Source organism: Coccinella septempunctata, chromosome 2, assembly GCF_907165205.1.
Source record: "Coccinella septempunctata chromosome 2, icCocSept1.1, whole genome shotgun sequence".
NCBI lineage: Eukaryota > Metazoa > Arthropoda > Insecta > Coleoptera > Coccinellidae > Coccinella > Coccinella septempunctata.
In genome coordinates this window covers 2,519,894-2,625,919 of record NC_058190.1, presented here as the reverse complement: position 1 = coordinate 2,625,919, position 106,026 = coordinate 2,519,894, and the positions used below count along the sequence as shown (strand labels likewise).

Here is a 106,026-nt window from a genome sequence, read left to right as displayed (position 1 = left end):
ACAAAATTGTTACTATGGATGGGACTTGGGTACATTTCTAAGATCCAGAAACAAAGCAACAATCGATGGAATGGCGACACTCTGGTTCTCCAAGACATAAGAAGTTCTTGCTTCAGTTTTGGGATTGCCATGATTGATTTCCTCAACTGAAAAAAAGTTTAAAAGGCCGTAAATTTTTTTCCAACGAGGAGGTAATGAAAGCTGTAGAGGTCTGGTTTGCAGAGCAAGAAGAAACATTTTTTTGAAAGGTCTAGAGACGTTGCAGGTTCGCTGTAATAATTGTATCCAATTAAGAGGAGAATATGTTGAGTAATAAAATATTTTGACATTGAAATATTATTTGCTTCTATAGTAGGCTAATAATTTTTCGATATATCATCCTATCTCTGATTGTTCATCCAATAAAAAAACTCAAAAATTATTTCGGTCAAGTTGGCAGGTCATTTTCATTGATAATATGTAGGCTGTAGTCTCCCCTTTCATCATATTATAATAATAATAATAATATTATATTATTATAAGTACAATGCAAGAAACTGATTGGCAAACCTTTGCATGGGAGGCACCAGAACGAGGTCAACCATGATTACGTCGACATATCTTTGGCGGTATGTGCTGGGGTGAGTTCACGCTATTTGAGGAAATGCGTGCTCTTGGGGTGATTGTTTCGTCCCACTGCTAGGGTCGGACTCATCAGGTAGGTTAATGAACCCTAGCAGCTACCTACGACAATCGCCGAAGCAGCGTAGTTTGTGCCTGCTATAAACGCCGGTTACGTCGAGGGTATCGAGTTTTGCGTCGCCGGTGGCGCCATCGTTTGGCGTATGCTGCACCGCAATAGACGTATAATCTACCCTGTGATCGCAACCGTCGTGCGCAGTGATGCCATCGTTTGGCTACCCTTGGTACCATCATGGTGAGATGAAGTATTCCTCTACCATGGGTACAACTACGCCGCCACAACACTCCCCCATCAGCGGCGCTGACTGGGGAAGCGATGCGATACGGTAGGCAGGGTACCGCCGTTTACGGAGATGGGAAAGGGCGTCTAGAGTAGCGTCAGAAATACCAGAGATGGGAGCGTGCATTGTGAGCGAGCTATTGTCTCAACCGGTCTGGCCTTCTGGGATACGTCGTTAAGACTCTCAACAAGGATGAGGACAGAGCACTATTCATCGACGTGGCAATTCCAAATAATAACAATCTTCTAGATAGACACACTGAAAAAATTTCAAAATACAGAGATCTCGAGGAACAGACCAGAAGACAGTGGAAGCTGAAAGATATCAAGACCATCCCTATTGTCATTTCATCTACAGGCCTGATACCGAAGAAACTACTAGAGAACTTGAGGAAACTTCAGTTGGACGAAAATATCTATAGAGTCATGCAGAAGGCGGTACTGCTCGGAACGGCGAGAACTGTACGCAAGTACATGGGAAATGCAGAGGAACACCGTCTACTCCGACAGGAAGTGCGGGTGAAGCAGGAATCCAACCTACAGCAGGGAGCCGAGGAGCGACCCGGACCCGACCACCACCACGAGCCCGAAAACCTGGAAAGGGCTCCAACAGAGCTTTATCCTTTTGATATCTGAGATATCTGGGATAAGTGAATTTTCCTCTGGAGAGGAGTGTGAAAGCCGCAAGGCTAAAGTCAAAAAATATGATAATGAACTTTATGCTCTTATGTTGCGTCAGGTTATGAGAGATTTTGGAGATCACTTTCATTCTGGATATTCGAGAAGATGCTAGGGAAATGAGGAAATTATGAGAATTTCCATGACTACTTTATATTTACCAATTAACCTCTACTATTAGTGGCTCAGCCCTATTTGTGAAGGTGTTTGAAAAGGCTGTGGTATTAGTATTTAGATGATTTACTAGTTGAAAAGGTTTCTTGAAAGTGATTCATTCCGATTGGAAAATTTTTCATCCTTTCAAATATCCGGAATGAAATTGATCTTCGAAGTCTCTCATATTAATAGGAATAATGAGGTTTATTCTTGAAACCTACAAGGTTGTTACCATTTTAATGTCTGAATAATAAACCTAAATAAATCCACTAAAAGCAAAACCTGTAACATTTAAACCCGAGGGCACCGTCTTATTTGAGAGAGGATTAACGTTAATTCGATGATTGCTATGGTAACTGCTTTAGAATTCAGAGGAATAATAGAGTATTAACGTTAATCTCGCCCTAAATAAGTCGGAACATACGGCCCTTAATAACCTGACACAATCAGGAGCATAAAGTTCATTATCATATTATCAACGACCTGTCAAATGACCTGCCAACTAGACGTAACTAGTTTTTGAGTTTTTTTCCTGGAAGAACAATCAGAGACACGACGTTTGTTGTATATTCTGAATCAGAAGAAATATGAGACTGGAACATGTAAAAACAAAACAGGGTTTATATTTTAAAAAATAAAAGTTATCACGATGTCACTGGAGTGGCGGACTGAAAGAAACCTTTGACTACGCCACTGCATTCTAAAGGAAAAAGTGATTGAAATGAATTCTACATATTTCAATCTATTTTTTGATAGGTACTGTTACGATCCGTTTTATTACCTTTTATTTTTTTATTATAAATTAATTTGTAATTCAAATCAACGGAATCGCAACTTAAAAAACTATTCAATTCTCAACTATAAAATAAGTGACTTTTCTCAAATTTATTCTGACTGACAATCCTCTCTTTTTTTTATGTCTCCATGCCATCCAAAAATTTCCTAGCATAGCATCTATGATGAAACAATATTACATTGGAAAAAACTCAAACCATAACAAAATCCCCAAAATTAAAATATTTATTCCCCAAATTGAAAATTTTGGGAATAAACATTTTAAATTTAACAAATTGTATTTTACACACACAAAAAAAAATCATCAATTATCAACCTAAATTTTTTTTTTTTTTGAACTTCTTATGATTTCTCCTTAAATAACTCTCTCTAATCCATTCCACTCCCTTTCTCACTCTTTGCATGACATTCTCCCATTTTCTGTTACTTGTGTAATTCCAATTTCTTGTACATGCTCCCTCTCCATCATTGAACCAAAACAATGCTCGATCCACCAATTTCTCAACATTCCTAATTAATGGCACCAGTGCAGTATATTTTCCTTTTACCTTTCCATTGAAATTCCATTCTTGATCCCCCAACTTGACTATTCCTGACGTAGAATTTTCGTTGTTCATGACTCCGTCTGATGTTTCATTTTGTTTGTCTATATTCTCTTTAATTTTATTTATATCCATATCTAATTTCTCTCTCACCTCCTTTCGAATGTTATTTTCTGTTGTTTCCAAATCTTCCTGACATTGTCTCATCATCATACCCATTTTCCTATCTATTTTCTCTTCTGTTTTATTGACTCTTTCATTGAAACTTTCATTAATTTTCATGAAACCTTCTTCCATTCTATTTTCAAATCTTTTTTCTATATCTTCCAATCTTTCTGCTGTTACTTTCATTGCTCTCGAATTTTCTTCCATTTTATTTTCAATTCTTTCCGCAAACTCTTTAAAATCTTCTTTCATCTTCATTAAAACATCCAATATGTTTGAATTATTATTTTCTTGTGCTCCAGCTGGACTCTTGTGTCTGGATTCAATATTTTGAGTTTTCCTATCACTCAAATTGCCCCACGTTGGGCGCCATTTTGTTACGATCCGTTTTATTACCTTTTATTTTTTTATTATAAATTAATTTGTAATTCAAATCAACGGAATCGCAACTTAAAAAACTATTCAATTCTCAACTATAAAATAAGTGACTTTTCTCAAATTTATTCTGACTGACAATCCTCTCTTTTTTTTTATGTCTCCATGCCATCCAAAAATTTCCTAGAATAGCATCTATGATGAAACAATATTACATTGGAAAAAACTCAAACCATAACAGTACCTACCGTGATATTTTTTCCCCTGGAAAAAAGGTTAAAGATTCGATAAATTTTGCCTTTTACCTTGATTTCCATTCCTCATTCCAAAAATTCTTCATTTTATCTTTATGAAAAAAGGGAAAAGATCCTCTTATTAACAGGAAGAGCGATTACTGCTTAGAAGCCACTCAACACGACAAGATGAGCTAGAAATTTCAAATATCTATGGGAGTAGGGAGTAGTATACAAAACTGACCAATGAAATCTAAAGATTACTGATTCAGTTCGACAATTAACGGCCGTTTTCAATAAACCTATCTATCCATTGTTTCACTTACTGAAAATGCATGTGATTTTGTTTCAATGATCTATCTGTAGATATATAGGTTCTTTCACGAGGAACCTCACCCATATTTATACGGGAAACTACTGAACTTATTTTCATGAAATTCAGCACTTATAAGTATTTCACGATGCTGATGAAATCTAAAATATTTTCAAGGCATGAGCACCTCCGGTTTTTCCGGAAATGACGTCAATTTCCGTTTTTCAAATTAGAACACCATTTTTTTATTGCAGAAATAGATTCCTTAGAAAATTTCAAGTTATTTTGATGTAACATTTTTCAGTTTTGGTTGGAAAATTCTCTCTGAGCGGGAAAATTCGAAAAAAAAAATCGAAAATAGAGCTCCGCTGAAACAAGAATAACTTCGAGGTTTTTGGATGGAAAATTTTCATTTTTGGGATTTTTCAAGATGTAAGATTGATGTATCCAATTTAAAAATCGAAATCGCGATTCATGATACAGGGGGTGAAAAAATCGCTTTCAAAGTTAGGGATGAGAAAATCGTGAAAAATCAATTTTTTCAAATTGTAACCCCATTTTTTTAAGGCAGATATTGAATCTACGTTAAAAAATAATGTGAGTGTATGCATCACACCCTTGCCCTAAAATGGATATTTTCTGAGTTATTCACAAAAAACTGTTTTTCGTCTTGAATTTTCAGCTATTTCTTTTCCCTTCACGCCAAAAAGATGAAATTTTCAGGAACTGTTACTTAAACCATGTTTTAGATTTTACTACCCTAATATGCAAGAGAAAAAAGTTACAGGTTGTTCCTAAATAGATGGCGAATTTTGATTCGAATTTGTATCGGAAACCTCTTTATTTCAATTAATCGGCCATCGGTTTTCTCTCCAGTGATAAATAAATAATTCCTTATGAACCATATGCAAAACTTACCATGTTTTACATTATTTTTTTTAATGATAGATATCATTAATTACATCTGCCAAATTCTTCTTTATTCAGTAGCAAAGTAGCATTTTGTGTTTACTATTAATTTGGTGATAATTCGTATTAAGTTATAAAATCGATCACTATGCCTAATTTTACCAATGAAGATTATTTAAATCTCATTCTACTTCATGGAGAATGTAATAAAGTTGTAGATAGAACGATTCGACTGTTCATTGAGAGGTTTCCTGACCGACCCAGACCAACGAGAGATACCATTAACAGAACCATGACAAACTTGAGAAATGTCGGATCTTTCGTTAAGAAAACTATAAAGAGAAAAAAGGGTAGTAGAAGATGAGAACAACGAAATAACAGTTCTTGCATATTTTCGTGTGAATCCTCAAAATTCTCCAAAAGATGCCGAGATTGATCTGGGATTATCTCAATCGAGTGTTTGGAGAATATTAAAAAAACATAAAATGCACCCATATAAATTCAATAGGGTACAGCATTTGAAGGAAACTGATTTCGTCAGGAGAACAGAGTTTTGCGAAGCTATGATGATTCGATTTCAAGAGAATGAAAACTTTTTGGACTCTATAATTTGGACAGATGAATCTAAATTCACAAAGAATGGTTCTTTCAATAGGCATAACAGTCATTATTGGGATGAAGAGAACAACCACCACTTCAGACAATGGAACTTTCAAGAGACCTGGAGTTTCAATGTTTTTTGCGCCATCAAAAATAATGCAATTCTCGATGTTCACATTTATGATGGGACTTTAACTGGTAAGATAGAACACTACACATGTTTGCATTATTTAAAGAATGTTCTCCCTTAGGAGATAGATATTCTGACATATTGACTCAAATAATTGAGCCGCTAGTACAGAACCATAATGACTTATGGTATCAACAAGATGGCGCGCCTCCACACAATTCACTCAATGTGTCAAATATCCTCTACAGGCTATTTGAAGATCGATGGTTGGCGAACAATGGTCCATATCTTTGGCCACCACGTTCTCCCGATTTAACTCCTTTAGACTATTATGTTTGGGGTAGGATAAAAAATATTGTCTACTCAACTCCCCTGACTGATAAAGAGGACTGCATAGAACGAGTCAGAACTGCGTTCAGGTTTGTTTAGATTTTTAGATTCATAGTTTTGAAACTCAATTTGGTTTTTAAACACTTTTGCAGATCTCTTCCTCCCGATGAAATAAGAAGAGCAACGCACGAAGCATTCCTGAGACGTATAAATAAATGTCTAGAAATTAACGGTCAAACCTTTGAGCATTTTCTCTAGTTATAACTGCGAGAGTTTTCCATGGTTCTCCTAATAGTAACTCGAAGTCGGTTTCAAGAAGGGGTGAAAAATCTACAGCATGGTTCAAATAAAAGTTCCTGAAAATTTCATCTTTTTGGCGTGAAGGGAAAAGAAATAGCTGAAAATTCAAGACGAAAAACAGTTTTTTGTGAATAACTCAGAAAATATCCACTTTAGGGCAAGGGTGTGATGCATACACTCATATTATTTTTTAACGTAGATTCAATATCTGCCATAAAAAAATGGGGTTCTAATTGGAAAAAATTGATTTTTCACGATTTTGTCATCCCTAACTTTGAAAGCGATTTTTTCACCCCCTGTATCATGAATCGCGATTTCGATTTTTAAAGTGGATACATCAATCTTACATCTTGAAAAATCCCAAAAATAAAAATTTTCCATCCAAAAACCTCGAAGTTATTCTTGTTTCAACGGAGCTCTATTTTCGATTTTTTTTTCGAATTTTCCCGCTCAGAGAGAATTTTCCAACCAAAACTGAAAAATGTTACATCAAAATAACTTGAAATTTTCTAAGGAATCTATTTCTGCAATAAAAAAATGGTGTTCTAATTTGGAAAACGGAAGTTGACGTCATTTCCGGAAAAACCGGAGGTGCTCATGCCTTGAAAATATTTTAGATTTCATCAGCATCGTGAAATACTTATAAGTGCTGAATTTCATGAAAATACGTTCAGTAGTTTCCCGTATAAATATGGGTGAGGTTCCTCGTGAAAGACCCTGTATTTTAGAAAGGTTTCGAATGGTAACCAATCGTCAGTAAGTGAAACGATGGATAGATAGGTTTATTGAAAACGACCGTTAGTGATATCTCATGCGAACATTACCTGGGGTAGGATTCTAAAATGTCTAACTTGTCATTCTCCCATGCAACATTCAACTACAGCAGTAATCTGTAGATTCCATTAGTCATTCATAGACCTCGGTGCAGCCGTTCGGTATTGGCAGATTTTCAAATCACACCGTTTTCTGGATTTTTCGAAGGTCAACTTTCGACACGCGTATCTTCCAAAAAAATCATCCTAGATTCAAATGTGATATATATTCTAAAAAAAATAGGTCTTCTAGTAAAAAATTTGGAAATTTCTTTGACCTCAGTGCAACCGTTCGGTCTTGAGGTTTTTTTAACTGATCCCATCTTTTTAGGAATTTTTCGAAGGTGAATTTTCGACATTCGTATCTCCCAGAAAAATCACCATAGATCTGACTTCGATACATATTCTAGAAGAATCTATCTATAAATAAATTTCGAAAATTCATCTACCTCAGTGCAACTGTTCGGTCTTGACGATTTTTAAACTTTTTACATCTTTTTGTGAATTTTTCGAAAGTCAACTATCGACACGCAAATCTCCCAGATAAATCATCCTAGATCTCCACGTGACCCATATTCCGAAAGTGCCACTCTTCTTTAAATAAATCTGAAAATTTCATACAGCTCAGTGCAACCGTTCGGTCTTGACGATTATTTATCTGAGCACATCATTCGGGGAATTTTTCGACAACAGATTATGTATCCATACTACGCCACTGTATAACACGGACATAATCAAAGCGTTGACGTACCCGTCGCTCTTGGCAACCAGTCTATTTTTCTTCAAAACAAAACAATGTCAAAAGTTAGGGTGAACGATTCTTGAAATAGTCGAGGGAAAACAATGTCTCTGATGCTCAACGGCCACAAACACATTTCAGTATCAACGTCCGGTAAGCTGAAAAGAATATAAATTGTGTGTTTTATTGAAGGAATTTGAAAGCGAACACACCCCTTGGGTCGAATGGATCGTTTCTCACATGTTTTATGCTCACTAGTATTCATACACTCCTGTAGATTTAAAAGTTTTCCTTGATTAATAAAGCTCGCAGTTCGTACGAATGGAAGGGTTATTGAAGTCAACACCTTTTCTTCACCTGCAATATTGGTGGAAATTTTATTTTACAGTTTTCCGAGTAGATCCCAGATTTAAATTTAAATAATTGAATTTGAAACTTCTGGAAGGATTTCATAACAATTTCTCCATATGTTTTTTCATTTGTAATGATTCATTCATTAATATTGAATTATTTTCGAAAACAGAACAAAAAATCAATTACCTTTTTAATCGTTCATTTCAAACTATTTGAACTTCATAATAAGTCAGTTGTAACCAGTGGCGTAGAGCAAAATTCGGAGGCCCCCTCCATCTAAGTAATTTCTGATTAACTTATCCTTTAAGTTTTTCATAGACGGATATTGAAGAAAAATTGATAAAATTAATACACAGGGTGGTTCATTGAGAAAGCTGGAAACAATCAGGGTATATGGAGGCCACTGAGGTGTCCTAAATAAGCTATATTTTGTAGGTCTACAATTCTTTGGTACCAAGATACAGGCTGATTTATTACCACCTTATATTTTTTTTAATATTTGATGAGTATGTTATTCTTTATCACATCCCAGGTCCTGCTCTTTAAAATTCAATGAGTACATTTCGAGTTGAAATAACACCCTGTATATCAATATTTTGAAATTTCATTCTTCAATTTGGAAAGAGCAGATACTTGCAGTAGTTACGAGTCAAATCTAGATGTTTCGAAAATAAGGTGGCACACAAAATTGGAAAAATGAATTATTATTTTCCCCAAAGGATACTTTTCCAACCTAAAACATATCGTATATATTTTATTCTCTTAATTTCTATATCCCAACCTTATCAAAAAACGAGAGGGCATGTATGTTCGTATTTTGGACAAATTTTATATCCAATGACAAAAACTTCCTAACATCTTGTATGCGTCGATTAATCAGCACTATTTGAAAAAAAAAGTAGGAAAAAAGAAAGTTGCTCATTTTGGAGGAAAATAGCTTTATTTCAAACAAAAATAATGTTGCAACAAACCTACACTTCGAAATTTAAGTTGAACATCTAGATATTTTATATCTAGAACAATAGTATTGTAACCAGTCCGGCCCTGCCTGACTTTGACTCGTACACGTATTTTGACAGTAGATTTTTGACATCAAAAGAAACACTTTTTTTATACCATTTTTTCCGAATCGGCTCGGTTTGAAAAATACAGGCTTTTTAAAAACCAGTTTTTTCATATTGACCATTACATAACATAAAAATACCAAGAATTCAAAAAAGCCAACTTCTGATACTAAGTTGGGCGCTATCTAATGCAAATTTGAACGTGTTGTAAAATTTGAACAATTGGGTACTTTGGCAACTCTGTTTGAAATATCCACAGATGTCTAGTATCACAGATTCAGCTAGTTAATCTGAATGTAATTTTGTTTTTCCATGGGTGGTACAGCTCATTATGAAAATTTAAAATGGCTATATATTTTTATCAGGGCCGAATCAGAAAAAATGGTATAGGAAAAAAGTTTTCTTTTGACCTCAAGAATTTACTGTTAAAATATTTGTACGAGTCGAAGGTTCAACCTGTATAAGCCAAGCGGAGGAGCCGGACAGGAGTACAGTACAGTTCACAGTGCAAGCTACGGACGATTGGAAATAAATAGTAAAGTCATAGCTAGTTTGTTAATTACTAGTGTTAGTATAGGTGTAAACAAATAATTTTAATCAGTCGGACGTTTTAATTTAGTGAAGAAAACGTTATGATCATCTCCCAACTTTTCTGATGTATTCTTGATGATAATAGTAAAATAAAGCAGTCTATAAGTATTATTAAATGTTTTAAATAATACACTTTAGGTTCAACATCAACATAGTGTATTATTTACTAAACTAATCAATACGTACAAACTGCTCTGTTATATAATTATTTTTACCTAGAATACATCAGAAATGATCCTCTAGCTGAAAAAAATAATTAGAAGCGTATAAAGAAGATTCCAGTTTTTTGATTTTCTGTAATGTTCAATCTGTAGATTTGTTCGAACATTATTTTTGTATGAAATAAAGTTGTTATGATGAATCAACATGATTCACTTTTTCCATAATTTTGTCAATGTTGTGCAATGAATTCATGCTATGATAATTTTCTTACACATACGGGTTGTTTGGGATGCAGTTATTGTTGATAATAATATTTCCTAATAGCGGAAATGTCCTCTATCATTTCAATGAAATAGGAATCTAGTACTTAAGAAAATAAGAAAAATTGATGATTTCATAAATCTGGAAATGTAGGTAGTAGGTACTCTTTGGGAAAGGCAATTCATTTGTTTTCAAATATGTGCCGCCTCATAAACTAAACATATAAATTGGACTCAAGTTGAAAGTTGAAAGCTTGTATGCAGAAAAACCAAATATTTTCAATTCTCCTCATTTTTCTGTGGTCTAGACCTACCTATTATACTAATTAATTTTTTTGGGAGCGTATTATTTCTGTCGACCCAACCGGGGACGTAGAATGTATAAGCCAAACATCATGAAATTTCATGGGGTGGTTTATAAATTTCAATTCATTGAAAAAATGGAAATATCACTGAATTACCCTGCATCCTAGTAATGAAGAAAGATGGACCCATTAAATATAGGTTATTGAGAGCACATTGGTGTCCTCTATATATCCTGAAAACTCATTCTATAACAAAGACAAAAATATTCAACAAAGATTCACATTGCGGAAAAAACTAGACGTAAAGTTGATGTGAAAGTTACATCATTTCGAAACTTTTCAAAAATTTTTCTACCTAAAGAAGGATTAGCCTGTTAGAGCCATTTCACAATATAGAATTTTCCTTTTCGAAAAACCAAAAACTATGAAATATGAAATAAGCAGGAAAGATACACGTTGGCGACATCGAATCGTTGTTGCTTTAGTGGGGCCAGGACTTTAGAGTTTCTATGAATTCACTAAGCGTCGTGCTTCTTTCTCAAGTAAATCTTCTGGGCCGAAGCAAGGGTGATGATAAAACTATTGATCTGTAGATACACTTCGAAGATGTAGATCTTCTTTTCAACTTGTCGATAAAACTACAGCAGACTACTGCGAGACTCGTACACTAGTGCATTTATTTTTTTTTTGGTGTAGCAGGGGGAAAATCTGCAAATCAGACGAACCACTCTCTCCTGAGGGGAACAAGTGTGGAGTTCCCACTCTCTTGGGCTCGAGACCCACTAAAAACCCTTAACTGCTTCTTCATAGGTTCCGGGCATTTTGCCTATTAACCAGTTGACTCTTATGGTTTCTGGACTCTCACACGATCATAGTCGTGTTGATAGTTGTATGCTGCCTATATCTTTTATAGGTAAAGCTCTTCTTTGGTTACTTTTTAAATCCTTAACTGATCTCTCGGTCTTCGGTGGTAGGTTCTTGACCTTCTAGCTTTTTCTGTTGGATTGTAGTCTATTAATCTTCGTAGTTCCTCATTTGGATGTTGTTTGGCTTTGTCGAATATCCTTTCTGCCTTTCTCTTCATAAATTCTGTAACTGGTTCCCATTCCAAGTCCTTGTAGATTTGTTTGTTCCTAACAAACCAGGGTACATCCATCACCATTCTAAGGAGTTTATTCTCAGTGGCCTGTATTCTCTTGATGTGGGTCTTGGCTGCGAAGCCCCATGCCGTCGATCCATATGTGAGTTGTGGTCGCGCAATAGTTTTAATCATCGTCAACTTGATGTTCTTATTCATATGACTTCTTCTGCCTATGAGTGGATGAAGTCTACTCATTGCGGCTTTTGTTTTATCAACTGCACATTTGATGTGGTGTGGATGTAATCCTCTGTCAAGCTTCACTCCTAGGTGTGTTGCTTCATTTTTCCATTCAACCTCTTCTCCATCAACTTCAAGGTTTTCTTCCATCCTCAATCTTCTCTTTTGCAGTAATATTGCTTGAGTTTTTCTTCCATTGATTTGGATTTTTTATTTGATTCACCATTTGAGTAATTCATCTATGGCTTCCTGCAGTCTCTGGTGTATGATCTCTGGGCGTCGATGTCTGAATGCTATTCCTGTGTCATCTGCGTACAAGGTGAGCATATTTATAGCATTCTTCGGGATATCATAAACATATATTACGTGAAGCAGAGGTCCAAGTATCGATCCTTGAGGCACTCCCGCTTCCAATTGTCTGGTTTGAGAGGTTGCTCCATCTATCTTCACATAAAAGTTTCTATTCCTCAGATAGTTCCTTATAATTTTGCATAGATTGATCGAATATCCTGCTTTTTTCATCTTGTAGATTAGGCCTTCGTGCCATACTCTATCAAAAGCTCTCTCGGTATCCATCAGAACTAATCCTGTGGCCTGTTTGGTCTGCATTCCTTCGGTGACGTATTCTATGTGCCGTAGCAATTGGAGTTCAGTCGAATGTTCTCGTCGAAATCCAAATTGTTCGGGTGGAATTATCTTCAACATTTCTGTTTCCTCATTCAGCCTTTTGGCGATAACCCTCTCGACGACTTTTCCTAGTGCTGATAGTAGGCTGATTGGTCTATAATTTTGAGGAAATTTTCGTTCCTTTCCAGGCTTGTTGAAAACTATCATTTCTGCAGTTTTCCATCTCTTTGGGAATAGTGCATACGAGACCGAGATAATAATAACGTCTTGTGTCGTCTCGCCAATGAAATGTCCCGTCTCCAAAATGATTGTGATTAGAATTGGAAACTTCCTCACATAATTCCGGTCGATGTTAAATCGATATTCTTCCTTGGAAAAGATTAATGAAAATGGAATATCGGTTTGATGAATGAAATTCATGCGCCCTTCAATAAATAAATAAATAAATAAATAAATAAATAAATCTCTTTATTCCAGAATAATTTACAAATTATAAAGAAATGGCGTCATAAAAACAATACATTCTTAACCTAGGGTACACCCCTTGAAGCCAAGAAATCATTTAGACAATAAGGTTCCAAATTTATCAGATATTCCTTAACTTTTTCCTTGAAAACACTATCAAATCGTAATGACTTTATTTGATTTGGAAGACAGTTATAAAATTTGATGCATCTATAATACGTACTCCTTTCTGTTATTGACAATGAATGAGGAGGATAATTTATATTTAGTCCTCTTGTGGCATAATTGTGACTGGCCTGAGATGAAAAAGTTTCATTATATTTGAATAGAAATAGGAGGCATTCATATATGTACAATGCATGGATGGTAAATATTTTATTCTGTCTGAACACTCCCCTACAACTATCTCTGAACTTCATCTTATTTATATAGCGTAAGACTCTTTTTTGAATAATGAAAATTTTTTGAACCTTTGCATTTGTCCCCCAAAATACAATGCCGTATCTAACAACAGATTCCAAACATGCATGGTAGAGAACAATAGATTGCTTGATGTCTATAACTTTTGAAACATTTTTGATTGCGAAAGATGTGGTGCTCAGTTTATGGCATAAATAGTCAATATGAGTTCCCCAATCAAGAAATTCATCTATGTAGATACCTAAAAATTTATGGTTCTTTTCTAATTTGATTTGCATGCCATCTATAGTCAGGTTTTCAGGTAAATCTACCCTTGACCTCTTTGTCCGAAATAAAATAGAGGTTGTCTTATCAGTGTTTAGAACCAATCGGTTATTTGAAAACCATTTTGTCACTGAATTTAGTTGTTCGGATGCTATTTCCTCAATATTGCTAAGACTATCACTCCACACTAGGATATCTGTATCATCAACATATTTCAACAGCTGGTACAAAACAAGGCTTAGATCGTTTATGTAGATCAAAAAGAGCAAGGGGCCCAGAATACTGCCCTGTGGAATGCCCACCATCAATTGAACAACACGAGAACTGAAATTTCTGCCTGATCTGTTTATTGAAACATATTGTTTCCTTCCATTTAAATAAGTGGACAACCAAGAGTATGCCGGACCTCTCACTCCATAAGCATACAGTTTCCTCAGAAGTATTTCTATATTGATGCAGTCAAATGCCTTGGAAAGGTCCAAAAACATCCCCAAAGTCAAATTTCCCCTCTCGAGCTGCTCGACAATTTTTTGAGTGAAATCAAAGATAGCTGTGGTTGTAGATTTATTTTTTATTGAGCCATGTTGATTCGTATTTATGATGTTGCAGCTATTAAAAAACGCTAGTAATTTAGAAAGGACAATAATTTCGAATAATTTCGAAAAACTCTGTAATAAACTAATAGGACGATAATTTTCAAGTTTATGAGGATCGCCTTTTTTGAAAAGGGGTATAATCTTTGCCAATTTCAGCTGCTCGGGAAAAACACCGTATTTTAAGGAGTTATTTATAATGTGACATAAGATATCCTGAATATCTTCCAAGCATGCTTTTATTAACGATGTGGGGATGCCGTCTTGACCACTAGTTTTTTTATTCTTAAGTTTCGATCCGTAATTTATGAGCTCAGTAGATGTAAGTGGTGTAAAGTGAATAGACTGATTGTTCTCCTCAAGGGAGCATTGAAACTGAGAAAGCGGAAGCTTTTCTAGTAGTTTAGGAATTGTGTATGCTAAATGATCGTTATATGAGTCGGCTATCTCAGAATCAACACCCTCGATTTGACAATCACCACCCTGTCTTTTTCTTCCAGATATCTCATTACAAATGGACCACAAACACCTGGACTTATTGTCAGATTTTTCAATGCGTTCGGCATAGCACCTTTTCCGATCTGAAAGTAATGATTTATCATACTTTGATTTGGTTTGCTTATAAAGAGATCTATAATAATCATTTGACTGTGACAGAGGTAGCAACACATCTAATTCCCGCTTCAGACGCGAAGTCTCATCAGAACATGAAACAGCTCTTCTCGGTTTCTTATGAACTCTTTTGAGAGGAAAACTTTGATTGAAAAATCGAAGGAAATCACCGATGAAGCTGTCCCACTGAGAATTCACATCCGGTAGCGATATGTCGAGAATATTCTTCCAATCTTGCTGTCGGAGATTGAACTTAAAATTTAAAATGTCCTCGTTTTTGAAAAAACGCTGGTATCTGGTGGGTGATTCTATTCTCTCAACCTCAAAACTTGCCTTTTGTCCCGCATGATCGGAAATATGATCATCAAACACTTCTGTACTTAATATTTCATGGTTCGTAAAAATGTTGTCAATACAACTTTTTATGCGTGTACACTCAAAAATAGTTTGTTTGAGCCCATAGGTATTCATAAGGACAATTAAGTCAACACTATCATTAGACTTAAGGTCAACATTGAAATCACCCGAAATGAAAACTGTTTTTTCACAGTCAAAAATGTTCTCACACATTCTCTCTAGCCTCTCGAAGAAAACATCTAGAGGTTTACCTGATGGTCGGTATACCGAAACGACAACGAAATTCTTGTTCCCTATTTTAGTAGTTATTGCAGCACATTCAAAAACACCCTTCACTGAGAGATTGTTCACACTACGAAGTACGTTGAATTGAATGTCGCGTCTCACATATATCGCGGCACCTCCATGTTCTTTTTCGTTCCTGCAGAAATAAATTATTTTATATTCCCATCGATCAGGCATCGTGCGCTCCAGCAGCTTCCTTTTTTCCGTATTATAATATTTTCCATTTAAATATCATCGGTGCGTCGAACGCTCAGTGAAAGTTAGCCTATTTATATTCCATTATACGTGAGAAAATGAAATATTTGCTTCAGCCAAAAGGACGCCTGTACGATATTCAGAACCAGCCCCCTTCGAGAAGTTAAATTGGTTAATCCACTTGTTGCATGTTCGAGGTGACACCGGAGCGTGTAGAGAATTGATAGAGGACGAAATTGATAATACAGGAGGACGGAATGAGTTTCTTTACTACAAAAAGGTGAGTGATGTTTGGGACAGATGTGTAGAATGAGGAATAAGGCTTATTAGTTTACTGATAAATTGAATTTAAAACAAAATATACCTAAATGTCATGAATACAACGTCTGATTCGGATTTGATTCAATGAAATACCTTTTATTAGGGTTCCGTTTCTTGGTAGAAGGGAGTGGCTCTATAGCTGGTTAGATTCTGTGAATTCCATTCGGTATTCATTAGAACAGGGACTATTCTTCAAATCAATATCAGCGATCAGCTGGTCCCCTCGAACATTTTAAAGTTCAGAATCGTTAAGTTCAATAATACGGATCAAGGGTGGTCCAAGGGGGAGGAATATTTTTTTCGAATAAATAAAAAGGATTTTATTTTCCTCTCCGAATGAGTATTCGCTTCAAAGTAGACTTATTTCAAACATAAAGCTTATATTACAATAATAAATATACAGGCTGGGCAAAATTCGTTGTCTACTGAGGGGATCTCGAGAACTATAGCAGCTAGAAGAAAACTGCTGACACTCTTTTTTTATGATTAATCCAGATCTGAAAACAGATCCGGCCTAACGTTCATAGATTTTGAGTTATGAACGAAAATTGAGATTTTGACGATTCCGATTCATAACTTATTTGTCTTTGAAGTTACAAGTCTGAAACTTGAAGCTTCTTAGTTTCATACGTAGAATCTACTGATAAAGATTTATTTCCAATTCGAAAATTGGAGAACAATTTCAATAAAAATGAAAGTTCACCTAATGATTCGACGTAGAAAAAATATTTTGAGCTCATCAGTGTATTCTACGTAAAAAAGTGCATACAAGTATTGATAGAAGCAATAAAACATATACTTCATTCAAATTTATTTTAGCAGTCGGTTGGCCATGAAATAATTTTCTCAAGTTTTTGTAACTAGAACGAAGTTAAGTTGGCACTCATGAAATGTCGTTAATGTCATAACGCCGTTGCCACAACTAATATCAATTTATATTACGAAAATGCCGAAAGTGACTGAAAAAAGAGACAGGGTTTCAGGAAGTGCAATTTAAAATTCAGGTCCGCTCATTCAAATAGTTATACCCTGATATTCTAAAATCCACAATACGTCAGACGGTAGCGAACATATTCAATGTAAGAAAATTTATATAATGTTTCATCTGAATCTAAACGACATATATTTCAGCTGGATATTTCCACAATCAGAAATATTGTGAATGAAGAGGATGACAATGAATTTTCTTCTATTGGGAGACCCAAAAAAGTGATATGGCATTCGAGAATTTTATGTTTGAGTAAATTAATGCGAAAAGTTTAATACAGGATTTTCGATAAATGTCATCGGAGAATAAGTTCCCTGAAACGGATTTTTCTATTTTTCATTTGACTTGTCCTATACAATGTAAATGTCTTAAGGTACTAATAAATACCTATAATTATTATTATTACATCAATGTATTAAGATGAATAGCCACAAATACGCGCAAGTTACCCTGTTACTTGTTTATTCATGTGAAATTTTTGTTCAAAGGTGAAGTTCATCTTAACTTGAAACTTCCTTCGATTCCTTTTACTTATATTGATGCAAGATGATTTTTGTTGAAGAATTTAACATTCTTGTAATTATCTGTTAATTCCTTCGGTAGATACCCATTCCCAACCACTGCACCATATGCATTTCATCTTCGAGTTAATATTTTTGAAATCTACAAATGATGTAAGCCAAAAAAGATAACGAACATCAACTCTCCTCAAGCTAGTGCATATTGTGATAATATACTGATCTCTTGTATTTTCCATGCAAATAACTGGATTTGGTATGCCTTCAATCAGTTTGCATAAACTTCAATTATGTTCGTCACATATTTTCCGAAGAGATTCGACATTGTGATAAAATACGTAATAACAGAAACTTTTACGTAGAACGGGCAACATAGCGTTGATTTAAAACCCAAAAATGTTTTGACAAGCTTCATAACCCCACATTTTCGTACTATACAGAGTGAAATGTGTCAAATTTCCATGGCCAACCGACTGCTAAAATAAAAGTGAATGAAGTATACCTACTTTAACTAATGTTTCAAACCGAGATTCATTCATCCTTCATTCATTGCTGTATCCCGTTACCGGGAATTAATCTACAAAAAGACAGAAAAAAGAACAAACTTATAATTTCTTGGGTCTAATTGCGACTGTGTGCCCTCCTGTGACTGAAGAGACCCAACCGTGACCTACAGATCCTTCCACACTCCGGGCATGGATAGTCACCAACCAGATCTGGCCGCCGCTGAATTCTTCTCGAGTCTCCACTATGATCTGTCTAACGCTAGTTGTTCCCAGTTATGGTTGACATGAATGGATTTTAGGGATTGATGTAGTGTATCCTTAAACCGCTTATACTGGTCCCTTGGTTTCCGGGCTCCCTCTGTGAATTCGCAATATAGAGCTATTTTGGGGAGTCTTGTGTCTTGCATCCTCAGAATGTGGCCGCTCCATCTGAGTTGGGCCCTCGTTACTTGAGTCTCAATTGTTGTACAACTCGCGCGTTGCAAGACTTCTGCATTCGAAACTTTGTGGAACCATCTGATGTGCATTATCTCTCTTAGATGACGTTGTTGCGTTTGTTCAAGCTGTTTAATATGTCGCCTGTAGGGCGTCCAGCTTTCGCTTCCGTAAAGAAGCGTTGAGAGGACAACTGCTTTGTAAACAGCTGTCTTGGTCTTCAGATTGAGGTCGTGATTTTGGAATACTCTGTCCTTCAGCTTCCAGAATGCCCGTGATGCCGAATTGATACGGTTGTGTATTTCCGTGTCCAGGTTAGCCGTAGTATTTATGAAGCTTCCCAAGTATTTAAACTGCTCGACCTGTTCTAGAGTTTCATACTCAAGGCTGATATGTGTTTGAAGGCTTTCTGGCGGACTTACTAGGATTTTGGTTTCGTCGATATTGAGTCTAAGGCCTTAAGCTTCGTATATATGTTTATAGGTGTCCAGCATTATCTGTAGATCCTCTGGGCTGCTAGCGCAGTCGTCTGCATATTGAAGTTACGTGATGAACTTTGAACTATGGCGAAAATATTGTAAAGGCGCTTACACGCAGCCTTGTTTTATACCAGAGTTGGTTAAGAAATGGTCGGTTGTAGAGCCATTATGCTGTATTCTAAGCGGTGTTGTTGGTATGAAGGCCTTTACACACTGCTAAGAATTTTCCAAGGCGTCCCATAATTTTCCACAGCGCTTTCCGATTCATCGAGTCGAAGGCTTTACTTAAATCGATGTAGGCTGTATAGATCCTCGATTGTTGTTCACGGGCCTTCTCTTGCAGCTGTCAGTGTGAAAATTAGGTCCAGCGTACCTCGATTTGGTCGAAAGCCGCACTGGGATGGAGAATATGCCTAAAGTTTGGATCACAATAAAACGAATATTGTTTCAGAAACTCTAGATTGTCAGTTTACATGCTTCCCGTCCTTTGTTTCCATAGTTACAATGAAATTTCACTCTTCTCCTCTCCCTATAAACAATAATTTATGCACTAACCTTGAGGAATTAGGTGGCTGGTTGGATCTGATTCCCGTTTGTTTTGCGTACGTTCCTTCTTGGGGTAAATTCAGATTTATGAATTTCTGGAACATTGAATATTCATCAACCAATATATTTTCATTCCCTTCAGTCGCATCTCAGATAGGTAGTGTTTTTCGTAGCGAACAACCTATGCGTGTATTTTCAGCTGAGCTGAATCCAGTTTCCTCATAGGGTGTTCCAACTGAAGCAGGGCCACCTCATATAATCTATTTTTCAGATGGATCAATATTTGCCGGAGGAAAGTTAATCGTATATTAAGTTCTTTTTCAACTCCTTTTACTAGAGCACCGAGTTTTCTGACAAATATTATCGTTTCATTTCTGATTCGAAACTACTTCTGTACAGGATTATTCTTTCCCAAACTCACCTCAGGTTTATAAAGCGAACTACTGAAGATAATTTCACCGAATTTATTTTCCGTGTGTTTCCGAGAAATTCAGAGATATTTTCATGTTTTTTCTCACTTCCGTTCATTACGGAAACAGCTATCAATTTCCTTTTTCGAGTGACATGTTTAATCACATTTGCTTGAATGACCTCCGATAACCCGAAACTTTCTATAGAGAGTTATTTGAGATCGTTCTATATTCTGGATGATCGGAAAGATCCACATAGCTAGGTTTCCTTAACGTTAAAAGCATTAATTTCCAGAAAATGTTATTGAAACTATGCTGCACATTTATCTTCATTGAATCATGATGCTATCACTCGAGAATTTTCATTATGTTATACAAAATTTTATAGTTACATTTATCCGTTATACCTACAAGTAGTTTTCAACAGGAGGTATCAACGATATTTCGTTGATTCATTCATCAATTCAGTGCTGCATCCCGTTACCGGGAATATATCTTCAAAAAGACAAAAAAAAAACGGTGCAAACAGACTTATACTTCCTTAGGGCTTATTGCGACTGTGTGCCCCCCTGTGTCTGAAGAGACCCAACCGTGACCTACAGATCCTTCCACCTTCCATATCCTCCGGATATGGATAGTCACCAACCAGATCTGGCCGCCGCTGTATTCTTCTCGATTCTCCATTATTACTGTGTACCAAAGACCTCCACTGTGACCTATCTAACGATAGTTGTTCTCAGTTATGATTGGCATTAAATGATTTTAGGGATTGATGCAGTATATCCTTAAACCGCTTATACTGGCCTCCTGGTTTCCGAGCCCCCTCTGTGAATTCGCCATAGAGAGCTATTTTGGGGAGTCTTGTGTCTTGCATCCTCAGAATGTGGCCGCGCTATCTGAGTCGGGCCCTCGTTACTTGATTCTCAATTGTTGTACAACTCGCACGTTGCAAGACTTCTGCATTTGAAACTTTGTGGAACCATCTGATGTGCATTATTTATCTAAGATGACGTTGTTGCGTTTGTTGAAGCTGTTTTATGTCGCCTGTAGGGCGTCCAGCTTTCGCTTCCGTAAAGAAGCGTTGGGAGGACCATTGCTTTGTAAACAGCTGTCTTGGTCTTCAGATTGAGGTCGTGATTTTGAAACACTCTGTCCTTTAGCTTCCAGTATGCCCGTGATGCCGAATTGATACGGTTGTGTATTTCCGTGTCTAGGTTAGCCCTAGTATTTATGAAGCTTCCCAAGTATTTGAACTGCTCGACTTGTTCTAGAGTTTCATCCTCAAGGCTGATATCTGTTTGGAGGCTTCTTGACGGACTTAACAGGATTTTGGTTTTGTCAAAATTGAGTCTAAGGCCTGAAGCTTCGTATATATGTTTATAGGTGTCCAACATTATCTGTAGATCCTCTGAGCTGCTAGCGATAAGTGCGCAGTTGTCTGCATATTAAAATTCCGTGATAAACTTTGCAAGAGTTTTTTTCTGAGGCGCATCAGGTTAAACAGGCCCCCATCAAATCTAATTTCAGCACCTCTTACAGCCATACTCATGTCAGCAATTATCAAGAAAGCTATGGCGAAAATATTGAACAGTAGAGGCGCTAACACGCGGCCTTGTTTTATTCAAGTGTTGGTTAAGAAATGGTCGGTTATAAAGCCATTATGCTGTATTCTAGCGGTGTTGTTGGTATGAAGGCTTTTACATACTGCTAAGAATTTTTCTGGTATTCCAAAACGTGCCATGAATTTCCATAGCGCTCTCCGATTCACCGACTCGAAGGCCTTACTTAAATCGATGTAGGCTGTATAGATCCTTGATTGTTGTTCACGGGCCTTCTCTTGCAGCTGTCGCAGTGTGAAAATTAGGTCCACCGTACCTCGATTTGGTCGAAAGCCAGATGTAATGCTTAACTCCCCAATGACTTACTACATTGAGAAATCCAATAAATATTACACCGCTTTCACCAGAGGAAACAGGAAACCAAATTTCTTGAACCTTCAAACCTCGCAGCCTCCGTTGGACTCAGAATATTTTCTTTGAAGTTTCCTGAAACCACGATGAATATTTCAATATCCACTGCTTATATGCATCGAATTATCCAATTTTATTCCAACAGGGTTTGCTACTGAGAAATGAGGGCAGGATCTCAGAAGCTTTGGAAGCATTCCAGATATGCTTGCGTATCAGTCCAGATAATCCGGACAATATAATGGAAATTGGGAGCTGCTTGTAAGTTTATATTCCTGAATATCACTTTTTTAGTTATGATCAGTAAAGTCTATTCAATTTTTCAAATTGAGATTTGAAAATCAAATGGAGAATAGACACATTCACTTTGGTATTAAAAAATCAAATTGAAACAGTTAAATTGGGAATAAAACAATTTCATTGTGTGTTAAATGTAACATTTGCTTCGAGCTTTCCTGCTGATATGTACAGGGTGTCCGAGTTAAAGTACCCTCATATCTTATTGTGGAAACTAAAGGAGCTAGAAGAAAAAGTTATAAACATAACTTGTCTGCAATCGATTGAACTTTTATTTTTTATAACCCACCTCAATACAGGGTGCTCCGTTTTTTCTCTGTTGGTATCAACTTTCTGATTTTAAATGAAACACCCTGTATATCATTGCATTTTTTAATTCTTTTTCAAATTTTAAGGTTACTCTGGTATGACAACCATTGTCCTTTAAAGCAACGATTCTGAGATATTCGACTTTTTCATTAAATTTTGACAGCTGTAGATGCTCACTAAAATATCTGATACTAATTTTCTAAAGAATGTATCAAAACCAAATTTGGCCAGCTCTCGTCAACTTATTGGATCATACGTTATATCTCTATGTTTAGCAATCTGACATACAGGGTCTTCAAAAATAAAGTTGAAAATTCGACTAGAAGTTCAACCAAAACTTATTTTTTCCTTTTTCATCAATCATCAGTATTGAGCAGGTTAAAGTGAGCAGAAAATATATTTAAACTTTTTTGTGAAGTGAATAGTTTCAGAAATATGGACACCAAAGTGCATTTTCCTGTAAGAACCAATGATAAATATTAATTAGTGTTGCTGCTATATATAGCCACCTATAGGTGGCTTCGATTTTTTGGATAAATTTAATTAACTAGATTGACTAATAAAAGACAAAAAGACTCTTTTACTCATAATCAGTACTCGCTCCCAATAAAATTATATTATTTCAATTTTGAAGGAAGACTCAACTAAAAGATAGATTTTACTCAAAGTAATCAATATTTGTCTGACAACAAAAAAGAAAACTCAAAAATACACAATTAGATAAGTGGTAGTTTCCATAGTTACCATATTCTATCACCTTAATTAATTAATTAATTAATTATCGTTGGTTCTTACAGAAAAATTCACTTTTTTGTCCATATTTCTGAAACTATTCACTTTCCAGAAAAATTTTGAAGACTCTTTTGCTCATTATAACCTGCTCTACATGATGAACAAGAAAATAAATATAGGTTGTTATTCGGAAAAATTTTTGATTTTTGAAGACCCTGTATATCAGATTGCTAGTAATAGAGATGTAACGTATGATCCAATATGTTGACAAGAGCTGGGCAAAATTTGGTTTTGATACATTCATTGGAAAACTGGCATCTGCTATTTTAGTGAGCACCTACAGATGTCAAAATTTGAGGAAAAAGTCGAATATCTCAGAATCGGTTCTATATAGGACAATGGTTGTCATACCAAAGTTACCTTGTAGCAATTGGGAATCATTAAATGGATGTATAGGTACAGATCATAATTTGATGCAACAATGATATTATTAATGCTCATGACTGAATTATCGATCGGAAACAAATTGACGTTTACTCGTCAATCAATCCTTGATTCCCCGATCAAGCTTCGTGAAACCAGGGGTTAATTTTTCCTTATTTTTCTCGTAAGATTCGAACTGAAACGATATAAGTTAGCTTTGGATGCTTACAAGGAAGCCGAAAGAATATCCAATTCTCCAGACTGGCAGATATTTCACAGAATCGGTAAGTTTGGTTTGATCTTTAAAATCTGTGATGAACATAATCAACGTTTATACAAATTGATTGAAAGGAGTCCTAAAAACTTGAATCACTCATTTTGTGAAAGTAAATGAGAAGCGTGCGTTCTGCCTTATTTATTTACAAAACTTCAAACTGACATGAAGTGATAGCAGTCAACAGACTTGATTTTACTTAATTATTCTTAGCTTTATTGATATCATTAGTGATTTCTTAGAATTTCACTGTCCTTTTCAGCGATGATTCTACTTTTAAATGAAGATATTGACGGAGCAAAGGATTACGTAAGGAAGGCAGTTGAACATGGAAAGAACGAGATCTCCTATGCACTTCTAGTGAGAATTCTGAAAGAAGAACGAGATTTCAAATCCGCTCTAGCAGTATGCAGAACAGCTATAGAGTGAGTATTCATCGTGAACTTCTGGAAACTGCTGTATTTTGGCTTGCTCATATAAGCACAAGTTGACTATTCATCAAAATGACAACATAGAGGGTGATCAAACGTTTGAAAATAGGCGAAAAAAAATTCATTATTTGTGAGTGATTTAAGATCTTTATAAATGATTGTTAAAACGCAGTGGACTCTGAATTTTTCCTGTGCTGCTGTTTTGGCGAATTATAATGGACTGTATAGTTTTTAAAAATAATGTGGAAATTGCTGAGAATTCAACTCACCAAAAACCAAATCCTTGCTAGCGTATGTTACCCTTCGTGAATCACTGGATAAAGGTTGGGTTGTAGGGTAGAAAGGAGCGAAGGGCTTCACCTGGTTCCCTTTCCTCTATTTCGTTTCTTGTCTTCCACACAAAAAAACAGGAGACACTAGCAGCACTAACTACTATTGCGAGCAAATCTATAGTGAATAGCGGGTGAAACTAAAGTTTTGATATAGCGGGTGTTTCTATTCCAATATTCGCGGAAATTTCTATGAATTTAGCAGAATTTCAAGAGCGGGTGAAAAACTATAATAATCTAAACTATAATAATAAAACAGCGATATCCTCAACTCAGAACAATCGAGACAATACTGAATTCATACGCGATCTTGTGGATACGATATCGACAGATGTTCTCCTTATGTTTTCACGCAAAGAAAATCAAGAAAATAATAAATGCGTAAACATCCTCCCTCACCATTGGGGAATGGTACTCATTCTCAAATTATTAATGATTACCTAACGTATCAAAACTAAGATAAAATTACAAAAAAAATGAAAAGCGGTGCGTTCATTGTGTCGGCAAAGGACACAATTTGGTAACTGGCCTTTGATATGTTCCATGTTTCGTTCTGACAGAGGCGGCTCTAACAATACCGTCTTTTCCTGGAAAAACCTCAACTATGATACCTAAAGGCCATTGAAGGACAGGAGTATTTTCATTCATGAGAACAACTATTGTTCCGAGTGTGAGGGGACTTGAATTTTTTGTCCACTTCGTGCGTACCTGAAGTTGGCTCAAATACTCGTTCTTCCAACGCCTCCAGTACGACTGAACTATTTGATCCAATAGTTGCTTTCTATTTAATCTATTCAAAGAGATATTTGAGACGTCAATTGATGGTAAGCACTGTAGCGTATTTAAAGTAAAATGAGCGGGCGTGAGCATTTCAGGATCAGATGGATCACTACTAATATACCCACATAAAGGGCGACTATTCAAAAGTGCTTCTATTTGGGCCAAAACAGTAGCGAATTCCTCATAACAAAGAATTTGATGTCCTATTGCCTTAAACAAATGGGTTTTCATCGATTTGACATTAATCTCCCATAAACCACCCATATGAGGCGCTAATGGAACATTAAACTTCCAACTAATCTGATTCTCAATAAGAATGTTTTTGAGATAATTTGTGTAATCGCTTGAGGCGATGAATTTCTTCAAGGAATCTAAGTGGCGTTTTGCTCCTACAAAATTCGTTCCTCTATCGGAATAAAGGGTCTGAATTGGGCCTCTTCTACTCAAAAATCTTTTGAGGCAATCTAAAAATGTGTCAGTAGATAAATCTGACGCAAGTTCTAAATGTAAAGCTTTGGTAGCCAAACAGACAAATAAACAAACATAAGCCTTTTGCGTTTTTACTCCTCTATGTCGAGTCAATGTAATTGAAAAAGGACCTGCATAATCAACCCCGGTATCTATAAATGGTTTTTGCGGAATATTTACTCGGTAAGGAGGTAAATTTCCCATCAATGGATAGGAAGCTTTAGGTTTGAATCTGAAACATATATTGCAAGCTCTGACTCTCTGACGAATCATAGTACGATCGGAAATGATCCAATATTTTGTCCTTATCAAAGAATGCAGTAAATGTGAACCAGTATGGAAATTTTTTCTATGATAATTATCTATCAAAATTTTCACGAAATGTTCGTTTTTTGGAAGAAGATAAGGATGTCTATGATTGTAACCTATTTCTGCATTTGAGATACGGCCTCCTACACGAATAATCTCATCTTTATCCAGGAATGGCGATAAATTCCTAAAATTTGAGGGAATTATTCCTCCTTTTTTCAAACACAATAAAAGATCCGCAAACCGTATTTTCTGTAGTATTTTGATGAAATATTTTTCTGCTTCATCTAGATCAGAAATATCGATCTCTTTCCGAGGTAATAATTTGGTGAATCGTAATACGAAAACCATAGTGTTACATAACCTTCGGAATGATGAAAATTTGTGAATAAGAGAATAGAAAATATTCTCTGAAGTTTCAACTATAGAAACGAAAGTGAGTTTCTGTTTTTCAGGCAGATCATTAGGCAACTCTAAATTTTTAATACCTACTAAAGGCCACTTTTCAATGTCCTCCTTTAACCATTTCGGACCTGAGAGCCAAACATCCTTATTTTCTATGAATTCGCGGGGATACATTCCTCTTGAAATAATATCAGCCACATTTTCACGGCCCTGAACGAAAAACCAATTTCCTCTAGAAATGTTGGTTTGGATTAATGATACGCGATTAGCCACAAATGTTTGCCATCTATGAGGTGAACTCGAAATCCAAGCTAATGCGATCTGCGAATCACTGCAGGCATATATTCTTTCAACTTTACCTCTGGCGCGATATACGGATTCTACATACTTCATTAATTTGGACAACAACAAAGCAGCGCAAAGTTCCAGTCTTGGAATTGATATTACTTTTAAAGGGGCTACTTTTGATTTAGAATAAATTAAATTTACATAAACTTGTTGACCAACAACTATGCGTGAGTAAATGGCAGCACCGTATGAACCACTACATGCGTCTGCGAAACCAATTAATGAAATGCAAATGTTATTGTTTGCTCCTAGCCATCTAGGAATAGAAATATTTTCTAAAAGCGGAATTTCTGTTTCAAATTTTCTCCATCTATCTATTAAATTACTTGGAAGATTGGAATCCCAGTCCACCTTCAAAGCCCACAACTGCCGAATAAATAACTTGGCATATAAAATAACCGGACCCAAAATGCCCAGTGGATCGAAAATTCTACTTATTTTTGAAAGAATTACACGTTTGCTGAGTATCTTTTCTTCAACCAAAAAGTTTTCTATACTAAAAGACAATGAATCCGCCTCTGAATCCCACCGAATACCCAATACTTTCACCATTTCACTCTCATCGTTGAACTGAAAAATCGAAGAACGTTGTTCTATAGGAATATTCGATAATAATTCCTCCGAATTAGTATGCCACTTTGTAATTTGAAAACCTCCTGACCTAAACATATCAGTAAGTTCAGAAAACAAGAGTTTTGCATCATCTATATTATCCACACTAGTGGCTAAATCATCCACATACAAATCTCTGGAAGCTATCTTTGAAGCGAGTGGAAATTTTTGTGATTCATCGGAAGCTAACTGTTGAACTACTCGCAAAGCTAAAAACGGCGAGGACTTCACGCCGAAGGCAACTGTAGTCAATTCATAGATGTCAACTGATTCTTCGGGTGAAAAGCGCCACAATATCCTTTGAAATCGGTGATGGTCCTCAATTAATTTCACCTGTCTATACATTTGACATAAATCAGCAATGATAGCGATTTCGAAAATTCGAAAATTCAAAAAGAGTTGCACTATATCTATTTGCAGTCTAGGGCCTGCAAACAAGCAATCGTTCAACGAAAGGGAGTTTGGATTTGTTTTCAGGCTAGCATCGAATACGACTCTAACCGGAGTCGTAGTGGAATTTTTAAAAATAGCGTGATGCGGAATGAAATAGTGCGGTGCGAGAGTAGAAACATCAAAAGTTTCATCTAAAGTTGAAAACTTTTTCATATGACCCTGATTCAAGTAATCTCGAAAAACTTCACTATATTTCTCCTTCAAATCTAATGACGAGGACAATCTCTTTTCTAAAGTTAAAAACCTTTTCAAAGCAGAAGTGAACGAATCTCCTAGATTGGAGGGATCTATTTTGAAAGGAAGAGCTACTTTATACCTTCCTGAAGGTTCCCTAGAGTAAGTTGCTTTGAATAAATCTTCGCAAGCTAAATCATCAGAGCTAAAATGTTCCTTTTCTGGAACTTCTTCGAGTTTTATGAAATGTTTCAATAATTTTTCTAAAGCGAAATTATCAACAACTATGTGAAACGAATTGGAATAAAGCGGCAAGTTGGTTTTGTTGCATGAAGAAAATTTTCCACTAATAACATAACCGAAGGAAGTGTTAAGAGCGAATAAGCTATCTGAGCGGTCAATTATTTTATCCCCCTTCAGAATTCCAACGAAAATTGCTGCACCTAAAATACCATCAATTTTCTCAGAATGGCTAAATCTACTATCCGCTAGAGGCAAATTGTCAATGAAACTTAAATCCTCCAATGGTATATCGTATGATGGTAGTTTTGAGGTAAGATTATCTATAACTAATGTTATTTGGAATCTTTCATTGAAGCGTGAGAATATTGTTAGGTCTTGAGCAATACCCCTTATAGGTGTAGTAATATTTCCTATCCCAGTTACCTTAATATCTCTTTTTGAGAACGGAATTTTCAAATGCTTGCAACATTCAGTTGAGAGAAAATTATCCTGACTACCACTATCTAAAAGAACTCGGATTTTTTCTAACCTATCATCTACTTTAATCATTACCTCAGCTGTAGGTAATAAAGTGATTCTGTCATAATTATGCGAAATATCCATTTTCCGATTAATACTATCAGCTACCACTAAACTTACACCACTTTGAGAAACATTACCTTCTGCAGTAACGATAGGTTTTGCTTCTTTTGGAGTTTCTTTCTTGAAATGTAAAAGAGAATGATGTTTATTCTTGCAAACACTACAAGAATTTAAAGATTTACATTGACTTATTTTATGTTTGCTACTCAAACAATTTAAACATAAGATTTTTTCTCTTGTCAATTTATATCTTTCGTTTGGCGAAAGCTTCAAAAATCGATGACATTTGGTTATCAAATGGCTATTTTCTCCGCAGATAGGACAAGGATACTGTACTATTTTATCTGAAACAGAACTAGCGCTGGCATAAGAATATGAGCCTTTAGGTTTCGGCCCAGGCGATTTTGACTGGGTGGAACTACTGGCATGAGTAGAGGTTCTACTCAAAACTTTCGATTGTTTTTGAACGAACTTTATAAGGCTATCATAAGATGGAATTTCATTCGATGCCAAAGACATCTCAAAAAGCCTTTGTGTATTAGGATCTAATTTTGATAACGCTATAGAAACAAGCAAAAAATCAGCAAGATTCTTCAACGAAAGCTGCTTAAGAGCACTAACGGCTACATCAAATTTTTCTAAAAATGAATTCAAATTATTTGCGGATTCTACATTCAATTGTTTGAAATCAACTATAGATTTGAAATATGTAGCAGCTAGAAGGCGTTCATCTTGAAAAGTGTCTACTAATACTTTCCAAATTGTTTCATAATTTTCTGCTACTGGTGAGATGGCAGAGCACAAAGTTTGAGCTCGTCCGCGTAATTTCCCAAGCAAATAATGAATTTTGCATGTGTCATCTAAATCAGAATTTTCAAGAACACAGCCATTGAAATTTTGATAAAAAATTGGCCACATTTTAGGATCACCAGAAAATTCCACCAAATCAATTTTCGGCAATCTTGGTTGTGCTTTCATTGCGGATAAAGAACTTACATTAGTTTCATTCGTAGATATTCTTTTAGAAGCCTCTATAATGTGACAATATAAATCGTCCGCTGCTTCAATTACTTGATAGGAAGGAACATACTCTGGTAAACATTCTACACTCAGTAAATTGATCTCATCAACTACTTCCAACAATTGAGTCTTCGATTTCTCCAAATTATTCAAGCCAACCTTGAAATATTCCAGAATTTTTGGATTATCCAGACTTTTTGTATAATCGTACAGTTTCTGGAAACGTTGGAACAACATTTTTTTTCTTGATTCTAAGACTTTTAGTTTATTGTTTTTAGTCTCCATCTGAGGTTCTGATTTCGACATACTTAATTTAAATTCGATCAAATGGAAAATGAAATCAGTTTCAATAATATTAACAGCATATGTGAACACAAAAACCAGATTTTGAATGCGTTGAATGTTAGAACATCTGTCAATTCGAAACCACAAGCAATGAAGAGTTGAAATTCCAATCGTGAAATATAGAAAAAATTCAACAAAATCAACGAAATTCAAATGAATGAAATTGAATTCCAGCAACTTACACACTATCCGGCTCTGAACGGACCAATAATGTTTTGGCGAATTATAATGGACTGTATAGTTTTTAAAAATAATGTGGAAATTGCTGAGAATTCAACTCACCAAAAACCAAATCCTTGCTAGCGTATGTTACCCTTCGTGAATCACTGGATAAAGGTTGGGTTGTAGGGTAGAAAGGAGCGAAGGGCTTCACCTGGTTCCCTTTCCTCTATTTCGTTTCTTGTCTTCCACACAAAAAAACAGGAGACACTAGCAGCACTAACTACTATTGCGAGCAAATCTATAGTGAATAGCAGGTGAAACTAAAGTTTTGATATAGCGGGTGTTTCTATTCCAATATTCGCGGAAATTTCTATGAATTTAGCAGAATTTCAAGAGCGGGTGAAAAACTATAATAATCTAAACTATAATAATAAAACAGCGATATCCTCAACTCAGAACAATCGAGACAATACTGAATTCATACGCGATCTTGTGGATACGATATCGACAGATGTTCTCCTTATGTTTTCACGCAAAGAAAATCAAGAAAATAATAAATGCGTAAACAGCTGCTTTTTACTTTAGGTTTTCAATCATACAGAGTGAGTAAAAAACATAATTCATATCTTTTATCTACATTTCAGGGGGTGATTCTAGAGGATGATAGGGGGGGTGCTTCCTTAAATCATTTTCTAATTTGTGATCTAATTGAAATTTCCATGAAGGAATAGAGTCCTCAATCCTTTTTGTAGTAAAAAGGTACCCTTCGTTGAAAGTAGTCCAGTAATTTTATACATCACAGCATACATCAAAATCCGCAGACTTGTTTATGATGTTGGCCTAATGAATGATCCAAGTTTGTGACCTCGAGCGCTGAACGCAACTTTGTCCAAAATCGAAAAAAAATGTTTTTTTAAACTCCGGTGATTACCACCCTAAAGGACTAATTTTGGAAAAAACTTCTTCAAGACGTTTTTAAAGTAGACTAAATACAATATGATGCCAGAACTGTCTCAATAGACTCAATACTTTTCGAGATTAAGTCGTTTTGAATGAATTTTGACCCTGAATAAACCATCGAAGCCCTGTACTTTTATGATGGGATGTTGAGGAGGTGTAGCGGTGTAGCTGTACCCATGGTAGAAGAATACCACATCTCACCATGGTGGTACCAAGGGTAGCCAAACGATGGCATCACTACATTTTGACATCGGACAGATCGTTGCCTTCTGGGATATCTGCTACTGCAGCATCAGGTATATTGTCACAAGAGGCTCCGCTACAGTGCCTGCAGACTGATAAGAATGTTCATCCTGCCTTCCTGTAGGTGCACGCGTTCCCATAACCCTTCATGCAACCACAAGAAATCATCTGCAAGAGGTGTTGTGGGGCTGCATCTCTGGTCATCATTTTGGTGTTGAGACCTTGTGGCGTTCTCTTCCAGAAATGAATAAATCTCTTCCATGGCCTCATCAATAGAGGGATGCTGATGAGTTCCCCTGGACCTTCCTGTTGGTGGTACCTAGTAGAGCTTTGTTCGGCAAAACCGATTATGTCAGGCACCACGGGCTACCAAATCTGTCTTATCATATATACGCTTTTTTATTTTGAGAGCCCATTTATCACAACGTTTCTCCGCTGCTTTCAAGATTGTTGCACTGAGAGACAACTCTCAATAATTTTTCCTCCACATAGACAATAGTGTTTTCTGAAATTGAACTGCTCAGAGACAGATCTCGTGGGCCTTGATGGCGTTATATTTGATTATCCACTGCTAACAGCTGCTTCAATCAACTTCGGATTGTTGTATTTCATCTGACAAGCACTATGCACATATATCTCATTACCCTTCAAGAAACGCTTAATTATTTCATATGAAACACTCGACTCAGAAGGGTTTCATTTAAAGTCCCCTTCATATAAAATACAAACCCACGCTAAGACTGGGAAACTCTGGGATTGGACACATTATGAAGATTCTGAGTTCAAACGTCACTCCGCAGACCAAATGAAATATTGACAGATCATGAAAACGGATATGAAATTTCTTCTTTCTCAATCCTCAAGTGAGTCGAGTGTACCAACAATTTGATAATTTTACAGCGTTGCTAAATGTCAGTGTCCTTAAGTTTCCATTAAGCGGTACCGCAAGTTATCTTGTTGGACATGTAATTATGGCAGAGGATAAGCAGCTAGCAGCAAGCACAAAAGATGATATGCCATTCGAAAGTACACTAAATGAGTTATTTTTTACTGAGATGAAAACATGTGCATTATTATTAAGTTTTCATAGATAAAACCATTGGAAAAATAGGACTAATTTTGTTCACTTCAGACTCGTGATATTCATCTCCTTACCACGTCAGCAATAAGACTTTTTTCTGCACATAGGCTCCCTTATCTTGTAGCAAATTCATTGTCCTTTCCGAATATGTGGTCAAATTTGACGAGGCTACAAGGAAAACTGAATAATGATTGAGTTTATGAAAAAACTTGAAATATTTCGTGAAATCAACAAATGTAAAATTGAAGAATAACCGTCACCATTTCGACCATGTGTTATGTGACATGTTTTGTTGCAAATCACTCGTCTGATCTCCCCTTGAAGTTTGGCCACTTTAAAAGTACACACCCTGTATACAGATCTAATTTTTGGTAGCGGTTCTGTACCTACATAATCAAAGTTAAGTATCTCCCTTTATATCAATCTAACAGGCTCGACCCTCTGATGCCATCTTCAACATTCTGAAGATCTCAACTATCCGTATAAATATAGAATATATTTGTCAATTTGTGTTGATTTAAAAATGATTAACTTCCTCCTTGGACAGCAGAGTGGTTATACAAAATATCCTTGTTTTTTGTGCCTTTGGGACAGCAGAGCTAAAAATGAGCACTGGGTTAACAAAAATTGGCCTTCAAGAGATATCATGATTCATGGAATACAAAACGTGATCAACGAACCTTTGGTTTCAAGAGAAAAAATCTTACTTCCGCCCTTGCATATCAAGCTAGGCCTAATGAAGCAATTTGTGAAGGCTTTAAATCGAGATGGAAATTGTTTTGGGTATTTGTCACGTAAATTTCCTGGCATTAGTACAGAAAAACTAAAAGCTGGTATATTTGATGGTCCTCAAATAAGGCAACTTGTTAAAGATCCACAATTCACCACATCAATGAACGAGACTGAATCTAACGCTTGGAGTTCATTTGTTCAAGTAGTACAAAATTTTCTTGGCAATCATAAAGCAGAGAATTACGTAGAATTAGTGGAAACTATGCTTTCAAATTTTAATATTCTCGGCTGTAACATAAGTATAAAAGTTCACTACCTCCACAGCCACCTAGATCGTTTTCCAGAAAACTAAGGTGATTGTAGTGAAGAACAGGGGGAAAGATTCCATCAGGATATTAAAACTATGGAAGATCGTTATCAAGGACGATGGGATAGCCACATGATGGCGGACTACAGCTGGAGCCTTCAGCGAGACTGCCCTAGTAAACTCCATTCTAGAAAATCGTATAAAAGAAAATTTTTATGTGATTAGTGACTAATGTAATTATGTAAATTAAGTTTTTGCAATAAATACTTAAATCCATGTGTCTTTGTTTTTTGTAACTGTCAATGATAATATTATATATTATAACAGTTATAACGTAAATTATTTACAGAATTTTTTTTGAAAATCTCAAAAACTAGATCTGATAGACGAAATCTAAGAACTTTTTTACATTCTGCATCCAAAAATTACTCAGGAACAGTTAACAAATCGCAGGCACCAAAATGTGTGTTGGCCTGTGTTATTTAAACATATATTTCGATTTTCACCCTACTGAATCGAATCAATGAACTGAAAATAACAATGACTAGCCTTCTCAGTCTCTTATTCTGCAGCATCTTTCTCGAAGTCACAAAACTGCCCTCACCAATTAATGAAGCCCTAAACAACGGCTCTCGTGAAATTTTCCCTTTACGTTGGGTGACCCAGATTCATTTTTGGGAGTTTGATTAAATTTTTCGTCTGCCACCAGCTTTTTCGTTAATTATCTGGACCTGAAAAGCAGAAGTTGCCTAACTGAATTATAACGAAAAAGTGTCGTTTTGATTTGAATGAAATTTTTTCGATTTAATGAAAACTTTTAACTCGGTTATACATGAACAGAATTTGCCAGATTGGATGACGAATATTTTGATGGAAATTCATGATAGTAGGCTTGAAATTTTCGGTCCATATTCGTTTTGGCGATGGGGACCGATTGTCTGATGTCAATTTTTCCTAGGCAGCACTTTGTTATTTTTAGTACATTTGCGCGTCTGCAACCTTTTTTCATGGAGTGGAGATTTATGTTGATTATGGACAGCATCTGCTTTTCTTCGATGAGAATGTCCTTTCCGTTGATTATACCAGTATGATAATGTGGATATTAATATTGAGGCGATATACAGGATAAAATGCTCATACAGTAAGCAATTCCTATTTATTGGTTTTTCTCCAGCCAAGATAGAGGGTGATTTATTATTTTTTCTTCTCTTGTCTTGAAATTACTTATTGCTCTGAAATCAAGATAGGATCAAGACAAGAATTATGGGAAGTCCCCTCTGTATCTGTGAGATTGTCAGTAATTTAGTATAATACGTTATGAGTATCCCATAGAACATGAAAATTACTGAAAAGAACGTATGGAATTTTTCGAATATCTCGAACATAATCATGAAAGCGGAAATGAGTCGTTTTACAGAAACGCCCTGTAACTTGGGACGAATCAAGATCCTAATAAGGGATCCTGGGGGCATGAAACAAATTCGCATTTTGTGAAAACCGAGTTCCGCATTTTGTGAAAACCGGATTCCCTTCTTTCAATATCCAAAAATAAGGAGAATCGATAGGAAAAATAGGGCATTTGAATATCTTCAGATGACCATCTGCGAACTCATAAAAACGGCTTTCTCCTTATTGAATTAAAACTGCTAAACTGCCACAATCTTGATACATGCGATTTACGACAAAATTGGGCGTGCTTTGAGGAAGCCGCTTCAAACGTTGTCCAAGGGAGCTTGTTTGCTTGCTTAACATCTATGCCGGAGTACAATGGTTTTCATAAATGGCGAGATTTATAGATATAGATAGATATGAAACTTATTTCAAAAGAAGGAATAGGGCCTTAATGGCCTAAAAAAATTAAAAATTTTAAACTTTTTCGCTAACTTCATGCTTCATCAAAAACTTCGCTATGCAATTCTTCGAAGGTGTAGAAGCGCCACATGAAATATTTCAAAAATACATAAGCATCAATTTATCCTAAATATGTATACTCCGTTCACTTTTATTTTAGCAGTCGGTTGGCCATGGAAATTTGACATATTTCACTCTGTATAGTTCGAAAATGTGGGGTTATGACGCTTGTCAAAACATTTTTGGGCTTTAAATCAAGGCTATGTTGCCCGTTCTACGTAAAAGTTTTTGTTATTACGTATTTAATCACAATGTCGAATCTCTGAGCATAACTGAAGTTTATAGAAACTTATTGAAGGCATATCAAATCCAGTTATTTGCATGGAGAATACAAGAGATCAGTATAATATCAAAATATGCAATAGCTTGAGGAGAGTTAATGTTCGTTATCTTCTCTGGATAATGTTTGAATACGTAACATCAGTTCTAGATTTCAAAAATATTAACCCGAAGATGAAATGCATGTTATGCAGTGGTTGGGAATGGGTATCTCCCGAAGGAATTAGGATAATTACAAGGATGTTAAATTCTTCAACAAAAATCATCTTGCATCAATATAAATAGAAGGAATTAAAGGCAGTTTCAAGTCAAGATGAACTTCACCTTTGAACAAAAATTTCACATGAATAAACAATTAACAGGAACACTGGCGCGTATTTGTGGCTGTTCATCTTAAAACATTGATATAATAATAATAATTAGGTATGTATTGTTACCTTAAGACAATTACAATGTATAGGACAAGTCAAATGAAAACTAAAAAAGTCAATTTTCGGGAACTTATTCTACGATGACATTCATCGAAAATCTGTAGTAAACTTTTCACATTTATCCACTCAAATATAAAATACTCAAATGCCACCACTTTTTTTGGGTCTCCCAATAGAAGAAAATTCTTTGTCATCCTCTTCACTCACTATCTTTCTAATTGTGGAAATATTTAGCTGAAATATAAGTCGTTTAGATTCAGATGAAACATTATCTCTTACATTGAATATGTTCGCTACTGTCTGAAGTATTGTGGATTTTAGAATATCCCGGTATAACTATTTGAATGAGCGGACCTGAATTCTAAATAGCACTTCCTGAAACCCTGTCTCTTTTTTTCAATCACTTTCGGCATTTTCGTAATATTAATTGATATAAGTTGTGGCAACGGTGAAATGACATTAACGACATTTCATGAGTGCCAACTAAGATGTCTAAAACTCTGGTGTATTCACTGATTCGATATTGTTTTTAATTTCGTGGGGATATCGGACCAGTTTCGTTTTTTCCACTGTAGGTAGCGCTGTTTAGAATTTGACACAGCATTGTCAATTGATATTTGAAAATAATTTGAGTACTTTCGTACGACTAACGAATATGTTGTATTTATAAGCGATTATTGGTGTGTGAAAATGTATTAGTATCGAAAAAGGGGTGTAGAACATTCATTTATTCAACATGTCGTTCAGTAAGTTTATGAGGAGATGCAAAATCCTCCCAAAATAAATTTCAATCGATATCAGTAAGTTCAGGTTTCTGTATGGACAATCAAGAACTACAGCTAATAATTCGGTGTTGTTGGAATTTGAGGCAGAAAAAATCAGATGAACGAATATTCGGGAAGGATATAGCTAAGTTTTATGGCAACTTTAGCAATATTTCAAAGAAACTGTATTGGAAATACGTAATGTGAATTGTGAGCATGTATTGAGAATCAGAAATTGATAAATCTATTCGAGTTTGTTCTTCAAATATTCTTCCTGAATAGATATAGTGAAAATTACCTTTCTATCAACTGAATATATTGGATATTAGACCAATCAATTGTGTTTTATTAAAATCATATTGAATTACCCCCCTCACGAATTCAAGTTGTCAAACGGAAATTATCTTGAAGAAGAACAGTAAATACTCCTTTGAATCCTTATTCGGTAGTGTTGAAATGTTGACAAATTCGTTTTAACAACGAAAATTGAACTGTAAATCACAAATATTCCTTAAGAGCTGACAAAATGGGCCAGTTCATATTTTGCACTCGTTGATCGATATTCGATATCAACGCAAAACAAAATAAAACGAGAGAGTATCATTGGACTTCCTTTGATAGAACAAGGATAAAACGAAGCAAATGACATGGTGGCGCCGCCTCGAAACTCATCCCATATCCCCGATTATCTGAAATGTTGATGCTTGCAAAAAGTGACAAGTGCACACACCAGTGTTTTAGACATCTTAGTGCCAACCTTACTCGGTTCTATATATAGTTACGAAAACTTGAGAAAATTATTTCATGGCCAACCGACTGCTAAAATAAATTTGAATGGAGTATATGTGAACATCCAGTTTTATATGAATATGAGTATTCGTTGAAAAAGCAACCTATATTTCAGGAAATGGTTCAGGCCGTCATAGAACAACCTGTAAAAGTTTATAACTAAATGAAATTCCTACTTTAAAGTCGGAATTAGACGAAAAATATTATGTGGTCCTCTTCTACGCCTTCGTAGAATTCATATTTCTTTCTTATAAAATCGTGAAACTGCTGTAGAGAAGAACGAAAAACTTATCGTTATAAGCGGGTTTTTCGATCGAATGCAGATTCTATAACAAAAAATCTTATTTCCAACAGTTTTTCAGAAAAGTGCTTAGTACTTAGTGCTCGCAAAATCGAATTACTACCACAAAGTGCTTAGTAATGGCGAGCCTTCTGTGAAAAATCGGTGCTTAGTGTTCGAAACAGAGGAGCACTTTTTGTCAGTGCTCGGTGCTTAGTGCTCGGTATGATCCTAATGAGCAGTTTGGTGGCAGAAACGAAGAACTTTATAGCCCATATTAAATTGTTTCTTCTGGCTTCCCAAAATCCCTAACATCTTTTCACTGTGAAACTACGTTCAGGCACCCACCATCCTGTACATGTTTCATAGCAAAAAACCTCATATTTGCAACGAGAGGAATTCTATACCAATTTTCTGGCAAATGATGAAAGCAGTCACCGTTCAGCAGCACTATTGAATTAATTTCTTTGACATCTCTTCGTTTCGTTTCGATTCTTTCATTTCGTTTCAGAATGTCACAGTATGAGCCCAATTAAAAAAGTCCGCCTGGAATGTTTTCATTCTCCTCAAAATGCTTTTTCATTTCGTGAGAAACTTTCGAATATTATGAATTCATTAATATTCGGTTATTTCTCTCAACGTTATGATATTTTAAAATCGTGAATAGCACGGAAATCTTTCAACTGGTTCAAAACTTGAAAGGTATGTCCGTTCCTACATAAACTTAACAGACCAATAACCTTGCTCGCGTAACAAATGGGGAGGAAGGAGATAACGAAACAATGTTTTACGTATTGATACCTGACTTCTATGATGAGGATGTCTGCAAAATTGTCAGGGAAATTTTAGGTAGAAAAGAAATTGTTCTGATCGAGTACTGGGCTTCATTACTTTTTAGTTTCTCAATTATAAGAAGAAAACAGGAGCCAGTTTCAAAATTTCAAATAATGGATTTCCACAAGGATCGCCAGAATCGGTATTATCTCCCCTTCTTTTCAATTCATATTTCCTGAATATATACAGGATGGTCCAAAAATTGTAAGAAATTTGTGTCAAAGAAACCTCGACAATTTTGTTTTTAATATCGCAATTAATGACTTTATTGGTGTTTATGACAGTACTGACGTCAATGGATGTTTTCAAGCACTCGTTGATACTATAAAGAGTACGTTTGAGACATGTTGCCCATCGGTGAGGCTGGCTAACAGGAAGCGAAGGGTGAATATGTGGATCACTCAAGAAGTAATTCTAGCGAAACGTGAACTTGTAAGTCTCCATTGGTTGCACTCGAGCTTGAGATGCCAGAGTAGTTATATACTATACAAAAAGGCGAAAAAGGAGTATGCATCTTTGATCAAGACTGCTAAATTAAATTTTCATAATGAGCTCATCGGTAGATCCGACAATAGAAGCAGAACAGTATGGTCCATGGTCAATAACCTAACTGGCCGAAAGGGTAGGAAGAATGGATGTATTGAACTCCTTGTTGATGGTGTTTTGATCGATGACAGCTTGCGTCTACCGAACATTTTTGCAGATTACTTCTCTACAGTTACCGAAAGCACTCTTCACCGCTATTATGGGGACTCCTTATCCCAATCATGTACTACGTCTGTATTGTTGAATACAACATTTTTCTTTCATCCGGTGATTGAGAGCGAAGTAGCTGATATTATAAGATCAATGAAAAACAATAAGTGCGCAGGGGTGGATTCCATTTCTGCCAGAATTCTCAAACTAATTAGTTCAGACATCTGTAAGCATTTTGCTCACTGTATTAATCTATCTGTGAGCACAGGCATCTTTCCAACGGTCCTCAAAAAAGCCCTTATCGTCCCAATCTTCAAGAAAAATGATATACATGACATCACAAACTATAGACCAATTTCTCTACTCAGTATATTTTCTAAAGTGTTTGAGAGGTTGGTGTTCAACCAAATGATGAAATATCTTGACAGATTCAATATTCTCGATAATGCCCAACATGGTTTCCGAGCTGGTCGATCAACAGAAACAGCTGCAATTTATTTCGTCGATTATGTGTATGAATGTCTCGATAGCGGATTGCATGTGGCAGGTCTATTCTTTGACCTTTCGCGAGCATTCGATAGTCTTCCACCTGACTTTATAATTGACAAGTGTTACAACCTGGGTTTTCGGGGTGTATTTTTGGATTGGCTCCAGAGTTATCTCGAGGGAAGGTCTATGTTTGTGAAGGTTGGAAGTTCCATATCGGAAGAACATGATATGAGGCTGGGAGTGCCGCAGGGATCTGTACTTGGGCCTCTTCTCTTTTTGCTTTTTGTGAACGATCTCCCAGTTAATTTGAAAGCGATGTTCCTGAATTTGCTCCAGTGTGGACGCCCTTCATCTGCGTTGGGGAGGTTTTTGTTGAGTTTGTTTGCCGATGATGCTTCAATGGTAGTTTCGGCAGCAACGGTGGACGAACTTCAGGAGTTGTGCGGATTACTATTAGAAAGTTTTGTAACTTGGTGTCAAAAAAATAGGCTGATGATTAATATTGATAAGACAGAATGTATTTACTTCACAATCGTACAAAGTGATCGTAAGCTAGTTATTCACCATAATGATAGCGCTATCCTATCTAAAGATGCCAGCAAATTTCTTGGCATTCATGTGGACAACAACTTGAAATGGGATGTACACGTTGATTCTGTTTGTAAAAAACTAAATAGTTCCTATTATGCCATCAGTAGGGTAAGAGCTTTACTCCCATTAGAATCACTGATTAATGTTTATTATAGTTTAGTGTATAGCCATTTGTCTTATAATATTTTACTGTGGGGAAACTCTTCGGATGTTGGGAGAGCTTTCATAATTCAAAAAAGAATTTTACGTATGATATTTAATATGCCCCCACGTTCGTCCTGTCGACCTATATTTGTTGAAAACAATATATTAACGTTATCGTCTATCTTCATTATGAAATGTCTTTTGTATGTTAAGGAAAATGAAAAAGATATTGTCCAGTTGTCCAGTTTTCATCAATACGGTACCAGAAGTGAGAGAACTCTATATATTCCTAAGCACAAAACAACAAAATATGAAAGTTCTCCTCTGTATAAGTGTATCAAAATCTTCAACCACTTGCCTGTCAGTATCCAATCTCTTGACGGAAAAAAGTTCAAAAAATGTGTGAAAAAGTTGATGCTAACTAGATGTTATTATACTGTTAAAGATTATTTTAATGATGTTAATATGATTGGTTGATCCATGTATTTCTTTTTTCCTTCTCTTTTTTGTGACTTATCCTATACATTAATTTGTCTTACAGGATTAATAAACTATTATTATTATTATTATTATTATTATTATTATTATTCAAGTGATATATCTGATAAGTCATTCGAAAAATTTATTTACACCGATGATATTGCTCTTGGTTTTCGCCATTCTGATTTCGAAGTAATGGAAAATACTTTGAGCCAATTTTCGGAAATCCTGAAAACTTATTTCCTTGAATTGCATTTATGTCCTAATACAAACAAAACGGAATAGGCATCTTATTTCCATTTGAATTTAGAACAACAATATTGAGAAATATTTTTGATGATACTGTTTTGCAACATAATTTCAATCTTTCATTGGATTTCAAAGTTCATTTGGAAAGTTTACGTTTAAAATTAAAAGCGATGAATAATATACTTCAGAAACTAGTTGATTCTTCATGCGGTCACACTTCGTACAGCCTTAGAATGTTGAAAGCACTGACGCTATTTTGGATTATCCAGGCCCTGGGCACAACGGTGCTGGGGTCTTAATATTTGCAAGAATAAAATGAACACATCATCAGATCGAAGCTAAAACAATCACTCTGCTTAAATTAAAGTTTTGAAGGTACCTGCAAATGACCGTCATTTGATGGATACTTTCTGAGATGCAAACCATACCGTCCATAATATAATTTTCCGAAAATTCTGACAATTCAAAACATTACAGATCTTGTCCCGACAGTTTAGAGATGATGTGTGAAGCAGGTTTTCTTCACCTACGACTTGGTGAAGATCAACATGCTTTCGAGAGATTCAGCGATGCACTTGCCTTCAATCCGTACTGCTCAAAGGCCTTACTTGGAATTGGCTATGTGACACAGGTAAATATTCAAATTCATAAAATATTTCATTCCATGGAAATTCGATACTGTAATTCTTATGATCCTTTCACAACACACAACTAGGCATATGTAGAACACAAAATTTTAATAGTCGACTTATTTTAGCGTTGGTTAGAGATCATTCGGAAAACAACATTGATGAAGTGTTATCCTTTTTCCTCGTACTGTACACCTCGTAACTCGTATATTATCTACATAGGGCGAGTCTTTGACGATAGATTTTTGAGGTCGAAAGAAACACTTTTTTCTTTACTCCTTTTTTGTTTCGACCTAGATAGAGCGATATAGCCATTTTATGTTTTCATAACGAGCTATTCAACCTTTGGAAACCTGACACTTTACAAGCATCAAATATACTGTTTCAACCTTGGGAATAAACTACAGTCTCCTATGTATTATATATGTTACGGCTAAAGATAGGTGTGAACATAAACTTAGGTTTAGCTTCGGTTGGTTATTTGCTAATGTTAGTTTCTTCTATCTTTAGGCGGCTAAACTCCGAGAGACATTATTCAACTAAAAATGGAGATAATCGAGAGCAGTTCAAATGAGAAGTCACTTGAGTTCAGACTTAGACTTTGAGAAGCTCAATAAATTCAAAATTAACAAGGCGTTCACAGTAACAGAGCAATCGATGCAAATTGATTGAGAAAGCCTTTTTATTTCATCAGAAAAACAAGAAGTTTAGAATAATGAATTTTAATGAGAAGACCGAGTTGTAACTGTCAAGTAGGCCAAGAGTGAAAAAGAGGTAAAACCACATTACCTAAGTCTGATCATCAATGAGAGATCAACCAATTCAATGTGAGCTGGCCGATAACTATGATTTAAATATGAGCAGTGCATAAATCGTACAAGTTAAATGAGACGAGCAAACTTAATTCATCTGTGAAGTGCTAGAATATTATAAAGAAATGAGGAGACCAAAATTAATTATTAAAATGAGAAGAACTATCACAATTAATCTGAGAAGAGCAAGAATAGTGAAATTAATATACATTACGTTGGCCTTGAAGACTGCTATAATTTATCTATGAATACAACATTTACAGAAACGGACTGCTCAAAAGTAAGCTCGATTAGGACGTCCATCAGGAAAATAGAATATACAATTGATAAATTATGAGATGTACAAATTGAGAGTACTAAAAGGAAAACCACTAATCGTTGGTTTCGAGAAGTGTAGAAGGCTGAAAACTAACATGTATATGAATCAAGATGAATAAACGTGAGAATGTAGCAGTGAACAGTGTAGCAGTTGATCATACCAAATGAGTAGGCACGATTACCAGAGCAGGCCTTCCAGGGTAGAGCCAAGGACGAGAGCGTATTAACCAGTAACATGCTGCAAGCATGCTTACCACTGACCGTTAAACACGTTCACATCGTGTTCTGAAGGAAAACTATTAATTCTAGGGTCCACCCTGGAGAAAATGAAGATTCATTCATCTGAAACTGGTGCTACATAGCCATTTTCATGTGAGAAGATCTAAACAGCTCTGAAAATCTATCTAAATTAAAAAATATAACAAAATACATATTCCTGAGAATGCATTTAATTGATTTGTGTCGAGCGAGCGTTTCAATTAAGCGGTACTAGCAAGGATTATAAATCTGTTTGAAGATTCTGAAATATTTTGCACGTGGACTCATTTCATCATAATGAATTGAACATGAAAATGGTAGAATTAATAATTTTGAGAAGACTGTGCGTACATAACCTTGTGATGTGAACAAACTAGCACCAGAACCGACTGAGAAGATATTAATTTGATGAGATGAACTATCTATGAAAGAGGTGTTATAAATCTAAATGTGAACAATGAGCCATGAATTCCAGTTACCAAAGAGAATGATAAGAAAATGTTAGTTTTTTGCTTCTGAAAAACACTGAGAGTGGGGCTGCTGCTTCGGTCAATTAGCGCACCTCAGAATTGTGGCACTTTACGTGGCCAACGAAGCTGGTCAGGAGCTGGAGGGAGGCTTCGCTCAATTTTAATCCCACATAATAGTAATTTTTTAATACATATCAAGTTACTCGAATCATATAAAGATAGCGTTCAACTTACTTTTGGGAGTTGGGTTCTTTGAATTTATGGTATGCAATGGTCAAAATAAATAATCTGAATGTCTTGGGTGATTTTGTGTTCGAAGAAGATCGATACATCCATGATGAATTATATTCTGAAAATCATTCAATTCGATAAAATCGTTTTTGAGATTACTGACAATCAAATTTTCTTATGGATTTTCAACAGCTCGTATCTTCATTTCAACTGCGCCGAATGAGCCAAAAATAGTAAAGAGAAAAAATATTCAAATGGATCACAGGAATCCCTAGTTAAAATATATGTAGATATCTACATGTCCCAGATTCTGCATTATATAGCATTCACAGCGTCTCCCTTGTTGGGTCGCTCTGTCTACGATTTTTTTTGATTGACCAGTGAATAATGGCCCGTTAATCATAAGTGATTAATAATGTTTGATGGCTAATAACTGGATATTTTAAGATTATTATAATACACAAGGACACGAATAGATTATTACGTCATGACCCGAGGGTAAAAAAAAAAGTTCTTGTACAGCTTGAATCTTTATTTGCCTTCGAAGTTATTGAACGTCTGTCTTTTTTTTCCAGAGCCATGGAGAAATTGACGTTGCGCTCAGCAAATACAAATCGGCGATCCAGTTCCAACCGAACTCCGTCGCATTATGGAACAACATTGGTATATGTTTTCATTCTCTGCAGAAGCATATTGCGGTAAGTAGTAATATGGTTTAAAATCCTCGGACAACAATAACATCTTACCCTTATTCGAAGCTATAATAGACGACGTGAAAAGTTTTCCGCTACTCAAACAACATTCCTTTATTTACCCGCGGCTGTCGCCAAGTCCAAGTTCAATAAATCGACTCCGAGATGTATGAGTCAATTGAATTAGGGAAAAGATGGCAACTCCAAAGTTGAAAAAAAAACTAATATTAGCGAAATTCGAGTTGGGGATCGAATGTTGGGATTCCCAGAAACAGGTTAGCTTTCAAGTAATGTGAGAATGAGGAATTCGCAGTGACATTGAGATAACTTTTACTTAAAAACAGAGTTAGATGAGAAGTGCGCTGACAAGAAGTCAGGAGCTTGGACGCGCTGGTTCAAGTTCGAAAGACGTTCGTTATTCATGTAACGGCACAGCGTTTCGATGTCTCGAACGCCAGCTATTCTCTAAAGGGAAAAATAGCAAACATACCTTGGTGACCTGTTATCTAGGGTTTTAACGATAATTACAGAAAGTCATAATCCTAGTTAACAAAGTTTATTCGTTGTTCCACAACAAAGAACACAATACGCACTATCTATGACACAACTCTAAGAATTCACCGATTTACAGGGATAAACAATAAATCAGTGAAAATCACAGAGTGTAAGAGATGGAATAAAAACAGTCTACTTCACACAAATAAAAGGGTTTTTCTCGATATTATATACAAAAAGCAATGCAAAGGTGGTGAATTCACGGAATGAGTTGAGCAGAAAGAAAAGGAGATCCAATCTCAAACGCGTCACGGGTGTTACGGATTTGTTCGCCCCAGGAGAGAATCGTACTAACAGTAGGGATGGACTGGAAAGTTTGAAAAAAGAATGGCAGTTCACACCTGGGTGCTTTCTGTTACCCCTGGGTTTTCACATCAGGGGAGAATCGTACTAACAGTATTGGTAGAACGTGAATTGTAGCAGAAGATGGGTCAAGGTGGAAGCTGAGGTCCCCAGATAATAGAACGGAGTACTGTCCTATCATTGGACTGAACAAAAACCCCTCGATTTTCCGGCTTTAAGAAGAAAATGTGGAAAATCATTGTAGTACGAGATCCCGCTGCAGAATCACTACGTTCATTGCGTACATAGACAAACACACATTTTTACATACGGTTATGGATAGGAGAATACACTGATAACACCGCAGCCTGTCAAAAGTGGTCGCAAGTAATTTTAATTAAATTAATGTTAATCAATATTCCAAGAGAAATTTCGTTCACTCCGTTTTGAAATAAAATATCATCCACATCATAACAATGCATGTAAAGATTACAAAAATCCATAGCTGCCGTTGCACACTCGGCCGCAACTACCTCGCAGCCAGGTGTAAGCAGGTAACATTTCGATGTATTTCTACGTTCATGACGTACACGGATGTTTTTGATATCAAATTGAAGCTAATTTTTTTTCGAATAGGATGATGTATGGCAGCCTGTGAAAAAATGGCCGAAAGTTAGGTCTGCCATCTGTTAAAATAGCGAGATATCTGAAATAAAGTGAAAGAGATGGCTCGCAAAGCCACTTGTTAGATGAGGATGGTGGATGCCAGCCGACTTAACATTTACAAAATTATTTATTTTATAATAAAAAATAATTTATTCATCAAGTACAAATGTGATTAAATCTGAAGAATTTTTTTTCATGTTTCTTCAAAATCAGTCTCTTGAATCAAGTTATATTTTATTATATATCAGTGTATTACTTTTTCTAGTCCAAGTCCGATTGCTCGCTGCTTTCCCAATCGCAGTTGTCGCTATCGTCATCGCAATCAGAGTTTTTTTCATCATCTGAAAATGTGTTAGCTCAATTACATATAATAATACATTTTCTATTTGTATCGGAGTTGAACTTCCCAGAAATCATGTTGGTTTTAGGGCACCATCCAGAAGAAGCCAACCATTTATTCTCCGCATTAAACTTTAAACAGTGGTACTTAGTAGCATTGAGCAATATCGAATTGACGAAAATCGTCCGTAGCACCTTTTGTTTTAATGATTTCCAAACTATGATTTTTTTAATGAATTTTTCATCATTCTCTTTTGCCGCATACATCTTGTTGAACAAGATAAATCATGAACTTTGATGAGACATCATCTTTTGAAGAAAATCTTCTTTTGTTTCGATATTAATTTATTTGGACCTTATTCTTATTAGAATCTATTATATGCATTGCGCCCGAACTCTCAATATTCGTATAGCGCCCGACGAAGGGTGATTACATAAATAATATCAACAGCGTTGTGTACAACGAGCTCCAACACGTCGTTATAATATACGAATAATTCAGATGCACTGTTGATAACCCTAAGATTCCTTTCACACCACGGGTTTTTACCGTCGGGTTTTTTACCGGAAAACAACCGAATGAAAAATTATTCATCGGGTTTTATCCGTACGGTGGGCACATCAAGCTCTCGAATCTCGTGGCGATAAGCGCCGCCGAAAATGCAATCTGGTTGTTTTCCAGTGCAAAACTAAACCGGAACATGTTTGAAAGATCCCATAATATCATATTATCGGGTAAGAACCCGATGGTACGAAATGAGTCTAACTCTCTCTTACTTTATTTCGGATATCTCGCTATTCATCATCCTATTCGAAAAAAAATTAGCTTTAATTTGATATCAAAAACATCCGTGTACGTCATGAACGTAGTAATTCTGCAGTGGGATCTTAGACTATTGGGACTCGTTGATTTATGATTTGGAGGGGAACAACTTTTGAATCCCTGTAACTGCAACCCCCAAACAGGGGTGAGCACAACACCTTGATTTTGAATAGGAATGAGGGGTGTTGCCCAACCTCATGTTGAAGACATTATCGAGTGCTATCTGATCCTGAAATTTCTCTTCGAGATTTCTATCAATAACGAAATGACATGTGAAATAGTGGGCAAGTACTTACTCTAGTGATTATTTTATTAAATGTTGGAGATGCGCAATATTCTCTTCCATGCAGGAATATAAGCTGAAAAACATTCACGTACATTACTCAAGATTTCTGGTTTAACTTGACCACATTCATTAATGATCCGGTTTGCAAATCATCCAGTAACTCAGGCTGGGTAGCCTAAATCATGGATTTCAGGTGACCCCATAGAAAAGTGTCCAGTGGAACCAGATCAGGTAATTTGGGTGGCCACTCAATATTTCTCCTTCTTAAAATCTAGACGTGAGGAAATTTTCATCTAAAAACTGACGCACCAGTTGAACGAAATGAGGTAGTGCGCCATCTTGTTGGAAAATTATCGTTTGTTGGTCTTCTGAATTCCCCAATACTTGCACGATGGTTGGATAAATAGCGTTTTCCAAGATATCTAAATTAATTTGGCCAGTGAGATTACCGGGTATAAAAAAAGTAAACTAAGTAGGCACCTGACGAAATAATCATTGATTTTCATCTGACCAATACCATAGTTGTGCCGGTTCAAAATGCCGTTAAGGTGAAATGGACACTCGTTCGATAAACAGATAGCAAACATGTAGCTTTTATTAGCGTTAATCATCTCATTGACCACTTCACAGAACTGGAGTCAGCGCTCAGGATCATCCTCATTCGATTACTGAACCAATCGTAAGGATGTAATTTATGTTGTTTAAGGATTCTCATTGTTGTGCGTTGAACACCAGTTACATGGGATAATTTCCAAGTACTAAAGGTCGGATCCATTGCTACATGACCTGAGACAGCCATGCCCTCGCTTCGTCTCTTTCATGCATCCTCTTTTTGTTTTTGGCAACCAGTTGCAAAACGTAAGCAGCAGATGAATTTTTTGCAGGATTTCGTTCGTTAAATAAAACCGCTGTTGTTCGCACAGATTCTTTATTTCCGAAGAATAATTACATCATTGCCACCCTTTCTTCTAAGGAATACACCATTTCAATTGTACTAAAAATTTACAATCGCTCCCAAACACTCGTAACGTCCTCAAAAATCGATGAATATTTTGAATGAAATTCCAGGATCAGATAGTACTCGATGCAATCTTCGAAATTGGTTATCGCAACACTCTTCATCCCAATTCAAAATCAAAGGGTTATGCTCACCATCGTTAGGGGGTTGAAGTTAAGTGGATGAAAAAACCGGAAAAGTTGTTCCCCTCGAATCAGAAATTAACGGGTCTGAGCGATTTTCCACATTTCCGTACTGAAGTCGAAAAATCGAGTTGTTATATTTTCATTGGAGCACCATGTATAAATTGGGTGAAATTTTCATTTTCATAGTCGAATATTACATAAACACAAGGGCGGCTCGTCGGAGGAGGTAAGGGAGGCTAACTTATGCCTAACTGGATCGATCAAACGGGAAAAATTATTTTGCTGGCCATGTTCACTATTTTCCCATCAAACAGAATGTACTTCACGGTCTAAAACGGGGTTCCCAGATTTGAAAAATTTACCGCGTTCTATCGAGAGGCATAACAAGTCAAAAGAGCATATAGCTTCCTCTTGCATTGAAAAATAGTCTGAGAACTGGCAACTTTTCATTATATTGAAGAAATATACTTTATTGACTGATAAGAGTCCTCAAAAACTTTTAGCCTCCTCAGATCTCATGACCACGAGCCGCCACTGCATAAACAGATGATCCAATCTCAGAAAATTTGATTAAACAGGGTGTTTTCAAAGGAGAGGTTTTTTTGACCGAATAAATAAATAATAAAATAAAATGAGTCGTTTCCAAAAATTTTCGATATAAAATATCCAAAATGGCTGAGACACAACCCCTAGATGTTCGACAAAATTTCATTGAATTTCAAGTACGGCACTATGGAAGGTGACTCCAGCATCACAAAAACGAAACAGAACATAAACATATGGTTCAGTACAAAGTTCATCGGATTGGATGACTTTGAGAAATTCATAATTGTTTTATCGAGGCAGTTTCTTGAAAGTGCTTATGTTAGTTATGTTGAAAAAGTGCTATGATGTTTCTCCATTTCATCCCATTTTTACGACGATTTTTGGATTGTTGGAACAAGAAGATTGTGATGCCCATTGTGAAGAAATTCGTGAATAATTTAGACGAATTTGAGTAGTGAGATTTTGAAGGATTTTTCTATTGTTTACACTTGTATCCTAAGTCCCTTCTGTCAGTTGGTATCGAAATGAGCCATTTAATAAAATCTTGCAAGTTACTAAAAAATAATGAGACCAATTCGGCAATCCAAGTTTCCACTTTCATTACCACGTAAATATCGAACGAGCCAATATCCTAAACGAAACCACATGGTCGAATCAGGAGATAAGTTTTTTCCCACTGCTTTGCAATAATTCAGCTAACAAACGGTCTACTGTCGTATTAGGATCTATTTCAGTAATCATTTTCAAATTTTTTTTTTGAAAAATGTCATTTTTAAAATTTTATAAAGGTGATTTTCGGTGAAACGCTTCATTTTGACCAGTTCTACCTTCTGTTGAAAGAAAATCCTCACCTTCAAATACACCCTGTATACTCAGAAGAAAAATACCTCTTCAACAACATATCACACGACCCATCCTCCCCATTCAAATTTAAGGTGTTGACGTTGCTGAGCACAGTAATGAAATGATATAATTAATGGTGGTTTTTATGTAAAAAATGTTACGCTCGAGAACAAAATTAATTGGTTCGAGAGATTTTTTAAAATCTTTAAAATACTCCGGCTTAATATTCAATGTATAACCCTGCGTACATTTTACATTTCGTCTCTAACCATCTTAGCGACCTCTTCCTTGTTGGTATTTTTGAAAATTCAAAATAATTCAGATGAAATTTATTCCAAAATTCGATGCTGCATAGAAGGCATCCCATACCTTATACTTACTTGATGTAACAGAATTTCATAATATTTTTAGTCGGGAAAATCATAAATTTCAAAAGAGCGAGCTGTAATATTGCTTCAATTCAGCTAAGTAATTGGGGAATCTGACGGGATAAGTTTGGAAACGGGAAAACGCCCGAAATTTCCGATTTCAGTTCCAACACAATGGGGCAATCAGGAAATTGCCATTTTTTCAATATCTGCAATACAGAACGAACTATCTAAATTTGCCGTAACCAAATCACTACGGGAAAAAAATCCATACATATACGAGAATATGCCGAGAGACCTCCAATAAAAAAATGGAATTTCATTATCTGTCATTCAATCGTACATTTTTCATCTAGGCTGTTTCTCATTCGACTGGAACTGCATAATATTACATCTAGATCACAGTCAGTTTTTCAGACTGGAAAAATCATGAATGAGAGTGTTCAGAATGCGGAAAAAAGTAACTCAGGCGGAAATTAATAAATTCCATATTTATCTCAATCTTCATAGTCTTCCGAAGTGACGGAATTTTGGATGTTCAAGTTAAGCTTTCTGGGAAGAAATTAGCAGAGCTCGATATGTCCGTGAAGTTAGCCTATTTATTCGAAAATTAAGATAATTTTTAATAACTATTTGTCACACCAAAATTTGCAATTGTACAGGGTGTCCGAGTTAAAGTGTCCCTATAACTTATTGTGGAAATTTAAGAAGCTAAAAGAAAAAGTTGAATACAAAATTTGTCCGTAATCGATTGACCTTCTATTTTTTATAACCCACCTTAATACAGGTGCTCCGTTTTTTCCCTGTTGGTATCAACTTTCTTATTTTAAATGAAACACACTTTATATTATTGCACTCTTGAATTCCTGGACAAACTTTAAGGTAACTTTAGTATAACAACCATGGTCAATGACAATAGCTGGGCAGAATTTGGTTTTGATACACTAATTAGAAAACTAGTATCAGCTATTTTAGTAAGCACCTACAGCTGTCGAAATTTTAGGAAAAAGTCGAATATCTCAGAATCGGTGCTATATAGGACCATGGTTATCATACCAAAGTAACCTTAAAATTGGACAAGGAATACAAAAATGCAATAATATACAGGGTGTTCTATTTGAAATAAGAAAGTTGATACCAACAGGGAAAAAAACGGAGCATCCTGTAAAGGTGGGTTGTAAAAAAAAAGTTCAAGCGATTGCAGACAAGTTTTGTATTCAACTTTTTCTTCTAGCTCCTTTAGTTTCCACAATAAGGTATAGGGACAATTTAACTCGGACACCCTGTACCTCAAAAATAGTAGATGGAAAGCATCGCATTTAGCCTGGGTATTAACTTCATGGGCACCCACTGTTCTATTTTTCGCGAAAAATGAAGAACAGTTGGAACGTCAATCGTTAGTAACTATTTTTAACACAAAATTTTTTGTCTGTAACCCATATTTTAGAGAACTCTCCGTCTTTTTTTTGCTTCCAACAGCACTTCGTTAGTAACTATTTGTAACGCCAAAATTTTCGTTTGTGGCATTACCTATAGCGGAATAATGGCACCCCTAAATGCGAAGTTATAGCTCTCACTTTTTCGAAAATGAGGATCATTTTTTTTGTATTCCTTAGTAACTTGTTAGTAACTATCTGCAACACAAAAATTTTCGTTTGCAACCTTACCTATGATGGAGAAATAACACCCCCAGCATGCGAACAATACCCACCATTTCGAAAATGAATATTTTTTTTTTCATTTGTTAGTAACTAGCAAGTAACTATTCGTGACAGCAAATTTTTGTTTGTACCTCGAGGATGGTGATCGGGTCCCAGACAAGAAATTTCATGAAAAAAAACTAAAAACAATACAGAAATTTGTGTAATAAATATGTAGTTAGAGATGAGGTATTTCTCGGAAGCAATAAATTAATACAGAATTTCACAAAATGTGTATGTGTTGATATTGCACTTTAAGGGTGCAAGGTTTTCAACAGAAGGTAGAACTGGTCAAAATGAAGCGTTTCACCCATAGACTTATTAAACACATGGACGCGCCCTTCCAAAGAGTTTCAATAGCCACGAGTGCGGCCAACATAAGCGAAGAGAGAGATGGAGCTAGTATGGGCAAGAAAACGTTCCTTAGAACGGCTTAGCGCTAAGCGCATAAAATTTATTTCGATTTTTTTATATTCAGGGAAAATTCTAAATGAAATTTGCTTGGAAATATTTCGATAATTGATTAGGAACATAATTCTTTTAATTTAGGTATTAATTTCCGAGCTATATACCTATATTGGCTTGCGTTAGAGATAAGCAAGTACCTATAATTGAATTAAAAAAAAATGAACGAATACGAGTATCATTTAGATTGCGTTTTATAATCCAATTGAAACTGCTTTCGGCAACTATTCCTCGGAAAATACAACAGATAAGTTCATGAAAAGTTTGTGAATGAATTGATTTGAATAAAAACAGTTTTTCAGTTAACATAATATTCTGAATCTTTGTTGGTTCAATATCTGAAACAATATATTAAGTGTGTAATATCACTTTTGACTAAAGATAAGTTCCCCATGATGATATTTCTTTCACATCGCTTCACATTTTGAGATTGGATGAAAATAATGAAAAAATCATAATTATTAGCAACTCAATTTATTTTTCTTATTCATCAATATTGATCAAAAGGTTGAAAAATAGACATTACAATCGGCATATAATGTAATTCTTCAACTAAGGATAATTTTCAGAAAGCATATTTATATTTTGTCCCAATGGAAAAGCTCGTATTTTGGGCATTCATTTCTTCTTCTAAACTCAAGTGCTTCTTGAGTATTGTTACAATATTTGCTCCGTATCGTTGCAACTTTTTTTTGAAATCACCTTTTTCGGCCTTTTCCTATTATGATATAATAATCAGGGCAAATTCACATTACTTTGTTGGAGCGGAGGAAGGCAAGGATTAGTCGATAAGTTACCTCAACAGAATTTGAGCATCCATCAGCTAGGTCAGACCAACTCAGTTTTGAAGCAAATTCATACTTGCTTGTGCAAAGTAGGTGAGTTAATTGAAATTTAAATGAATATGTATATATGCTTAGGAGACCACCGCTGATAGCAAATGAAAATTTGAAACCGTTTTTCAAGAAGGTATAGAACGATCAATCAACTACGGATAATGGGAGCATGAAAATGAATGCCATTAAGTATTTCAACAAACATCATTGTAGTATTACGTTAGTTATACATGATACATGTAACTTAGTTGACTAAGTTACATGTATCAGCCTCTCTCCATGATTTCAGAAAAAGTTTTCAGCATTTTAACCTTCTTTTTCACATTTTTGTATTTGATGTGAATGCTATTTATATATGATTTCTTTTACTTGCGGGATATACCTGTGTTATATCTGTAATCAGTAAAGGAACAAATTTAGATTTGATATTCATTTAGGTATCAGATTTTGGTTTTGTTCACTGCAACATTGTTCGAGAATTTTTTTACAATCAAATGCACCATGAAATTGAAAACCAATGCGACAGTTTCTTTTTTCAACATCAACTATCCGTAAAAATGGGATTTTCAATCTGTTTCTGGAGAATGATGACCAAATATCACTGCCTTTAATGCCTTTTCATTCAGATTCAAGTCCTATCTTTTCACAGCCATAATCCAGTTATTCCTCATGACCTCGTTTTTCGGAAATCTAGATGAGAAAAGAAATGACAAACATTTATTGATTTGAAATGAATAATTCAACTATGATAATTATAATAAATCGAACAATACATTTGAAGGTACTTTACCAGTTAAATTTCACTTTATCTGCCTTTTCAACTCATTTCGTACTATTAATTGCACTCTACGAGGACACTTTTCTTACTTTCATAATAGGAGAAGAATACAACATTCAAAGTTTATCTAAAATTTATGAGAAAACTCTGAAAATTTCGATAAATAAAAAGTGCAAACGAATGTTTTGCCCATACTAGCTCTATCTTATTACGGCCGCACCCCCCCTCTCTCTCTACGCCGTGTCCATGTGTTTAATATGTCTATGGTTTCACCAAATATAACCTATACAAAACTTTCAAGATGACAAGGTTGAAAAAAACATTGAAAATGATTACTGAAATAGATTCTAATACGGCCCTAGACCGTTTGTTAGGTGAATTATCGCAAAGCAGTGGGAAAAAACCTATCTCCTGCTTCGTTTCGTTTCGTTTAGGATAATGGCTTGTTCGATATTTACGTAGTAATTAAAATGGAAACTTAGGACTGCCGAATTGTTCTCATTATTTTTTAGTAACTTACACGATTTTATGTTTTGGCTCATTTCGATACCAACTGACAGAAGAGACTTAGGACAAAAGTGTAAAAAATAGAATAATACCTACTTCAAAATCTCACCAATAAAATTCGTCTAAATTATTCACGAATTTTTTCACAATGGGCATCACAATCTTCTTGTTCGGACATTCCAACAATCGTCGAAAATGGGATGAAATGTGGAAACATTATAGTACTTTTTCAACATAACTAACATAAGCACTTTCAAGAAACTGCCTGGATTTTCAAACATTTTTTTTTTCAACCTAAATTGCACGATACAACAATTATGATTCTCTCAAAAGTGGCCTGATGCATCTAATCCGATGAATTTGGTACTGAACCATTGATTGTCCAGCCATATGTTTATGTTTTGTTTCGTTTCTGCGATGTTGGAGTCACCTTCCATGGTCCCGTACTTGAAATTCAATTAAACAAACACCAAGAAAATTCTCCAGGTGTCATCCCATTATATCTTAGGTTACGAACAAAATTTTTATGTTATAAATAGTTACTGAATTTCATTTCTCTATGCTCACTGAGTGAGCTCCTAGAGTAACATTGTGATTTTTCTTCATTTTTCTTGAGGTGAAAACTAAAATTTTGGACAAATTGTTACCAATGAGTGACTGAATAATTCAAAAAATTATTTCCATTTTCGAAAAAATGGGTGCTAACTTCACAGACACGTCAAACTCTGTCAACTTGGTGAAAAACATAATTGTTGATGTTCCTTAGGAACTGTCCTAATTCTTTGAACACTCATCATTTCTTGTATAAAATTATTCAACTAAGTTTCCACACTTCCTATTTCCTTCTAGTCGATGAGCTGTCTGAAACGAGCTCTTTGGATGGCACCTTTGAACTGGAAAATTTTGTTCAACCTTGGCCTAGTTCACCTGTCCATTCATCAACAAGCTTCTGCCTTCAACTTCTTATGTGCGGCTGTGAACCTAAGACCAGATGCTGCAGGAGTTTTCAACGCCTTAGGATGTAAGTGTTTCTCAAATTCAAAGTACATATGTATCAGATTGTTAATAATTTTTTTTTACTTCAAATGGTTAAATTTTCTTCAAAAATTGCTACTATCAGCATTAGGATTTGATCATCAACTCTATAAATATATTCTTTTGATACAAAGCATTACAATCTTTAACAGCAAACAATAATTATATCATGTGTATGAGATGCAGTTTAAGCAGAGGTTAGCGAAAGCGGGGTGCCATATAATTTGGTGTATGATACAAGATCTTAGGGAAAAACCTCAATAAAAAATCCCTTTCTCGCCGTGAGGGTAGTGGATTGTAATTGTTCACGAAATAAGCTGAAATATTCCATATTGAAGGGCATCTCGCACTGCAAAAATTGATTCTTTCTCCAACAAAAAGGAAAATCCAGAAAGCTTTCTCCTAGATACCAGAAACTTTTATCCGAAATAGAGAGAAAACAAAAGCAGAAAAGGGTGGAATAATGAAATTAGATTCAATATGTCAGATGGACCTAAAATTGACAACCCAATTCAAAGAAGATTCCTAAACTGCATGTATAGCTCTAAAACCATCCTGAAATTTATAAATCGGACAATGATTAACCAGATGATTTATGATTTCTTCTTGTTCCCCGCATTCACAACTAGGGCTTTCAACTGAATTCCACCTGAAAAGCATACTATTGCAACGTTCGTGACGTAACGTACGATTCAGAATACACCATATTTTCCTGGGAAGATCAAAACCAGGAACTCTATTCGAGGGATCACTAACTAATTCTTTATTGAAAATATTGCACCTATTCCATTCATACTGCCAAAGGTCTTTGTCCTTTATATTCGAATTAAGAAAAGAGTTGGACAATAAAGGTTTATGCGACTTCAGTCTTGGAATGGTATTTTCGGGAATATAGGATAGAATTGGGAACGAGTCGGGATAGGATTGGAATTTATTCCAGGAATTTATAACCGCAGTCTGTCTACGAATATAAGGCGGTACAATGTTTAAAAGAACTGGTAACCATTGAATAGATGAAGATCTAATAGTTCCAGTTATAGTTCTCATGGAAAGATTCAGCTGTGCATCTATTTTTTGCACATATGAGCACTATTAACCCAAACGGGGCAACAATATTCAGCAGACAAAAAAACCAAAGCTAGGACTGCTGTTCGAAGAATGGTTGCATCAGCGCTCCATGAAGTACCAGCTAGTTTATGCAGGATATTATCCTAGTTCTTAACTTCAGACGCAAATTTTCGAAATGGGCTTTGAAATTTAGCGAGGAATTCAGCATAACTCCTAGATATTTCGGATTGAAGTTATGTTTTATGAACGAAATTCCTATAGGTAGAGTAGGTACCTATAGGTTATGGAACAGTGGACGCTGGATGAATATATACGATATATTCATCTTCCGAATTATTTATTTATTTATTTATTTATTTATTTTAACGGACATGCCAATTTACGAATTATTATCATTATTACCATCAATTACAAACAGCGAAGCCAATTTTCCAATAAGATATACAATATTTCAAAAATTAACAAGAAAACAAACAAAAAATGTTGAAATCTACAAAAAAAAACATTATAGGAAAAGCAACAAGAACAGTTGACAAGTTCAAATAGCTTCAAAATATCTTTTAAGACTAAAAATAGATATCTGAAAAAGATCAATCTCCGATGCATTTGCCCCTTTTATCGCTCGTGCAATCGGATTATTCATGGCAGAATTATAACAGAATCACATGGAAATTCCGTTTCTTGCAGTGACGGCTCCTGCCCTTCAGGTTCAGAATGTTATTTCAACATTCCTCCTTCTACACTAACATCATCTGGTGACAGGATGAAAAGTTTGTTTCAAGTTACTAAATACTCCACTTGATTCAACAATAGTCATAAAAAAAATAGGATTGGTAATTCGAAAGGTTTTCGATGATATATCGAATTTGGGTCACCCTGTATACTTAACATTTTCTCACATAAAAACAATCGCAATTTAAAATGGTAATCGACCTGTCCGAGAATACTTACAAAATAAAATGTTCTTGATTAACTGAGTTTATTTTATTTGCTTATTTGCGTTTCTACACGCAAGTAATTACTATGAATTGCAACTTTCTAGTCCGATAGAAGAAAGGGAACTTACGAATTTCAAACTGTTTGGCTGATTTACTGCCAAATATTCATTCTCTGTATATTAGTCTCATTAATTTACACTTAACAGTATTGGAATTATGGGGATTCCAAAAATATTTCACTTTCTTGGAATCGTTGATGGGTAAGTTTTATTATAAAGAAATTTCACTAATCAAACCCTAGTTTAAGTGAATTCCATCGGGTATTGATTTTTGATCATATTTGAAATTTTATTCGTCAACAAAAACTATTTCTCGGAATAAGTCGTCGGCATAATTATAAAATATGACAATTTATAATCAACGCACCAACTCAGAGTGTTCTAGTTACAAATTATAATAGCTGACAAATATTTATAGTCTACTGAACATAAAGGTTAGGTTATACTCGAATCAGTGATCAATAATGGAGGAGTTCCCTACATCTTGGCCAACCTAGAAAAAGGTCTACCAACGGGGAATAATTGCTTCCTAACGAAACCTACTTCATTCATTCCGCAATGATCAAATATATTTATGAAATTCTACCGAGCTTTCTAGAGTTTACTGTTAAAGAGAAAAAAAGATTTTCATAACCTCGATTGCTGATTAGTTGAAATTTATGTTGGTGTTACTACTTCTTGTGACAACTGACATGTTCCGTTGGCAATTGTCAAGAAGGAAAAAGTAATCTGTTAGGTTAGGTTAGGTTAGGTTATATCATAGGGTACTCTAACAATTTGTCAAAATCAGCTGATTGTTCGTTACCGTGGGGCACACAAAGCTTTTTATTATCACCATATAGAGACATTTTTGAAAAAGCTATAGTCTTAACACTCTAATCTAACGTCGGGAATAACATTTTTTCCAAAAACATGCACAAAACACAATACTCGACCAAAACAGCACGCGAATCAATGGAGGGAAAAGCTAGTGTGCCCCACGGCAACGAACGCTTAGCTGGATTTTGACAAATCGTTAGAGTTCTCTATAGACATAATAGTATTATTAAGTCTAAGGTTCAAGCAAAGATTATGCAAATAACCAAAACTTTGCACATAGCATAACCATAAATGGCGTAAATGGTCACAGATTACTCTTTTACTTCTTTCTTCTTTATCTGTAAAAATGACATTTGCCAATGAAATATGTCAATTGTCACAAGAAGTAGTGACCAACATAAATTTCAACCAATCAGCAATCGAGGTTATGAAAATCTTTTTTCTTTTCAACAGTAAACTCTGGAAAGCTCGGTAGAATTTCATAAATATATTTGATCATTGCGGAAAGAATGAAGTAGATTTCGTTAGAAAGCAATCATTCCCCGTTGGTAGACCTTTTTCCAGGTTGGCCAACATGTGGGGAACTCCTCCATTCATTCCACCATATTCTACGATCGAAAATATTGTAACCAGTCCGGCCCTTGCGGTCGGACCTTTCGAGAACCAGAGCGGTGGAGAGCTTCCAGAAAGGTTCGCGAAGGTACCTGAATGTTTCCGGCGCCTATATAAGCCCAGCGGAGGAGCAGGTAGACAAGTACAAGTACAAGTACAGTAACAGTGCAAGCGACGAGTGGAAATAAATAGTTGTGTCATAGTTAGTTTGTGAGTTATAAATGTATTAAGTGTAAATAAATAATTTTAATAAGTTGGACGTTTTAATTAAGCGAAGAAAACGTTACATTGGTGTCAAGTGTGCGGTTCAACATCGCTCGAATTAAATAAATAATTTTGGATATTTGGAGTTCATGCCAGTGACCACAAGACTGCAGAACACGATGGAGACTCAAGCGGTAATGGACTTTTTGAGAAAATTAATTCGATAAAGTGGACGAGAGATTCGATATAGTGAGTGGAAAATTTGACGAAGTTGATGAAAAGTTGATAGATTCCTCGAAAAGAATGTCAAACAGAACAGATATTTTGGCTTCAACACCCTACAGCACAGCGAAAGCGGAAAATGACGGCGAAGGTAGTAGAATGAAGATCAAGCCTCCAACTTTTGATGGAAAAATACCCTGGTCGACATATCAGAAACAGTTTGAAGCTGCTGCGCTGGCGAACAATTGGAACGATAACGAAAAAGCCACGGCATTAATAATAGCTCTACGAGGAGAGGCACTTAACATTCTGCAAACGATTCCGGAGGGTCAACAAGCCTGTTACGAAGTTCTTACATCGAAACTTCAGATGAGATATGGTGATGCTCATTTACAACAAGTATACCATGCACAAATAAAGAATCGAGTGCAGAAAACAGGGGAAAATCTCCAAGAGTTTGAAGCTGATGTGGCGAGATTAGTCAGGCTGGCTTATCCATCTGCTCCAGATAGCTTCCTGGAACAGCTATCAATCCAGACATTCGTGGACGGGATAAAGGATAGCGAAATACAACAAGCCCTGAGACTGGCCCGCCCTGGAACCATAGATGATGCCTTAGCCCAGGCTTTGGAAATAGAGGCAGCGAAGCAAGCGTCGCATAGAGGACACCTTCGTGTAAGACAAGTCCAAGAAACAGACCGATCTATTGAGGACATTGTCAGAGAAGAAATCCGCAGAATATCACAAACTAGGAAAAAGGATACTGTGTGCTGGAACTGCAACAAAAGTGGGCATTTCAAGCGAAACTGTCCAGAATTGGAAAAAGAGTCGCAGCAGGGAAACTAAAAGGGCCAAAAGGGGTCGGTGATAAGGGGCATAAATCGACCCAAGCCAAAAATGCCCCCGAAGTGATAATCCGAGGAATAATGTCTAAGGATTTATCAAGCATAGTTATCCCTGGAAAGATAAATGATCGAAATGTGAAAATACTGGTAGACACTGGCTCGACCAAAACCATTGTGCGTCCAGAAATTGCTGAAGGATTGGAGATTCGCCCAGTTAGGATCAAACTTCGAACTGCGTCTGGACAAGAAATACCGACTTATGGATCGATCGTCTCCACTATTGAATTAGGAAACACATCAGTTAGCCACGAAGTTCTGGTAGCTGGAATCACGGAAGAAGTTATTCTGGGATTGGACCTTGTTAAGAAGCTTGGATGCCAATTGGATATGAAGAGTGAAGTACTTCGGCTAGGAAGTGAAGAGATTCCATTCAATGATGTGGAGGACAAGATATATCGGATTCGACTGACCGAGGACATCACGTTGCCAGGGCGAATTGAAGGCATAGTGACTGGTAGATGTGACGATGTAACGAGGAGTGGCTGCGTGAGAGTAATTGAGCCCTCTGACGATACAACCTTAGCTAAAGGACTACTACTTGGAAAGACCTTGGTAAGGGTAAGAGACAGCATTCCCATCCGATTGCTAAATGTCAACATGTTTCCAGTCACCCTGAAGAAGGATACCTTGATTGGACGTGGTGTACCTGTGTACCATATTTCGGGTGGGATAAGTACTGCAGAAGTCTCAAAATCGCAAAGCAATTCTGAAGAACTGGTGTCCCTCCTCACTTCAAAATGTCAAGAGCTCGACCGATACCAACTACTCGAAGTGAGAAAATTGGTTCAAACGTTCTCCGACGTTTTTGCTACGGACGGAAAAGCAGGGAAGACTGATGTTGTGCAGCATAAAATCAATACTGGTGATGCACAACCTATCCGACAGCATCCTAGACGTCTTCCTCTGGCAAAAAGGGAGGAAGCTGAAAGGATTATTGAAGACATGGCGAGAGAAGGTGTAATCGAACCGTCAGATAGCCCCTGGACATCGCCCGTAGTATTAGTGAAGAAGAAGGATGGAACCACTAGATTCTGCGTAGACTACAGGCAGCTCAATCAGGCGACGAAAAAGGACAGCTATCCCTTACCGAGAATTGACGATACCCTGGACACACTCTCGGGATCACGTTGGTTTTCCACTTTGGATCTGAAGAGTGGATATTGGCAGGTTGGCTTGGATCCAAAAGACAAAGAAAAGACTGCCTTCAGTATTGGAACGGGTCTGTGGCAGTTTAAAGTTATGCCTTTCGGTCTATGCAATGCTCCTGCCACATTTGAACGTCTGATGGAGACAATATTGAGAGGGCTCTCCTGGAAAACTTGTCTGGTGTATCTGGATGATGTGATAGTAGTGGGAAAATCATTTCAAGATCACTTACGCAACCTATCCGAGGTTTTCCAGCGACTTCGTGATGCCAACTTAAAGCTAAGTCCTAAAAAATGTAATCTGTTTCGAACAGAAGTGAAATATTTAGGACACGTAGTTTCACGTAGAGGTGTCAAGGTTAATCCGGATAAGATCAAGGCACTGCAGGAATGGCCTATACCGAAAGACAAGAGTGAGTTGCGGAGTTTCTTAGGCCTTTGCACTTATTATAGAAGATTTGTATTTGGTTTTGCCAACGTTGCCAAGCCGCTGACGAAATTGATGGAAGATGGACAGGAGTACATATGGTCCGATGATTGCACTGAAGCCTTCGAACGATTGAAAAAGGCTCTGGTCACAGCTCCAGTTCTGAGTTACGCAAGGGCTGAAGGTAAATTTGTGCTCGACACCGACGCCAGTAATACAGCCATTGGCGGCGTTCTATCGCAAGTCCAGGATGGACAGGAAAGAGTCATCGGGTACTTCAGCAAGGTGTTGTCCAAACCAGAACGGAATTATTGCGTGACCAGGAGAGAACTTTTAGTAGTCATCAAGTCCGTAGAACATTTCTACAAATATTTGTACGGTAGGAAATTCTTACTAAGAACGGACCATGCTGCTTTGAAATGGCTCCTGAGTTTTAAGAACCCGGAAGGACAAGTGGCTAGATGGATTGAGAGGCTGCAAGAGTATGACTTTGACACTGAACACAGAGCGGGGACTAGCCATCGCAATGCAGACGCGTTATCAAGAAGACCTTGTCCCGAGAATTGCAGCCATTGTTCGCGTCTGGAAGAAAAGATTGATTTGAGGCGGACCACCATAATCGAAGACGACTGGCTACCTGAAGAAATTCAAAGAGCACAAGAGGAAGATAACGACTTGAAAGTAATCCTGTGTTGGAAGAAGAGCGGTAGACGACCTACTTGGGAAGAAGTATCCAGACTGAGCCAGAATATAAAGTCGTATTGGGCACAATGGGAAACTCTGAAGATTGATGGAGGTCTTCTGAAACGTTGTTGGGAAAATGAAGATGGAACTGAGCAGAGACTTCAGTTGATTGTGCCGAAGAGCCGTGTGACAGACATTCTGACCAGACTACATAACGGAACTTCAGGTGGACATTTCGGGATAGCCAAGACATTGGAAAAAGTCAGGCAGCGATTCTATTGGCCAAATTGTAAGAGGGACGTTAAAGATTGGTGTAGAAGATGCAAGGTTTGCGCTGCTGCTAACGGACCTAATGGTAGAGGAAAAGCACCAATGAAGCAATATAAAGTCGGATCTCCCATGGAACGAGTAGCTATCGACATCGCTGGCCCCTTTCCCGAAACAGACCATGGAAACAAGTACATTTTGGTAGCGATGGACTATTTCACGAAATGGGTGGAAGCCTACGGTATTCCTAATCAAGAGGCAAGTACGGTAGCTGATAAATTGGTCAGAGAATTCTTCTGCAGATTTGGAATACCTCTGGAGCTGCATTGTGATCAAGGCCGAAATTTTGAGTCGAAGTTATTCCAAGAAGTATGCAGCAAATTGGGGATTCATAAAACAAGGACTACACCTCTTCATCCACAATCAGACGGCATGGTCGAACGAATGAATCGGACCATGGGAAAACATCTAGCCAAAGTAGTGTCTGATCACCAGCGGGATTGGGATGAATATTTACATCTATTCACCATGGCATATAGATCTTCGGTTCAAGAATCTACCAAGGAAACTCCATCCAGTATAATGTTCGGCCGAGAAATAAGGCTGCCTTGCGACTTAGAGTTTGGATGTAAGCCTGGAGAAGACGTAGCTGGGGAGGACTACGTTAGTAAATTAAGGAACAAGCTGGATTACATTCATGACAAGGTACGCAATCAAATGCAGCAAGCAAGTGACCGAATGAAAATGCGCTACGACATCAAGGCTATTGAAGGTGGATTCACCACTGGAGATCTGGTGTGGCTACATAATCCACAAAGGAGGAAAGGTTTTTCACCAAAGCTGCAGAGACAGTGGGAGGGACCGTATGAAATAATCAAGAGGATAAATGACGTAGTTTACCGGATAAGGAAGCTCCCCAGAGGAAAACCAAAGGTTGTTCATTTCAACCGATTAGCCCCGTACGCGCAGGACAAAGAAGAGGTACGTCTTGTGGAAGCCCCGATGCAAGGTAGCAGCGATTACCAGAAGTTTATGGATTGTTATGGTGAGACACGCGTTGCACGGTTCGGCGTTACAGAGGAAGTACATCAAGATCTCTTTACCGTGTCTGAGGAATACTCTCTCGCTCATTGCGTAGCGGAGGACCTTCGTATGAGCAAAGGAATAGCCAGAGTATTCAGAAATAAATTTGGACGTCAGGAACAACTATTGCGACAGCAGCCAAGAATCGGGAAAGTTTTGAAATTGAAGGCTGAAGGTCGGTTCATTTATTACTTAGTCACAAAGCAACATTCCTATCAGAAGCCAACCTATCAGAATCTATGGACGGCACTGCATAGCTTGAAAGAAGACCTTTAACGCTTTGGGGTTAGGAAATTAGCTGTTCCCAAGCTCGGTTGTGGATTGGACCAGCTAAATTGGCGAGTTGTGCGAAGCATGCTGGAGGTGGTATTTCAGGGGACTGGTATACGGATCCTGGTGTGCAGTTTCAACCCAAAGCAGGCCAGGGAGCCTGGAAAAACTGTGGAGTGCTACTTCCATCAGAATGGCTACTGTAGGAATGGTGATGAGTGCAAGTTTCGCCACGGACCTCGGAGGAATTCACTAAATCTGTTCTGGGACAGAACAGGCTTAAGGAGGGGACAGTGTAACCAGTCCGGCCCTTGCGGTCGGACCTTTCGAGAACCAGAGCGGTCGAGAGCTTCCAGAAAGGTTCGCGAAGGTACCTGAATGTTTCCGGCGGTATAAGCCCAGCGGAGGAGCAGGTAGACAAGTACAAGTACAGTAACAGTGCAAGCGACGAGTGGAAATAAATAGTTGTGTCATAGTTAGTTTGTGAGTTATAAATGTATTAAGTGTAAATAAATAATTTTAATAAGTTGGACGTTTTAATTAAGCGAAGAAAACGTTACAATATTGAGGCAGTTTCAAATAATTATATTCGAAATTGTTTCCGGTCGGAGCTACAGCAAAAAAAAAATTTATCAATGGATGGATTCTTTTCATTTTCCTACTACAACATCAAGAAACTTGATATCTGGTTTGACTCTTGCTATTTATAGGAGCCCAAAACTATCAATCCTTATGGGGAAGTAGTACAAACGATTCGAGATCAAGACGACCGACATTGATTGCTTAACCTGTGTGTTGCAGTTTTTTTGTCAGTGTTCCACCTCATTTGCTGCTTAGTTAAATTCAAGGATACAGAAATGCGAGAAGCAACCAATATCTGAGGACAGTATTTGTGAGATTTCATTCTTCTGAATTTTCACATTTTCGATATCACTTTTATTTACTTAGGTAATTATTGTGTAATATCGAATAGAATGGAAAAATTTTGCCCCTATTTTTGATATTTTGTCTAAAAATTCAACTTTTAAAAAACTCCCTACACTTTTCATGAAGATGTGACAAAATGATGAAGCATGTCATACCAAAAATATTTTATTTTGGCAATAAAAATATATTGCTACAGCAACTAGACAGGGTTATAAAACACAGATCTGCAGAGAGGTACGTCATACCAAAATGCTCAATTTGTTTTATGATTTAGATGATATAAAACTGGTTCTTACAGACAAAGGCAATTAAAAATAAAATTTCCTGTAAAAACAGAGTCTCCTGAAATTGAGTTATTCAGATATCAAGCTTTAACAAATTCCAATAGGAATCACACTATAAATCGAAAATATCCTACCGAACATTTCACTGGATATTATTATAAAAATTCGATTCCCTCAGGAGGGTAGAGAAATCTACATTAACATTAGGTACAGTAATTTGCCAACTGGATATCAATCTTCCAGCGACCTCTAGTATCTTCCTCAGGACTATAATACCATTCACGGTGAACGCACTGAGAGTTCCAATATTATTCACTACCGCATTGAATAAATACACTATGGTGTCCCAGTTATCAACAGCGACGGCGTACAATCTGGATGCTACCTCAGCCTTCAGTCTGATGAAACTTTCCGCCAGTTTCAATATTTCAACTTGCGGTTTGATAATGCTGGATGGAGAGAAGGTACCACCACTTTCCAAAGAAACTCCAACATTGGAAGAAGAGGCTATTGGATATGCTGGGGCCTTGAGAGATGGGAGTAAATCAGGTTGTCCGTACATTACTGGTGGAGGTAGATAATTGGAGGTTAGCTGGTCAGGTCGACCAACAAAATTGACATCGTCGTTTATTATCATATCCCATATATTACCCTCAACTGTTTGTGAATGGGCCGCACGGAGCGTGAGCATCAGAATCTGGAAGGAAATTAAAATGAGTTTGCAGAAATTATTTGGGTGCAAAGGGGAATTCTCCCCAATTTGGGTAATCACTGCATATGCAAGTTTAAACTGAATAATTATGTGTTTTATTCATGAATTCTTCAAATTCACCTCGGAAACTATTCAAAACCAACCTTCAAATATGGGGTTTTAAAATTAAAATCGCTTTGTTTCAAGTTCACGATGGCAACAGCGCCTACTAGAAAATAAAAAGAACAATGGCTTGTTTATGAAATAACAGCTCTTAATTTACAGCCATCATAAGGCGCGTACTCACTGGCGAGCCTCAACAGCAACTGGCCATAAAAATCCCATAAAATTTAACGACCTTCCTCGTTCGTCGCAGACTTCATAGACAGCCATCTTTGTCTATCTCATCAAGATAACGTATTTGTTTTCCTTTATTATCAACGCATATTTCAGTCGACGTTGCCAGCTTGTACAATTGACACAAGACGCTTTAAATTTTAAATACCCATTTTTATTCTTCATTTTTAGGTACTTTTTTTTTGGGGAAACGGTTGAAATGGTTATTTCAAAATGTGACGTTTCAAGGATATTTCATAAAAAATACATCATTTTTATCAGAAGGAGTATTCCCAATTTTGATAACATATTTGGTTTGGTATGTTTTTTTTTTTTGGGAAACCGGATTTCGTTTAATTTTTCTGTGATCATTCTTTGTTTGACAAGATATTCTTGAAGGTATCGATTAAAATTCAAAAGAGGTATTGAAACACTTTATGATAGATCTAATTTGATGTCATCTACACCCGAAATTAGAAGTAATGAAATTGACTTAAAATTTCTTAGGGATAATCAATACGTGACAGATTTTAATGAATAAACAATATTAAATTCAGAAAGAAAAATGTCTAACCAAAACCATAATAATGATTAGGGACAACCAACAAACCGTCAAGAACAACCAAATTTATTGAACGTAATTTCTTATGTTAATGGTAATCAGAAAAAATAAAAAGAATCGGTTCCAAATTCAACATAAGAATTGTTTTTATAATACAAAATGAATTCAAATCTAGATTAACAAAAACGAAACCTTTGAATGAAAAATAAAAATCAAAAAAATTTTATTCAAATTATTCCGTAGAAATAAGAAAACGAGAACATAAAAATAATATCAAAAATAGACAAATTAATTGATCACAGATCGCAGATCGAGTTTGTTCTAATACAAGAGACCACATGATGGATGAAAATAACACTAAACTTTTAATGACAGAACCGGATAATTATACACGAAAGATTAAAGAGTCTAAAGTATTTTGTTGGATTAAAATAATAACTTGGCCAATGGTTCGGTAGGAATAGATCATATTTGGATTAATTCAATGAAAAGGAATTATCATACGGTAATTTAATTAAATGGATCAACGTTTCTATGCATTGTCTGTTTCTATGTATTTACAATTAATGTCAAATAAAAGCTACAATGGATGAGTTCAAGGAACGTTTGCCAACCTTGTAAATAATAATAGAAATAACTCTTTCGATGGGAACGTATTTTTTTTAATTATATTTTTGCCTTTCGGCTGCTTTCATCATTTTAAAATCCTTGGAATGTCCAAGGCTCTCAAATGCAAGTGATATAAAAGAAAATTTATATTGAATTTTCAAGGTGAGTTTTGACATTATGTAGGCTTTTTTTTCGTGTTTAACACTGTTTGTATCCGAAATGTACAGGGTTTTTATGTGAAGTAAACTTGTTTCAGTATTTTCCTGCTTTATTTTTAAATGACTCTGTATGAAGTAGATAATGTAGGCATATTTGAAGAAGAGTAGGTACACAAAATATGAATCTAGTTATTACTCACCATAAAATAAATCACACACTTCATCATCACGCTTGAGTATCGAAAAACGCTGTGGTGAATATAGTTGAACTGAAGAACTCCTTCAATTCACGAAATATTTATTGTATTCATGACCGGTGGTTAAAGGTTGCATGATGACTTTAATTGGGTATAAAGTAGTAACCCATTGACAAATGAGTATTCATCGGAAATAAGCAGGTGATCGATTTTTAATCTGAAAATGAAGATATATTTCCACATTCCATAGAAGAAACTAATTTTCAACCAGTTACAATTAATATTGGCAATTGACATTTATTGAATCTCAATGAAATAGTTTCTGAGAGACTAATACAAAAGGAATTCATGGTACACATAGGTACGTACTTATGTTTGTGCTGATATTAAATTCAATCAATTCTCATCATCATCGAAATCATTTTCTTAGAAGGTAATTTGCAACTGAAGACATTAAATTACGTCTACTCATACGTCAATAGCTAGAAGCCGAACCAATCTGAATCTAGGCTTACGAAAAGTGTTCGGCAAAAAATTGAAATAAAATTGAATCAGTATAAAGAAAAAGTATAGAAGATGTAAAGAGACTAAAGAGAGTACTAGAACAACCCCCCTTATTCACCAGATTTGGCTCCATCCGTCTATCATCTCTATCCTCAACTCAAAAAAAGTTTAAGAGGTCGAACATTTTCTTCCAACGAGGAGGTAATAAAAGCTGTGGAGGTCTGGTTTGCAGAGCAAGAAGAAACATTTTTTTGAAAGGTCTAGAGACGTTGCAGGTTCCCTGTAATAAATGTTTCCAATTAAGAGTAGAATATGTTGAGTAATGAAATATTTTGACATTGAAAGTTTGTTTGGTTCTCTAGTAGTCTAAAGGCGGAAACACATTATTAAAACGCATTTTTATTTAATCATTTACCATCCTCTGTGACATCCATAAATATACATAAATTCAAAAACGAAATCAAGAATATGTTAGTGTCAAAATATTTCTACTCGCTAGGAGAATATTTCTCTGATTGTCTAGCTTAAGGAACTTAAACTTAGAATGTTTTATTTAATGTTTTTTTTGTAATCATCTTTTTCGATTTAAAAAAATGCTATACGTATTGTAGTGTCTTCCAGGATCAATAAATTATGTTATGTTATGTTAATGGATGTTACGTTAATGGATGTTCTTCCTCAACATCTGAAACAAGATGAATAAAAAATTTTTGTTTGGTAAAAATTGCTGTTCTCCTTTGTGGATGTTGTAAACCAATTATCAAAAACAATTTTTTTGTACAGCAGTACGCGAAGTAAGTACTTCGCAGGCGTTATACAGCTGCCCCTAGTTGTCCATCTAATTTTTTTGTCCAAATAACCAAATAAGTATTGACGTGATGAAAAATCGAACAGCGCAAATAATTAAAGTACGAAACTCCGCAGGCTTCGCTGATGAACAAAATTTATAAAACAAATATTTTATTTTCAACAGCGGAACATTCAATATCAGGTCAGAAACTCTGCTTTTTGTTCTTTTAGGTTAATTCTTGCTCCTCTTGTATATATATCAGCTCCAACCGTAACTTTTTTCATTCAACGAACAAACTGAAAATATTGTAATTCATGAAAATTATATTGTCGGATTTGGACCAGAATTTGTAAGAAATTTCAACGAATTCATTGAATTCAAATCCCAAATTTCCAGAAAAAATCAGAAAATTGAACGCCACTAGATAGTTATAAAAAAGTCAACATACTTGCATAAACAGAAATGGAGATTATGATAAATGTGAAATCACCCAAATTTAAATTTTGGCCAATAACACGAAAACAGAAGAAGATACAGTAACGAAGTTGATGACAAAATTATTATAAGTTTTCTATAAAGGTCTAATAAGTTTTCGTATTGAATCACCTCATAAAGGGTATCCCAAATTAAATGATTTTGGCTGTTTCTGATACTTCCGGACTAGATAGATGAAAACGTCCTGGGCTTGAATTTAGTGAAAAGTCCATTAGTGGAAATCTTTTCACGATAGTTTCATTTGTCTTGAAAATGTAACCAAATTTTGATATGTTGTCGATTTCAAAAAATCCATAAATATCGAAAAAAACAATTTTCATAAATTCATATAACATCTGGAACATTTCGACAACTCAATTTAGAAATTTTGGGCCTCAAAACCCAATTAGTTATTTTTCTATTATGTTAGAGGTTCCTACGTGATATTTGGACGGCTACAGTGAAGGAACGGTTTGATATTTTTCGATTCTGTTTTCATATTCGTGTTAGGTATAAAAGGAAGTACAATTGGAAAACATTTCAACAATTTCGGGTGAAATTTTTTTTCGCTGTAGACATGTAAAAAAAAGGTGATTTATGAAAAAATATCTTCACGGAAATTATTCAAAAATTAAGTTCATTCAGAAAATGAAATTCGATTTGGCAACGAAAACGTTCTTTATCTTTTCTGAATTGAGCATTCATTAATACTCAGATGTGACTAGAAACCGTTACTTTGAGGTTCATACATAACTGATCACTCTCATTAGAATATTGCTCAAAAATGACGTTGAACACCATGTATATGCGTCGAAAACGAGGTATATGTCATAAGGCAAAAATGATTCTCCCGGTGTCATGTACCGAGCTTATTATGTTTGTCCAGTTTATGATGAAACACCCTGTATAATACTTACACAATCAAGGCAACATCAGATTTAGTGAAAATCCCATTTTTGATAGAGATTGACCACAAAAATGTCCACTGACAATAAATCTTCTTCTCTATGATGCCGATTTAAACTTTCTTTTCATAGAACTTCATTTTTCAACTGAAACATCTATAACTTCAATGGAATCATGTAATTCATTAATTCATATCACACTCAACTTGAATAATGTTGGTGAGACTCAACAGTTGGAAATTATTTGTATGCTGATTTTGCCTTGAATATACATGTTATCAATATATCGACGTATATATATTTTTTAAAAGCTAATTCAAAAATGCATTCATATTTAAAATAACCAAGTTATTTTTTTAGCCTTAGTATAAGAGATGAAAAAATTGAATATAGTATCGTACTCCCAGTGAAAGAGTCGCTTTAAGATATTTTCGAAAATAAAGAAGTTATAGCCCATTTTCGAAATACACAAAATATCAATAGTTCATTATATCTTTAACACAAATGAAGATATTGTGAAACGGTTTCCACCAATGGTCTTTTCACCAAAATCGAGTCCAGGGTTCCTTTCAATGTTTTTTATCTAATATAGAAGTACCTCGAGGAGCTGCAGCGATGAAGAAACACGTGCAGAAGTGAAAAGCTTATCATATATGTGGTTAAAATCCTCTTTGTCCATAGAGATTCTATGCTTAAACATCGTTTTAGAGCTTAAGGTTCGTTCAATCAAACGTGGTCATTGAATAAATGCGTACGATTTGATAATGAAGCTCTATACATTTTTACTTTTCCATTACCAACAGTACTGAATTCATAATCGTATTCGCATCATAAAAAAAAGACAATTAATAGTTGTCAGATTCGCGTATACTCGTCGTTAGTCTAAATAACAATATTCTTTTCAAAACACCAAGTTAATTTCGCACTTGTATGATGTACCATTGTCTACCTGGTAAAAATAATCTAGAGACTAATTCATTCTTGTTCCTTCGTGAAAAAACTGTTCATAATTATCCCTACTGTCCAAGGGTTAAAATACATCCATACTTCCACCGGATTGTAGCGACCAAATTGCTCATTCAGATTCTATTGGGAGAAAACACTACAGCGCTTCATCGTAACGAGCCTGCCTTAAATGAGAGCACGAGGGAGTATAATTAACTGAATATTTTCCCATTAAGTAATAGCTTTCCTCACGTATAGCTTAGTTTTTTTGAGCATTAGGTAGTTCATTCTTCCACTAACAATGGAACTCTGAGTTTTGAAAATCGGTAATCTCTCGTGCATTATGTTGATATAAGCTACCGCAAAACTTCCCACTCGAAACATTTTCACTAGTTTTCAGTGGATTATTAGGTTTCACGTTGTTCGAGAGGGACAAGGGTCCTGAATTTTTCCTCATTCAGATGATATGAGGATAAAATTCTACTCAGCAGTATTGCGCATTTTTAATCCTACATTGGTTACTCCGTATTGGTAGCATTGCAGCTAAACTAAAAATGTACAATTACATAGTCTAGTTTTCAACACACTCACAGTCATTATTAGGAATTCCAAACAAGCGATACGCCCCTTGGTGTAAATTTTTGTAAATAAAAAGTTAATACACTTTTGTTTGTTTTTATTGAGGAATGGTGAATATTTTGGTGTTTCAATAAGAGTTTTCATACAAAATATATATATACGTCAAAAATGATAATGGGAAATAGGACAAATAGGCCAATGAAACACAACTTCTTAACCGAGCGACGTTTCGTCTATATATTTAGACTTCTTCACAGTTAAAATACAATAATTACAGAATGTTTGTGAAACTTTTGGTGGAGGCTTACCCTTAGTTAATTGTTCTAGGCTAAAAGTGTAAAACATAAATCATTGAATACACAAGGTATAGATAAAATCATCGTCAAATATTTACAATAAAATTAATAAATTAGAACGTACATTTAACTGTATAAAAATATACGAGACAGAAAGACGCAATAAAAATGACAGCTTCATTCCTCATACAGATATGACCAACTAAAGATTATAGAGTAGAAAGATGGGAAACGAAGCGACTAGAGTGTTGTGAGCGCCATCTGTGTTTCAAATGTGTTTTTAAGGCCCTAAGACTGGTTAAAATGTCAATTCGAGGGACATATGAGATTTTGCGAGATATATATATTCTTTTGAAAAAGAGTGTTACAAACTTTTACAATCTGAAAATAACAATGACTAATGTCAAGATAGCTGTCAGAAGTTTTCTAATTTGCTCCTGATTTTTTTAATTATTTTTCAATGTTTAATAACCGTACATCTACGGGAGATGATTCCCCAACATTAGGGTCCTGTAGCGTTCCTCGAACACCTGAAGAACGATTGAATCATCACTTGGAAGACCGGACCTGTTCCAAAGGAATCTCCCGGTCAGAGAGTGGAATTATTAGAATTATTTCGTTGAATATTGAAGGAATCTCCAAAGACAAAGGCGATTATTTATCTAAATTATCGATTGATTGCGGTGCAGACATTATTCTTCTCCAAGAAACTCACTGTGCAAACCAAGAACAACTCCAAAAAAGAGGCCTTTTAGCAGGTTATGTATTAATTGATTATCTTTTGATTCCCATTTATGGTCTGACTTGTTACGTTGAGAATTCTTTAATTGGTAATATTAACTTAATTCGAAAAGGTGATATTGACGGAGTGTTTTTCATTGCTTTCAAACTTAATGACATTTCTATAATCAATATTTACAAACCCCCCAATACTGTTTGGCCTCGAAATTTCGATGTTATTTTTCCTCATCCTTCAATTTATTGTGGAGATTTTAATTGTCATCACATTATGTGGGGTTATGCAGTTAACGATTATAATGGGACAGCTTTAACTGAATGGATTGAAAATAACGACCTTCATCTAATTTTCGATGCAAAAGATAGGCCTACTTTTCATTCGGCCAGATGGAACAGAGGATATAATCCAGATTTATGTATAGTTTCCTCTAATGTAAATTCCAGACCTCTTTCTGTAAACCGTGAAGTTTTAAATAATTTCCCACACAGTCAACATAGACCAATTTTACTCTGTTTAGGTAATATTCTTCACACAAATGCTTCCTTACCTAAGTCAAGGTGGAACTTCCAGAAAGCTCGCTGGGATAATTTTAAGGAAAAAGTTGATAGTGATATAAGATGGTTTCGTCCTTCTTATAAAAATTACTTTAGATTTATGGGTGTTATTAAAGCTGCTGCGAAAAAATTTATTCCTAGAGGCTTTCGAAAAAATTATATCCCTGGTTGGTCAAGGGAAACAGAAAGTTTGTATGAGGAATATCAACGATCCCCAACAGAACACAAATCAGATGCATTATTAAAATCTATTAATGTCGGTCGTAAAGAAAAATGGAATGAAATTGTGTCTAATATGAATTTTACTCATTCGAGTAGGAGTTCTTGGGATGTTTTACGGAAATTAGGAGAAGCTGCTCCTTTAACTAAAGCCCCTTCAAATGTGAATCCAGAACTGATTGCTCGCCGACTTGTAAATGTAGCGAACACAGTTAAAATCTCCCAATCGAAAGTTGAAGACATGAGGAAAAAATTACATAAATTAAGGAAATCGGCATCTATTGTAGATGTTATTTCTAATCCTTTTAATATGGACGAATTAAAATCTGCAATTAGATGCACGAAATCTCGAAAAGCTGCTGGGTTTGATGGCATTTACCCAGAATTCATAAAACACTTGGGAGTAAAAGCTTTATCTTGGCTATTATCGTTTTATAATGATATTTTGAATTCTGGTAATTTTCCAACTGAATTTAGAAAAGCAAAAGTTATTGCAATTTTGAAGCATGGTAAAAATTCTTCGGATCCGAATAATTATCGTCCTATAAGTTTATTAAGTGTCCCTTTTAAAATTCTTGAGAGATTGATCCAATTTAGGATTGAAACATATGTTGAGGATGTTTTACAAAATTGCCAGGGAGGTTTTAGAAAGAATAGAAATTGTTCTGATCAGGTACTGAGCCTGACTACTTTTATTGAATCGGGTTTCAATAATAAGAAGAAAACAGGAACAGCATTTGTAGATCTATCATCGGCGTACGATACGGTGTGGAAAGATGGTTTAATTTTTAAACTTCACAGTCACTTAAAATGTGGTAAAATGGTTCGTTTGATAGAAAATATATTATCTGATCGAAGACTTCGTGTTTTTGTTAATGATAAAAGCAGTAGTTTCAAAACTTTAAATAATGGACTTCCACAAGGATCGGTATTATCTCCTCTTCTTTTCAATTTATATTTATGTGATATCCCCGATACGTCTTCCGAAAAATTTATTTACGCCGATGATATTGCTCTTGCTTTTCGCCATTCTGATTTCGAAGTAATAGAAAATACTTTAACGCAAGACTTAGAAATCCTGAAAAATTATTTCCTTGAATGGCGGTTATGTCCTAATCCAAATAAAACAGAAGTTTCCTGTTTCCATTTAAATAATCAGCAAAAATATAGAAAATTGAAAGTAACTTTTAATGATGATGTTTTACAACATAATTTCAATCCTAAATATCTCGGAATAAAATTAGATTCTTCATTGAATTTTAAGGTTCATTTGGAAAGTTTACGTTTGAAATTAAAATCGAGGAACAATATAATTCAAAAATTAGCTGGTTCTTCATGGGGTGCTGATGCCATCACACTTCGTACGGCAGCTTTGGCCCTAGTTTTTTCTGCTGCTGAGTACTGTTGCTCTGTTTGGTTCAACAGTGCTCACGTCAATAAAATCGACACCATACTCAATGATTCTATGAGGATCGTTACGGGGACTATCAAATCTACACCTTTGCATTGGTTACCCGTTCTCTCAAACATCGTACCACCTCATATTCGCCGACAGGTGGCAGTCTCGAAGTCTTGGAATAAATTCCATTCCTACCCAAATTCATTTCCAATTTTATCATATTTACCAGATTCTAGAAGTGCCAGATTAAAATCTCGTAAGCCTTTATGGACTAATGATTTTCTGTATTCAACTAATAACCATAAAGAATTTTGGCAATCAGAATGGAATTCATGTAATCTCTTTAATAAAGATTTGATTACTGATCCTTCAAAAAAAGTTCCTGGCTTTGATCTTCCAAGGAAAATTTGGTGTACACTAAATCGACTGAGGACTGGCCATGGTCGGTGTAATAGCATGCTCTTTAGGTGGAATGCTGTTGATAGTCCAAGATGTGAGTGTGGTGCAGAAGAAGAAACTATAGACCACTTGGTGAACAGTTGTGGAATATATCGTTTTCAGGGTGGTTTCGAAGGTATTCATTCGGTTACCGATTCTTTTTTGAGTTGGGTTACTAATTTCAAAATTATTTAATGAGTATTATAAAATGCAACACACCCCTCTCGTTTTTTCTTTCTTTTTTGTTTTCAGATTATTCTTCGTCAACCATCATAGTACAAAGAATGGGAGGAAGTTTTTGGATTTTGGCATATGAAGAAGATGTCCTTCAATTTCAATTATTTTCAGCTTATTCTTTACACAAATACATCATCATTACACTTATACGGGCAAACAGAGAGTTTTTTCTGAGGTTTTTATCTCTGTTTTTTTTTAATGTATCATCCGAAGATATGTATGGTACCCCGTTGACATTTTTCCTCTGCTTACACTGAGATATGGAACGTGGAACAGGTTTTTAGGATCTGTTTCTTGTTCCATTTCTTTACACCCGCTTCATTTTGCGAGATGTAAGAGTCATATGGCCATTTTGATCAAACAGGTTTTGAATGTTTTGATTCTCGTATCCATAGACAACGTCGTATCGCCTTTTGTTTTTCAAGCCCGTTCTAGTTGCTGATTATTAAAATTTTTGTCTGATTTCTTGGCGAAAACCTCAGAATGTCGTTCGAAAATTATTGTATGGTGAAGAACTGTGCATAAAATAAAATGAATTTTACTAAGGAAAATGGGAATGTAAGTATTAAAACTGGTAACATGTGACTCGGTCATTCATTGATTTTTATTATCAGTGCTACGAAGTGGATAAAATTTTCAGGCGTAAAGGCCTGCAAACACTACTTACTACACCATGTGCAATGGACATTTTACTGCAAGTCGATTGAGAACTGTTCATCCACGTAAATTGTTGTATGCAGGAAGCATACCTTACATGAAAGGCTCATTTAGGGGAAATTATGACTTTTATACGTCCATTCAAAGATTCTCAATTGCCTTCAATATATTCAGAAATGCAAAAGTTTTATGGATTTCGATTTGGGAATCGGGTGACTGTCAAATTGTTGTTTGGAAAGTCGAAGTTTTATGAAACCTTCTGTGAGAGTTCATTCGTCAATCAATTTGTATATTGTGTCATAAAGGGACCATGAAGAAATCATGAAAAAGCTTGAAGAAATTATACTGACGGGCTTGAATACAAGGCTTGTATACCTCTGGAAGGTTTTTTTCAATTGTGGTTCTAAAAATTTTGTAAATTATATGTAAGTAACGGAAATGTGTATCCTATGACGAAAAATTGAATGTTGGTTCATATCAATTTCTGATATAAATTGTAAAAATTCAACTCAGTTTATTAATTCGAAACGTTTTCATAGAAAAAACACCTTTGACGTAACTATGGCAGATAACCATGTACTCTTGTATCCTAGTCAAAGTTCTATTCGTTGTCCATAATTTAAAATTTTTGTAAATTTTTTATAGATTGCAAAAAAAAATTATCACATCCAACAGCGTATTTCATTGATATCAATCGATTCCAAACAATGTTCAGATAAAAACTAACATCCTGGTCATAAAACAAAACCATCCTTTTGTTTTGTCGCTCAGGATGTTTGTTTTCTGGTCTCAACAAGGTCAATATTGAAATTGAATACAAGAAATACAATTCGAATTTCGCACCCCTCAATGATAAAAGAGAAAACTGTTATTAAACAGTTTTTCTGTATTGACAATACGTTTTTAGCGCCATCTCATTGTCAAATGTGTTTTCACTGGCCAAAATGTAGTCGGTTTTTAATACTAGCGACATGAGGGCGTTTCCTATCTTTCTACTCTATAATGATTAATCTTTGATGACCAACATCATAACAATTCAGCCGCGTCCGAAACACATCACATATTATGTTCATGTGATCCTTTCACTCAGCCGCTTTCTATTCACTCTGTAAAAATTCAAAATATTTGAATAATCTGAACTCAAATTTTGGGTAGGTATCAATTCTGTCATGTCGATGCAACAGCAATGGTTAATCCAGCATCTCCTGTTATTGCCAATTTTGTAGTTGAAAAATTTCTAAAAGGATTGTCATTTGTTGTACCCTTGTTGAAAATCTATCTTTTCTGTTCCAGAAGAGAACGTACTCACAATGAAACTAAACGTTGATCCTTGTTTATTACAGTTACATTCAAATAAAATATCATTGATTTCAGCATTACGAAAATAAATCAGGGAATGCATATATGGTAACCACCAATGACAAACTAATACATAATAACAATTGTCAATAAACTCGAAAGAGAATATCTACTAATAATTGTTTTCATCAGTGCAGTCGGTTTTGATGTTGTTTGCAGAGCTGCGGATTATCCAATACATGTAGGTAATTAGCAGGGCACCATAATCTCGACGTTTCATGATATAAAAATAGACACGGTACGAGAATGAATCAAAGTGGTATACATGGTGTATTAATAACTAAACCATTTTTCACATATTCCCGAGCATAGAATATCGTTTTTTAATTATGATGGATCCATAAAATGGGTTTTCAAGTGGGCCGAGAGAGCATTTCCATTCGCTTGTAATCATCGCCACTATGAGTACCTTTGTGGACATAGTCGATTGGCCTAGGCAATGGCATGGCGTCACAGACGGCTCACAGTGGGCGAAAATAACGTCTTAGGTGGACGTTCACACAAAAGATTTTATTAACCGCCCACTAAATATTGTTTAGTATGAATTGGAAAACGAAAAATGTAAATATTCACCTTCTTGGATTGTCAACAAGCGTCGGATAAGGGCATCATGAATCTATCTGTAACATAGGGCACATTTTTCTCAGGGTTCAATGCAGTGCTGCTATTGTAATTACTTTTTTATTATTTGAATATAATCTATACTTGATTCTTTGAATTTGATGAGTAATGGGAGAATTTTTCTAACCGCCTCAGATTGTTTGGATTCTTGTGATCTGACTCAATGGAACAAATTCTTTTAGCATTGTTGGCGAAATTAACTTTCCTTAAAAATGCCTTTCCACTTTCCATATAAAATTACGATGTATAGGTTAATGTCATTATTTCATAAACTTTTTAGGGTTTTCACTCCCAATCTCTGAAACAAAATCAATTAAAAATGAAATCAACGATTTGCTCCTGCGTAAATTCTTGCACTAATTTGTCAGGAGCAAATTAACTAGAAAAAATTGTTGCCTGACAATGAACTGAAAATATATAACGTTGAAATTATAATTCTAGGTTGAAACGTTTCGGAGTCTATATCAGACTCCTTCATCAGACGAAAAAACTATTTTTGAAAATCTTCTGAATTGTCGCTTTTTGTTTGACATTAATTGTCAACACACAGAAACAGAGACTGCATAGAAACGTTGATTCATTTAATTTTTTAATTACCGGATGACAGTTCCTTCTTTAGTAAATTGATCCAAATATGATCTATTCCTACCGAACAATTTGCCAAATTATTATCTTGATCTAATAGAATACACGTAGACTCTTTAATTTTTCGTTTAAAATGGTCTGGTTCCGTCATTAAAATTTTAGTGTTGTCCCAATCCATCATGTGGTCTCCCGTATTAGAACAAATGTGATCTGCGATTTGTGATCGATTAATTTCTCTATTTTTAATATTATTCTTATGTTCGCGTTTTCTTATTTCTAGAGGTCTGGACGTTTCACCTGTACAAGTTTTACCACAAATACAGGGTATGTTGTAAATACAATTTTTTGATTTTTGTTTTTCGTTCAAAGGTTTAGTTTTTGTTAATATAGATCTTAAATCATTTTGCGTTTTAAAAACAGTTCGTATGTTGAACTTCGAACCGATTCTTCTTATTTTTTCTGAAAGGCCATTAACATCAGGAATTACATTCAACAAATTTGGTTGTTCTTTACGCAAAATGATTTAAGATCTATATAAACGAAAACTAAACCTTTGAACGAAAAACAAAAATCAAAAAATTGTATTTACAACCCTGTATTTGTGGTAAAACTTATACAGGTGAAACGTACAGACCTCTAGAAATAAGAAAACGCGAACATAAAAATAATATTAAAAATAGAGAAATTAATCGATCACAAATCGCAGATCACATTTGTTCTAATACGGGAGACCACATGATGGATTGGGACAACACTAAAATTTTAATGACGGAACCAGACCATTTTAAACGAAAAATTAAAGAGTCTACGTATATTCTATTAGATCAAGATAATAATTTGGCAAATTGTTCGGTAGGAATAGATCATATTTGGATCAATTTACTAAAGAAGGAACTGTCATCCGGTAATTTCAAAATTAAATGAATCAACGTTTCTATGCAGTCTCTGTTTCTGTGTGTTGACAATTAATGTCAAACAAAAAGCGACAATTCAGAAGATTTTCAAAAATAGTTTTTTCGTCTCATGAAGGAGTCTGATATAGACTCCGAAACGTTACAACCTAGAATTATAATTTCAACGTTATATATTTTCGGTTCATTGTCAGGCAACAATTTTTTCTAGTTAATTTGCTCCTGACAAATTAGTGCAAGAATTTACGCAGAAGCAAATCGTTGATTTCATTTTTAATTGATTTTGTTTCAGAGATTGGGAGTGAAAACCCTAAAAAGTTTATGAAGAAATGCAGAATCCTCCCAGAATAAATTTCAATCGATATCTAATGTCATTATTGTTTACATTTTGGGAAGATTTCAAGAAGTATTTCAAGAAAAGACCTACGTTCAGACACCGAATATCAACGTTTAAAATTCCATAGCCTACTTGACGGCGAATTTTTTTGAACGCACGTTATAAGTAAATCTATGTTAGGTTTTATCTCGATATAAACGACTTATATATTGTATCTGAATGTTTTCAAAATCAGAAAGATTATGAATGAAAAGCATGACAAAGGATATACCTACCTATAAGTACGTGTTAATAATTTAACGTCCGAATCCCCTGAATACGTTCCTACTGCGCCGTTCGAAAACAGTGGAAACATAGCCACGTTTTCCGCCTATGCCGGAAAGCTCTTGATCCGGGGCGTATCGATATAAAAGAAACGCACCGTGTACCCCGCGGCAGTGAGTGTTCTATCTAGAGAGCGGAGTGAAGAGTGAATTTCAAAGACTTTCGAATTGCAAAGTAGTGAAAGTATATCAGTGAGGGTTTAAATAAGTAAGAGTAAGTAGTTGTAGATTAATGAATGTATTGGTTGTGTGAATAAATAAGACGTTCTAGAAAGAAGACAATTTAATTAACCTTGAGAACGTTACAATAATTGTAACTGAACTCCTGTCCTTTTCATGCGAATAACTAAATCAGGAATCTCCAAAATAGTTAATCATTTTACTAACTACTTCACACAAGTGAAGTAGTTATCATCCTCATTCAGATCCTGAACCAATCGTATCTATGGAATTTATTATATGTAAGGATTCTCATGATTGTTGTGTGTGAAACGCCAGATACATCGGACAATTTCCTAGTACTAAAGGTCGGATTCATTGCTACACCTCCCTCCCTTCAAGCATCCACTTTTGCTTTCCAACTGAACCAGTAACCTCGAATTTTGGCAATACACTTCCTCTTTCAGATAACCCCACAGAAAATAACCCAGAGACGTTAAATCGGGGGAACTTGGGGACCATGCCAAAGGTCCCCTATTTCCTATCCATCTGTTCGGAAAGTGGTTGTTCAGATATTGCATAACTAGTCTAAATCGGCGAGAACCTGAACCATATGTTGGAAGTGCATCCCCCTGATGTTCAATTTATCAAAATTTTTCGAGTTTCAAAGCGAATTCACTCACGTATTATATTTTCTATGCTGGCTTACTTCATTTCAATCTAAATTCAAAATATAAGTCCGAAAGAATTCATATCCTGATTATGCATACTTTCAATATCTTTTTCACGCACCCACAGTGGAAACTGGTGGTGTGAAATGGAAAAGAGTTAAACAGAGTTTTAAAAAATTCAAAATCCTAACAGAGGGCGATAAATAATATCACCAAAGGAATAAAACAGGACCGCATTTCGAAAAAATTACATGAAAGATGAATTTGTCAGGTTCTTATTCTCTTGTGACAAGTGTGCCATGCAAAGTGAAAATTGAATTAGTTAGAATAACTTATGCAGTTTTACATGGCAATAACGAAATTTCTGGGGATGTGAAAAATATAAATTTTGCAGCTTGAAAGAAAAATCGTGATATTCTGAGTACTGCCCTAACAATATTCGGACTTTGCATTTTAGAGTTATGGCTATCGCAAATTTAGTCCAATTTTCATGAATCACCCCTTATCTCCGAAAGTAATAACCTTTGGGTACAAAACAAGCAAGTTTTTTGACCTGGATGACCTGGATGACCCGCATAAACTATTAGGCTATGGCCAACGATTCATGAAACACCCTGTATATTTCGTAAAGTACCTAATACATGTTTCAGTTTACTTTCATCTACCTGAATATGTTAGTGGGATAGCGAAATAAGTGTCGCGGTTTAAAAACTCATTTTTCCGAAAATCATATAATCTGTTTTAAGTTGAATGAAGTATTTTTCTCATTATTTAAAAAAGCAATATCCCAATTAAATCAGAAATACTGATAATTTATACCTTGGAGTCAAGAAACGTCGGGTAGATTATGTATCTACCCAATCATTTATCCGAATTCATGATCAGGGCTGTTACCCATATTGGTAAGAGCTCACTCTCCTTCAGGGGTTTTCTCCTCCTTTTGTAATAGTACTAGTGATTCTCTACATATAAATACGTTATTCTATTTCAGGTAGCCTGATGGAATTGCAGGATCCAGTAAATGCTTTGCGAGCTTTCAATCAAGCATCCCTTCTTGCTCCACATGACATCAACAGTATTCTGAACGCTACACTCTGTCTGGCTCTCATTGGAGATTTGGTAAAATTCCATCAGAATATGCAGGAAATCGGGGAATTCATCAATAGCCATCCCAACGTACCCAAAGAGGTGAGTGAGGAATACAGTGCCCAACAAATGATAGGGCTCCCGAAATCTCTCCATTTTTTCAAATCGAACCGGGGTCGCTGTGGCTCGGTTAGCCTTTCAGGAACTGCGACCATGTAGATATTTTGTTCTCTACCCTACTCATTCATATGAATCCAAGGAGGTCGTCAATGGTGTTAAACCGATAACATCCTTAGGGGCTTTGGCTTTACCTCGTGAGTATCCAGGACCGGTTTCCCCATATGCATGGATCTTAGGCCAGCCAGCTCTAGACAGTTGCATACCATTTGTTCAGCTGTTTCTGCTTCTGATCCACATAGCCGCAAATCTCATCTGCAGTCTTTTCCATACGGTGCAAATTATATTTGTACCAACAGTGCCTTGTTGTAGTTCCATCATCATCCGATGCTCAGCTCAGAAGGGGCTGTTTAAATTTTAATTTTTTTTGGTAAAACAGAGATGGTATAGCAATCAGTAAATGATTAAAATTTGAAGAAGAAAAACGAAGGGTTTACAAATTTTATTCAATTTAATAATGTGCTTGTCCACCGCGGTGATCTATTCACTCCCCAACACGTATTGGCATTGATGCAAGAAAATGGTCTATTTCTTCTTGAGGGATACTATCTCAAGCTACCTGTACATGTCTCAGAGACGCCAAAGTCCGTGGGGGGATGGGGGGTAAATTTCCAAGCCTTCTACCCATGATGTCCCAAACATGCTCTATAGGCGAAAGATAGGGGGATCTGGGCGGCCATGGCAAAAGATTCACATGGGTCGCTTCAAAAAAGTTTGAACTAACTCTGACAACATGAGGTCGAGCATTATCTTGCTGTAATATTGGATTCTCAAGCCGGTTAAGGTAAGGCAGAACGTATGGCTCCACTATTTCTTGAAGGTAACGCAGCGCTTTCATGTGACCTCGAATAAAGGACTAAAGGTGATCTACTTCCATGTGCAATAGCATCCCATACCATAACGCCTACTGTCCGGTGTACATGACGCTCAACATCAAAATGAGGTTCACGTCTTTCTCCTCGACGTGGTCTTACCCTTCTTCGGCCATCATGTGCACCCAAGGAGAATCGAGATTCATCAGAAAAGACGACCTGATGCCATTCCACATTCCAATGTTGTCGTTGTCTGCACCACTGTAATCGTTGCCGGCGATGCTCAACCGTAAGAGGTAACACAAGATGGGGTCGATAATGCTGCAGTCCAAAAGACCTTATACGGCGGTAAACCGTTCGGACAGTTACAGGATGGCCTTGTTCTCCTAACCACTCATCAGCCAAAGATCGAGTTGTCGCAAATCGGTCTCTAATGGCCATAAGTCTTAAACGCTGATCTTGAACTTCATTTGTGCCCCTTCGACGTCCGGTGCCTACTCTTCTTCGATTTTGGGTATTATCAAATCACGCTTGACAACATCTCATACCAGTAGTTGGATTTCTGTCCGTACGGTTAGCGATTTCTTGAAATGACACCCCGCCTTCCATAAATCAATAAGTCGACCTCTTTCAAATACACTTAGCTTGCGATAAATTCCACGTACACGTGCTCTAGGCATCTTAACAACAACTGAACATCAACATTGGATCTCCTCGAGCAGCTGGTTTGTTGTAAAATTTAAAAAATTTGCAAGAAACGACTACAATATGTAAGTAACAAAATATGTTTTTATGAAAAAACCTTCACGATTTTTTTTCCAAATTTCACTTAACCCCTGCCATACTATCTGAGTTTTACCAAAATAAAATTTAAAATTTATACAGCTCCTTCTAGGTGTTGCAGTTTCTTTGTCAGTTAGTATAATTCGAAAGAGGAAAGGACACTAGAGCCCACGAGACTTCATGTCTGTCTTATCGACTTCAGTAGTCTCATAGTAGTAGTAGTGAAAAAGTGTGTGTTAGAACACGTTTCTAGATAGTTTCGAAAATAAAAAAGTTATGGCACATTTTTTAAATCGACAAAATATCAAAATTTGGTTATCATTCAGAGACAAATGAAGATATCGTGAAGCGGTTTCCACTAATGAACTTTTCACGAAAATCGATCCCAGGACTACTCTCAACGTTTTCACCTATGTATAGTATACAAGTATTGGAAAACGCCAAATTATAGGATACCCTGTACATATTGTCTAAGTTACAAAATTTGTCATCATTAAACAACAGATGAGGGTATATATTTCTTATATCTTCCGTATCCTTGACTATCACGTTTAATTTCCTTTCCAGACTTAACGGAAGCTGATTCCAGGTACAAAGGGAACCTGGAAATTTGAATTTCTTTTTCTTGTTTAACTGTCGTGATTCGAGATAAATTAATTTTTTTTGTCAGTGTTGCTCTGAAGTATAAGGACCTAGTTTTCCTACAGCGATTCTATTACTGTTTGCCCGATGGTTAATTGTTTCAGTTTAAAAAAAGGAAGATATTTACAAATGGCCAATAATACAGAAACGAATCCAATAACACTTTTTGCATTCCAGGAAACTCCTCTCGACAAAACTCAATATCCTGATTATCTCTTTCTCTCTCCGTTATTTACAGACTACGGAACTATATAATCAACTCACCAATGTTCCCCCCGAAGCCCTGAGTCTATCCGCAAACGAGGGCTCCTCGACGATGAAACCAAATGCAATCACAAAAGACGGAACAACGAAGAAAGGCCTCCCTGAGAAGTCGGAGACAAGAGGAATTAGTGTACAGAGGCATGGTGAAATGGCATCCGATGAAGTATAAAATTTCGAATACAAGTATTGGAATTACTCGGATGATTTGTGCACATTAAATATTCAACCAATCGTTCTTGTTTCTTTATTGAAATAATGACAATACTATTCCTTCATTGTAGCCTTGAAATATCTGTGTTTCTATACTTCATTCACTTTTATTTTAGCAGTCGGTTGGCCATGGAAATTTGACACATTTCACTCTGTATAGTATGAAAATGTGGGGTTATGACGCTTGTCAAAACATTTTTGGGTTTTAAATCAACGCTATATTGCCCGTTCTACGTGAAAGTTTCTGTTATCACGTATTTTATCACAATGTCGAATCTCTTATTAAATTAATATTAACCCGAAGATGAAATGCATATAATGGAGTGGTTGGGAATGGGTATCTCCCGAAGGAATTAACAAATACATAATTACAAGAATGTTAAATTCTTCAACAAAAATCATCTTGCATCAATATAAGTAAAAGGAATTGAAGGAAGTTTCAAGTTAAGATGAATTTCACCTTTGACCAAAAATTTCACATGAATAAACAAGTAACAGGGCAACTTGCGCGTATTTGTGGCTATTCATCTTAATACATTGATGTAATAATAAATATAAGGTATTTATTAGTACCTTAAGACATTTACATTGTATAGGACAAGTCAAATGAAAAATAGAATCCCATGACATTTATCGAAAATCCTGTAGTAAACTTTTCGCATTAATTCACTCAAACATAAAATTCTCAAATGCCACCACTTTTTGGGTCTCCCAATAGAAGGAAATTCTTTGTCATCCTCTTCATTCACAATCTTTCTGATTGTGGAAATATCCAGCTGAAATTTAAGTCGTTTAGATTCAGATGAAACATTATATAAATTCTCTTACATTGAATATGTTCGCTACCGTCTGACGTATTGTGGATTTTAGAATATCAGGGTATAACTATTTGAATGAGCGGACCTGAATTCTAAATAGTACTTGAAACCCTGTCTCTTTTTTCAATCACTTTCGGCATTTTCGTAGTAAATATTGATATTAGTTGTGGCAACGGGGTTATGACATTAACGACAATTCATGAGTGCCAACCTTACTCCGTTCTGGTTACAAAAACTTGAGAAAATTATTTCATGGCCAACCGACTGCTAAAATAAATTTGAATGAAGTATAGGTGGAATTCTGATGTGTAGCTCTGTTCATTTTTTTCTTTCATAATATTTGTTCTATTCACCTTGGTCAACCGAACCAAAAAAGGTGACCATATTATTTATAGAGCAGCTATACAGGTTATTCTACCAGCTCTATGACAAACTTTGGCAGAAGGTATATGTGCTTTTTTTGACCTTTTTTTTTCCTATAAACATAGGTCCGATTCGTTTTCGTTTTCAAGCATTTGAAATAATTTTTTTTCATGTTTTAATTAAGTAGGTCAGAAAATATCGGTTGATATGGTACTTGACGTTATTTTAATTATTCATTTGACACTTGTTTCACTGAGGATGGTACTACAACAATTACCATAATGAACATGTATGGGCACTGCAGAATCCATATGCTATTAGACAAAGTTGATGTCAGCAACGTTTCAGTGTTTTCATGCTATAAATGATCGTTTGAATGCAGATTCGTATACAATTTTTTAGGAGCACAGCCTTATTGACTTCATTGATAACTTAGAGCTCAACATTGTTGGAAATGTATGGCTGGTATCAGCACGATGGTGCACCACCACATAAAGGGAGACAAGTAGTCAGTTGGCTGAATGAACATTTCCCGAATAAATGTATAGGTCAGGGAGGACCAATACAATGGCCATCTCGTTCACCTCATCTAAATCCTCTAGATGAAGCAGCTTGTTTATCATGTTGAATTGCAATCTCATTAACAATTACTTGATAGAATTTGAGATGCAGCAAACCAAATACGAAACGACCCAAATCTAATCGGCCGAGTAGCGGCATCTTTAGTTCGTCGACGTAGAGCTTGCATTCGAGCCGAAGGTGGACACTTCGAACAATTTTTGTAGTCCCGACATTTCCATTGATTATTATGATTTGAACATAAAAATATGTTGACAGACTACCATCTGTCAAAGTTAGTCATAGAGCTTGTAGAACACCCTGTATAGCAGAAATATATCCTTGTTCCTTGTTTTGTAACCTAAACATAACATTCAAAGCACAAATATAGAACAGTTGTTATATATCAGCTATGTCCTCCTCAAACAATAAACATATCTACTTTCTGGAGAGGAGATATAAATATTTCAAACATTAATATTACAACTATTTGTTCCGTGCTCTATATCTAATACCTTTATGTGATGACAAAAAAAGTCTTGAGACCACTTCAACAAAAATATGAAAAATTATTGAAATTAATATGAACGTTTTAGTGGTCAGTTCAAAAAGAGAAAATGAATATCTTACGATAGAAACCAATAATTTATATGGGATTTTCATTATAATTCAATTCAATCAGTTCGTATATCGATTGAAATTTATTTTGGGAGGATTTTGCATCTCTTCACAAACCTTTTAGGGCTTTCACTCCCAATCTCTGAAACAAAATCAATTAAAAATGAAATCAACGATTTGCTCCTGCGTAAATTTTTGCACTAATTTGTCAGGAGTAAATTAACTAGAAAAAATTGTTGCCTGACAATGAACTCAAAATAAATAACGTTGAAATTATAATTCTTCGTAACGTTTCGGAGTCTATATCAGACTCCTTCATCAGACGAAAAAATCTACTTTTGAAAATCTTCTGGAATTGTCGCTTTTTGTCTGACATTAATTGTCAATACACAGAAACAGAGACTGCACAGAAACGTTGATTCATTTAATTTTGAAATTACCGGATGACAGTTCCTTCTTTAATAAATTGATCCAAATATGATCTATTCCTACCGAACAATTTGCCAAATTATTATCCTGATCTAATAGAATACACGTAGACTCTTTAATTTTTCGTTTATAATGGTCTGGTTCTGTCATTAAAATTTTTGTGTTGTCCCAATCCATCATGTGGTCTCCCGTATTGACAATTAATGTCAGACAAAAAGCGACAATTCCAGAAGATTTTCAAAAGTAGATTTTTTCGTCTGATGAAGGAGTCTGATATAGACTTCGAAACGTTACGAAGAATTATAATTTCAACGTTATTTATTTTGAGTTCATTGTCAGGCAACAATTTTTTCTAGTTAATTTGCTCCTGACAAATTAGTGCAAAAATTTACGCAGGAGCAAATCGTTGATTTCATTTTTAATTGATTTTGTTTCAGAGATTGGGAGTGAAAGCCCTAAAAGGTTTGTGAAGAGATCAATCAGTTCGTCATCTCGGAAAGTCAGAAATTATTTTATTCGTCAAACGAATAAAGCTCCATAAAATTTCCAAATTTATTACTAGTAGAGTTGCGTTTTCGGAATTTGTATCACATTTCCATCTATGTTTATTTTTATTGAGAGATAAACTACTCGAATTTTGACTACCGGAAAATTTCAAAAAAGATGGAATCAATTGAAAAATCGTCAAGAGCAAGGAAATTTTTCGTGGAAAACCGTCAATATCTCCGGAAGTATAAAAAATAGTAATAGGGAAGTACTAGACAAGAATAGGTACTCAGATTGGGATAGAGAAGCGAAAAAATTAATAATGAATATACTGCATTCACATTTATTTTAGCCGTTGGTTGGCCATGAAATTACTTTCTCAAGTTTTTGTACCTAAGTAACAGACTAAGGTTGGCACTCATGAAATGTCGTTGATGTCATAACGCCGTTGCCACAACTTATTTCAATTCTTATTACGAAAATGCTGGGTGATTGAAAAAAGAGACAGGGTTTCAGAAAGTGCTATTTAGAATTCAGTTCCGCTCATTCAAATAGTTATACCCTGATATTCTAAAATCCACAATACGTCGGACGGTAGCGAACATATTCAATGTTATGATATTATACTGATCTCTTGTATTTTGCATGCAAATAACTGGATTTGGTATGCCTTCAATCAGTTTGTATAAACTTCAATTATGTTCGTCACATATTTTCCGAAGAGATTCGACATTGTGATAATGTACGTAATAACAGATAACTACGTAGAACGGCCAACATAGCGTTGATTTAAAACCCAAAAATGTTTTGACATGCGTCATCACCCCACATTTTCGTACTATACAGACAGAAATGTGTGAAATTTCCATGGCTAACCGACTGCTAAAATAAAAGTGAATGAAGTATATACTTCATTCAAATTTATTTTAGCAGTCGGTTGGCCATGAAATAATTTTCTCAAGTTTTTGTAACTAGAACGAAGTTAGGTTGTCACTCATGAAATGTCGTTAATGTCATAACGCCGTTGCCACAACTAATATCAATTTTTATTTCGAAAATTCGAAAATGCCGAAAGTGATTGAAAAAAGAAACAGGGTTTCAGGAAGTGCTATTTAGAATTCAGGTCCGCTCATTCAAATAGTTATACCCTGATATTCTAAAATCCACAATACGTCAGACGGTAGCGAACATATTCAATGTAAGAGAATTTATATAATGTTTCATCTGAATCTAAAAGACTTATATTTCAGCTGAATATTTCCACAATCAGAAAGATTGTGAATGAAGAATATGATAAAGAATTTCCTTCTATTGGGAGACCCAAAAAAGTGGTGGCATTTGGGAATTTTATGTTTGAGTGAATTAATGCTAAAAGTTTACTACAGGATTTTCGATAAATGTCATCGGAGAATAAGTTCCCTAAAATGGATTTTTCTATTTTACATTTGACTTGTCCTATACAATGTAAATGTCTTAAGGTACTAATAAATACCTAATTATTATAATTACATCAATGTATTAAGATGAATAGCCACAAATACGCGCAAGTTGCCCTGTTACTTGTGAAATTTTTGTTCAACGGTGAAGTTGCATCTTAACTTGAAACTTCCTTCAACTCCTTTTACTTATATTGATGCAAGATGATTTTTGTTGAAGAATTTAACATTCTTGTAATTATCTGTTAATTCCTTCGGGAGATACCCATTCCCAACCACTGCATCATATGCATTTCATCTTCGGGTTAATATTTTTGAAATCTACAAATGATGTAAGCCAAAGAAGATAACGAACATTAACTCTCCTCAAGCTAGTGCATATTATGATATTATACTGATCTCTTGTATTTTCCATGCAAATAACTGGATTTGGTATGCCTTCAATCAGTTTGTTTAAACTTCAATTATGTTCGTCAGATATTTTCCGAAGAGATTCGACATTGTGATAAAATACGTAATAACAGAAACTTTTACGTAGAACGGGCAACCGTTGATTTAAAACCCAAAAATGTTTTGACAACCTTCATAACCCCACATTTTCGTACTATACAGAGTGAAATGTGTCAAATTTCCATGGCCAACCGACTGCTAAAATAAAGTTGAATGAAGTATAGGTCGTCCAATTTGAAATAACGAAATTTTTCGTATAAGGAGCAATGTCCCAAGATTGAAAATATATTTCAGTCAGATGGATCAGAAGCGTAAAGCGTAGTTTACACTTTGATTTGTCCTCGTTCCCGTGAAATCCTCATATGTAGCACCTACCCAAATTTTCAGAACAGTCCCATAATCTGTTCTTCGTAAACGTCTACTAGGCCAACCACCCTGTGAACGGCAGCTCCTGGCAACTTCAAGAGCTTTCTTGTGCAAGTGCAAGTCGATGAAGGCACCACGAATCTTATTGCAAGTACAGGGGTGTTCCTCCAATTAGAGGGTTATTCTATTTTTCATCTAACCGCTGCCTTATATTCGGCTAGCCCACAAAAGACTCAGGTCCAGTAAACTGGGCGCCCTTTCTGCAGGTTCATTTCAGAGATAAATATCTGTGTATCTTGGTCTCATTGATACGACCACGACAAGTTTAAGATTAGACGTTGCTACGCTTCTAAGCTGTAGGGCTTTTCCGAAGAACTCCAAATGAGGAAGTAAAGATAACACCAACTTTCAACCCTTGACTTTTCCGTTCGGGAAATTTTCCAATCGTCCTCTGGCTGTCGGACGGGACGAGATAATATCTCTACACATGCGAAAGGTAAGAGAAAATTTGTTTTTCCGCGCAAGCGTTCTAAGAAATAACAAATGGCAAATTCGAAACGTGATAAGCGTCTAGCGGCAGTTATTACTCTTGCTTCTTCCAGACTGTGTCGGACTCGTGTTGCATATTGAAGAGCGGGAAATACTTGTTGCTCGCGTTCATGTTGGACTGGATTTACGTGTTCAGCATGCTGCGTTCGGAAGGATAACTTTCACGTCGAAGGACCTCTTGGATCTTTTTTTTGGCCATGAATTGGTGAGTAGTTTTTGATCCATATCGGACTTTTAGTGAGTAGTAGAAAAAATGTCCTTACCCCGACATATAAAGTAGAAAACTAAATTGTTTTTTAAAATCCATGTATTATTGGGTAAAAAATTGCACCATTTTGAGCATCGGGTTTGGCAGACGAGACTGTTGAAAAGTTAGTACCTTTTTTCACTATGAGTAAATCTCGAAGGCTATATGATTAAGCGCAAATAGTGGTATAAACAAAATAATACACATAGAATTAGAAACGAAAATGATCCCATGTACCTATAATCATGTTAAAATGAACGATTCTCAAATTATTTAAGAAAATATTCATTTGTCACTAAGGAAACTATTCTTTTCTGAAAATTGTGTTTTGTGTGAGTTGTGGCTCCAAATGGGAATTTAGGATTTAGGGGAGACTGGGAAGGGTTAACGTTTTTTATAATTTTTGTTAAACTAAACTATATGAAGAAATAGGACTTTAATAGTAATAAATAGGGTGTTTTCATAGGTGAGGCTTTTTTTGACAGAAGGCAGAACTCATCAAAATAATTTCTTAATAAACTTTTAAGAGTTTTCACTCCCAAGCTCTGAAACAATTAATGTCAAACAAAAGATACAATTCAGAAGATTTTCGAAAATTGATTTTTCGTCTGATGAAGGAGTCTGATATAGACTCCGAAACGTTACAACATAAAATTATAATTTCAACGTTCTTTATTTTCAATTCATTGTCAGGCAACAATTTTTTCTAGTTGATTTGCTCCTGACAAATTAGTGCAAGAATTTACGCAGGAGCAAATCGTTTATTACATTTTTAATTGATTTTGTTTCAGAGAGTGCGAGTGAAAACCCTAAAAAGTTTATTAAGAAATGCAGAATCCACCCAGAATGAATTTCAATCGATATCATCAAAATAAGTTGTTCAACCAAAAATTGTCTATATAAAATATCCAAAATGGCTGAGATACAAGCCCAAGAAATTCAATAAAATTTCATTGAATTTCAAGTACGGGACTGTGGCATGTGACTCCGGCATCGCAAAAACGTAACAAAACATAAACATAGGGTTGAACAATTAATAGTTCAGTACCAAGTTCATCGGATTAGATGCATCAGGTCACTTTTGAGAGAATCATATAATTGAGTGCTTATGTTAGTTATGTTAAAAAAGTGCTATATGGTGTTTTCACATTTGATCCCATTTTTACGACGATTGTTGTTGAATTGAATGTTCGAACAAGAAGATTGTGATGACCATTGTGAAAAACTTCGTGAATAATTTAGACGAATTTTATTGGTGAGATTTTGAAGTACTATTCTATTTTCTAGAATTGTGTCCTGAGTCTCTTCTGTCAGTTGTTATCGAAATGAGCCATTTCATGAAATCGTGTAAGTTACTAAAAAATAATGAGAACAATTCGGCAATCCTAAGCTAATATCGAACGAGCCAATTTCCTTAACGAAACCACATGGTCGAATCAGGAGATAAGTTTTTTCCCACTGCTTTGCGGTAATTCACCTAACAAACGGTCTAGAACCGTATTAGAATCTACCTATTTCAGTTATGATTTTCAATATCTTTTTCAACTTTGTCATTTTGAAAGTTTTGTACAGGTGAGTTTTGGTGGAACGCTTCATTTTGACCAGTTGTAACTTCTGTTGAAAAAAAAGCCCCACATCTAAATACCCCCTGTAAGTATAATTCAATTACTAGTGCAACAAAATAAATATAGAATTCTCAAAACATAAACTTCTTATTCTGTACAAAACGTTGAACAAAAAAAAAAACATGCAAACTGTCTCAAGCCTCCCCATATAGGGAGCATTGATACGGAGTATAAACTGGAAAATATAAGCCCCACTATCATTACTTGCAAATGTCACACCTAAGCAATTTCGAGCACACCTGTTTGTTTATGCCGAAAAATTAATTCATGACATCATAGAACCCGTAGGTAATACTAGTAAATAATTAAATTTTTTTACCTCGAAAAATCTTTGTTGAATATTTCAGCACCAGCTACAGGTCAGATAGATTATTCTCTATATGTATATCTAAAATCAGAAATACGGAATGCGGGGGCAAAATCATCAGCGTATATAAATTCCTCAGAGGAAGTAGTAGGTATTATTACACAGATATAAATTGAAAAGAAAACTGATCCTTATGAAACTTTTCTTTCAAAGTTTTGAAATTACTACTATTATCATCAACAAAAACACGAAACTATCTTACAGCATGGTTTCTATTTAACGAACCATCTTTCCACATTTCAGATGAGTATATAAAGTTTGAGAATCAAATATTGACGGCCTTGATGCTTTCTGCTTTAGTAACCCTGCAAGCTCTAGACAAACTTATGCGTTTCGAAGAGTTTCCAAATTTATCTATTCTTTCAAAGTAAAGGAGAATGTGTTTATTTTTACCTCAAAAAACTACTGTTAATCCTCAAATAAGTTGCTACCACAAAGGTCATATCGAAAGATTGGATGGATGTTTAGAGACTAGAAAAACTATTTTAACCCTCAAAGCTGTTTATAAATCGCAGAACATCAGGATTGATATTGCCAGCATTATTTGAAAATTACCAATTTCAACTCCACATTTAGAATGCAGGAATAACTAATTATTTTATTCAAAATCGGGTAGACCTAACTTGAGCTTACAGTCTCTAATTGATTCCATGTGTGATACTTTTTATAATTCGAGGCAAGGGTTAATTTGGCATGCATTAGCCAAGAGATTCTCGATGCAAAAAGTCTGTAAACCATCAGGTCCAGGTCTTTTCCAGTTGTATTGTTCTTTGATGGCTGATTCAACTTCCTCAAATTTGATTATATCCATTCTGCAGCGGTTCATCCTTCAGATCTCCAGGTAGCGAATTGTTTCCGAGGCGTCTTGTCATCATCATTTCTATGGGTTTATGCTCTCCTTTCTCGGTTTGGGTGAGGGGTAGAGAAATGGGAGAAGAAAGAGAAAGATAAAAGAAATGGAACTGCGGACGGCAGGCTTGGCTGGCTGCATCGTCTACGTCATTTTAAAGTGGCTACCTGACAGGCCATCCACAAGATAGCTGCCAGGTAATATTATATCGTAATTATGTCGGTGCAAGCAAAATGCTGCCATTGTTACCAGAGAAAGCGCACGTACCATCTCCTGTAGCAAAAAGCAAACAAATGCTGCTCATGATCTTCGGGAGAGAGGTTCATTCATTCATTCATTGCTGCATCCCGTTACCGGGAATGAATCTACAAAAAGACAAAAAAAAATAAATAAAGGTGCGAACAGACCTATAATTTCTTAGGGATAATTGCGACAGTGTGCCCTGTGTGTCTGAAGAGACCCAACCGTGACCTACAGATCCTTCCACACTCCGGGAATGGATAGTCATAAACCATATCTAGCCACCGCTGTATTCTTCTCGAGTCTCCATTATAACTATATACCAAAGACCTCCAGTGTAATCTGTCTAACGCTAGTTGTTCCCAGTTATGATTGGCATTAACTGATTTTAGGGATTGATGTAGTGTATCCTTAAACCGCTTATACTGGCCTCCTGGTTTCCAGGCTCCCTCTGTGAATTCGGCATACAGAGCTATTTTGGGGAGTCTTGTGTCTTGCATCCTCAGAATGTGGCCGCTCCATCTGAGTCGGGCCCTCGTTACTTGAGCCTCAATTGTTGTACAACTCGCGCGTTGCAAGACTTCTGCATTCGAAACTTTGTGGAACCATCTGATGTGCATTATTTGTCTTTAAAGACGTTGTTGCGTTTGTTCAAGCTGTTTAATATGTCGCCTGTAGGGCGTCCAGCTTTCGCTTCCGTAAAGAAGCGTTGGGAGGACTACTGCTTTGTAAACAGCTGTCTTGGTCTTCAGATTGAGGTCGTGATTTTGAAACACTCTGACCTTTAGCTTCCAGAATGCCCGTGATGCCGAATTTATACGGTTGTGTATTTCCGTGTCTAGGTTAGCCCTAGTATTTATGAAGCTTCCCAAGTATTTGAACTGCTCGACCTGTTCTAGAGTTTCATTCTCCAGGCTGATATCTGTTTGAAGGCTTTCTGGCGGACTTACCAGGATTTTGGTTTTGTCGATATTGAGTCTAAGGCCTAAAGCTTCGTATATATGTTTATAGGTGTTCAACATTATCTGTACATCCTCTGAGCTGCTAGCGATAAGTGCGCAGTCGTCTGCATATTGAAGTTTCGTGATAAACTTTGTACAGGAGAGACGTGAAAACAGTAGAAAAGTATACTTATTAAGAAACGTAGGCAAGGAGGGATCCTCTGTTAATTTAGGAGTTTTCCATTATTTTCGTATCACTGTTGTTGTATATTTAACCATCGAAATTTTTTATCTGTTCAACCTCGGTTCAAGCCTTACGTATGAGGAGGAAAATTTTGAACCATTGGCATTGCGAGGAAATATGTATAAGATCTATAATTTTTTTCGACCCTCTGGATGTACCTGATGAAAAAATAATCTATGCATGTTAAAATCCATAAAAAAGAGAACTTCTGAGTATATACCGTATCCGAGTGTTTTTGTTTTTCATTTGAACCGAATAATTTCATGTTTGTATATTCCGCATGAATATTCAGAGACATGTGAAATCCGAATCCTATTTGTCCCGAAATCAATTGGTCAATTCGAATTTCCCCCATATGGATCGTTTTCCGAATATCGGACCACCCGAGAGACCACCGTGGGATATCTCATATCTCCATCATTAAATCCAAATTATGGAAACGAAATTGGAGGAATATATTAATTATAGGAATGTAAGGATAACTGGCGTTGAAAATGTGTATATATAGGTTTCGTATTTGTAACTAGATACGAGAATAAATGGAAACGGAGTCTGTATTGATGAGAGTGATATAGATATTTAATCAGAACCGATACTACCGAGACTACATAAATTAAACAAGAAATTCATCAAGCAGCAAACAAACAAGGCTATCATGGAATCACTGATTCACCACTACAAAGTATAGTTGGAGAGTCGAAAAGGGAAATTCGGGATTTACTCGAGCGTGTCAGATTAATATAAGGGAACATACCTTGGACCCTGTAGAGTACCTCTACCAAAAATTAGACCTCTATATAGGGGGAATTGTCTAGGACAAACTGTCAGAATAGTAAAAAAAAAACGTTCATTGTACATACTCGAGCGTGTCAGATTAAGATATATGTGGTTAATTACATGTTGAGAAGTATATATTCTCTTAATCTGACAATTTAAGCGTGTCGAAAATGTGTGGGAGGGCGCCAAAGTTGCAAAAAAAAAACGTCACGTGTACATTCTCGAGCGGGGTGACGTTTTTTCTTATTTTGAAGCTAATTATTCAAGAATAACGAAAAAAATATAATCTGACAGTTTAAGCAAGCCGAAACAATAAAAATTGTTCATAAAGGTCACAAAAATAATTTTTTTTCAATTATCTCCTTCCTGGGCTTCAAATCTTTTTCGCATTCATTATAAAAGTTGTAGAGCATAACATTTTCTACAAATTTTGTTTCAAGCAATTTTTTCTACGTTCAAACGTTTTTGAGATATCTGGCGATTAATGCGAGGTGTTTAGCGATACATGCTGAAGCGAAATTCACTCGTTGGAAAATAGTACATTCTAAGGTTCAGTCACAGACAACACTAAAATTTTCGTGACTAATTTCGAAATTGTCATCATAGAAATACCTTGTCATTTTGACAATTGTAGATTAGACTGGGATTCTACATTCTCTAACTCGAAAACGGTTGAGAGTATGTAATATTACTTCAGACAAAAGTTATGTAGAATTTTATTATCTACAACTTACATAATGAACACAAAAACGATTAGACGTACAGGGACGGAAATATTCGAAAAAAAGGGATTTTATCATCTTCAAAGTGTCAGATTAAGAAAACCCCCCCTGATTAGTGTCAGACACGATCGAGTATGTACAAGGAACGATGTGTCCACGTGATCATTCCAAGCTCTTCTACGCTTACGTCCCCACCTGACAATGTCTTCTACTTGACATTCGTGCCTTATGTCAGTGTTTCTTTTCCTATCTCTTAGTGTGTAGCCTGAGATGTTTCTTAGTATTTTCATTTCAGTTGTTCGAATGATATTTTTAGTTTTTTTGTTGTCAGCTCTTGTTTCTATAGCGTATATTAATACCGGTCTAACACAGTTTTGTATATCCTAACTTTAGCCTGTGACCTTACGTCACGTCCAAATTATAAGTCCCTTGAAAAGTAGCTACCTTTGGGTCCAATTGATATATTCTCCAAAAATCTGATACGCTGTAAAAAATTTTTTTTTAGCATTTTCAACTCTTCCGTACGGCCAGTCTCACCGCGCAAACTGTCAGATAAGCATGAATTTATTATCAGAGACACGTAGAGCATATACAGTATCTTAATCTGACAGGCTCGACTATGTACACCTGACGATTTTTTTCACATCTTCTAAAACCTGGAGACGCTTTCCCCACCGCTGAAAGTGCATACATCATAGAACCTTTTTTTTCTTTCTTTCATCTGATCTTCAAAATCCACTAGGTCTCGACGACGCTCGAGTAAATCCCGATATAGCATCGTCGGCTCCCCAACTAGTACAGCAAAGGCCAAATTACCAGCACCACCACTTTTTGAACACCTACTGTCACTGGAATAATTCTAACACCTTCTCTCACTGAAATAATTCTTTTTCTCCCATAACATTTATATACATATACTTGAAATTAAGTCTTTATTTCAACGAATATGTTTGTTCCTGGCAGAAAGACCTCGGTCGCTACCCATTTGATCCGATTTCAATCAATAAAGTTAATTTCTCTCTCCCTCTCTATTCAATTAAAAAATTATCTCTTCCTGAAAAGGAACTATTTCACAATTTATTTCTTAAGATTTGACTCCAAGTAATTACTCTACAAATTCTTGATGGGTGTCCGATCGTGAAGAGTTGCCTGAGACGACTTTGTCAGGCGATTTTTGTCCCAGGAGCTGGCGACACTATGCGGGCAGAAAAAAAAAAGTTTTTTCTCTAACACCCAGAGCAATCCTCTGTAATTTCGCCGAATTTATCGCACCATTTATTATCTTTATTGAAATCATCTATTAGTTAAACCAGAGTGATATTAAGCAACTTTGAGTGAGGTGAGGAGGACCACGAATCCGGTACAGAAGAAAGGTTAGTCCCCTTCCTTTCCTTCGGAACCCCCTTTCTGCTACCAGACCAGTCGAGAATTGCCAGGTTTGGGTAAGTTGGGTTCAGTTGCATATGAAATTGGTCGCAAACCTTTTGCGACTTATGCGAAAAATCACTACTAACTTCGTCATTTCAAATGGAACACCCCATTTATTGAAACTTTCTTCGCTTTTCTATCACCGTCTGAGTATTTTTACCTGGCACCCTCACTATCATAGACATTTGACTTCATTTTCGAAATCATTAGGTTTTCGTATAGGAACATGAAAGTACTCGTATTCGAAAATGAAATTTGCACGAGGAATTGATATTTGAATTTTTCCCATTTGTTCGATTTAACCAGGAACATATAGAACAGTAAGAAATTTAATGTGTCTTTGGTCAGTACATAGTCTTATAAGTAACTTGTCTATCGTTCAGTGTTCTTTGTTAATACCAACCTGAATTCTTTTATGATCTATACGAGGATGTATTGATATCTAGTTAGCCTAGACGAGTTCCATGCATAAAAAAAATATTGCGTTACCATAGCAACGAACAATAACCCATTAGAAGTGTCAGTGTGAAGTTTGAGGTCAAAAAAGTAAACCAGAGTAACGCAATGAATTGAAAGAAAGAAGATGTCCACCGAAATTGTGAAAATCGAAAAATTGGAGTATCAAGCCATCATCAAGTACCTTTATTTAAAAGGGTTAAGAGGTAAGCAGATTTACGAAGATATGCTTAATACCCTTGGTCATCAATTTCCTTCGTATGTGACCGTGAAAAATTGGACTGCAAGCTTCAAAGAGGTAAATTTTTCATTGGAGATGATGACCGATCGGGAAGGCCAGATTCTGTGTCAGTCCCCGAAAATATCGATGCAGTTCATGACATGATTTTATCAGACCGTCGAATTGGGCTGAAACGGATATCTGAAGAATGGAATATTTCATACGAACGCGTTCATCATATACAGTCCACGTCAATTTGGACATGAGAAAAATTGCTGCAAATGGATCCCCAAATGTTTGAATGTTGACCAAAAGCGTGCAAGGGTAGAAGCATCGTGTTCGATCTGTGCTCGATTTGAAAACGATGTGGACTTCTTAAATCGAATTGTTACTATGTATGAGACTTGGGTACATTTCTACGATCCAGAAACAAAGCAACGATCGATGGAATGGCGACACTCTGGTTCTCCAAGACCTAAGAAGTTTCGTGTCCAAAAACCTGCTGGAAAAGATCTTGCTTTAGTTTTTTGGGATTGCCATGGAGTGATCATGATTGATTTTTTGGATAAGGGTAGAACAATAACCGGAGATTACTATTCGACATTACTGATCATTTTACGGGAAAAAATTGAAGAAAAATGACGCGGAAAGCTATCCAAAGGTGTTTTGTTTTTGCAGGACAACGCCCTTGCACACAAATCTCATGTTGCCATGCAGAAAATTCGTGATGTAGGTTTTGAATTACTAGAACACCCCCCTTATTCACCACATTTACCTCCATCCGACTATCATCTCTTTCCTCAACTGAAAAAAAGTTTAAAATATCGTAAATTTTCTTCCAACGAGAAGGGAATAATAGCTATGGATGTCTGGTTTGTACACATTGAACTCTATGGGAACTGGAATGGCATCGCGATACAGGCAAAATGAGGAAGAGTGAAAGGGAAGATGTAGAGCAACCTTTCTCTCTCGCACGCCGTTGCTATTAGCAACGTAAACATTTCAATGTGCGGGAATGAAGGAATCAAAGATCTTTGGAAAGAATGAACCTCTGTAATCTGTGGAATGAACTGAAAATATTTGAAGGTTTGATACTGATAGGAAAAATTCACTTCTTTCTCTATTTCCGAAATTGTTCAAATTTTTCAACGAGTCGGTTCGTTCTAAAAATAATTAATCATTAGTTTGTCATTCTAATCGAAATTTCTAAAAATTTTCACGAATATGCACTTTTTTTAGTGATTTATGATGGTAATCATAATTTCCTGAATTTCGAGAACGAAATTTTTAATAATCACCCTTGCAGCCTTGATGAATTAATAAAATTGAAGCTTTAGAGTAATTTGAATATAAATATTAATTATAATCGTGAGGCAAGAATATAGGAAATGATCTTCTGAAAAACCTCGGATAAAGCGTTGGCATCATATGAAAAGCAGTGTCTGCAGAGACAGAGTTGTCTCTGGAGCAGAGACATAGTCGTCTCTGGTGTCAGTGCGAGAGATTTTAAATAATCCAAATAGTTCAATATACAAAAGGAACCATATCAAAAAGTAAAGAACAAAATTGCTGAAATATTTTTATTTAACATAATTGGGACAAAAATATTACATTTGCTTAACAATTATTCCCTGGCTAGCCCTAGTGCACTCTTCATGGTCAAAAGAAATCCTAAAGCGAATGTCTTTCGACAGTGAAAAAGAATGTTGGTATCATCAATTTCCAATGATTCTAAATTCTAAATATTCTATAGTTTCACTGAAAATTTCCTCAACATACCTCAGGGAAGAAGATCTAATTGGAGCTTTAAACCCTCTCTGGAACGGATTTCCAGAATGAAGAATGTCAAACACTCTATCAATTTTTCTAATGAATTCAACGGTAGCGACACTATCTTTGAATTGTAAGTTCTTACATTTTTTATCAAGAAATTCAATAGTTTGAGTAGCTAATCTGACATTCATAATTCTATTTTTATAATTGATATGCTGAGATGACAGGGAATTAGCCAACCTTAGACCTTCCTCCCTTTGAACTTTTTCTAATTCCTTGACAAACTGCCAAGAAATGTTTCCTGTGGGGGACTGCAAATTTTTTTCTGCAAACGTATTTCTACGGATACCAATTTTTCCTTCCTGTAGCTTTGGCTCAAAGTCGTTAAGTAAAAGGTTTTCGGAGAGGGAACCTAAAACAATGAAAAACATGAGGCATAATTCCTAATTATTTACTGCTTCTCTCCTTTTGTGGATTCTCAGTTCCGTAAAACTGATCAGGATGGATTGTTTTATGTGATACCAACACTTCACAGAAAAAATATTATATTATATTTATGTCCCCTGCATTATGGCATCCGTTTCCAACAAAATACTGGACCATTGTTGTTATGAAATTCTTCTTATTCAAAATGTTTTTTGTTACTGCAAAAACCACTTTTGTCACTCTGGGTAACACATAGACTTAAAAAACACTCACCAAAAAACTATATTTAAGCTTTGAAAAAGCACAAGAAATTCTGTTCAACAGCTAACTTGACTTGATATATAGACATTTTTCGAGTTTCTTAGGAATGTAAATCGGAAGTATATGGCTTCTAAACAATTTTTCATCACGATTTTTACTAAAATACTGACGAAAAGACATTAAACAATGAAATTTAAAATTTATCTACGAAAATGACATTTAAATTTAGGTTATAATAGTGTAAACAAAAACACGCTAGAGAGAGAAAGGTTGCTCTACATCTTCCCTCTCTGTCGGTCACACTTTTCGTCGAATTTTGCTACCTACGAAGCCATTCCAGTTCTCATAGAGTTCAATGTTTGTACAAGAAGAAGAAATTATTTTTTTTGAAGGTCTAAAGTTGTTGCAGGTTCGCTGTGATAAATGTATCCAATTAAGAGGAGAATATGTTGAGTAATAAAATATTTCGACATTGAAATTTTGTTTGGTTCTATAGTAGGCTAAGAATTTTTCAATTAACGTGATGAACTAATTAGAAATTCAATAAAGGTTTTTGAGCACAAGAATCGATGTTAACAGAGAGTCAAAAACTAATGAGTATGAAAATTAGTTTCTAATTTTTGGAGAATTCTGACAGTTCAGGTTCGGCTGATGCGGCGGTCAATCAATTGTTCTCGAAGTGTACCACAGAACTTGCGTAGGATTTGGTAGACATTCAAACTAGTCAGGAGTGTAAAGAGGAGCAATGTTGCAGACGATAAGACGAAAGTGTATTCAAATGTACTGTTAGAAATTCGTGAATGCTAGGAGTTCCGTGTCTTTGTCATTCAGAATACCTTATTAAAGCCTGAATTCTATACAGTGGCGGCGATTGAGCGTAAGAAGTGGGGGGGCAATAAGGTGAAATCTAAAACTGAAAATGGCATTGTGAGAAATTGCTTCAAGTTAGTTTGATTTTTTGCACCTACAAGCCTTTCCAAATTCCAAATTCGAGGAAAAACTAAATGCAGTCGTAATTGATTAATTAATTTATCGGTAAAAAGAAACAATAGTTTAGATAGGAATAAACAAAAATAATAAACAGTATGATATGTCTTCTCGATGTGTACTTGTTTTAAAATAAAGCTAGATGTCTTGATTTCCGCCTGGCATATATTTCTACGCATTCTTCTAATTTGATGTTTTGAGCAGCATCTTTCTCAATGGCTAGTATAGCAAAATGTGACAAACGTTCTTGAAGCATAGAATTCCTCAAATAATTTTTCATCCGCTTCAAGACACTGAAAGATCGTTCTGCTGTTGCAGTGGATAAAGGGACAGCCAAAAACAGTTGCAGAAGCTTGAACAAATTAGGGAATACATACTGTATGTGGACATTTTCTGACTTGAATTGTGAAACCAAATTTGGCCCAAGATGAGGATCAATTTGGTCTGAATCATGATGTTTTCTTGAAAATACATCGATTTCGGATGCTAAAGTATAACACAAATCTGAAGTAGTGATCCAAAAATTTCATTCAAAATAGGTTGGTGGTGTAAGGATCAAAAGTAAGCAGGAGAATGATACTCTGTCAGTTCGCCGACGTTTCGGAAATGTATTTTTCCATCTTCAGGGCTCTACAAAAGTTATGAGAAGACAATTTTGAACACCAAAAATAAATGTAAATAAAAGAGCAAACACGAGCTACATTATGAGTTGTCGACTAGAAAAATATCACAAGAAAAAGATGGTGTGGTATAATATATCTATACAGTAACTTGAAAATATAAGGAACGTGTACACAGCCTGAAAAATTATTTCTCTTTCTCTTTTATAAAACTACATAGTAAAAACAAGATATATGTTATACATAAACGTACAGAGTACTTACAAACTAGACAAATGTATCCTCCCAAAATCACTCCATGAAATCTCAAATCCATTCTCCAATATTTAATGATAAAATCGTGTTATAATTGATTTAAAAGCGGGGACAACAACAGTGCAACCGATACGACGATATGCCGACAGACGGAGGTGAAATTAAAGAAACAGCAGATCGGGAAATGAAACAAGGTGAAAAAGGTAAAAAGACATAGGCGTACCCACGCGTGTGATGTATTGAGAAATCAAGAGTGAAATTGAGAGGGGTTTAGAAAATTAAAGTTGATCTCATTTCATCTTCCACTTCTTGTTAGTTGGTTCATTTTCAATAGGGGGTAATAGAATCTGCTGAGTTGTTGAATATCAGATCTAGAGTTCACTGAGTCATGGACACTTATCTGCAGCATCTCATAAATCAATCGATTACTCAGGTATGACTCCCTATTTAAATAGGGAGTAGTTTTATAAAAGAGAAAGAGAAAGAATTTTTCAGGCTGTGTACACGTTCCTTATATTTTCAAGTTACTGTATAGATATATTATACCACACCATCTTTTTCTTGTGATATTTTTCTAGTCGACAACTTATAATGTAGCTCGTGTTTGCTCTTTTATTTACATTTATTTTTGGTGTTCAAAATTGTCTTCTAATAACTTTTGTAGAGCCCTGAAGATGGAAAAATACATTTCCGAAACGTCGGCGAACTGACAGAGTATCATTCTCCTGCTTGCTTTTGATCCTTACACCACCA

General features: G+C 35.7%; 1 protein-coding gene and 1 long non-coding RNA gene across 2 annotated transcripts; one reads left to right on the top strand and one right to left on the bottom strand.

The window, feature by feature from the left end:
• Window positions 1–8,073: 8,073 nt before the first annotated feature.
• LOC123307354 (Bardet-Biedl syndrome 4 protein) lies at window positions 8,074–86,782 on the top strand. The gene is made up of 10 exons (XM_044889632.1): window positions 8,074–8,191; window positions 16,027–16,190; window positions 22,229–22,341; window positions 24,031–24,125; window positions 24,378–24,540; window positions 42,514–42,667; window positions 45,330–45,452; window positions 56,433–56,604; window positions 83,779–83,975; window positions 86,526–86,782. Exons 1-10 carry the CDS (start codon window positions 8,143–8,145, stop codon window positions 86,718–86,720), a joined length of 1,425 nt encoding a protein of 474 aa, XP_044745567.1. The 5' UTR covers window positions 8,074–8,142; the 3' UTR covers window positions 86,721–86,782.
• An 18,204-nt stretch (window positions 86,783–104,986) lies between these two features.
• LOC123308737 lies at window positions 104,987–105,398 on the bottom strand. The gene is made up of 2 exons (XR_006537157.1): window positions 105,283–105,398; window positions 104,987–105,028 (listed from the first exon to the last, which is right to left on the bottom strand). It is a non-coding gene; the product is annotated as an uncharacterized LOC123308737 (long non-coding RNA).
• Window positions 105,399–106,026: the final 628 nt, after the last annotated feature.

What these genes read in the sequence shown, in the direction of transcription:
- LOC123307354 (XM_044889632.1), top strand. Translation starts at nt 8,143, where the DNA reads ATGTCTCTGATGCTCAACGGCCACAAACACATTTCAGTATCAACGTCC. An exon ending in ATGGAAATTGGGAGCTGCTT is followed by an intron (nt 22,342 to 24,030) that starts GTAAGTTTATAT and finishes TTTTCTCGTAAG; the next exon opens with ATTCGAACTGAAACGATATA. An exon ending in AGTTTTCAACGCCTTAGGAT is followed by an intron (nt 56,605 to 83,778) that starts GTAAGTGTTTCT and finishes ATTCTATTTCAG; the next exon opens with GTAGCCTGATGGAATTGCAG.